Source organism: Mus caroli, unplaced genomic scaffold, assembly GCF_978045245.1.
Source record: "Mus caroli unplaced genomic scaffold, Mus_caroli_1 scaffold_6, whole genome shotgun sequence".
NCBI lineage: Eukaryota > Metazoa > Chordata > Mammalia > Rodentia > Muridae > Mus > Mus caroli.
Genome location: NW_028227261.1, coordinates 88878964 through 89023142, shown reverse-complemented (window position 1 = coordinate 89023142; position 144179 = coordinate 88878964). Strand labels below are relative to the sequence as shown.

General features: G+C 38.9%; 1 protein-coding gene and 1 long non-coding RNA gene across 2 annotated transcripts; one reads left to right on the top strand and one right to left on the bottom strand.

The window, feature by feature from the left end:
* The first annotated feature begins 59454 nt into the window (after positions 1-59454).
* Positions 59455-83164, top strand: Tlr4 (toll like receptor 4). Its single transcript, XM_021161091.2, has 3 exons — positions 59455-59990; positions 65985-66151; positions 77893-83164. Exons 1-3 carry the CDS (start codon positions 59901-59903, stop codon positions 80141-80143), a joined length of 2508 nt encoding a protein of 835 aa, XP_021016750.1. The 5' UTR covers positions 59455-59900; the 3' UTR covers positions 80144-83164.
* On the bottom strand, positions 64810-132407 carry LOC115030894 (uncharacterized). The gene is made up of 4 exons (XR_003836489.1): positions 132342-132407; positions 80012-80096; positions 75822-75895; positions 64810-65255 (listed from the first exon to the last, which is right to left on the bottom strand). It is a non-coding gene; the product is annotated as an uncharacterized LOC115030894 (long non-coding RNA).
* Between the last annotated feature and the right edge of the window lie 11772 nt (positions 132408-144179).

The window sequence follows — 144179 nt, the reverse complement described above, 5'->3', positions numbered from 1 at the left end:
TGATTTTAGAGTTGAGGAGACAAAGACACATCACCAAGACTCACTGTTCATCCAGCTTGACCTGCATGGGAAGTTCCAGGTTAGTGAAACTGTGTTTCAAATCAAAAGTGAGCAGTGCCCACTGAACTATGATTAAGGCTACATTCTGCCCTCTGCACATGAGGTTGTGTTCTGCCCTCCACACATGCAATGAGCACATGTACATCATACACACAGATACATCAGATAAATGCATTTTCACACAAATATATATGTGCACTCCACATATATCACACAATACCAATAATAAACATTTCCTTGCCACTCTTCCTGGCTGTCAGAATTATGACAAGGCTTTAGTTGATTCTAGCTTAAAATCTTACAGCTCATTGCAGTTTAGTAGGTAGGCTTGGATTATGCTCCTCTGTGGAATTTGATGGCCAGGACTAGAGTACCAGCCTCTCTGGTATTCAACTGGAAGCTGATGGAGACTGCAACAGGGGGTTAATTTCCTAGTTACCTGGATTTTTTTTCCACTATGTTCCTTGAGTGTCCATATAATATGGAAGCTGACTTTGTCTGAGGAGAGTCATCCAAGACCGTGTGGAAGTAGCAATGTCATTACAGTTGGCTTCAGGAGTCCGATCACATTTGAACTGTTTTGATAAGGTTTTATGGGTTATTTTGGCTAGCTATATTTGATCTGGAAACTGCCTACACAGAGAAGTTGAAACAGAAACACTGAGTGGAGGCGTTTTTATAGATTGGCACTGGGAGTTTTGTATTAGGAACTTTTCAGAACTCAGGGCATCTTCTTTACAAAGCATGCTCACATCTGTAAATTTGTGCAATAGTCATGTAAGTCTTATAGAGTTTCAGTAATCAACACACCTCTGAAATTGTACCACATTTTTTTTCTCAGTTTGTCTCAGGGATGTGAACATTCTAGTTTCTCTAATACCTCCTAGTACAAAACAAGGACGCACCTGCCACTGTTCATCCGGTCCATTGTTCACCTAGCTCATTTGAGTTGTAAGATATATGCAAGACCTTTCTTGACTATAAAGATTGCAGGGTGTATTCGTTTTGGCTTTAGCTGGGGACCTGTTTTTATCCCAACATTCTCTGAGGATCCTTAATTTTAAACAACTTCAGGGGATCTTATAGTGATTTATACAAGAACTGATATAAGGAAAGGTGCACTTAATGCCTCTCTAAGGGCACAGACTGTATCAAGGCAGCCATGATAATGTCAGGTGCACTCCCTCTGTTAACCCCTTCCACCACTTATCTTGCATGTACGCTTTTATGTACATCCTAATATTGTCCCTTCCATTACCAAAACTGAATTAACAACCCAGGAAAACACACAGAGAATATTTGTGTGTTTTGTCTACTCAGACAGGCAGGAGGTATCCTGTGCATTGGGAGATAATTTCTTGGTTAAATTATATTTTTTTCTTTTCATGTTTGAAGCAACAAATTGGCTTCTTTGCAGTTGCTCCTCTCTCCTTCCTCCTTTCCTGCTGTGGAGACGAATCTCCTACTTAAAAACAAACCCTAGCACACTCATAATCAGTCTGCTTATAAACCAACATTGTCAGCCAAAGTACTGCACAGAGAGCAAATAAGTAAGCAGAACCCTTTGCTTGATGGCAGAATATTTTCTAGGATTCCATGGTTGATGTGTGACCTCTTGGCTGTTAAATAGAGCTAAGTCTTTGCTGGAGAAAAAAAATGTGAGGTTTGTTTCTGGGCATTACTACCCTGCTCATGTTCTTTGACTTCGTATTTTGCATATGCATACTTTTTATTCGGGAAAATGAAATGGATGTGGAGTCAACTGTCATGTCATGTAGTCTCATAAGAGAAAGGTATGGGAGACATAATTTAAATGCAAAAAAATAAAAGTGCCTTAAGAGAACTGAGCATAAAAGAGCTTAAGCAAATATAAGGGAAGCTCTGAGTAGGGGATGACAATTCATTTGAAGTTCCAGACAAAGAATGAAACATTGAAGATTAGTGGTGGAGACTCTACAAGATGAGACCACAAGACTTAAATTCCAATTCTACCAACATTAGCTCTTCGACAATAGAGTTAAGTTGCTTCTGTGTGACTTTGGGACAGGAACAGGGATCACCAGTTTGATGAGACTTCAGAGTTGGATGAAATTTATAATTAGACTTCATTATGTGTCTTTGGATTAAACTTTCAGTTGTTTTGGGGCAAGGTTGTGTTTATGATATGCATAGATAAAAATCACCATTGAGACCATTTTAACTTAGGAAAGGGGTGAAAAATAACCATAAAGTCACCAATGCTAGATGATTCTTGGTAAGGGCTGTATTGTAGTTTTCTATTGTTTCAACTTCTCTTTCTGAAAGAATTAGGCTAACAGGGATTCAATTTCTTTCTTTCTGATAAAAGTTCATTTCCAAAATTATTTATGATAAAATGATCTTGAGAGTCATTTGACTTCATATTTTGCATATGCATACTTTTTATTCGGGAAAATGAAATGGATGTGGAGTCAACTGTCATGTCATGTAGTCTCATAAGAGAAAGGTATGGGAGACCTATTTTGAAAATAGGTCAAAGTACCAGGTGATGCTTCAACCCCCAGAGAGATTTTTAAAACATGTGTTTGTATGCTTTCAGTATATATGTATATGCATGTGTATCTGTATGTGTATCTGTATCTGTATGTGTATCTGTATCTGTATGTGTATCTGTATCTGTATATCCGCATCCATATCCGCATCTATATCTATATCTATATCTATACTTATATCTATGTATGCATATGTGATGTGTATGGAGTCCTGTGGGTCTGGGCAAAGACGAAAGTCAGAGATTTTCCTTAGTCAATCTGTACTTTACTTACTGAGTCCCTTGCTTAACCTGGACGTCAAACATGTCATTAGTCTCTCTAGCAAGCTTCCTCTAGGAATTCCCCATCTCTGCCTCCTGAGCACTGAGCTTAATTCAGGACATCACACTTTCCTAGCTTTTTGTCTGCCTGCTGGGGAGGTGAACTCAAGTCCTCATGCAATGTGATAAGTGCTTTATCTGCTGACCTGTATCTCCAGCCCTAGAGACAGCTTTTGACAGGAGTGTAGAAGATTTAAATCAAACAGCACATTTGCCTTGCTTGAAGGTCACTGACTATGTTCTTCTCTTTATTTGCAACGAAAAGATCCTTTCAAAAGTGAATGATAAACGACGAAGTTCATTTTCCCGCCAACACAAGTGCATGGCACACAGCACAAATTGGCAAGGCCTACTGACAACAGGGGCAGACTTCTGAAAAGTACTTTGGGGAAAGTCAAGTGTCATGAACTCCAGGAAGTTTTGGTCTGACATGCTATGTCTGGATATTCTGTCAGGGTGCTGACTATATATAGGTTGTGGATACTGAGGCATGTTCTGCCTGGCAAGAGATAGAGAAGTAGTCCCTGGTTTGGAAAGTGGAGGTAATAAAATTCCCTGGGGAAATCAATTTTTTGGTTAAATTTCTTTTAATGGAGCAACATTATAAGTTACATTTTTTGGGAATCATTTTTTTTTCACTTTTTAGTAGTCCTTTATAAATTTCACATCATGCACACAACATAGTCCCAGTCTTCTCCCTTTTCTTTCCTATTCATCCTCTGCTCTTGCAGCTTCCATATGAAAATAAAATAAAATGAAATAATGAATAATAATAGCTGTAGTGTGTCACAGTATGTCCCACAGTATACCACTTTGCCCACACACCTTTACTTGAGAATGTGCATCCCAATGAGTCATTGGTCTGTTTTGAGGCCTCTTACTTCTGGTACACTATCAACACTGAATTCTCACCAGCACTCTTCTCTGATATCATGCTGTTGCTCTGTGTCATGGAGATACTGTAGCATTGGGTCTGCATAACTGGTCCTTTCCTAAGCTTCCACAGATCATAGATGGGGTAGATGTTGGGGTGGGAAAACTCAAAGCCATGAGTTTTGGCATGGAAGGTAGCTGTGTGGGTCAGCCCATCAGTTTTTCTGTTCCATGCCTGTCTCACAAGGGTGAGCTCCACAGCACTGTCCCAGGTAGTTTGTCCAATTCTGCAGCTGGCAAGAGGTAGGAATATCTCTCCTGCTCTCATACTCTCCATCTGGGTCATCCACTTCCCTGTCACCAAGGTCAGCTCTATTATGCTGCCCAAGCAAGGAGCAGGGCCCATTTTCATGAGTGCTTCTGTTGGTGAGGGGCAAGACCAGCTCCCTACTCTCATGACCTCAAGGACAGCTCTCTTGTCTGTCATAGGTTGTGAGAGGTGGGCATGGAGTGGAGAGGTCCTATCTCCCTTGCCCATGCCACCCTATTGTAGACTGCAGGTGGGGATAGCTCTCTCATGCTCACATCCTGGGGGCTAGTTTCCTCTCTCCTACTCCCTCACCATTAAGGTCAGCTCTATGGTGCTGCTCAGAAAAGGGACAGGGACATCTTTCCCAAGTGTGGTGGCCAGAAATGGGTGGGGTAAACTCAGCACAGTGCTTCAGGTGGCAGTTCATATCAAGTACATCAGCATGGCCCCTAGTAGTAACATAGGTCTGGTTCATCAATATAGAAATCAGGTTTGATAGCACCACAGATTCAGACATGGTCTCTGGATGTCCCCAAGTCTTCAGGTGGCAGCACAGGTCACTCAGAGACTAGCATAGCAGCATAGCCCTCAGACATCTCCATGGTCTCAGTGGCAGTCCAGACCACTAACACCTGCTTGGCCTTTGGTGGTAACTCAGACCAGAGACATTAAAAAAGACACCAGCTGCAGTGAGACTGTTCCCAGGCTAGGTCAGTGAACCGGCTAGTTTTTTGTCAACTTGACACAGCTGGAGTTATCACAGAGAAAGGAGCTTCAGTTGAGGAAATGCCTCCATGAGACCCAACTGTAATGCATTTTCTCAATTAGTGATCAAGGGGGAAAGGCCCCTTGTGGGTGGGACCACCTCTGGGGTGGTAGTCTCCGTTCTATAAGAGAGCAGGCTGAGCAAGCCAGGGGAAGTCAGCCAGTAAGGAACATCTCTCCATGGCCTCTGTGTCAGCTCCTGCTTTCTGACCTGTTTTATTTCCAGTCCTGAGTTCCTCGGTGATGAACAGCAGTGTGGAAGTGTAAGCCGAATAAACCCTTTCCTCCCCAACTTGCTTCTTCGTCATGATGTTTGTGCAGGAATAGAAACCCTAACTATGACAGTCAAGAACTCATCATGACCTCCTCTTATTTATCTGTTCCTCACCAGTGTGGAATCTCCATCTCTACCTTTTTCCACTGTGTATGAATCTCTCAGCTTCAGTTTCTCTTCCATCTCTTCATCAAATCGTGGCAGGGACTTGGATGTCTTTAATTCCAGCTGCCCTGGCAGGCCTGGCTGGAGCTGGTGCTTAGAAGTGTTTTGCTGCCATCCTGGTCCCAAGGCCTGGGTAAGCATAGCCAGGATAGATGCTTGAGACTTTGTTAAAAATTTTAAGACAGATAGTGCAAGAATAAATATAAACAGCAAAATCATTCCTCTATAGGGAAACCTATGAATCTAGAAAAGAAATGTGTGACTGATTTTCTGAAGGAAAGCCATAAAATCCAAGGCTTATAATGTCAAAATGGTAGGGATTTTGTTGCTGTCTCTCCTTCTATGTTTTGGTACTGGAGAATGAACTCAGGACATTGTTCATGATAGGCAAATTAATTACCATTGAGCACCATTATCAGCTCTAGCATCAACTCCAAAAGTTTTGTTCAAAGATGTGACAACTCTTTGAGGGCATAGTCAATTCTTCCCCTACTCCTATAGATGGAAAGTTTGAGATCTAGACAGGCAACATCACTCAGGAGTGGTCCTGTACTATGAAAGTTGTGGAGCCCGTGGTTAATCATCATCACTGAACAGGATAGCAATAATATGTGTGACCCAGACTCTTGTGTAACTTTCTCCATTAATAAAGAGACATGACAGCATTTGTTTATAACAAGGGTCAATAGAAAGCCTGGCACACATTAAGTTTTTAATTCTTATTTACTGAGTGAAAATGTTGAGGTCTTTCTTTATTCTGGAATACATCGTATGTATTGACTTTATAGGGAGTATAACTGTTTATTTGCAGACAGATGAGTTAGGTTGTTGGAGTCGTGGTCAATGTTGGTGAAACAAAGTGTGCCTGACTCTTATTAAGCCCTTATGAATAAGTATAAGCCCTTATGAGTAAGTCTACAAACACTTAGAAGGAGTAATGAGAACCGGTCCAATATTTACTAGTAAACCTTTTCCCAAAGCCAAAGTTCATAATTGGCACAGGGTTTTCTCTCAATCCTTTATTAAATGTAGTGGTCCAGAGAAGAATAAGCCATGATTGCAACCTCCAAGCTACAGGCTAGCCTCACAAGCTTGCACTAATTAGACTCTTATAATCTGTATAAATTAGCATTTGCTAGCGATAAATATCACACATCGAGCCTTAAATAATACATTAGACTTAATTGAATAAATGCATATATTAGGGCCCTATAATGCATATTTGCCATAATGAGTTATTTCTATGCACAAACAAACAGCAACTCTGATTAATCAGCTGGGGCAATAGTTCTATTAAGGCTCTAGGTACTGTGAAGGAGATCTCAAGAGGCAGTAAGAGGAAGAAATAAAAATTATTTTTCCTTGATAATGTTGGCTGGATTTGATATCTTGGGAACCTCTAACTCTTTGAAACCCTGGCATTTTGGGGCGCAGTTTGATCTATACTCACCACTTAACTCTCTCAATTTGGATCAAGAGCCTCTATCTGTTTTAACTAACTGAGATGTTGGGTATGTCACTTGAATTCCCTTTATACAGCTACCCTATTAGTTTATTCACTATATTCATCTTACCTAATAGAGAGATGATTAAAGAGCATTCAAGGTTCTAGAGATATGACTCAGTGATTGATCACTTACAGGACTGATGGACACTATTCTATTGCTCAGCAACACACATAGATCCTTTACACAGAGCAGGTTCTTATCCAGTGCCTAGTTCCTAGGAGATGGCTGTCAGCTAGATGCTACTATCATAATTGCTACGAAAAATTTTGAACACTTGCCATCAATTTTCTCATTCCGCAATAACAAGAAGTCTCTGAAAGTAGACACCAGTGTGTCCCTACTTTAAAAATGAAGAAACCCCTTCACAGATTAAGTGACTCATTTATCCATTCATTCAACTAATTATTATTTGTGATACTGTGTCAAAGGTTGCTAACACAATGGTGAAAGTGATTCCTTGTTGCTTTGAAGAACATACTGCGTAGTGAATTTAGTGAAGAAAAGATACAAGGTGCTATCAGTAATTATGGGAATTGAAATAAGAAAAGGTTATACAAAAATCAAGTATATAAAATGTGGCAGCAGAACCCAAGAAAGAACATTCAAATCACCTCTGAAAGTCAAGGAAGTCCTGCAATAGATCACCAGATCTGAAAAGTAGAGGAGAAAGTGTCAGATGATTTCTGAGAAATAAGAATACATTTTAGGATGGGGAAACATTGGTATTAGTTAGAGTGTGAGTCCATGAGAAACCAGCACAAGCTTGTGTGATTAAAACCACTCAAGATCTCTAAAGTAATGTTCTCCATTTTTTAGCATGATTAGTATTTGGAAAGATACTTATCAACCACTGGACTTGACCTATATATTTCTAGGGTATTCAGCAGTGTTCCTGCTCCTACTTATTAAATATCAATGTTCCATTTACCCCAGATCATGACAGTAAAAAAAAAAAATGCCTCCACATGTCCAATGTCTCAGAGAAGGAGCTCAAAATCTCTTGCTGCTGAGACTCAAGAATCTTGGATGGAGATTTCAGGGAAAGGAGCCAAATGATGGAGTTAAAGAAAAGCAGTGCAGTGATGAACATCTTCTGACAGTGAGATGCCTAATTTTCCTATAAATGATTTGGAACAGTCTTTTTATGAGTACACAGGAGAGATTCTCCTATTACTAGTTGAGCATTGGCTACACTTTCCCACCCTAACATGCTGAGAATTCATTAGCTGCTGTTATCCACATAGTACCAGCTTCTTTCTTCCACCAACCAACCATGGCATTTATTATTATTTATTTAATTTTATTGTATTTTACAAAACTTCCTTTTCTCTCAGGCACTGAGCATGTCTTTGTTTTCACTGACATGTTGTGCTTAATACTTGGAAATTTGTCACATAGACCTATGGACACATTCTGTTTTTACAGATCCCCTGTTTCTTGGTAGCAGAATCTCCAAGAACTAACCAATACGATATTGCAAGATCAGCTCTTTTCAAACGGGATTCAGGCTCAAAATTCACACCATTCGATATGGTAGAGCTATTCACAGGCTTCCAGTGTAATGCCAGTTTGGCCTGCAGTTGTCAAATATCACTGTAGTCTCTTCACATATAACTGAAGGCAGGCTTGCTGAAAGCCCCACATTTCCCTCTAGTCTGCTCTCTAACATCCATCAATTTTCTGATACAATTCCTTAAAGAAAATTGTAAAAAAGACAGAAAAATCTCAATATTCCCCAATCCCACCTATGTATGATCCATCATTTTTCATCAAATAAATACCTCTTATCCCTTCACAATTCATCTGCTTTCTATGCTTTTTCTCCCTGGGCCACTGATTTCTATGGTTCTTTATTTTCTGCAGCATAAAACATTCTAAATAGTCAGTAAACACATTATATAGTAATCTCTGTAGAGAAGAAAGTAGAGTAAAAGTGGGAATGGAAGCCTGGCATCCTTAAACAGCAGAAATGGTAGTGCTAACCTTTTGATCCTGTCCAGAAGGTGTAATAATCTATGTGGGAACTGTCTCTCATATATCAAAGTACACTTGCTATCTCTACTTCTTCACCAACTGCAGCTTTGTCTCCTTTTCACATGTTAGTCATGTTTCAAAATTCTCTATGCACCAGAGACTCTTCTGTTGCTTCAAAACTTCTTATGAGTTGCTGTCACTAACTTGCCAACTGCCACAATCAGTGCCTTAGTCCATCATTGGCAGATGGATACCATCCTTTTGAGGTGTAGAAGGTGATACTCATATTCACCATTACCAACATGCTCCCTGGTAGGGGATATTCAGTTATAAAGGACTTAAGATGTTGGAGATCATTTTCCAATCCTTAACAAGATTTATAATCAATGAGCCAGTTTTCATTTGTGATATATACCCTACCACCTGGTTAATGCAGCAAAAGATTTCAGAAACATGATTCAGTATAACTAGAAATATTATTCTGTGTATCACCCTTTGTTCTCAAATCAGGTAGCCCATTTGTCCTTATTTTTCCATAAGCCACGAAAGAACTATAGCTATAGATATCTATTAAAAATACAAATGGCCCCTTCCGGTCCAACCAGCACCAGGGTAGCTAGAGCACAGAGTCGGCTGACACCTGCCAGCTACCCACAACACCCGCCACGGGATCTTAAGACTTCTGGTGAGTGGAAAACAGCGTCTGCTCCAATCCAATCTTGCAGGTCTGAGACTGCATTAGTTAGGGAAGCAGAAAACCCAGCCTGAGTAGGGGCACAAGCCCCTTCTGGTCTGACCAGCACCGGGGTAGCTAGGGCGCAGAGTCGGCTGACACCCGCCAGCTACTCACAACACCAGCCACGGGATCTTAAGACTTCAGGTGATCGACCACCCACCCAGCCAGAGGACAGGTCTCTGCCCGGCCTGGGAGCCCTTTGCCTCAGGATCAGCGGTAGCCATCTTGGTTCCGGGACTCCTCTGAACTTAGTCTGCACAGATGAGAGTGTGCACCACAGAAGCTGAGAGCTTCTGGGATAGGCGGGAGCCACAGAGCCTCTGAGGCAGCGCCCTTTTCGGGCGCCAGACATCCAGCCACACTCCCAGCTAGAGGACAGGTGTCCACCCATCCCAGGAGCCCTTTGCCTCAGGAGCAGTAGAAACCAGCTTGGTTCTGGGACTCCTCCGAACTTAGGAACATAGTCTTCACAGGTGAGAGTGTGCACAACAGAAGCTGACAGCTTCTGGGACAGGTGGGAGTCACAGAGCCTCTGAGGCAGGACCCTTTTCGAGCTCGAGACATTCGACCACCTTCCCGGCCAGAGGACAGGTGTCTGCCAGGCCCGGGAGCCCTTGGCCTCAGGATCTGCTGTAGCCATCTTGGTTCTGGGACTCCACCGAAATTAGGAACTAAGTCTGCACAGGTGAGAGTGTGCACCACAGAAGCTGACAGCTTCTGGGACAGGCGGAAGCCACAGAGCTACTGAGGCAGCACCCTTATCAGGCCCCAGACATCCGGCCACCTTCCTGGCCAGAGGACAGGTGTCCACCCGGCCCGGGAGGCTTTTGCCTCTAGATTGGTGGTAGCCATCTTGGTTCCGGGACTCCACTGAACATAGTCTGCACAGGTGAAAATGTGCACCACACAAGCTTCTGTGACCCTTCAAAGCAACACAGCTTCTGGGAAAGGTCCTGTTTTGGGCCTTCATCTTCGGCCAGGAGGAGATCCAAACACCAGATATCTGTGCACCTTCCCTGTAAGAGGAGAGATTGCCTGCAGAGAGTGCTCTGACCACTGAAACTCAGAGGAGAGAGCCTGTCTCACAGGTCTGCTGATAGACGGGAATCAGAATCACCAGAAGAACAATCTCTAAACAGAGACAACTATAACAACTAACTCCAGAGATTACCAGATAACGAAAGGTAAACATAAGAATCTTACTAACATAAACCAAGACCACTTGCCATCATCAGAACCCAGCACTCCCACTTCCCCCAGTCCAGGGCACCCCAACACACCAGAAAAGCTAGACCAGGATCTAAAAGCATATCTCATGATGATGGTAGAGGACATCAAGAAGGACTTTAATAACACACTTAAAGAAATACAGAAGAACACTGCTAAACAGGTAGAAGACATTAAAGAGGAAGCACAAAAATCCCTTAAAGTATTGCAGGAGAACACTGCAAAACAGGTAGAAGACCTTAAAAAGGAAGCACAAAAATCCCTTAAAGAATTGCAGGAAAACCAGACCAAAGAGGTGATGGAATTGAATAAAACCATCCAAGACCTAAAAAGGGAAGTAGACACAATAAAGAAAACCCAATTGGAAGCAACGCTGGAGATAGAAACCCTAGGAAAGAAATCTGGAAACATAGATATGAGCATCAGCAACAGGATACAAGAGATGGAAGAGAGAATCTCAGGTGCATCAGACTCCATAGAGAACATCGGCACAACAATCAAAGAAAATACAAAATCCAAAAAGATCCTAACTCAAAACATCCAGGAAATCCAGGACACAATGAGAAGACCAAACCTATGGGTAATAGGAGTAGATGAGAATGAAGATTTTCAACTCAAAGGACTGGCAAATATCTTCAACAAAATTATAGAAGAAAACTTCCCAAACCTAAAGAAATAGATGCCCATGAACATACAAGAAGCCTACAGAACTCCAAATAGACTGGACCAGAAAAGAAATTTCTCCTGACACATAATAATCAGAACAATAAATGCACTAAATAAAGATAGAATACTAAATGCAGTAAGGGAAAAAGGTCAAGAAATATATAAAGGCAAGCCTATCAGAATTACACCAGATTTTTCACCAGAGACTATGAAAGCCAGAAGATCCTGGACAGATGTTATACAGAAACTAAGAGAACACAAATTCCAGCCCAGGCTACTATACCCAGCCAAACTCTCAATTACCATAGATGGAGAAACCAAAGTATTCCACGACAAAACCAAATTCAGACGTTATCTTTCCACGAATCTAGCCCTTCAAAGGATAATAACAGAAAAAAACCAATACAAGGACGGAAACCACGTCCTAGAAAAAGCAAGAAGGTAATCCCTCAACAAACCTAATAGAAGACAGCCACAAGAACAGAATGCCAACTCTAACAACAAAAATAAAAGGAAGCAACAATTACTTTTCCTTAATATCTCTTAATATCAATGGACTCAACACCCCAATAAAAAGACATAGACTAACAGACTGGCTACACAAACAGGACCCAATATTTTGCTGCTTACAGGAAACTTATCTCAGAGAAAAAGATAGACACTACCTCAGAATGAAAGGCTGGAAAATAATTTTCCAAGAAAATGGTATGAAGAAACAAGCTGGAGTAGCCATCCTAATATCTAATAAAATCGACATCCAACCCAAAGTCATCAAAAAAGACAAGGAAGGTCACTTCATACTCATTAAAGGTAATATCCTCCAAGAGGAACTATCAATTCTGAATATCTATGCTTCAAATACAAAGGCAGCCACATTCATTAAAGAAACTTTAGTAAAGCTGAAAGCACACATTGCACCTCACACAATAATAGTGGGAGTCTTCAACACACCACTTTCACCAATGGACAGATCATGGAAACAGAAACTAAACAGGGACACAGTGAAACTAACAGAGGTTAGGAAACAAATGGATCTGACAGATATCTACAGAACATTTTATCCTAAAACAAAAGGATATTCCTTCTTCTCAGCACCTCACGGTACCTTCTCCAAAAATGACCAAATAATTGGTCACAAAACAGGCCTCAACAGATACAAAAATATTGAAATTGTCCCATGCATCCTATCAGATCACCATGGACTAAGGCTGATCTTCAATAACAAAATAAATAATAGAAAGCCAACATTCACGTGGAAACTAAACAACACTCTTCTCAATGATACCTTGGTCAAGGAAGGAATAAAGAAAGAAATTAAGGACTTTTTGGAGTTTAATGAAAATGAAGCCACAACATACCCAAACTTATGGGACACAATGAAAGCATTTCTAAGAGGAAAACTCAAAGCTCTGAGTGCCTCTAAAAAGAAACTAGAGAGAACACTCATTAGCAGCTTGACAACACACCTAAAAGCTCTAGAACAAAAGGAAGCAAATTCACCCAAGAGGAGTAGACAGCAGGAAATAATCAAACTCAGGGGTGAAATCAACCAAGTGGAAACAAGAAAAACTATTCAAAGAATCAACCAATCAAGGAGCTGGTTCTTTGAGAAAATCAACAAGATAGATAAACCCTTACCCAGACTCACTAGAGGGCACAGGGAAAGTATTCTAATTAACAAAATCAGAAATGAAAAGGGAGACATAACAAGAGATCCTGAAAAAATCCAAAACACCATCAGATCCTTCTACAAAAGGCTATACTCAACAAAACTGGAGAACCTGGATGAAATGGACAAGGTTCTAGACAGATACCAGGTACCAAAGTTAAATCAAGATCAGGTTAATGATCTAAACAGTCCCATACCCCCTAAAGAAATAGAAGCAGTTATAAATAGTCTCCCAACCAAAAAACGCCCAGGACCAGATGGGTTTAGTGCATTGTTCTATCCGACCTTCAAAGAAGATGTAATCCTAGTTCTTCACAAACTATTCTACAAAATAGAAACAGAAGTTACCCTTCCCAACTCATTCTATGAAGCCTCAATTACTCTGATACATAAACCACAAAAAGACCCAACAGAGATAAAGACCTTCAGACAGATTTCCCTTATGAATATCGATGCAAAAGTCCTCAATAAATTTCTCACTAACCGAATTCCAAGAACACATCAAAACAATCATCCATCCTGACCTAATAGGTTTCATCCCAGGGATGCAAGGATGGTTCAATATACAGAAATCCATCAATGTAATCCAGTATATAAACAAACTCAAAGACAAAATCCACATGATCATCTCGGTAGATGCTGAGAAAGCATTTGACAAAATTCAACACCCATTCATGATAAAAGTCTTGGAAAGATCAGGAATTCTAGGCCCATACCGAACCATGATAAAAGCAATCTACAGCAAACCAGTAGCCAACATTAAAATAAATGGTGAGAAGATGGAAGTAATCCCACTAAAATCAGGGACTAGACAAGGCTGTCCACTCTCTCCCTACCTATTCAACATTGTACTTGAAGTCCTAGCCAGAGCAATTCGACAACAAAAGGAGATCAAGGGGATAGAAATTGGAAAAGAAGAAGTCAAAATATCACTTTTTGCAGATGATATGATAGAATATATAAGTGACCCTAAAAATTCCACCAGAGAACTCCTTAGCCTCATAAATAGCTTTAATGAAGTAGCTGGATATAACATTAACCTCAAGCAAGTCAATGGCCTTTCTGTACACAAAGGATAACCAGGCTGAGAAAGAAATTAGGGAAACAACACCCTTCTCAATAGTCACAAACAATATAAAATACCTTGGTGTATCTAATTAAGGAAGTGAAAGATCTGTATGACAAGAACTTCAAGTCTCTGAAGAAAGAAATTAAAGATTATCTCAGAAGATGGAAAGATCTCCCATGCTCATGGATTGGCAGGATCAACATTGTAAAAATGGCTATCTTGCCAAAAGCAATCTACAGATTCAATGCAATCCCCATCAAAAATCCAACTCAATTCTTCAAGGAATTAGAAAGGGCAATCTGCAAATTCATCTGGAACAACAAATAACCTAGGATAGCAAAAACTCTTCTCAAGGATAAAAGAACCTCTGGTGGAATCACCATGCTTGACCTAAAGCTGTACTACAGAGCAATTGTGATAAAAACTGCATGGTACTGGTATAACGACAGACAAGTAGAACAGTGGAACAGAATTGAAGACCCTGAGATGAACCCACAAACTTATGGTCACTTGATCTTTGACAAGGGAGCTAAAACATTCCAGTGGAAAAAAGACAGCATTTTCAACAAATGGTGCTGGCACAACTGGCGGTTATCATGAAGAAGAATGCAAATTGATCTATTCCTATCTCATTTTACTAAGGTCAAATCTAAGTGGATTAAGGAACTTCACATAAAACCAGAGACACTGAAACTTATAGGGGAGAAAGTAGGGAAAAGCCTTGAAGATATGGGTACAGGGGAAAAAATTCCTGAATAGAACAGCAATGGCTTGTGCTGTAAGATCAAGTGTTGATAAATAGGCGCTCATAAAGTTGCAAAGCTTCTGCAAGGCAAAAGACACTGTCAATAAGACAAAAAGACCACCAACAGATTGGGAAAGGATCTTTACCTATCCTAAATCAGATAGGGGACTAATATCCAATATATATAAAGAACTCAAGAAAGTGGACTCCAGAAAATCAAATAACCCCATTAAAAAATGTGGCTCAGAACTGAACAAAGAATTCTCACCTGAGGAATACCAAATGGCAGAGAAGCACCTGAAAAAATGTTCAACATCCTTAATCATCAGGGAAATGCAACTCAAAACAACCCTGAGATTCCACCTCACACAAGTCAGAATGGCTAAGATCAAAAATTCAGGTGACAGCAGATGCTGGCAAGGATGTGGAGAAAGAGGAACACTCCTCCATTGTTGGTGGGATTGCAAGCTTGTACAACCACTCTGGAAATCAATTTGGCAGTTCCTCAGAAAATTGGACATAATACTACCAGAGGATTCAGCAATACCTCTCCTGGGCATATATCCAGAAGGTGACCCAATCAGTAAGAAGGATACATGCTCCACTATGTTCATAGCAGCCTTATTTATAATAGCCAGAAGCTGGAAAGAACCCAGATACCCCTCAACAGAGGAATGGATACAGAAATTGTGGTACATTTACACAATGGAGTACTACTCAGCTATTAAAAGGAATGAATTTATGAAATTCCTAGGCAAATGGATGGACCTGGAGGGCATCATCCTGAGTGAGGTAACACAATCACAAAGGAACTCACACAATATATACTCACTGATAAGTAGATATTAGCGCAAAAACTTAGGATACCCAAGATATAAGATACAATTTTTTAAACACATGAAACTCAAGAACAAAGACCAAAGTGTGGACACTGTGCCCCTTCTTAGAATTGGGAACAAAACACCCATGGAAAGAGTTACAGAGATAAATTTGGAGCTTTGACGAAAGGATGGACCATCTAAAGACTGTCATATCCAGGGATCCATCCCATAATCAGCTTCCAAATGCTGACACCATTGCATACACTAGCACGATTTTGCTGAAAGGACCCAGATATAGCTGTCTCTTGTGAGACAATGCTGGGGCCTAACAAACACAGAAGTGGATGCTCACAGTCAGCTATTGGATGGATCACAGGGCCCCCAATGGAGGATCTAGAGAAAGTACCCAAGGAGCTAAAGGGATCTGCAACCCTATAGGTGGAACAACATTATGAACTAACCAGTACCCCAGAGCTTTTGACTCTAGCTGCATATGTATCAAAAGATGGCCTAGTCGGCCATCACTGGAAAGAGAGGCCCATTGGACTTGCCAACTTTATGCCCCAGTACAGGGTAACCCCAGGGCCAAAAAGGGGGAGTTTGTGGGTAGGGGATTGGGGGTGGAGTGTATTGGGGACTTTTTGGATAGCATTGGAAATGTAAATGAGGAAAATACCTAATAAAAAATTAAATAATTCTAAAAAAGAAAAAATTAATGTGAAGGGCTGGTGTCATGGCTCAGTGGTTAAGAGCACTAACTGCTCTTCCAAAGGTCCTGAGTTCAAATCTCAGTAACCACATGGTGGCTCACAACCGTCTGTAATGAGATCTGATGCCCTCTTCTGGTATGTCTGAAGACAGTTACAGTGTATTTACATATACTAAATAAATAAATCTTTTAAAAAAATACAAATGTATGCATTTGTATTCATGTCTCCTAATTCCTCACTTTCTCAATGTCTCTCAGTCGATCCTCCCCTCCTAATCATACTCCATGCATATCTCAGAACTTGGTGTTCATTTGATGCCTGGATTTGGTAAACTCGCATACTATGTATTATCTAATTTGTGGATGTAACATAACTAAAAATAATGGTTTATATTATAAAATATATCTCCTCTTCCTCTTCTGTGTACTTTTTATTTATTAGTATTCTTTCTGAAAAGAGGTACATCACACAGAAAGGTTGTAAAATGCAGATATTCTATTCGTATGAAAGACAGAACTGAAGGCAACTATGAGTCAAGTACAGAGGTTACTTTGGGTCAAAGTTCAGTGAACTTTCCAGAAAGGGACTAAGTATATTGAAAAAAGTTGTATATGTTTTTAATAAATGTTAAAAGTGTAAATATGACTGTGGTGATGAACACCCACAGACATGTCTAGGTTTACATAGAATCTGAGAAAGTGAGGTGCTTTGTTTTAACTTTTTTTTTTTAATAGAAGCCTGTTTTTTTAAAGAGAATATGTGATTTTTAAAAATATATATTACAATAACTTTGTGGAAGAATACAACTTACCTAAGCTATATCCAAACTATCACACCCTTCCACAGCCTCTTGACCTTCTCACTATACCTGTCTGCCAACTTCATCATTATCTCTCCCCTTCCCTGTATCCTTCATCCTCTGCTTCCTCTTTCTCTAATAACTAGTGCTCTATAAACATGTGCAAGTTTAGGACACCATCCATTGAGAAGCATGAACAAGCTACTACGGTCTACACTACTTAAAATCAAAGCAAAACAACAACAAAAACAAAAAAGAAATTTCAACCTCCTCAAGTGGGTGAGGCCACGTGAACTCCCCCACTTTCCCTGCTATGGTTCTGACTGTCTAGGTCTTGTACAGGTCTCATTTCTGAAGTCACATCTTCTGTGTGTTCATGAGGGAAACAATTCCATCATATCTAGAAGACACTATATTTTTCCTATTTCCAACCCCAATTTCTTTTTTTATTTAGATATTTTCTTCATTTACACTTCAAATTCTATCCCCAAAGTCCTCTATATCTTACCCTGCTCCCCGACCCACCCACTCCTGCTTCCTGGCCCTGGCATTCCCCTGTACTGGGGCATATGATCTTCACAAGACCAAGGGCCTCTCCTCCCATTGATGGCCTACTTGGCCATTCTCTGCTACATATGCAGCTAGAGACACAAGCTCTGTGGGGTACTGGTTAGTTCATATTATTGTTCCTCTTATAGGGTTGCCAACCCCTTTAGCTCCTTGGGTACTTTCTCTAGCTCCTTCATTAGGGGCCCTGTGTTCCATCCAATAGATGACTATGAGCATCCACTTCTGTATTTGCCAGACCCTGGCATAGCCTCACAAGAGACAGCTATATCAGGATCCTGTCAGCAAAATCTTTCTGGCATATGCAATAGTATCTGGGTTTGGTGGTTGTATATGGGATGGATCTCCAGGTTGGGCAGTCTCTGGACGGTCCTTCCTGCCAACTCAGCTCCGAACTTTGTCTCTGTAGCTCCTTCCATGGGTATTTTGTTCCCCATTCTAAGAAGGAGTGAAGTATCTACACTTTCTGACCCCAATTTCTTGCTTTTACAATCTTTCTTCTCCCCTTCCAAGATATTCTTCGGGTCTTGAATGAGAGAACATATAATATAAATATCCTACTTATAGTTGATACTCCATATAGTGTCTTTATGAAATAACCTTTTGTAATTCTTTTGAAATAAAAAATTGTGACCTATTTGAAACGTTTTCTGAGAAAGTCCTAATGTGCTTTATTTGATTATTTGACATTGACTTTGTAAGTATCTAATGTAGTATAGCCTTTGTATCTTCTATCTTATAATCTTCTAATTGCTTTCATATATTGAACATCTTCTTTATGCATGCACTATGTTAAATAGTCCCATCTAGCATCTCACTGGTTCCTCATAAATGACATCCCACTGAGCCACTGAGATAAGATTTTGCCCCTCTTTTAAATAGTCCCATTTCAGCTGTTCTAACATTTTATATCACTATGACACTGATTTTTGTATGAGAGCCATCTTTTGCTTACATTTTAATTTTCTGCTTTTAATCCACAGAGTTTTGGGACTCATGAAGGTCACACTTCATAGAATCATGCATTAATAATGTCGTGATCCAAATGAGGAAGTTGAGGTTTGCTTGGAATAACTGTAGAAGAAAAAAACAAAAACCAAAGATGAATGGATCGCTTTGATACCTAGTCTCTTAGAAGGTGTCACCATATTATGCATGCAGGGCAGGTTGCAGAAAGCCAAGGCTCCTACCAGCTCTTGTGGTTTTAACTTTATTTGGACTTGCTTGGTGTTTGTATAATATCCTTTTATTATAAAAATTTATAGTTGTCGGGAAAAAAGACAGATGCTTTGAATTTATAAATGTTGTCACTGACAGGTAACAGAGAGGTAAGAACTGATTGGGATTTAATGTGTCAGATTATTTAATTAATCTTTAAAAATTAATTTTAGATGCTCAGCAACATGTGACTGTAAGTGCATGTCATTTGTTTAAACTTCATATATTATCAGAAATACATTTCCAAGAATTATTGCATCTCCTGAGTACAATTTAAAGACTTTTGATAGACATTATTTAAACCTTTTGAAAATAACAGTTAAGCCTGATTTGATTGCTAATTAGAGATCTTATCCAAGGGTAAGCCACATCTTTTAAATTTCTAAAAAAAAAAAAAAAAAAAAAAAAGTCAATGTTTCTCAGTATTTCTTTTGAATTTTCTGGAATATGTGGCATGAATAAACAGCTAGTAATCCAGGATGCTGAGTTTTTATTTTCTTAATCTTTTGTATACTCATTCTTTCTAGGTTGGCAGACATCTTTGTGACTAACAGCGAGATCTGTAAACAAACATCTCTATAGGGACTTTGAGTTTTAGGAAGAGAGAAGACATACATAGCTATGGGTGGTGAAAACAATTATACAACTTAGGTAACAGAGTCTATTTTTCCTTTTATCTGTACCCATATGAAGATAGTTTTTCAGTAGAGAGTATGAATATTATCATAGGAAAACACTACTATCCCCAGAGTTGTAATCTACCTCAGTACCCTGCAGGAGAGCAGAGTCAACATGTTTTAGATATAAGAATAAATAAGCCATATGAGTCTGTGAAAATCATTTCAGAAACGTCACTTCATCATATGACATTCTTTACATCACCCACCCACAATTTACAGTATTTCCCTTTATTTCCTATAAGCATGAGAGTATAGGTAAGAATTATAAATTGTGGTGCTCTTTTCCTACAACTTGGTCAGAGTCCCCTGTGACCTTCAAGACAGTATAGGTTGCCATTACAGATTTTGGATACTCCTCAGAATTGGATAGTAAGAACTTGTTTTAGAAAATAACACATTTTGGTTGGAGGAACCAGGGAAATCAAGTTGTAACTCAGCTGGCTGCTCTCCTTTCTGGCTAGCCTTCATAGAACAGTGCTATGTGGAGCAGCTGGGAGACACTTTCTTTGGTAGCAATGTATGTATGATCCCTACTCATACAACCCCTCAGTCTTAATCTTGTGAGCAACACAAATTGAATCAATGGGCCAACCAACATAAAACAGAAGAGAAGAAATTAAAAAAACAAAAACAAAGAAAGGAAAAAAAAAAAAAGAAATGAGTAGTTGGCATTGAAATCCGGACAAGAAAGGCTTATGTGGGATAAATATTAGCAAAATAACACACACACATATACACATACATATATAAGTTTATATAAGATATATACATATACATATTTGTATATATATAGAGAATATATAGTGAATACATATAATATTTTTGAGACATCCATGACTTGATATATTATTATATATTATATTATATCATATCATATTATATATACAAACACAAACACACACACACACACACACATATATATATATATATATATATATATATATATATATATATATACATACATATGTGTGTATCTATTTGTGTGTGTGTGTGTGTTGTGAGGGGGTAAGAAGGGACTTCTTTAAGCCCTGTCTACCTTGCTGGGCATTTGTACTTTCATAGGATTTCAGGATCTTATCATACAGATCAAATGGCAAGGGAACATATTCCTCAGCAGGAAGCAGAAAAAGACTGACATACATAACTGGCATGTGGAACATATCAGAGCCATTTCACATGCTGTTGTATCTTTTTGTCAAACTGACCGTGAGAAGAAGAGAACTTCCTCCTAAAATTCTGGATACTACTTATGTTCCCACATTAACTTCTAAATTTTACTCATAAAAGAGGCAGTGGTGGACCTATGACTTTCTCTCAGATGCCTGAGTCAATGCAGACTTCATTGGGGCTGATATGCCTGCCCTCAAAACATGAGGAAGTAGATTGAATACCCTTATATTTAGGAAGACCTCTAATTTGCACTAACGTAATTATAAGAGAAGTCATAAGCTTATTTGCTGCCATATTGTATTACTAGAAAAGTCACTAATTCTTCTTCAAAACTTTATTTAGACCAGTCTTGCAGATATTAGCTTTTGTTGGAACAAACACAATGAAAAAGCAAAAGTTCTTGGTAGACTGTCAAATGCTATATATAAAGGAGATGTTAGTTCTAGCTAAAGAATTTTTACCAAGTTTTGTCTGATATTTGAGGGAATATAAGTGAGAACACACCACTGAGAAACTACATTTAGAAAGCAACATTCCATTCTTCACACCCTTCATCAGTAGACTGGCATAGGTGATCTGGATACTCTAATACTTGGCTACTGATTTTGATTGATTTTGCCACCTAGAGTTTTATTGAAGTTATGAAAATCCTCTTTTAGTGGCAGTTTACCCATCTTGTTTGGTAGTCTCAGAAAAAAAAAAGTGTACTTCTTGGGCTCAGTTTATTAACTTTTTAATCTGAGCTGAAAGTTTGAATATATTTCCTGTAAAGATATTCACAGTTTGAACAAATGATGTCATGATTTAGCAATGAAGTAGTTTAATTCTCCAATTTATTAGAATGGTATATACTAATAATTGTTAAAACTGAAAGGAAAGCCTGATGGCTGGCTACTCATTTGCTTATTTATTATTAGATTCTTTTCTGGAACTTAGATTGGAGCCTAGGATCTCATTCATCCTAGACATGAACTCCAGTATCGATCCATATGTCCAGCTCTTATTCTAGCTGTGATCCTGTGCTGCGGCCTCCCATGTAACAGTAATTACAGCATTCTTTCAGGGTGTTCAAAGTCTTTGGTTCTTTTACCCTTCATTAAATATCTTCACGTGGCAGGCACCAGGGTACAGATCAGGGAGATACAGATGCAACATGAAGACTGTCACTCTGCAATACTTCAAAATTTAGAACCGTGTTAGACATTTACTAAATTCCACATACTAATGTTCTGTGCAGGGAGCTCCAAGAATGCAGATTTCATGACTCACCTCCGTACTTGAGTGAGACGTTTGGAGAAGCAGCTGTCTTTGAGTCATTTCTGCTCAGGGAAGCAATTTCAACAAACTCACTGGTTCACTAAGCTAGACTTGAGTGGGTTCATTTTTTTATGTTGGTCCTTACTACTCTTTCTAGGGTGAATATATCTATAGTCATATCTCCCCAGAAAATGTCACACAAAACCATGATTGAATGCAACTTCTACAAATTATATAGTGGTAAGTTAAGTGCAATGCAACACTATAGAGAGATAGAACTTCTATTATTATTATTACTATTATTACTACTACTACTATTATTTAATCTTTTCACAGTTCAGTCATTATCCCCCACCCTATTCACCCTCCAACAGTTCCTCATCCAATTTTTCTCCCACATCTTCAAGACTGTGTTCCCACTCCACCTCCCCACTCCCTGGGGCCTCAAGTATTCCTAGAGGGTTAGGTGAGAGATGGGACTTCTTATGGGAGTGGGTGAGTTTTTTAAAGGAATGATCTCACAGAAAGATGAGATACACATTTTCCTTAATATTTATCATGTGGTCTCCTTCCATCTTCTAACACAGAAAGGCACAGAAAGAAGAGACTTTTGTCAGTCCAGACAGCTCGCTCAGTCATGAACTTTGTAGTTTCAAACCTGAAGAAAATAAATTTCTATAATCTTTATAATTTACCCTGTTTCAAGAATTTTGTGACAGTGGCATAAAATCAGCTAAACACATTTGCAAACTTCACGTTCCTTCTCCACAAGTGAGACAACGAAAATACCTTCCTTTTAAGGAGTTTGAAGGAGGATGAAAGGCAGTAAGATGTATGAACCTATTACTGCAGTACTTGGCAGAAAATACATTTTGAAAACCCTACTTCTCCTAATGACTCAGACCTGATCCTGCTTGGGAAGAATTCTGACCTTATGTTGACTCTGACATGTGGTATGTATTTGATCCAAGTATCTGTTTCTGCTCCATATAATAAAAGTAATGATAGCTATCATAGGGCTTGGTGAGAAGGCTGACATTTATTTACATTTATTTCATGCATCTGTGTCATCTCCTTTTATGCACCACAAAATGTTCTCGCTGTAGGAGAATCATCAGCGAATGAGAGTGACATATTACATGTAAAGGTTTCTGGCAGAAAGGAGAAACTTAAATGCAAGCTAACCTCATGGTGCCAGTAATTACAGCAGATCTGCTCTTTCCTATCAATCAAACTTGCTTATGAAAAAATAATATAAACTTATTAAAATTATTATTATTTCCTATACAAGGCATATTTTTCCCATTGTACACTCGTGCATTTGATACATGCGTATTGCAGGTTACAGACAACCATTGGAACAAATTTTGAAATTTTCAGACATTTGAATGTATTTTGGCTTCTAGGGGACATTGCTGTTGACTGCAACACTAGCCTTTGAATTTACATTTAACAAAAACTGAGTAGAAATCAGACCTTTGTCCCTGCAAATATTTTTACTTTTGCTTATGGTGATGCTAAATTGATAATAATTTATGTATTGGCTGGTTTTGTTTGTGTCTTAGTCAGGGTTTCTATTCCTGCACAAATATCATGACCAAGAAGCAAGTTGGGGAGGGAAGGATTTATTCAGCTTAATGATTCCATACTGCTGTTCATCACCAAGGAAGTCAGGACTGGAACTCAAGCAGGTCAGAAAGCAGGAGCTGATGCAGAAGCCATGGAGGGATGTTCTTTACTGGATTGCTTCTCCTGGCTTGCTCAGCCTGCTCTCTTATAGAACAGAGACTACCAGCCCAGAGATGGTCCCACCCACAAAGGGCCTTTCCCCCTTGATCACTAATTGAGGAAATGCCTTACAGATGGATCTCATGGAGGCGTTTCCTCAACTGAAGATCCTTTCTCTGTGATAACTCCAGCTGTGTCAAGTTGACACAAAACTAGCCAGTACAGTGTGTCTACTTGGCACAAGCTGGAGTTATCACAGAGAAAGGAGTTTCCCTTGAGCAAATGCCTCCATGAGATCCAGTATGTAATTTTCTCAATTAGTGATCAAGTGGGGAGGGCCCCTTTGTGGATGGTACCAAGTCTGTGTTGGTAATCTTGGGTTCTATAATTAAGCAAGCTGAGCAAGCCAGGGGAAGCAAGCCAGTAAGTAACATCCCTCCATGGCCTCTGCATCAGCTCCTGCTTCCTAACCTGCTTGAGTTCCCGTCCTGACTTCCTTTGGTGATAATCAGAAATGTGAAAACATAAGCTGAATAAATCCTTTTCCCCCCAACTTGCTTCTTGTTCATGATATTTGTCAGGAATAGAAACCTTACATCAAATATTTCCTTAAGTTGACTTCTTGCAATTCATTTTTAGGGAAAATAATAGCAATACTTTGGTTCTAAATACTACTTTATTGATTTATGCAGCAGCACCAGCAACTATGGTACCCACTTCTTTCTTAGATTCTTCAAACAGACCATCTAGAGACTGCCATATCCAGGGATCCACCCAATAATCAGCTTCCAAATGCTGACACCATTGCATACACTAGCAAGATTTTGCTGAAAGGACCCAAATATAGCTGTCTCTTGTGAGACTATGCCAGGGCCTAGCAAACACAGAAGTGGATGCTCACAGTCAGCTATTGGATGTATCACAGGGCTCCCAATGGAGAAGCTAGAGAAAGTACCCAAGGAGCTAAAGTGATCTGCAACCCTATAGTTGGAACAACATGATGAACTAACCAGTACCCCGGAGCTCTTGTCTCTAGCTGCATATGTATCAAAAGATGGCCTAGTCGGCCATCAATGGAAAGAGAGGCCCATTGGACTTGCAAACTTTATATGCCCCAATATAGGGGAATGCCAGGGCCAAAAGAATGGGAATGGGTGGGTAGGGAAGTGGGGGGGGTATGGAGGACTTTTGGGATAGCATTGGAAATGTAATTGAGGAAAATATGTAATAAAAATAAATAAATAAATAAATAAATAAAAAGTGAAGTTCTGTTAATGGAACTACAAGCTATGGTTAGAAAAAAAAAAGATTCTTCAAACTCCTAGTATGGCATAGAAGATATGTGTAATTGTTTGTAAGAAGTATTTTATTAGAAACCAGCTCACTAGACTACTACTTGTAGAAGGGAATGAATCTCAGTGGGGTATGGGTGCCTTAATTCTTTAACTTAGCCACCTACATTTCTTCTATGCCCCAGATGAAGCTTATGTGGAACATTCAGGTTGTGAACATTGTTTTGCTGACTCCTCATTTAACATACAATCATATATGGCACTCTGTATATGACTTGCATACCCACTTAACTCAGCTGAGAACAAAAGTGTAAATTCAGTTTATTTTGCTGGCCCTCCCACATTATGCCTCACTGATTCACAAAAACAAAACTTTGGTCAGTTATCAAACAATGACCCTGAGAATATAATTTATACTGCCAGAGTGGAGGTGGGAAGAAGCAGGTCCTGATCTCGTTCTGTGTTAGGTACAGCTGTACTGCTAACATCTGCTTTACCTTTGGCTTTTCAGTATCACTTCATTGTGAACTACCTTCTGAACAGAGAAATTCTAAATAATCACAGTGTTTGTATGTACAATGACCACAGATTCTTACCCCGATGTTAATTTAATGATAACCCTTGTGGATAAATGCTGGAGTTACTATGGAGCTATATTATACAAACATACCAGCAGTGGACCATCCCTGGCTGGTAGTACCCATACTAAGATCAAACCAATGACATCAAGAACATGAATTTTCCCTATGGTTACTGGTGGTACAGGCAGGCATTTTGGGGGGTCCCCTGCTATATGACAGACAATACAGTAAGCACATGAGTTGGTCAATATCTTTGAGAACCACATGCTCAGAGGTCATGTAACAGTTGAGGAAATGAAAGCAAATGCTCTTATGTTGCAAAAGCAAAGACAACATTCCCTAAATCTCTCTGATGATGATGACTTGGCAAGTTTGTTTGTTTGTTCGTTTGCTTTTTAATCTATATTTTTTTCAGCCTGATTTGCCTTCTAGGTCATAGGAGCTAGGGTACAGAATTAGTGCACAGCAAAGCAAGAATCCCGCTTCAATTCTCTGATCTTGGGCTATTTCTCTTCCACTGAGGTGTTATTTATAACTAGAAAACCATTAGATACTCTCTCTAAGGAATAGTGGAGTTTTCTTTCTTTTTTTATTAATTCATTTTGATATATTATTTTATTATTTTTAATAAATATATTTTAAATTTTTTACTGGATATTTTCTTTATTTACATTTCAAATGTCATCCCCTCTCCCAGTTTTCCTGCCTCCCAGAAACACCCTATCACATACTCCCTTTCTCTTCTATGAGGGTGTTCCTCCACCCACTCACCCAGCCACTCCCATGTCCCCGTCCTTGATTCCCCTATACTGGGGCATCAATCAAGCCTTCATAGGATCAAGGAACTCTCCTCCCATTGATGCATGACAAGGCCATCCTCTGCTACATACGCAGCTGGAGCCATGTGTACTGCTTTGTTGATGGCTTAGACCCTGGAAGTTCTGGGGATGGGGGGGAGGGAATCTGCTTGGTTTATATTGTCGTTCTTCCCATGGGGTTGCAAATCCCTTCAACTCCTGTCCTTTCTCTAACTCCTCTATTGGGGACCCCGTGCTCAGTTCAATGGTTGGCTGAGAACATTTGTCTCTGTATTTGTAAGGCTCTGGCAGGGCCTCTCAGGAGACAGCCATATCAGGCTCCTTTCAGGTTGTACTTCTTGGCATCCACAATAGTATCTGGGTTTGGTAACCATATAAGGGATCCATATATGAAGAAATTTATCCGCAAGTGGGACAGTCTCTGGGTGGCTTTTTCTTTAGTCTCTGCTAAACACTTTATGTCCATATTTGCTCCTGTGAGTATTTTCTTCTCCTTCTAAGAAGGACCGAAGTATAGTCTCACAAGAGACAGCTATATCAGGGTCCTTTCAGCAAAATTTTGCTAGTGTATGCTATTCTTGGGCCTAGCAAACACAGAAGTGGATGCTCACAGTCAGCTATTGGATGGAACACAGGGCCCCCAATGGAGAAGCTAGAGAAAGTACCCAAGGAGCTAAAGGGATCTGCAACCCTATAGGTGGAACAACAATATGAACTAACCAGTACCCACGGGAGCTTGTGTCTCTAGTTGCATATGTATCAGAAGTTGGCCTAGTCGGCCATCAGTGGAAAGAGAGGCCCATTGGTCGTGCAAACTTTATATGCCTCAGTACAGGGGAACGCCAGGGCCAAGAAGTGGGAGTGGGGAGGGGGAGGAGAAAGAGGGTAGGAGGGCATGGGGGACTTTTGTGATAGCATTGGAAATGTAAATGAAGAAAATACATAATTAAAAATAAGAAGAAAATAAAAAGAACTGAAGTACCCACACTTTTCCTTCATATCTCTTAACATCAATAGACTCAATTCTCCAATAAAAAGACATAGACTAACAGGCTGGATATGTAAGCAGGACCCAGCAATTTGCTGCATACAGGAAATGTACCCCAGTGACAAAGACAGACACAATCTCAGAGTAAAAGGTTTGAATAAAATTTCCAAGCAAGTGGTCCCAAGAAACAAGCTGGAGTAGCCATTCTAATATCAAATGAAATTGACTTTCAACCAAAAGTTATCAAAAAGAACAAGGAATGACATTTCATACTGATCAAAGGAAAAATCTACCAAGTTGAACTCTCAATTCTGAACATTTATGCTCCAAATGCATGAGCACCCATATTCATAAAAGAAACTTTACTAAAGTTCAAAGCACACATCACACCCCATACAATAATAGTGGGAGACTTTAACACCCCACTCTCAGCTATAGACAGATCATGGAAACAGAAACACAATGAAACTAACAGATGTTATGAACCAAATGGATCTAACAGATATTTATAGAAAATGTTATCCTAAAGCAAAAGAATATACTTTCTTCTCAGCACCTCATGGTACCTTCTCCAAAACTGACCATACAACTGGCCACAAAACAGGCTTCAACATGTCATAATCCCATGCACCTTTTCAGATCACAATGGACTAAGGTTGGTCTTATATTAAACAAACAAACAACAATGGAAAACACACATACACATGGAAACTGAACAACAGTCTACTCAAAGATAACTTGGTCAAGGAAGAAATAAAGAAAGAAATTAAAGACTTTTTAGAATTTAATGAAAATGAAGATACATCATACCAAAACTTAAGGGACACAATAATTTTATTTTTTTATAGTCAAGTCCTTGTGCCTCTCCCACTCTGCCCTCTCACAGTTCCTCATCCCATTTCTCTTCCCTGCACCCTGTCTTCAAGAGGATATGCTCTCCCTTCCCTGACTTTCCACTCTCAGGCCTCCCCACTCCCTGGGGCCTTAAGGGTTAGGTGCATCTTCTCCCACTGAGGCTAGACTAGGCAATCCTTTGCTGAATATGTATCGTGGGGAGGGGGTCTTGGAACAGCTCTTGTATGCTGCCTGATTGGTGGCTCAGTGGCTGAGAAATCTCAGGGGTCTAGGTTATTTGAGATTGTTGGTGTCACCCTTCTCCTCAGCTTCTTCAAGCATTTCCTTAATGCAACTACAGGAGTCTCTGACTTCAGTCCAATGGTTGGGTCTAAGTATCTGCATCTGTTTCAATCAGGTGCTTGTTGGGCTTCTCAGAAGGTAGCCATGCCAGGGCCCTGTCTGTAAACACACAATACCATCAGTTATAGTGTCAGCCTTGGAACCTCCCCTTGAGATGAATCCCAAGTTGGGCTCTTCACTGGACCACCTATCCTTCAGTTTCTTTTCCATTTTTGTCCCTGCTCTTCTTTTACACAAGAAAAATTCTGGGTAAGGGTTTTTGACCCCTCCACTTGATGTCCTATCTTTCTACTGGAGGTGGACTCTACAGGTTCCCTCTCCGACTATTGGGCATTTTATCTAAAGTCCCTACCTTTTGGTGCATTACAATCCTGTGGGTGATAACTGAAACTATACATACCTGTATCTCATACTAAGAGAATAATGCTAGACCTTATGGTGGCTAGATTTATTTGTTGTTGTTGTTGTTGTTGTTATTGCTTCAAAGCATGCTTTAAGAAACGTTACATGCTCCTGACATCCCATGAACCTGAACCTGATGAGACGCACTATGAACTCTCACCCCTCAGGGACTCTTTTCAAGAACGAACCTACTGACATTTAAAATGGAGAGGCCTACACTCAGTGTTAACAGGCGTAGAGATTTGGGTGTCTAAAGAAACTGAAGAAAGGAAAACTCACCCCCCTCACCCAGTTATTATTATACCTGTGTTTTTATCAGTCATAATGACATTGGGATTCTAATATTCTTTTTAAATCTAGGCAACCTCTTAGAGGAAAATATTACTTGTATTTTATAAGTGATAAAGCCAAATTTAAGAAACATTGAGATCTTATCAGAAAGCTGAGATTTAATGCCAGCTCAATGGAGTCTCAAAGACATTTAGTGTCCTTATTCCCCAGAACAAGTTTCATCTCCTTTCTTTTAAGGGAACACACTGGAGAAGAGAATTTTTGTTAATTTTGTCCTATCATTTTTTTTATGGGTTAACAATCTTAGACTTGTCTAGCTCACATGATGAAGAAATACTTAGAAGGGCCCATGTCCTCTCAAATAAATTTATTCAAGCTGCTTTGAATAGCATACTGGCAAGTGAGGTGCTAGGCACTGTGTATCCTTAGCACCTTCCCTAAAGCATTTATTGGTTGGAGAAGCTGTGCTTTCTGAATCCTTGTAGTTGCATGCAGAAATTGTTCCACATGAATTAATGTGTGTTATTTTTCCTGAAGAAATATAGCATTGCTTTCATTGGATTTTCAAAGATTTATAACTTTCTAACCTTAAGCAGCCATGAATCTTTTCCTATCTGAAAGTCTCAGGGGTTTTTTGTCCTCTTTAATGCTTTAAAAGTGGCTTCCTGAAGATGTCATCATTCTACTCTCCTTAAGTCCTTGGAGAATACAACTAATGTATTTCTGGAAGGTCAGGCACAACATTGTTTCAGGAGCTGGGGTTTGGTCAGGAAGTCTGTCTATTGTGTTTACTGTACCTCGAGAAGATAACAGGTTTCCTACATTCAAGATTAGGACAGAACCTTTTGCTCTTCAGAGGCAGCAAGGAAAGAGCAGTGTGGTCTGGGGAATTTATTTAGGATTTGATGAGTGCATGCACAGGGAGTGTCTATTTAAAATTCTTGTTTGGAACCAGAATGACTCAGAAACAAATAATCCCTTAGAAACCTGCATTTTTACTCATCTCTTTGTAACATGTCCTAGGAATTTTTCAACTCACTCACTTGGGTGTTTATTTATATGTTCAGCTAACTAGACTCTGAATCCTGCCTTGACCTCTGAATTCCTTTCTTTATGTATTGAATCCTGTTTATTAAATATCTTTTCAATATTTCTTTCAGAATTTTTCAATCAATAACTCTCCATTTCAACATTGTCCATGTGTAATAGTTTGAACACAACTGGCTTTCATAGCCTTATATACTTGAGAGGTAGGTTTCCAGTTAGTGGAACTCTTTTTGGAAGGATTACAAGGATGAGCAGGTGTATGCTGGTTGGAGGAGGTGTATTATCGGGGGTAGACTTTAAGATTTCAAAAGCCCACACCATTTTCACTTTATTCTTTCTCTGCCTCCTACACACGAATACAGATATTAGCCCTTAGCTACTCCTCCAGTGCCATGACTGCCTGCCTATTGATATGTTCTCAATCATGTTGGTCATGAACTCTTAACTTTCTGGAACTGCCAATCCCCAATTAAGTTTTTTTTTCTAAGTTGCTCAGTCATGGTGTTTCTTCACAGCAATACAAAAACATAACTTAGATGTTATGGAGTGATATCTAAACTTGTCTCTCTGATGATTAGATCATCTGTGGTCTGACCTTTGTTAATCTTTCCTGATTGTTCTAGACAAACTTGTTTCACATCCATGATAGGTCAAGAATGTAATCTAAGTTATAAGATTTCACCTAAAAACCAGATATATGGAGATAGAAAATAAACAATACACAGTGGGAAGACCTGGCACATTGTGAGGTAAGTGAGTCTGAATTCTGCATGCCAATGTAGGAGACTCCAGGAAAAGCTCGTGGTGCAGAGTAAGTCTGAAGGTAGCTGGGGAGAAGAATCTGTTCTTTTGGCGGCATTAATCATTTTTAGTTTATGGTCTTCAACCTATGGGGTCTGGCCCACTCACATTACAGTGCTTTGCTTAGTCTTAGACATGAATGTAATGTAAAGTATCTTTACAAGAGTGAAAGACTATCTGTGTGTCATGACCTACCTATGTTTACATGTAATATTAACCATAACGTGAGCACCGACAGTTCTGGATTTTGACCTTCCTGTCAGAATGTGTATTGGAAGGTAAAACTGAATCTTTTTTTTTTATTTATTGCTTTTACTTCCCTCATTGTGTGTTTCACATAAAACTTCTTTTAGATTATTCTGTTTTCTTCTACAATGTCCATATTTGCTTCTCTCCTAGGTTTTGGACAATTATTTTCCTATAAAATATTAGTATGTTCCTTTGCCCTATTCATTATAAGTGAATTAAACTTGCTGATACTTTTTAAAAGTTTGTAATAACATAGTTTAAGCATCTTCCTTTATGCTAATAAAGATTGCAGATTGAACAAAATGTGTAGGTTGTAGTATGTGACTCACTGGCCTAAACCCTGCTCCTGTCTCTTGCAATGCAATCTTGGGTAAATGATTTTACAATTTATGCCTCAATTTTTTCTTATAATTTGAATGCATTAATACATATGAGGTATTAAAAAGTACTCGACAAGTAAAAGGTTCTTGGGAGACACTTGTTGAATATATAGTCTTATGACTGACTTAAACTTCTACCAGTTGAAGTGAAGAATGGTGTTCAACCTGTCATGATTGTTTAGGAAGTATATCACATATATGAAATTAAGTGAATCTTCCTCTCTCAGCTCCATCCTAAAATCCCCTGGAGACTCTGATTCTACATATTTGCAATGTAGTTTTCTGTATGAAAAATAGTGAGCCACTAGAAGGTAACAGGAGTAAGGAAACAGGAGTAAGGGGTTGTTATTTAGGATCTGGAAAATAACATTTACACATTCACACACTGACAAAGTTGACATTGATTTAACTTGTCCCCCCACCCCTACAACATTGAACCCTTTATAAGATATAGATATGAATAAAGCACAGATATTCATCTCTGACCACTATCCTCTTCATAAAACAAAATTTTTGTGACTTATATCTTAGATTTCCTGTGAAGGCTTTGATGAAGCTGGGTATGCAAGGGAGGAAATTTTATTTACATAAATTCCATGTAATACATATAAATTCATGTGTTTACATAAACATTTATAATTGTAATGGATTTACCACATTGGGATAACAATACTCTCATCAACAGCTATAAACCTCATTACTAATAATGAGAAACATTCTTTTGACTTTTATCATGGAAGTATAAGAGTCTCCCAAAACAATATAGCCTAGTGCTGTTGTTTTGCAGAGATTGAAGGTATGTCCCTATTGCTGAAAACACTGACACTATGAACTTTGAACAAAAGACCATGAGGGTTTCAGTAGAATTTGGTTTGTATGACCACAAATTGTCTTTTAACCAACAATGTCATACTGGAGAATGCATAGTTTTTCAGATATGTATTCATGCTTTGTGCTTTTATTTAATTTCCTTCTTATTGGGTATTATTCATTTGTATGGTTTGTTGAAATTTCAGTATTTTGAGATAAGATCTCACTTTCTAGCCCAAGCTGATCAAAAATTCACTGTGTAGCTTCAACTGACCTTAAACTCAAGACAATCTTTCTGCTTTATCCTTCCAAGTGCTGGGATTACAGGCACAGCCCAGCTTGTGGAGTTTAATTTTCTAAAGGACATTGTGATGAATATCCTTGTACACTTATCTTTGGAGCCTGCCCATGAATCACCACATGATTAATTTTCTAGAGAAAAACTGTTTTGTTTCTGTTGTTCATCTTTAGAATCTTTAATTTTTTTCCTTAAGAGATTCATACGTGTGCACAATACATTTTAATCCTAGCCATCTTCCATTCCCTCTGCAAATTTCCCCCAGACTGTCCCAACTTCATGACCTCTCTGTTGTTGATATGTATTAAACACACTTAGTCTATTTAGTGCTATCAGTATGTGCATTGGTGTGGGGCATCTATTGAAATATGAACAAACTGTTACAAAAGGGCCTCATTCTTGATAAAAGCTTGTCAGAAACTGCCTAGGAAAGGTTAAGGCTTGTAAGTGGCCTTCCTGGATGTGGCCTACTCTTTTTTGTATACTCTAGAATGGGTGAGCTCTGAGGGGCAAGATCCTAAGCTTCATGCAGCTGACAGACATTTTTCCTATCACTGTTGCATAGCCTACCAATTCATGGGCATCAGCTCACCTCAATTAGCAAATTTCCTGCAGAACAACATAAAGATAAACTCTTATGAATTAGTGCTGTTTAGATGAATTAATGATTTTATAGAATTCCTCATTTGATTCATATAATTTTAAGAAGAAAGTTTTAAGAGAATGTTTTTGTTAGAAAAATGTAATAAAGTTAGAATCAAGAATAGAATATGCTCATTCCTCATAATCATAAGAAAAGTTGCATAGTAAGGAATACAATGAGGTTTCACAATTACTAAAATAGGCTTGGGTTAAATTTGTATTCAAGGAAAAAACATTCAGGTCCAAGGAGAAAGCCAGCCGAGCAGTGGTGGCGCATGCCTTTAATCCCAGCACTTGGGAGGCAGAGGCAGGTGGATTTCTGAGTTCGAGGCCAGCCTGGTCTACAAAGTGAGTTCCAGGACAGCCAGGGCTATACAGAAAAACCCTGTCTCAAAAAACCAAGGAGAAAGCCACAGGTATGCACTATGATAAGACAAGGTCAAGCAAAACTATTGCTTTGAATTTATGAGCGTATAGAATGAAAGACTGCTTTGAAGTTAGTATCAACCTTCTCCTGTAACTTCATTTTGTGTAACATTTTATCTATGAAGTAATTTGCTAATAACTGTTATGTATAAAAGGCTGAAGAAAAGAAATAAAGGTGTGATGGTTTGGCTTGCAGGGGCTCTGCAAGACTCACCCATCCCTCCCTCCCTCCCTCCCTCCCTCCCTCCCTCCCTCCCTCCATCCATCCATCCACACATGTCCATCCATCCATCCATCCATCCACACATGTCCATCCATCCATCCACACATGTCCATCCATCCATCCATCCATCCATCCATCCATCCAGATATAGTGGTGTAGTCATTTTCTACTTCACCTAGTATATATGTATTCCTGTGAGTGACTTTTACCTCTCTGGTACACAAGGAGTTAACTAGCCAGGCCTAGAAAGGGCTCCTGGCCTGCTGGCTAGAAAGAAGAGCACTAGCAATAAATCCTCTACTGAATTGCTCCCTGCTATACAGCATATGTTAATTGCCAGAGAATTATATACTAAGTTTATAAAGTAAATAAGAATTAAGCTTTACAGCGCTTAATGATGCACAAAACAGTTAGAGAGCTAAGAGGCCAGAGACCATCAATCTTTTGACCTGCATCTGATGTTATGTCCTACCTCAGCTTGTTCCCCTAAGCTAGCAGCCCCCTGACCCCCAGTAAAAACTGATTCTTTTTAATTGGTTATTATATTTGTTTACATTTCACATGTTATCCCCCTTCCCGGTTTCTCCTCTGCATACTCCCTATCCCCTCCTCCTACCCCCTGTTTCTATGAGGGTGCTCCCCAACCCACTTACCCACTCTTGACTCACTGCCCTAGCATTCCCCTATACTGTGGCATTGGACGTTCATGGGACCAAGGGCTTCCCATTCAATTGATGCCCGATAAGGCCATCCTCTGCTACGTATGCGGCTGGAGTCCTGAGTCCCTCCATGTGTACTCTTTGGTTGGTGGTTTAGTCCCTGGGGCTTTGGGGGTTCTGGTTGGTTGATATTGTTGTTCTTCCTATGGGATTGCAAACCCCTTCAGTTCCTTCAGTCCTTTCCCTAACTCCTCCATTGGGGTCCCCGTGCTCATTTCAATGGTGGGCTTCAAGCATTCTCATCTGCATTGGTCAGGAATCAATTGCCAATGAGTCTTCAGTTAGGAGTCGGACTTCATAGGTCTCAACTCCATCCATGCTGGGTTTGTGGCTATCTTGATTTCGTCCAGATGAACTCCTTGGATGTAGTGGTTTGAATATGTTCGCCTCACAGGAAGTGACACTATTAGGAGGTAGAACCTTATTGGAATAGGTGTGGCTTTGTTGGAGGAAGTATGTTAAAGTATTGGAGGGCTTTGAGGTTTCTTAGTGCTCAAGCTCTACCCAGTACAGAAGAGAGCTTCTTTTTTCTTGTCTAACTGCCCAAGACAGAAACCTTTTGACTGCCTTCAGATCAAAATACAGAACTCTAGGGTCCTTCTCCAGCACCCTGTCTGCCTGGATGCTGCCATGATTCTTGACATTATGATAATGGATTGAACCTCTGAAGCTGTGAGCGAGCCTCAATTAAATGTTTGTCTTTATGAGAATTGCCTTGGTCATGGTGTCTCTTCACAGCAATAAAACCCTATGACACATAGCTTCTGTCTATTTATGTGTGCAACATACCTGTCATACCCTGAATGCACTGTTTGCTCAGCTTTGCATGGCTTATCTATAATACCATTTCCTTATAAGGCTCAGGAACAATTACAGAAGAGTGGGTAAAGATGTTGTAAGAGCCATTGTCTTGGGAGAACTACTGCAAAACAGTGATTTCCAGACACAACTCTCTCTTCAATGTGGTGCTCCTTGTAATTTAATCCCCATACCTCAAACCAAGCACATCTTTCACACTCTGTTCCCCAAATTAACATATAGCTTGATTTAATTTAGACATAATCAGTTGTTACTGGAGGACTTCCTGCAATTAAAATTGATGTTTACACATTTATAAGAAAATTAACAAATTATTTGTAGTGCAATTAAGTAAAAGTAATATAAGCTATTTTTACATTTTCCTAAAGTTGGTTTCTTAGATTTTTCTTAAGTACAAAATTTGGTAGATCTTAACTTGTTTCTTTTCTCAAAGCAATTTAGCAAGTATTATTTGAAACTGGAGAAAGAGATGCCTTGTTTACTCAGGTTAAAATGCTGACAATGAGGTCTTAAATTCTTGTCATCCACTTGATCTTTGACAAAGGAGCTAAAACCATACATACAGTTGAAAAAAGACAGCAGTTTTTTTTTTAATATTTTTATTACATATTTTCCTCAATTACATTTCCAATGCTAACCCAAAAGTCCCCCATAGCGCCCCCCACTTCCCTACCCACCCATTCCCATTCTTTTGGCCCTGGCATTCCCCTATATTGGGGCATATAAAGTTTGCAAGTCCAATGGGCCTCTCTTTCCATTGATGGCCGACTAGGTCATCTTTCGATACATATGCAGCTAGAGACAAGAGCTCCGGGGTTCTGGTTAGTACATCATGTTGTTCCAACAATAGGGTTGCAGATCCATTTAGCTCCTTGGGTACTTTCTCTAGCTTCTCCATTGGGAGCCCTGTGATACATCCAATAGCTGACTGTGAACATCCACTCCTGTGTTTGCTAGGCTCCGGCATCGTCTCACAAGAGACAGCTATATTTGGGTCCTTTCAGCAAAATCTTGCTAGTGTATGCAATGGTGTCAGCGTTTAGAAGCTGATTATGGGATGGATCCCTGGATGCGGCAGTCTCTAAATGGTCCATCCTTTCATCACAGCTACGAACTTTGTCTCTGTAACTCCTTCCCTGGGTGTTTTGTTCCCAATTCTAAGAAGGTGCACAGTGTCCACACTTTGGTCTTCATTCTTCTTGAGTTTCATGCGTTTAGCAAATTGTATCTTATATCTTGGGTATCCTAAGTTTTGGGCTAATATCCACTTATCAGTGAATACATATTGTGTGAGTTCTTTTGTGATTGTGTTACTTCACTCAAGATGATGCCCTCCAGGTCCATCCATTTGGCTAGGAATTTCATAAATTCATTCTTTTTAATAGCTGAGTAGTACTCCATTGTGTAAATGTACCATAATTTCTGTATCCATTCCTCTGTTGAGGGACATCTGGGTTCTTTCCAGCTTCTGGCTATTATAAATAGGGCTGCTATGAACATAGTGGAGCAAGTTTTAACAAATGGTGCTGGCTCAACTGGCAGTCAGCATGTACAGAAATGTAAATTGACCCATTCTTATCTCCTTAGGCAAAGCTCAAGTCCAAGTAGATCAAGAACCTCTACATAAAACCAGATACACTGAAACTTATAAAGGAGAGAGTGGAGAAGAGGCTTGAACACATGGGCAAAGGGGAAAAATTCCTGAGCAGAACACCAGTGGCTTAGGCTGTAAGATCAAGAATCTACAAATGGGAACTCATAAAATTGCAAAGCTTCTGTAAGGCAAAGGACACTGTCAATAAGACAAAAAGGCAAACAGATTGGGAAAAGATCTTTACCAATCCTACATCCAATAGAGGGCTAATATTCAATATATACAAACAACTCAAGAAGTTAGACTCCAGAGAACCAAATAACCCTACTAAAAATGGGGAACAAGATAAACAATGAATTTTCAACTGAGGAATATTGAATGGCCAAGAATCACCTAAGAATGTTGAACATTCTTAGTCATCAGGGAAATAAATGCAAATCAAAACAACCCTGAGAAAGTGTATTCCTGAAGTGTTATAAAATGGTCCTTAAACCTAATGACCTGGGGCGAGTAATACAGAAGCATTTGGGGAAATAACAACATATTTACTATTTAAAATACTAAAGGAAATGTGGAATATTTTAAATTAATTGTAAAATCACCATGTCTATCTTAAAATGTCATTAAACCAAAGGTTAATGGATAATAAAAATATGTTATATGTATACCATGAGAATTTAGGCAGAAAAAAAGTGAAATAATACAAATTTTAGGAATGTGCATGGATCTAAAAAATTATACTCATTTACAAAGACTGGACCAATAGTCCTTTTTCAGAAGGACAAATACTATATAATATACCTCAGATACAGATGACAACTTTGAGGGTTTTATATGTGTTCAATATGGGTGCAGATGGCTGTTTAAGTTTATGGAACTTGAAAGTGGTACATGAGAGAAGGAAAAACTTTTAAAGATGGAGGAAAAACTAAGACAATATCTGAGACATGAAAGTGGAAAATGTGTGTATTATTGGTGGGGAAAAGGTGCAGTCATGGCATGGGGTGAGAAGAGATTCGGGGAAAAGCATCATCAACAAACTATATATAAAGTACATAGTGGAGCCAACCATTTTTAAGCCAATAAACACCAAATAAAGCAATAGTGAATACTCTATAAAACTAAGTTCCTATTTAGTTTTACTTTCTTCTTCTCAGTCAGGTTTTGCCATAAAAATATTGAAATGTGCCAAGGCCTGTCAAAGATTAAGTTTATTCAGAGAGCTTAATGCTATAATTCTTTTCAAAATTTATAATCACACATATGGCCATATGTATACATCTGAAAAAATGTTCTTGATTATAATTACCACTTTCCCAGGCCTCCGTTTTAGAATTTACTGTGTAGCTCACAAATGGAAAGAGTAGGTCACCTCATGTGAAAATAAATTACAGAGAACTTTCTTTCATAAGCACTGCTACTCAACCAAGGGGCTGGAGACACGCCATCCAGCTAAAAGTAGACCTGGAAAGGGCCCTCATCAGAAAACAACAGAGGAAATGTCAGAGAGATAGAAATAAATTTTGAGTTGTTCAAAGTCAGATAGATATATTGACATGAAGAACTGGTCATGTGTTTGTATAGGAAGAAGAGGAAAATGATCTAGTGTTTCCAGAAGCTCATAGGGTCTATAACCTAATCACTTTTTATTCCCTTTTGTTTTTTTTTAATCAATCAATTTTTTGTTGATTTCCCAGCTGTACTTAAATTGTTTAGAATCAGCTCACAAGTAAGCTGTCCTTCCAAAAGTCAATCTATTGATAAGGCTTTTCTTTCTATCTTGTCTTTGACAAAATAGCTCATGACATTATAGGCTAAATCACTTAATCTCTTCTACCCTTAAAGGTTTTTGTTGTTGTTGATGATGATGATGTTGTTAATTATTAAAATTTAAGTATTACTCTTGTTTTTTTTCCTGTGTCATAGAGATTTCTTCTAAAAACTTTGTTATGAGGTGATTAGTAAAGCACATGTAAGCTAGATGTTGTTTTATATCTAGAAGCAAGGGCAAGAGGTTTCTCTTCTTATTGGTACAAAGTAGCATTTCCTTCATTTCAAGCTGCTAACTAAACCATAATCCAGGCTAGTCTCACTCTACTGACATTGAAATGTGACAGTGATTAATGGCAATATGATTATGTTGGTAGCTAGGTTTTCAAACCATACTAATCATTTAAATTCATAAACTCACTTTACTTATTTGGCTTATGTTACAGAATAATGAATGTAGGAACCAATGCTCAATAATGCACACCAATGTGAAACTTATGGTTGTTATGTCTAATTATATTCACATATATTTCATTGGCTAAGTGAATCATGAGGTAAAACCCTAGATAATCAAAGTAGAGAAGTTTAAGTGTGCTTTAGTGGATAATGACAAATACTGACAGGAAGAAAAAGGTCAGGACTCAATAATGCAATCAAAGAGATCCTCTGACATTGTAATAACTTATTCCTACATAGTGAAATATCATATGCTATACCATACAGGAACTTATTTGAACCATTTTTAAGGAACAAGCATTGCTAGTAAAAGTTCATTGAGCCCTTGTCTAGCATACAAGAATTTCTGGCTTTGGTTTCTCAAGCTTTCATGAAACCAAGGTATACTAGTGCACATTCAAAATGTAGAAAATATGTCAAAAGGATAAGAAATAGCTGAACACATTCAGTTTCTGACCTCCAACTCAAAGTCAATTGAAGGCTAGGATAGAATGTATGAAGCCCTGTCAGAAAGAAAGAAAGAAAGAAAGAAAGAAAGAAAGAAAGAAAGAAAGAAAGAAAGAGAGAAAGAGAGAAAGAGAGAAAGAGAGAGAGAGAGAGAGAGAGAGAGAGAGAGAGGAAGGAAGGAAGGAAGGAAGGAAGGAAGGAAGGAAGGAAGGAAGGAAGGAAGGAAGGAAGGAAGGAAGGAAAAGTTAATAAGTACATCATATATCAAAACTGGTTGGTACCTGTATACTTGGGTATCTCCATGAAGGATAAATCTGGACTAGAACCATTCACTGAGGATATTGCCCAGAGGACATTTAGAGTAGAGTTTTGTAATTTACTCTGCATGTTACATGTTTATTTTATATTATAAATACACGAAAAGCTATGGAACAGTGACTAAACTTAGTTTATTCTATTAATATAAACTGAAATTGTGGATGTCAAAGTTATGAGACATGCTTTATTTTGTACTTTTTTTAGTGACTATTTAGTATTTATTTTTATTTTTAAAATTAATTTGTTTACATCACAAGCACAACTTCTCCTCCCTCCTCTCCTCCCAGTCCCATTCTCTTTCCTCCTTTCTCTAAATCCCCCTCACTTTCTCCTCAGAGAAATGAAAGACTCCCATGGACATTATCTTGCCTTGGCATATCAACTTGCAGAAGGACTAAGTACATCTTCTCCTATTCAGACTCAAGAAGGCATCCCAGTCAGGGGAGAGGAGCCCAAAGGCAGGCAACAGAGTCATAGACCGCTGCTGCTTCATTTGTTGTAGGGGACCCACATGAAGACCAAGCTGCACATCTATTACATATGTGCAAAGGGTTTAGATCCATCCCATGCATGCTCTCTGGTTGGCAGTTCAAACTCTGAGTCATTTTGTGCCTAGGCTAGTTGACTCTGTATGTTTTCTTGTAGTGTCTTTGATGCCTCTAGCTCCTTTAATTTTTCCTCTCTATCTTCCACAATATTCCTCATGTCTGCCTGATGTTTGGTTGTGGATCTCTCTATCTGTTTACTGGGTAAAGTCTCTCAGAGAACAGTTATTCTAGGTTCCTGCCTATCAAGAATAGGGTCTCTCACATGGCATGAGTCTCAAATAGTTGACTTAGTCATTTATAGGCCATTTCTTTAATTTCTGCTCCACATTTACCCTGTACATATTGTAGATAGGATAATTTGTGGGTCAAAGGTTTTATGGTTGGGTTTTTGTCCTCATCCCTCCAATGGAAGTCTTAAAGGAGATGGCCATTTCAGGTTCCATAACTTTGACTGCTAGAAGTCTTAGTTGGGGTCACCTTTATAGGTTCTTGGGAGTTTTACTTTTCCTGGGTTTATAGTTTGTCTAAGAGATTCTCCAATTCCACCAATTCCAGTTTTATATCCATCTGTCAGTCTCATATTTTCTACCTTTTATTTCTTTTGATTTAACACCGTATCAGGTTTTCCAAAATACTGAAGAATCCTCACATCTTCTTGACTACCCAAGAGTATTTCTAGACTTAAGGTCTCATAACCAAGAAATAAAAATTAATCACTTCTTATTGTGATGGATGTTTTTTGCAATGTAGGATTTTATAATAAATTAAAATGGGCTTTACAAATTTAGTGATAAGGGTGCAGTAAATGGTGACTTTTCTATGATACAGCCAGTCTTAACTGCCAAAATATACTTTGGATAAGAATGTCTTGCTAGTTAAGGGGGCAGAGCTTAGACGTAAAGTTAATTTTTAGAGTGTCCACCAAAGATATGACCAAGAAGGATGAAGCCTGGGAAGACTTCTGTGAGTGAAACTACATTGCAGGTTTATCTTTTCCTATTTGCTCAAGTAGAAAATTATCTTAAGAGTCTGTGAGAATCTTACTAACAGCCAAATTAATTATTCAGTGTCCCAAACTATTAAACAAACTATTTCTTCCCATGAGAGAGGTTCCACAAAAAAAGAAAACCGAATCATTTTGAACCCCCAAATTATAAGTCAGTGTCTTTAAACATCAGAGGAGAGACCTTGGCAAGGTATAATATGACTGCATTATTTACTAGAGTCACCATAGATAACCATGACTGCAAAAAAAATAAAATAAAATAAAATAAAAGCTAGAAGGGGCAAGTAGGATGGCTCAGAAAGTAAAGGCCCTTTGCTGCCAAGCACCACAAACTGAATTTTGACCAATGAAACCTACAAGATGGAAGGACAAACTGCCTCCTACAAATTGTCTTCTCATTTTCATATGAAAACTATCACACTCACACAGACACACACACACATACACACACACACACACAGAGAGAGAGCGAGAGAGAGAGAGCGAGAGAGAGAGAGAGAGAGAGAGAGAACACCCTTTAAAATTCAAAAGAGAAGAATGTTGAATATTTCTCATAAAGCAAGATAGCTAGATATACCTTAATGTGAACACTAGATAAAATACAAACATGGTGATTGAACTATTACTTTGCATGCTATAATTATATGGAGATTGTATATGTCAATGAATAAAAAAAATGGTGGGGAAAGTAAAAAGGGAAATGAATAAATCGATAATAAGCAATTTAGGAAGAAGAAAATCTTTCTAGTTCCCTAGAATCCTGTATTTGAGACTTAAGCTTGGAACCATATGACCCCTTGATCTGTTCTTCAATAATGTGTCAAGCTAGAAAAGAATAGGAACATACTAGAATTTCTGTGTAGCAAACCCCAGATTCAGGGTCTTAAAGACTTCTCTAAAAATAAGCTGATTTGATTTATTTAGGAATAAGCATATTGTGTACATTTGGACTTAGTTTTCTTATGTTTTGTTTCATCATAATTGATGACATTCATTCGTTGTATTGAGTGAGAGTAACCGGAGACAAAGATAAAGGGGAGACAGCAGTGTGCATATGGCCTTGTGAAGGAGCCTGGGGAGTGCCAAAATAGATGAGATCACTCTGATCCTTCTGTCCTAATCCAGGGCACATTTTAGATTATCTTACACAGTTCCCTGCCCCATGCCCTGACTTCTTGTCATTGCAGAGGTATTTTCCTAACCAGCAAAATGTAGTGATTGAGTTACTTGTGTGAAACATTCCTCATAAAAAAGAAGCTTATATTTATTTTTGTTATTTATTGTTTTTAATCCTTCACTTACTTGTATTGATTTGAAAACTTTAACAATCCCAGATAGCAAGGAAAGTATTAGATGCACAACATTTAAAAATTTGTAAATGTATATTGAGTAATAGTAAGATTTCCTACTGTCTCGTTGTATTTAAGAATAATTACTGTCCTGGAAGAAGCAATTCCCCGACCCTCCCCACCCCCCCTGGAAACTTTCAGTAAAATGGGCTTTGGAAGATCATAGTCATGAACACAAAGCTTTATTTGGTATGTTCAGTTTAGGTGAGTACCATGTCTATAGTCTTTCAACACAATTTTGGAACTAGGACTATGACCTTGAGCTTGAATTATAGTGAATTACATATCAATATTTAGCAGATAGTCAATGTTTTTGTTTTTCTATTTACTAGTATTATCATGTCTTGAAACAACCTTTGTTCTGTCTCTCACCCTCAGTTTTTGTTGTCTAACAATCCTCATAGCTCTCTCTGATAATGAACCTAACCTTTATACAGTTAGGAAAGATGTGACCTGATCATATTGTTATATTTCCTATGTGACTTTGAAAAGAGGTCCTCAGATAATGTATTCACCACTGGATATGAATGATTTGTCAGTGTGCACATTTTAAAAATTGATTTTCTTATTTTTTATGTGTATGAGTGTTTGGCTGCATATATGTATGTAAGTATAACACATGTGTACCTGAGGAAACCAAAGAGGATATCAAGACCCTGGAACTGGAGTTTCACATGGTTGTGAGCATTCATGTGAGCTCTGGGCACTGAGCCTGGGTCCTCTTCAAGTGAAAGGAGTGCTCCTAACACTGAGCTATCTCACCAGCTCTCTACTTTGCAAGTTATTATTTTTAAAGTATCTGTTTTCTGAATGCCAAACAGACCTTTTAGTAAGAGCTATAGGGAAAGACAAACTCCTTAGGTCCTCCCTCCTCCTTCCTTCAAAGCCCACTGAGAATTTCATTATTAATCATCTGTGCATTATCTCTATAGTGCCTGCCTTTTTATTAATCACCTCCACAGAATCTATTGCTATTAATCATAAGTCTTGAGCCTGCATATTACCGGTAATTATCTCTCAATTTTCGTTACCTCTTGGCTTAATTACTTGTTTCCCCCCAGGAATACAGACTATTTTAAGCCCCTGACTCTGAGGAGTGTGTGTGTGTGTGTGTGTGTGTGTGTGTGTGTGTATGTTTGTCTGTGTGTGTGTGTCTGTGTGTCTGTGTATATATGTGTGTGTGTGTCTGGGACAGGTTTTAAGATATTTCCCTTAAACCCTGATTATCAATGCATTTAGTAAAATTATTTAAGCTAAAAAATTACAATGTACCATCATTTCTGAAAGCTTGAAGCTCCTTTTTCATATGAAGATATAAAGTCAGGTATAATCTGTGATCCTTACTGTTATGTCTTCTTCAATAATTCTTTGAAGGTTTTTTATAAACTAGTTGATTTAGTTTCTCCAGGAATAAGCACATTGGCTCCCTTCAGGACTTTATATTGTTTGTTTGATATTTTTTTCTTTTACTTTAATTCAGTCAATACTTGGGGAAATTAGAAATAAATGAGACCAAAATTCAGAATCAGTGTGATGAATTCTTATTCTTATAAGTGTAACCACACAACAGAGGCCTTGATAATCTCAGTTTGATGCAAATTTAATCACAAAGAAAATGCCTCTCCATCAATGTCATTTTATTTGCAAATGACAGCCACTGTATATCTAGTACAAAATAGAAAATAAAATAAATGTCCAGTCTCCTTTGAAGAAGATATCTTACTACAGTATATGTGTCTATCATCATACTTTCAGAAATATCATTTTGAGAAAACAAATAGTCCCGAAAGGAAGAAGATTATTTTTCTAATATCCCATACCCCTGATTCCATTTTCCTCCATAGTAGTATATATGTGAGTCCCACTAATTCAGGAAGCTTCACTAAGGATTCTACAGATGATTTACAGTTAGAATTCTAGTCTAAATTTGCCTGACATCAAAGCCTGTCTACTCTACTCGGTTAAATTAAAGCAAGCACATAAACAGTACCACTTAATATACACATGTAAGAAATGAAAGGTAGAACTTAAATGCATTGTCCTAAACTAGGCATGCTTGAGATGCTTGCAGTTGAGTTATTAAGATCTATGGATACTGTGGATGTGAAAAATATATAGATTAATATATTTATGCCAGCAAATACAAAGCCCTTTTTTTCTCAGGTACCACCAATGTGGGCAGGGGTGGGGGAGTAAAGATGGGTATGTTCCTCTGTCCACACTCCTTACTGACTTCTTACCATGTGTCTTGAGTTAACAGTTTCTAAATGTGCTTAATGAAGAAGGAAGACATTTTACTGATGGATGCATAAGATCAAATAGCGTACCTCTAAGTTGTGGAAGATGCTTCTTAGCATTATTGAATCCATTTGGTCAGGGTTGATATGGTGAGTGTACACTTCCATATAATCATTTTTATTTACACAGTGGCATTTTAGGATTGTACTTTAGGAGAGAGAGAAAACATGATATGATTCCTTAAAGACCTTATAACTTATTTTGAGATATAATAACTTTACTTTAGAGTTACATGTAACAAACAATTCTAAGCAAGTCTCTCTATGCATTCTGTTAGTTGATTGCCTACCTGTTCTATGAAATGACAAGTGTTACTTCTGCTATCCTATAAGGAAAAATAAGTGAGAGGGAGTTTAATTTGAGCAAAGACAATGGTTTAGTTAAATGGAAAGGTAAAGTTACAAGTATGAAATGTGAAGATTTAAGTAAAAGTGATTCAATACTACTACACAATAATGGAGGTTATAGAACTTAATTATAGTATTATGTAGGTAAAGAGAAAGTTGAATCAACGCAGATTCCAGGATAATTGAAAGACAGGATTTCTCTGTATAGCCCTGGCTGTCCTGGAACTCACTTTGTAGACCGGGCTGGCCTTGAATTCAGAAATCCGCCTGCCTCTGCCTCCCGAGTGCTGGGATTAAAGGTGTGTGCCATCACGCCCAGCAATAATTGAAATATTTACAATTTTCTTTTGTACAGGTATCTAAATGTAGTATTCATCAAGATAAGATATAATTTGTCAACCTGGGGACAAATTAAGTTGTTCTGTGAATAATCTTAGATCAAAGACTACATTTCATCCATTTCCTCAGAAATGTGCTTTAAGTATGTTTAAGGATAGAAGACTCTATTTCTACCCATGGGGTTATAAAACACACCAAGACCTACATTAATTTACTTTTAGCCTGGATCATAATGTCTATATTGTGAAATTCATTTTCATTGGCTCTTTAGTTGATGTGTACCTTTCAAATTTCTATGAAAACAATTTCAAGAAGATTCAGTGAGGATCTATTATCTGTTCAATCCATTCAAAACTCACAGTAAAATATAACATAAGGGAACACGACTCCACTTGGGACAGCTCAATGGCCGCATGCATTGTGCTATGTGCCTTACATGAGAGCTAACATCAAAGCTCTGTCCTGTTATTGGGCAAAGTTCTTTTCTATTCTTTTCTTTTCTTTTCTTTTCTTTTCTTTTCTTTTCTTTTCTTTTCTTTTCTTTTCTATTCTTTTTAATATTGTCTGGAGTGTTTGTCTTGTTCTCCATTTCATTGTTCCTCCATGTATTTATGTAGGGTGGAGATGTTAGTTAATTTGACAAATAATCCAGTAAGATAAAAATGGACAGGGAATATCTTTCCAAAGTAATTTTTACAGTGGAGGAGCTATTTAATTTTCACATCACAGTTGAGAATGCTGAATATTCATTCCTTTGAAGCACTTTCTCAATTGTAAAAATGTATTTATACAAGAGAAGTGTCTTAGGGTTTCCATTTCTGGGAAGAGACACCATGACCATGGCAACTCTTATAAAGGCAAATATGTAATTGGGGCTGGTGTACAGGTTCAGAGGTTCAGTCCATTATCATCCTAGCAGGAAGCATGGCAACATACATTCAGACATGGTGCTGGAAAAGGAACTGAGAGTTCTACATCTTTTTTCCAAAGGCAATGAGAAGACAGACTTTCTAGCAGCTAGAAGAATCTCAAAGGTCACCCCAAAGTGACATATTTCCTCCACCAAGGCCAAACCTACTTCAACAAGGCCACACCTACTAATAGTACCACTCCCTGGGACAAGTATTCTCAAACTACCACTAGAAGTATTGAGAATTACATGTATATTGTAAGTAGTTAATTTGGTAAGGAGATGAAGGAGATGAAAATAAATGAAACTTAAAAAAAAAAAAAGTTCATCTAAATGCATGCTGTTCAAATGACTCAGCAAATTTTGGTACTTGCTGCCAAAACTGAAGAAGAGAACTCAGTTCCTAAAGCAGGTCTCTGAATCCCATATGTGTATACAGCAAGGTATGCATGTGCATAACCTCCTAAATAGGTAAATAGATGACACTGATATTATCAAATACCAATAGTCAAATGGACAAATAGCTTGGAACATGTGATGCTGATAAATGAGACAATTAGAAGGACTGTGAGAAACTTGTATTACAATTGAGACTGGGAACCATTCAAGACTCTTGAAAATGGGGCTAGTATCTTGCTTCTACTATTTTTGGTATCTTCTAGATACCAGTGGCTAGAATGCATCCACCATATGAAATGGCAAACAATGTCTAGGAGGGAGATTCATACAGTGTCAGTTACTGGTCAATGTTATTATTTACACTACCTACATCCGTCAGTGGTTTCTATATAGAAACAGAAATTACACTTACAGTACACTCATCTATAACTTGAAGGAAAGAAAAAAAGGGATAATATGAAAATGATACTACATTACATATTTAATAAACTTCCTATGTGTTAGCCTCTAGCCTAGATGATTTATGTATTCTGTTCTGGACAATCTGATAAAGAAAATACTTGTTATCCCATGATTATAGATGAATATTTATCATTAGCCTAAGTTAATTCCTTTGGCAACTAATACAGAAGAAATAAAAAAATCTCAAGTATTCTAATTTCTGAAACTTATTTTTGGGGGGTTGGCATTTCTGCTCTATCATTTTTTCATTCTTTTCTATATTTTTCAAGTGGAATAAAAATTTTCATATGAATTTTATAGGTCTCACTGTAATATTTACTTTTACATTCAACCAAAAATTCATTTCTCAAGAATTAAATATTATGTTTTAACTAGATTCCAGAGGAAAACATTGTCTCAGGTGTATGTGGTTGTCTTCTTCTTCTTCTTCTTCTTCTTCTTCTTCTTCTTCTTCTTCTTCTTCTTCTTCTTCTTCTTCTTCTTCTTCTTCTTCTTCTTCTTCATCTTCATCTTCTTCTTCTTCTTCTTCTTCTCCTCCTCCTCCTCCTCCTCCCTCTCCCTCTCCCTCTCCCTCTCCTTCTCTCCCCTCTCCCCCTCCCCTTCCCCCCTCTTCCCTTCCCCCTCCCCTCCTCCTCCTCCTCCTCTTCCTCCTCCTCCTCCTCCTCCTTCTCCTCCTCTTCCTGGTCCTTAGAAATATATTCTTACTTCTAAACAAGAAAAAACAAATGATGAACAACTCTAGATTATATTTTTCTCAGAAGGCCAGGTTTCAGGTGTAATGCGTGTATATTCCTAGTCCCCCCCCCTCCCGGAGGTATCTTCTCTTCAGGATGCTAAGGATTAATATATATTATTGGCATTTGTCAAAGATGGCTGCTGGCAAATAGTTTAGAAATCTGGCCTATTTTAGAGTTACTTCATGTAAAAATCATGAGTGATGCATGATGTGATCTGGGCAAGGTCCACAGGGTCCAAGATTTACATTTTATAATTAGATATTGAATTTTCAATCACCTTGTAAAACTTGGATGGTTTTTGTTGTTGAGTCATTTGTTATTGTAATTTTATATGTTTGCACTTGAGCTGATGGCTTCTGAGAACCTCTTCTTAAATGAAGATTTTGTTTTGTGCAAGCAAGCAATTGAATTACCTCTTTCCTAAAATTATTCAGTCACCTTATTAGTGTCTTGTGCTTTTGACTTACATTGTCTATTTAATTGAGATGTTAGGTTCTCTTATGGATTTACACCAGGCTTTCCCACGAACCTGCAGAGCAGCAGCATATTTTTGAGGTGAGGCTAATCTAATTATCTAGGCTTAACAATCGGGAGGCAGAGAATTTCTGAACGAGATGTTATGTCCAGCATTCTCTACTTGTTAAAAATAAACATTTCTAAGTAATGGAAAATTTGTTCACGTTGATAGTGTAATTGAAGAAAGAAAAGTAAATTTTCTCTTTGGAAGCTACAGTGGTTGTGTTACTTTATAGAAGCAGTCATTTTCTCTTTGTACAATATTTTTAATTAATTAAAATGGTTTTGTTCTTAAATGTAAAATTTCTGGGAATTTGTGATTTTACATTTATCACAACATCCCTTGTTCAGCATGCTAGAAGCTTTGAACATTCCTTTATGGATGTTTTTATTTTTTATTATTTAATGAGGAGCTTTTATATCTCAAGTTCAGAATGTATCTGAAAATGGCCTTGAACTTCTCATCCTATTGCCTACACTTTCTGAATAATGGGATGACAAAGGTTGCCAAATCTGCTTTTTGTAGCATTCAGAATAGAAACCAAGTCTTTGTGCAGGCCAATTCTCTATAATCTGAGCTATACCCTTAGATTACAGGTGAAATAATTAAAGTGGAAATAGTGATATTATGCTTGAGGTCTACACCAGCCAAGAAACTAGATTTAGCTTTCTGGTTCTTATTCCTTTCTTCTCCAAGTTTAAGGGCCTGCTTTTCTTTGTTTCTAATTTGATGATCTAATTGTTGTTCCAATATTCTTTATCTCATGGTTGCAATTGATTCATTCAATAGCACTCATTCCTATGAAAAAAACAAGACTTGGGCCAGTCGGCTTTTGGGTAAGAAAATATTTAAATTTATATATGCTTATTTGGACTATGGATTGTCACTTTATTACGACAAAGAGAAAAGAAATGCCTTGGACTGGTATTCTAGAATATCAATTGAAATTAGAGATCAGAAAGATAAGAATGTCCGCATGAAATAAATAAATGATAAACTCACTAAAAGACACAGATAAATTAATGGAGGAAATGAAAAAGAGAGAGAATAGAAAAATGAAACAAGTCTTTTTAAGTATATATGATTTTTACAGAAGATTGAATGTGAGATAATCCTTCAAGGAGAGAAAGGGAAAATTAATTGTTTGTCTGTCTTTCTAATGCTTAGTATCACCTTTTGAATGCACAGAATAAGAACAAAGAAACAAATTATGTCAGAAAACAAGTGACTATTTGATGAAGGGACTCCATGAGAAAGTCAATATTTCACGTTCAAGGTCTTTTTGACGAAGCTCAAGTTACTGTTATATTGATTTATTGTTATATTGAGTTATAGTCATTTTGAAATTTATTTTTTTGTTTGTTTTCTAACTTTGTTCTCAATTTTCTTCTCAATTTATATACCTTCTCTCTTTCACTCACTATATATATGTAAATATATATGCATATCTGCATATATATGTATATTTATATATGCATATATAGGCATGTATGTGAGCATTTAATAGTACTCTCTTGAACTTGTCTTCTCATTTACTCTATTATGAGTACTAGTTTAACAATTTGATATTAACCTACTGGTAAAAATTATTTGTATCTGAGTTCAACTATTTTGTTATGGTGATGTTTGTTGATCCTGGTAAAAAATTATTTGTATTTGAGTTCAACTATTCTGCTATGGTGATGTTTGTTGATCCACAGATAAATTTCTCAGAGAAAATAATGAATAGTGTTTTACATTCACAAAGAGATATTTATGTTATCTAGACAGCCCAGAGGGCCCATGGCTAATGATGAAAATATATTCAAGACAATCCACTGAAACTCAGTGATAATCATAGGAGTTTATAGCACCTGACGCAAGATAGTCATGTAGTCACCCAGTTCTCCCACATTGGTGAGACACACAGAAACACTGGATAGGTGAGGTTAAGAACATAGGTTCCTGCCTATCCCTAAATCTAACCTCTAGTTTATGAACTACTTGTCTACTGGGAAAATGGAGGATGTCAGCATTTCTCAATTGTTTCCTTCTTTCTATCTACCTATTCCCAGTCTAAATTTGAGTTTGTGTTGCCAAGAAATGAGTGTTTACTTTTTCTCCACTGATGGATTAAGAACTGTTTTCTAGCTCAATCACCTATATTTTATGTGATAATATAGCCAGTTATTGAAACAGTTGAAACAGACAGACTGGAAGGAACTGAGAGTGCAACTATTCAGGTCCACTGAGGTAGCAAGGGATGCCTCTTAGTTTGAACTATAACGTTAATTATCTCAGATTGAGATCCACAGCCTTGGATCAAAGGACCTTTTGTGATACTTGACTCTGTAAGAGACCTTGCGAAGATTATATGCCCCTATACAGGGGAACACCAGGGCCAAGAAGCAGGAGTGGGTGGGTTGGGAAGCAGGGTGTGGGGAGGGTAGAAGGGATGTTTGGGATAGCATTTGAAATGTAAATGAAGAAAATATGTAATAAAAAATAAATTTAAAAAAAAAGAGGCTAATGTTAGAACATGACCAAATGACTGTCAAGTGTCCCATCATTTTCATAATTTTAAAACAACTATAAAATTACTCTTTAGTTTCAATAATGATGTTGATAGTGAGTGATTTTCAGAGATGCCTCCTGGAATATGTTCTTATGCACACATATTTTTCTCTTTGATTATTAATATTTGATTTCTTGATAATTTTACTTTGTACACCCTCATCATCTTTTTTTTTCGGTTTTGTTTTGTTTCTTTTTTGTTGTTGTTGTTTTTTTCAAGACAGGGTTTCTCTGTATAGCCCTGGCTGTCCTGGAACTAACTTTGTAGACCAGGCTGACCTCGAACTCAGAAATTCACCTGCCTCTGCCTCCCAAGTGCTGGGATTAAAGGCGTGCTCCACCACGCCTGGCAATACACTCTCGTCTTTAAATAATTCAGTTCAGTAAAAAACAACATAGCATTCTGTCTTTGACCCAAAAACCCTCTCTTTCTCATCTCTCTACTTGTAATCCCTTTGTATTACTGTATAGAAGTATGCTCTAGGTTTGTGGAGGATGGATTTGTGTCAGCTGCAGTTTTCATGACTATCCCCTAAATATGTAGGTAAAGTCTTCTCAGATAGACTAAAGTCACCTTTTTAGTGGGAAAAATCATACTTTAATTAATCTCAAGCAGTTTGCTTCTCACTGATCACAAAGAAATAGTATAGATATTTCTCTCCCTCCACACCTTATAATTGCTCAAAAATGAAGGCAAGTTTATTCTGGATGCCAAATATGAGTCTCTTGTTTCCACAAGAAGGAAAGAATGATCCAGTGTGCAGAATTCCGATACTACCCCTGCCTCCCGTGTAAAGAGTGATGGAAGGTGAGCCTAAAGACGCTGTAGATCAGCACTGAGCAATCTGTGGCCATATGCTGCCCCTTGGTTTTGCCATATGGCTCTGAGTCTAATTTCAAACTCCTCTGTCAGCACATTCAAAGGTGAAGAATGTAGGGACGATGGAAACACCACCATAGGATTTGTAAGTGGACAGTCCTCTAGGAGGTGCTCTCCAGCTGGGCTGGGGAAGCAGCAGAATTAAGGGTTTGTGACTGATAAAAGTAAAACAAATGCCTGAGGGGAGAGGAGAGGCTCTGGAGCAGCTGGGCCCACAGTGTCATGTCCTAGTTTCAGAGCCCCAAAGTACCCAAGGGGTGTGGGTGTGTGTGTGCAGAAAAACAGCGAGAATATACCATTGACTGATCACAAAACGAGCATTGTTTTTATTTTCTCTTAGCTATATCACTGTTGAACTTAGCAATTTAGCTTTATTAAATACTTCCCAGTGTTTTGTGTATATTTTTGAAATTTGAATATCTGTGCATCATTTTTTCCAGTCTTTTCTTTTAGAGATTCCCATATTCTTCTAGTGTGTACGGAGGGAAAGCAGAGACTCATTCATGGAATTTAGCAGAAATTGATAAATAAGACAATTTACTAATGCCCTCATTAATTTCCTTGCAAAAGTCATGTCATTACACAGTGAAATACCTGGTTGTGTGCTATTCACAATGATGTGTAACAGTGTGACGTGCAAGTCTAGCCCAGTGTTGCATCAGAGATTATTTCTAAGTATTTGCCCTCAGTCACTTTCTTAAAAAGGGGATGCGTAGGTCATGCAAAATAGGGAAAAACAGGAGAAATATAATGGGCAGTATTCACGGCAAGGAACAGTTGTAAAGAGCATTCCCCTTGTTTAATACAAAGTGTCTTAAGCACTTATGCTGGGCAGACACAACTGAAAATTCTGTCTGGTACTAAGGAGTAGCAAACACAAGCTGTGCTAATTTATATATTACTGGCCAATGTATAAAATGAGACATCAACCAATTACTATTGTTTTATAAAGTTATTGCGATAAACGTTGCTACTGAATTCCTCCAAGCTATCAAGCACTGTAATGGGCATGCAGTATGAAGAGGCAGAGTAGATTCAGCTGTTGTCTTGGAGGATCTGAAAGTCCAGTGGGTACAGAAAAGAGTTTTCCTAAAACACGACAGATATTTGTTGTGTAAATATTAAGGTGAAGTGGATAGTGCCTAACTGGAGAGGTTGCACAGTGTTAGTAAATTCGAATTCTTAGTGTAGGGACTTCTGCAGCATAAAAATATTGAATCACGGCATATTAAGTGATAGGAGATTGGAAATGAGAGCATAAGGACACAAGATAATATCATGCTTTAAAATTGTAGGAGAAACACTGAGGCCTGTGCTTACTTCAAGAGACTGAAATACGTATCAGGAAATGATTTCCACATAGACCAATGAATTACGTAGAACTGAGAACAACACTTTGAATGAAATGAACTTTTTCTTCATTCACACCAGGGATTCAGTTTTGCTCTTGCCATAGTGATATGCTCTTAATCTTCTACTTCACACCTTCTTTGCCTTTCACTTTCTCTATTCTCTATGACCACAATACCACAGGCAAGGTGAGGAAGGAGACTAGCTTATAGTAATGGCCCCCAGGAAAGCACATTTTTCTGTCTGTTGAGCCAGTGTTTTCACTTATTTAAAAACAACTTATTTTTCTGTATAGACAATAATTCTCCATTGAATACAGCATGTTACTGATTGTAAGTCATACTTTTATTTACCACAAAGAAAAAACTAAAACCCCTGTCATTTATAACTGCAATGCATCATCAGTCAGAAAGCCCATTGGGAACTGATATATGTTAGATTGGAAAGAATCAGTTAAAGTTCTAATATATAACAAGCTGCAGGAAACATTCTGTACCAGACTGTATTGTGATTATTTATTCTCACAGTCTCTTAATCACCATGAAATGGGCAAATACAGACTGTAAAATTGTGTTATTTACACTTTAGTAATGAAAATAAATGTTATGTTACTCATTTATAGTATATCATTGGCATTGTGTAGTGGATTCTGCAGTTTATGACAATCTCTCTCTCTCTCTCTCTCTCTCTCTCTCTCTCTCTCTCTCTCTCTCTCTCTCTCTCTCTGTACACCCTATGTGTGTGTGTGTGTGTGTGAGTGTGTACTTGAAGTGAGATGGGAGGTAAAACGGTTAGGAAATACCCATTTATAACTAATGAAGTCTTAGGACAGCCTATAGCCTCAGAGTGAGAGATGCACATCAGCAGTAACAGAGTAACCCTAGTTACGAATATGGGTGTGTTTCCCTCCTCCTTTCAGATATTGCAGAAAACTCCAAGGCTATGTATCAAATATACGAACACAATTAAATAAAAAGACTCTGATCATGAGTGATTCCTAACTTGTTTACAACCAATAATAATCTTTTTTTTAAATTAGGTAATTTCCTCAATTACATTTCCAATGCTATCCAAAAAGTCCCCAATACACTCCCCCCCCAGTCCACCACCCACCCACCCCCACCTCTTGGCCCTGGCATTCCCCTGTACTGGGGCATATAAAGTTGGCAAGTCCAATGGGCCTCTCTTTCCAGTGATGGCCTACTAGGCCATCTTTGATACAAATGCAGCTAGAGACAAGAGCTCTGGGGTACTGGTTAGTTCATAATAATGATCCACCTATGGGGTTGCAGTTCCCTTTAGCTCCTTGGGTACTTTCTCTAGCTCCTCCATTGGGGGCCCTGTGATCCATCCAATAGCTGACTGTGAGCATCCACTTCTGTGTTTGCTAGGCCCCAGCATTGTCTCACAAGAGACAGCTATATCTGGGTCCTTTCAGCAAAATCTTGCTAGTGTATGCAATGGTGTCAGCTTTTGGAAGCTGATTATGGGATGGATCCCTGGATATGGCAGTCTTTAGACGGTGCATCCTTGCGTCACAGCTCCAAACTTTATCTCTGTAACTCTTTCCATGGGTGTTTTGTTCCCAATTCCAAGAAGGGGCACAGTGTCCACACTTTGGTCTTCATTCTTCTTGAGTTTCATGCGTTTAACAAATTGTATCTTATATCTTGGGTATCCTAAGTTTTTGGGCTAATATCCACTTATCAGTGAGTACATATTGTGTGAGTTCCTTTGTGAATATGTTACCTCATTCAGAATGATGCCCTCCAGATCCACCCATTTGCCTAGGAATTTCATAAATTCATTCCTTTTAATAGCTGAGTAGTACTCCATTGTGTAAATGTACCACATTTTCTGTATCCATTCCTCTGTTGAGGGGCATCTGGGTTCTTTCCAGCTTCTGGCTATTATAAATAAGGCTGCTATGAACATAGTGGAGCATGTGTCCTTCTTACCGGTTGGAACATCTTCTGGATATATGCCCAGGAGAGGTATTGCTGGGTCCTCTGGTAGTATTATGTCCAATTTTCTGAGGAACCACCAAACTGATTTCCAGAGTGGTTGTACCAGCTTGCAATCCCACCAACAATGAAGGAGTGTTCCTCTTTCTCCACATCCTCGCCAGCATCTGCTGTCACCTGGATTTTTGATCTTAGCCATTCTGACTGGTGTGAGGTGGAATCTCAGGGTTGTTTTGATTTGCATTTCCCTGATGATTAAGGATGTTGAACATTTTTTCAGGTGCTTCTCTGCCATTCGGTATTCCTCAGGTGAGAATTCTTTGTTCAGTTCTGAGCCCCATTTTTTAATGGGGTTATTTGATATTCTGGAGTCCACCTTCTTGAGTTCCTTATATATATTGGATATTAGTCCCCTATCTGATTTAGTATAGGTAAAGATCCTTTCCCAATCTTTTGGTGGTCTTTTTGTCTTATTGATGGTGTCTTTTGCCTTGCAGAAGCTTTGCAACTTTATGAGGTCCCATTTATCAATTCTCGATCTTACAGCGCAAGCCTTTGCTGTTCTATTCAGGAATTTTTCCCCTGTACCCATATCTTCGAGGCTTTTCCCTGCTTTCTCCTCTATAAGTTTCAGTGTCTCTGGTTTTATGTGGAGTTCCTTAATCTACTTAGATTTGACCTTGGTACAAGGAGATAGGAATGGATCAATTCGCATTCTTCTACATGATAACCACCAGTTGTGCCAGCACCATTTGTTGAAAATGCTGTCTTTTTTCCACTGGATGGTTTTTGCTCCCTTGTCAAAGATCAAGTGACCATAGGTATGTGGGTTGATCTCAGGGTCTTCAATTCTGTTCCATTGGTCTACTTGTCTGTCGTTATACCAGTACCATGCAGTTTTTATCACAATTGCTCTGTAGTACAGCTTTAGGTCAGGCATGGTGATTCCTCCAGAGGTTCTTTTATCCTTGAGAAGAGTTTTTGCTATCCTAGGTCCAATAATAATCTTACTGACCACTTATTGAGCAAGAAATATGTATCGTCTTATGTGTGTTATGTCACCATAGAAATTACATCAATTTAACACTGGTCTTATGTGGTATACTTAACTTTTTACTAAATGGTCAGTATCTGACAACTTTGATGAGATGGTCACTTGTTTCTGGCTAAGATGGGACTCTTCCTTTGACTAAGTGATTGTAGGTCTTCCGTTGAACCTGTTGCACAATAATGATGTAGAAAACTAAATGGCTTCCTATTCAGTCTACTCTCCATTGTAGGATAAATATTGGCATCATGATGGTAGCTAAGCATCAATTTTTTACTCATTGCAAAACCACATTTGCATGTTTATCGAGGTTTAGCAAATAAAACATTACTGCTTATGGCTTCTCTCTTCTACTTTGTACTTGGATTGTCTTCTAGAAGAGGCTGACAGAACCGTAACGGTCTGGTTAAGGTCAACACATGCTAGTGTATTGTTATCATTTGGTTTTCACAAAAGAAATACCCACACAAAGCACTCCCCTGAATATTCCTATCACAGTTATGAAAGCTCTCAATGAAGTTGTATATAAAATGTGTGCATCAATACCTCCTGAGACACAATTTAGAAGAGATTATTTGATTCTTTCTCTAAGGCTTCTTTTTACCTGTTCTTCCCATTGGTAGCAAGAAAGGACATGTGCATCTTGGGCGTGGATGTACTTCTCAGTATTCTGTCCTTAATTATCACACTAGATTATTTTTGCTTTCTTACTTGAACTGTTTTCAGGGAAGGCTGGTGATCTAAGCACTATTACTATGGCAGCGAAGACATACTCTACTTGGTATGCATTACAGACATTGATTGGAGGATGAGGAGGATTAGGAAAGTTAAGACTTCAGAAGATGAGAGTCTAGATTCTTTAAGACTATTTTACAATGTTTTTCTCTAGCCTAGGCCAAGAGACATAGTCAGTGATGGGTAAAAATGAGGAATTTAATTTTAGAATTATTTTACATTTGAAGTTTCTAGAATTCAGCACAATTTCTAAATGTGTAGTGAGATAAATGGTTGAGGAAGGGATTAACTTTAAAAAGCTAGATTTTCATTTTGTCCTTTAATTCATTGATTGCTTGATTGTGTCTATCATATTCCCATGTATGTACTTAGATTTATGTATCTGCATGTGAAGGATAGGAGGATTTGGGTGTCTTACTATGACTTTGTACTTTATTGCCTAGGAAGAGGACCTCTTACTGAAATTGTATGTAGACTTGTGGCCACGAAGCTCCACAGAGCCCCTGGAAAGGAGTAGCTGAGAGAATTCTAACCTGATTGATGGTGATCTATACTTTTGCAGCTTAGCTGTAGCTAAAATACATTTGAGGTTCTTGTGACACACCTTGGGGGTGTCGACTGGACCAGTGATGTTTATCCTACTTCTATTCATCAGAAACTTATATGAACTTGCTTTTCCTCAGGCATGGCTCTAACAGCTTTACAACAAATCTTTGAGGAAGTATGATTATCCTTATATTATCCACAGTTTTTTTATACTTGCCATAGTTGTCTTTTATGGGATATAATGAGGATCTATGCTATGGTTAATTTAATTCAACCACAATAGATAATCTTCTATTTATTTAAAGATTTTTTTATTTTCATGCATGTATGAGTGTTTACCTACATATTTGTATGACTATCACATGCAATGCCCATGTGAGTCAGAGGAGAGAAATAGATTCCCTGGAATTAAAGTTACAGATGGTTGTGGGATAGCATATGGGTGCTGGGAAGCAAACCCCTTTCTTTCAGAAGAGCAGAAATGACTCTTAATTGATGAGCTATCTTCCCAACTCTATACCTTCATTCTCATAGTAGCAAATGGAGAATTGGCTTGTATAGCTTGACTGCTGTCATGCATCTTTTTTTTCTCTTCAGAAGCAGATGGATCTTTGAATCAGAATAATGAAGGGACCCAGTCTCTCCATGGGAGTGGAGTCTGTACATAATTTTGCAGGGGGTCTTGGGTTTTATATGGTGAAAAGGGGAATTTGGGGCTGGAAGTTTCATAATGCAGGTCAGCTCTCCTGAAGTCTCAATGGAGGTTGGAGGTTGTTGGTATTTTCATCTTCTTATCAGAAGCTTCCCTGGGAAGCTACCACATGCCAACAGTCCACAGATTATCCAGGCAGAATCACATAGCCTTCTAAGAGTATGTATTCTAAATATTAGTATTTAGATATGTCAAATAATGTAAATATGTAAAGAAGAAGGGAGGTAAAAACTGTTTTCAGGTTTACAGGGCTGAAAATGAGGCTCAGGGAGTAAAATCATTTGGACAAGGTGATCTGGGACCTTTACCTCAGCAACTTCTGAATCCCTTCACCACTTCTTCACTAGCAGCGTCACATGTAGAATTATGTACTGTTCCCTTGGAAGTCTAACTGAAGCAGTAAGCATCCTCTGTTGAAAATAAAGAAGGAATGAGGATGTTGCTCCACGCCAGTTCCCTGCCTTCACCAAGCCCAGAGGTCAGATGACTTCCTGGGATGAAAGCCAGCTTCCTCTTGCTGTTTCTCCAGTCGGTCAGCAAACGCCTTCTTCCTGTTCTACTCTTCAGTCTTCTAACTTCCCTCCTGCGACAGGGCAGATCGATTCTAGAACAAAACCAAAAGTGAGAATGCTAAGGTTGGCACTCTCACTTCCTCTTTGAATATAGTACTTGCTTGCAGAGGGGCACCCACTGGGAGGGAAGAGGCAGGTGTCCCAGGGACTCTGCGCTGCCACCAGTTACAGATCGTCATGCTCTCTCACGGCCTCCACTGGTTGCAGAAAAAGCCAGGATGATGCTTCTCTGGCTCCTGGCTAGGACTCTAATCATGGCACTGTTCCTCTCCTGCCTGACACCAGGAAGCTTGAATCCCTGCATAGAGGTATGTGTCTTGATCGCATGTGATCACACTCTTTCCTGCTAGCCTGCCTTGTTTCTCAAAACTATCCTCAGCTCAGAGCTCCCTGTGTGTGCTCTGTTTAGTTTATTTTGCACGAAGGAGTTAAACTAACCAAAAACTTGAGAAGCCGTGGCAACAAAAAGCCTCAGTGTTAACACAGGGCAGGAACAGGCAGCCAGGAGTGTCTTGTTTCATCTGAGTCATGATTTAGGGACTTGAAATTAGTAAAACTAGTTTAAAGTCATTGTTCTGTGACATACCTGAGAGATGTTAAAGAAATTACTGAACGTCTCTGAGGCCAGTATTCACAGGATGAAAGAATGACTGTGATCCCTAAAAAATGTAAGTAGGCTGTAATTTCAGGGCTTTCTGTGGGAACTCTGGCCACTCAGCTTTTAGCGGTCATCCTTCCCTTTCCAAATCAAGTGAAGGTAGCTGTGTCATTTCTGCTGCTTTCCAAGCATCTTTGAGAGATGAAGCGGTAGCTCAGCAGGTAAGGTCAGTGGCTGCCAAGCCTGATGAAAATCTGAGTTCAAGCCTCAAGCCTCACAAGTTAGAGGCAGGGAATCTCCTCCTTTAAGATGTCTTCTCAGTTGCAAGTGTCTGCCTTGGCAGGTGTGTTTATGCATGAGCACACACACAAATGAATAAAGGGAACAATTGTCTTAAATGAAAGAATTTCTATTAAAAATAAAACAACAAAACACACAAAAACACTAAGAGTTTTCTAAGAGATTTTAGTATTCTGCAACTAATTCTAGGAGATAAAGAAATGGGAGGGGTGAGGGAAGAAGAGGGACTAAGGCAGTAACTCCCGTTTTGGTTGAATACTGAGTCGTGAGTAATCTGACCCATGACTCATTCTTGTTTTCCTCCTGCACAGACCACGCAATTATCTTAGAAGCTCACAATAGAACTGAGCAAACAAGGAAGGAATTCGGGGTGAGGTAGGCTCAGAAGCTCAAAACAGGTTCAATGAGTTAAGATACATGGCATTCACATGGGGAAAAATACTGTTAATTTTAAAAAGTTATAATCATAGTATCTTGCTTTCTGATTCCTCAGTTACGTTGACAGAGATGGAATTTCCAATCAGTGCTACACTGAGATAAAATCCCGTTGCTCTTGGTGTCTGGTGTGCTTTGTCAACTCTCAAAGCTTGCTTGTTCCTTCTGTAAGCCAGGTCTCAGGACCCTTGGCCTTGTCTTCAGGGGTGATTACTCACTGCTTTCCTAATTCACAGTCCTTTCTAAACCCACACATAATTTCTTCTTTATTTGTTGTTATTGGTCCAGGGTCTTAGATTTATCAAACTACTCCTTTATACTCTTAATGACTCTTTAGAACCATGATGGTTGCTTCATCCCACAGGGCCTTGGCACTGCCTAAGCTACCTATGCACACCATCATCCCTCACCTAGGTCAAGGCTCAATGTGCTAAAATTATGGAATCCCTGTATATAGTTTAAAACTTCACTGTTGATCAAATTGAAAAATTAAGAATAAATGCATGAAATTAGTTTCAGTGATTTTTATGCAATCAAATATAGTTATGTTGTGTGAAATATAATAAAAGCATTCCACACTAACACTGGCGAAGCACTAGCCTCAGGTCTGTCTCCAGCCCTGTGGACAGGCTGAGGAGAACACGTTCTTTCCTTTAGTTAGGGTCTGTCTCACCTATGCTGGCTCTGTGTCTCCAGAGCTCCGAAATTGCTCTCTTCACCAGGCTCGCTAAGTTCCCATGGCTGGCTGATGCCAAGCACACCCCACATTTCCAAATTCCTGCAGCTGTCTGGGGTGTACTCTTTTTTTTATTAGATATTTTCTTTATATACATTTCAAATGCTATCCTGAAAGTTCCCTATACCCTCCCCCCTCCCTACTCCCCTATCCACCCACTCCCACTTCTTGGCCCTGGTGTTCCCCTGTACTGGGGCATATAAAGTTTGCAATACCAAGGGGCCTCTCTTCCCAGTGATGGCTGACTAGGCCATCTTCTGCTACATATGCAGCTAGAGATACAAGCTCTGGGGGTACTGGTTAGTTCATATTGGCTGGGATATACTCTTGCACACCACACTCTACCACCATACCTTTCTCTGGAACCCAGTTGAATTGCCACGTGAAGGAAAACAAAACACAAACTTAGTCTACAATCAACAGGTAACACAATGTTGGGTGCAGAACCTAGCATCCTGATTTTTTTATTTGACATTTTCTTAATTTACATTTCAAATGCTATCCCCACAGCCCCCTATACCCTCCCCTCCGCCCTGCTCCCCAACCTACCCACTCCCACTTCCTGGCTCTGCCATTCCCCTGTACTGATTTTGTAAACTAATCTATGTTAAAAATCCTCCAACTTGGGAGCCTCTTGGTCTTGTGGAGACTTGAGGACTCAAGATAGGGGAACACTAGGCTACTGAGGCAGGAGTGGGTGTGAGGGTGAGGGAACACCCTCATAGAGGCAGGGGTGGGGGAGGGATGAGAGGATAGGGGGCTTGTGGAAGGAAAACTGGGAAGGGGGATAACATTTGAATAAATAACCAAATGAATAAAATAACCAAAAAACAAGCAAACAAAATCCTTAGGTGGCAGACCCTGGAGGATGCACCATTTGAATTGACAGCCTCCGACTACCTACTTTGTGCCTCCAATGCTCTCCACCATCCACAAAGAAACCTTCCTTACTCCTGCCTCCCTCTTCCTCTTCCTGACCCAGAAGTCTCACCTACTCACCTAGTGACTGGTTTCCTGTAATGTTTATTAGGGGGAAATCCTACCACATAGTTAAGCAATTACGAAGATACCTTATGTTCAATTTTTGATACAGGGAATTAGACATTCAGCAACATTTTTGGCTTACTGTATATTTTGATTTCTCCTATGCGTGTTTCATGTTTCATAGCTATGTGTGGCTTATAGCTGCAGTACTCTAATGTGGAGCTTTGATTTCAGGATTATCTTTTTCATTTTATGTAGATCTCTGTGTGAATGTCTCCTCAGTTTGATTTTTCTTGATTGCCTCATGTTGATTTTTCCCTTTACCCTCTCCATATGCTCTTTTATTGATCATATCATTTTGTACTTTTGTCTTTTTTTCCCCACCATTTATCCTTCCCTTTGTGTAGAATAAAAAGGAAGGGAGTATTACTACTGGGTTTGTTACCATGTCACCAATGCCTCTCAGTGGTTCTCAACATCTTTAATGCTGAGACCCTTTAATATAGTTCCTCAGGTTGTGGTGACCTCCACCCATAAAATTCTTTTTGTTGCTACTTCTTAACTATAATTTTGTTACAGTGTTGAACCATAATGTAACTATCCGATAGGCAGGATATGTGATATGCAACTCCTGTAAATGGATTATTTGACCCCTAAGTGGGTGAAAGTCCACAGGTTAAGAACCACTGGCCTAGATCATGATAGGTATTCGGTTGTGTGTGTAGTATGTGTGAAACCAAAGAAAGAATGAATTCTGGGCACCATCTGATGTCCTCGTGTTCTGCCTGTGGCTACTCCATGACAGAAGGCTCTCCTTCTATAACTGTTAGCCAGTTTCTCTACATTTGTTCCCACTTATTATTTGCTTATGTTCTTTTCTCCTTTTGACATACATATTTTTTCCTTTTCCATGCATTTCCTTGCTCAGCTTTCCTGAATCTAGAATCTGTGTCTCTGCAGCTTTCATAGTTCTTAGTTATTTTCTTCTCTGTTAGCTGGTTCTATGAATGCAGTGACATCAGGAATCATGTAACATTTATTCTGGTACCGCCCATGGCCTTTAGCAGAAAAAGCCTACTATTTGGCTTAAACGGGCCGGTGTCCCATCAATTAAACAATATTTATCATTCATTCATCCAACAAATGTCTACTGAGCATTGAGAGGTCACCATGGACATTTCTGAGCCTTGAAGATAAATAGCAAGCAAAAATCATTAGAGCATCAATGCTCATGGTTCAATTGATCAAATGAAAAGCATCTGGAAAATAACTATATAGGCAATAGATTTACCTGGTCATCAAAATCTGTGAAGGAAATAATAGCAGGTGAGAGAAGAATTTCTGTCTGACGCCTAACTCTCTTAGATACATTGCCTTCAAGGATCCTATGATGAGTACCATTTAGGTAGATGTTTGTTAAGAAGCCTGTTTATGTATGAATCCTCTGACTATATGTGTATTACCCCAACTTTTTTATTTTCTTTGTCTTTAGAGGACTTTTTGAAGATTAGTATAAAATACATAAGTTGTAAGTAAATGCTAATATGCATCAAGGAATCAATAGTAGCCAATGATAATTAACATTAATATTTATCACTTTAATTCATGCAAGCTTTGTCATAAGCTCTGATCTCATTTAGCCCTTTGAGAATTCTATTGCTTTTAAATAAGAGAAAACAAAACTCACTGGGTTAAACAAAGCATTTTGCCAGATGAAATCATATAATTATGATATTACATGAAATTTTATGTTATAGGGTTCACAATAAATGTGAGAAAACTGATAAAACTAGTGGAGATTATGATAGAGAAAACACTCAGCCCTGAGAACAATTTTCTACCACTGGAATCCATGCACTATAAGACAGCCTCTGATCCCAGGACCAAACTGAGCAAGTCAATGAACCTAAGAACAAAAATAATTGTCAAAAATAATGCAGTAGCTAGGGAATGTCTATATATCTTTATTGGCACTCTCCATGTAGTTGTAAGTTGTATATAATGAAAATGATGAATTAGAACAATAATAATTTTACATTAAAGTATATACAAGCATACATTAACATGGGTTTTACATAAAACTACTGAGGTTCAGAGAAGATATTATAAAGGCAAACCAGCACACAAGCAAAACTTTGTCCCACACTCAGTATTCTTTAGTTCTTTGTGTAGGGTTAAAGACTCCTGGATATGTGTACCTGTTGGCCTCTTACATCTCATTTGCAGGCAGTCATGTTAGTGAAACTTTATGGGTGTAGCTTTTGACATTAAGGAACACAGTATTGCAGTAAAGTTCATAACCTTTTGAATCATAATCTTTCAGCCTCCTCTGCTGCAGTGATCCCTCATCTGTAGATGTTGGGGTTGTATTGTTAAGTGCTTCCATTGGTACTGGACTCCAGAATTCTGCATTTTGGTTGGTTGTGATTTTCTGTCATGATCTCTGTTTATAGATTGGAAGAAATAGTCTTTCCCAAGCAATAGCACACCAGTTAGTTACCAAATGCCAAATGTCCATCCCTGAAAACATATACATAAGTAATATTATACAAACTGAACAGGTTCTACTTATATATGTAGGATTTTATTTATACAATATTCATATATGTATATATATCAACAATTAATGAAAATGGCAACATGGACTTGAAAAACAGCAAAGAAAAGGGAGTAAGAAAAAAACTCGAAGAGTGGAAAAGGAAAAGTGAAGTGATATAATGATAATTTCAAATAATAGTAATAAAAAATATCTACTCTGTACCAAGTAGCACAGAACACTTGTTATGAAACTAAGGTTTTCAGACTTGAGCGTCATGTAACACCTGGTTCTATTGTTTCTCATTTAATTATAATTTTGTCATAGCAGAATGTTAATACATTGAGAATTCAGGTGATTTTTTTTTCTTCCTGACATGTGGAATAAGATGTCTTGCAAATATGAAGAGGCAGATAAATGAATGGAGTAGGATGGGTGTGATACCATATCCCCAGAATGGCAGCACTTGTGTGGGCGAGGCAGGTAGATTGGGAGTTCAATGTTATCTTTGACTGTATAGCTAATTTAAGGCCAGACTGGTCTATAGGAAAGCTTGCTTCAACCAAAATAAATCAGGATAAATGAATGAATAGATGGACAGTATGTTGACTGGCATGTATGTGTGAGAGTTTTATCACCCCATTATTCGTCTTTGGAGAGGAGTGGGAACACATAAAGTTGGAAATGTAACAATTGTTGTGTGGTATTTACAGGTAGTTCCTAATATTACCTATGAATGCATGGATCAGAATCTCAGCAAAGTCCCTGATGGCATTCCTTCTTCAACCAAGAACATAGATCTGAGCTTCAACCCCTTGAAGATCTTAAGAAGCTATAGCTTCTCCAATTTTTCAGAACTTCAGTGGCTGGATTTATCCAGGTAATGAATGAGCTTTTATGTGATGCAGAATGTGAAGTAGTTATTTTTTATATCATTGCATTCTTGGCTTAGAAAACCTAGATGGTTCTAACTAAACTTCCTTCTGTCATTTATTCAGTAGTGCTACAACTTGCTGTAAATCCTTGGAAAAGCTACTTTTATTTAACTGGTTTCAGTTGGATGGGCCACTAGATAAGAATATCTAAGGGCAGTTCTAACCTCTACATTATTTAAAACTATTTCATTAGATATTTATGGACCATGTCTTATATGTTGTATGTCTAAACTACAGAAGAAGAATTTATACATACAACACCCATACTCCTAATTATTAAGCAGGATAAAATACTCTTTAACGAATTAATAAATTAAAGTCTTGTCCTTATTATTGAACACATAGCACACATAAAATAAATGTTAACTAATGCTAATACTGTTGTTTACAACAGTAAGTAATAAAATATGTGAAAATAAGGGCAATACACTGTGTCCTGTAGAAGAGGGGCTGTTTTGTTATGTCTGTGAGAGGATCAAGAAAGATTTTGAGACGTGAGTACATGTGTAAGATACCTGAAATATTGAAAGTAGAAAAGAGAGTAGAGATTGAAAAAATAAACCCACTAACTTAGGAGGGAGAAGCAAATGTCCAAGTAAAACATCAACTATGGGCAAGAAACAGTTACTAATATTGTCCTTTCTGATTCAGGACACCATACCATTTGTTGGAACATAAAAACTTTTAGCCAGTATTTCAGATGGGAAGCTCAATATTTTTTATTGGTTAAAATTGCTCTTTGACAATTTCATACATCTATGTAATGCATGCAGCTACACTTACCTTCACCCACACTGAGTTTCCTCTGGTCACTGTTAGCCCTGACCCCTTCCAAAATGTCTCCAACCTATATTCATACCTTCTTATTTATTGTTTGACCCACTGATTTTAATCAGGTTCTCTGTGTGACCATAGATTTAGAAAAACCTATTGGAGACTAGTGAGGTTAACCATTTGATAAGCAACTAACACCAGTGATGGTTTCTCCCCAAGAATCTAAACTTTGGCAGAGCAGAAATGATTCCATGGTCCCCTCCATGAACAGTAGATTTCTGTTGGCATGACCAATGCAGGGAACTACAGCTTCTATGACATCAGATTTGCAAAGACTTTGTCATGTCCCACATGGAGCACCTCCTCTCGCTATCTCTTGGATCTAACATTTCTTTTTTTTTTTTTTTGAATTAATTTTTTTATTAGGTATTTTCCTCATTTACATTTCCAATGCTATCCAAAAAGTCCCCCATACACACCCCACCACTCCCCTACCCGCCCATTCCCACATTTTGGCCCTGGCATTCCCATGTACTGGGGCATATAAAGGTTGCAAGTCCTATGGGCCTCTCTTTCCAGTGATGACCTACTAGGCCATCTTTTGATACATATGCAGCTAGAGTCAAGAGCTCTGGGGTACTGGTTAGTTCATAATGTTGTTCCACCTATAGGGTTGCAGTTCCCTTTAGCTCCTTGGGTACTTTCTCTAGCTCCTCCATTGGGGGTCCTGTGATCAATTCAATAGCTGACTATGAGCATCCACTTCAGTGTATGCTAGGCCCCGGCATTGTCTCACAAGAGACAGCTATATCTGGGTCCTTTCAGCAAAATCTTGCTAGTGTATGCAATGGTGTCAGCGTTTGGAAGCTGATTATGGGATGGATCCCTTTATATGGCAATCTTTAGATGGTCCATCTTTGCGTCACAGCTCCAAACTTTATCTCTGTAACTCTTTCCATGGGTGTTTTGTTCCCAATTCTAAGAATGGGCACAGTGACCACATTTTGGTCTTCATTCTTCTTGAGTTTCATGCAGTTAACAAATTGTATCTTATATCTTGGGTATCCTAAGTTTTTGGGCTAATATCCACTTATCAGTGAGTACATATTTTGTGAGTTCCTTTGTGATTATGTTACCTCACTCAGGATGATGCCCTCCAGGTCCATCCATTTGCCTAGGAATTTCATAAATTCATTTTTTAAATAGCTGAGTAGTACTCCATTGTGTAAATGTACCACATTTTCTGTATCCATTCCTCTGTTGAGGGGCATCTGGGTTCTTTCCAGCTTCTGGCTATTATAAATAAGGCTGCTATGAACATAATGGAGCATGTGTCCTTCTTACCGGTTGGAACATTTTCTGGATATATGCCCAGGAGAGGTATTGCTGTATCTTCTGGTAGTACTATGTCCAATTTTCTGAGGAACCACCAAACTGATTTCCAGAGTGGTTGTACAAGTTTGCAATCCCACCAACAATGAAGGAGTGTTCCTCTTTCTCCACATCCTCGCCAGCATCTGCTGTCACCTGAATTTTTGATCTTAGCCATTCTGACTGGTGTGAGGTGGAATCTCAGGGTTGTTTTGATTTGCATTTCCCTGATGATTAAGGATGTTGAACATTTTTTCAGGTGCTTCTCTGCCATTCGGTATTCCTCAGGTGAGAATTCTTTGTTCAGTTCTGAGCCCCATTTTTTAATGGGGTTATTTGACTTTCTGGAGTCCACCTTCTTGAGTTCTTTATATATATTGGATATTAGTCCCTTATCTAATTTAGGATAGGTGAAGATCCTTTCCCAATCTGTTGGTGGTTTTTTTGTCTTATTGATGATGTCTTTAGCCTTGCAGAAGCTTTGCAGTTTCATGAGGTCCCACTTGTCAATTCTCGATCTTACAGCACAAGCCATTACTGTTCTATTCAGGAATTTTTCCCCTGTGCCCATATCTTCAAGGCTTTTCCCCACTTTCTCCTCTATAAGTTTCAGTGTCTCTGGTTTTATGTGAAGTTCCTTGATCCACTTAGACTTGACCTTAGTACAAGGAGATAGGAATGGATCGATTCGCATTCTTCTACATGTTAACAACCAGTTGTGCCAGCACCATTTGTTGAAAATGCTGTCTTTCTTCCACTGGATGTTTTTAGCTCCCTTGTCGAAGATCAAGTGACCGTAGGTGTGTGGCTTCATTTCTGGGTCTTCAATTCTATTCCATTGGTCTATTTGTCTGTCACTATACCAGTACCATGCAGTTTTTATCACAATTGCTCTGTAGTAGAGCTTTAGGTCCGGCATGGTGATTCCACCAGAGGTTCTTTTATCCTTGAGAAGAGTTTTTGCTATCCTAGGTTTTTTGTTATTCCAAATTAATTTGCAGATTACTCTTTCTAATTCGTTGAAGAATTGAGTTGGAATTTTGATGGGGATTGCATTGAACCTGTAGATTGCTTTTGGAAAGATAGCCATTTTTACATTGTTGATCCTGCCAATCCATGAGCATGGGAGATCTTTCCATCTTCTGAGATCTTCTATAATTTCTTTCTTCAGAGACTTGAAGTTTTATTATACAGATCTTTCACTTCCTTATTTAGAGTCACGCCAAGATATTTTATATTATTTGTGACTATTGAGAAGGGTGTTGTTTCCCTAATTTCTTTCTCAGCCTGTTTATTCTTTGTGTAGAGAAAGGCCATTGATTTGTTTGAGTTAATTTTATATCCAGCTACTTCACCGAAGCTGTTTATCAGGCTTAGGAGTTCTCTGGTGGAATTTTTAGGGTCACTTATATATACTATCATATCATCTGCAAAGTGATATTTTGACTTCATCTTTTCCAATTTGTATCCCTTTGATCTCCTTTTGTTGTCGAATTGCTCTGGCTAGGACTTCAAGTACAATGTTGAATAGGTATGGAGAAAGTGGACAGCCTTGTCTAGTCCCTGATTTTAGAGGGATTGCTTCAAGCTTCTCACCATTTACTTTGATGTTGGCTACTGGTTTGCTATAGATTGCTTTTATCATGTTTAGGTATGGGCCTTGAATTCCTGATCTTTCCAAGACTTTTATCATGAATGGGTGTTGGATCTTGTCAAATGCTTTTTCCTCATCTAACGAGATGACCATGTGGTTTTTGTCTTTGAGTTTGTTTATATACTGGATTACGTTGATGGATTTCCGTATATTGAACCATCCCTGCATCCCTGGGATGAAACCTACTTGGTCAGGATGGATGATTGTTTTGATGTGTTCTTGGATTTGGTTAGCAAGAACTTTATTGAGGATTTTTGCATCAATATTCATAAGGGATATTGGTCTGAAGTTTTCTATCTTTGTTGGGTCTTTTTGTGGTTTAGGTATCAGAGTAATTGTGGCTTCATAGAATGAGTTGGGTAGAGTACCTTCTGTTTCTATTTTGTGGAATAGTTTGTGAAGAACTGGGATTAGATCTTCTTTGAAGGTCTGATAGAACTCTGCACTAAACCCATCTGGTCCTGGGCTTTTTTTAGTTGGGAGACTATTAATGACTGCTTCTATTTCTTTGGGGGATATAGGGCTGTTTAGATCATTAACCTGATCTTTATTCAACTTTGGTACCTGGTATCTGTCTAGGAACTTCTCCATTTCATCCAGGTTCTCCAGTTTTGTTGTCAAGCTGCTAATGTGTGCTCTCTCTAGTTTCTTTTTGGAGGCACTCAGAGATATGAGTTTTCCTCTTAGAAATGCTTTCATTGTGTCCCACAAGTTTGGGTATGTTGTGGCTTCATTTTCATTAAACTCCAAAAAGTCCTTAATTTCTTTCTTTATTCCTTCCTTGACCAAGGTATCATTGAGAAGAGTGTTGTTTAGTTTCCACATGTGTGTTGGCTTTCTATTATTTATTTTGTTATTGAAGATCAGCCTTAGTCCATGGTGTTCTGATAGGATGCATGGGAAAATTTCAATATTTTTGTATATATTGAGGCTGGTTTTGTGACCAATTACGTGGTCAATTTTGGAAAAGGTACTGTGAGGTGCTGAGAAGAAGGTATATCCTTTTGTTTTAGGATAAAATGTTCTGTAGATATCTGTCAGATCCATTTGTTTCATAACCTCTGTTAGTTTCACTGTGTCTCTCTTTAGTTTCTGCTACCATGATCTGTCCATTGGTGAAAGTGGTGTGTTGAAGTCTCCCACTATTATTGTTTGAGGTGCAATGTTTGCTTTGAGCTTTACTAAAGTATCTTTAATGAATGTGGCTGCCCTTGCATTTGGAGCATAGATATTCAGAATTGATAGGTTCTTTTGGAGGATTTTACCTTTGATGAGTATGAAATGCCCTTCCTTGTCTTTTCTGATGACTTTGGGTTGGAAGTCGATTTTATTGGATATTAGGATTGCTACTTCTACTTGTTTCTTCATACCATTTGCTTGAAATTTTTTTTTCCAGCCTTTCATTCTGAGGTAGTGTCTATCTTTTTCTCTGAGATGAGTTTCCTGTAAGCAGCAAAATGTTGGGTCCTGTTTGTGTAGCCAGGCTGTTAGTCTATGTCTTTTTATTGGGGCGTTGAGTCCATTGATATTAAGAGATATTAGGGAGAAGTAATTGTTGCTTCCTTTTATTTTTGTTGTTAGAGTTGGCATTCTGTTCTTGTGGCAGTCTTCTTTTAGGTTTGTTGAGGGATTACCTTCTCATTTTTTCTAGGACATGATTTCCTTCCTTGTATTGGTTTTTTTCTGTTATTATCCTTTGAAGGGCTGGATTCGTGGAAAGGTAATGTGTGAATCTGGTTTTGTTGTGGAATACTTTGGTTTCTCCATCTATGGTAATTGAGAGTTTGGCTGGGTATTGTAGCCTGGGCTGTAATTTGTGTTCTCTTAGTTTCTGTATAATATTTGTCCAGGCCCTTCTGGCTTTCATAGTCTCTGGTGAAAAATCTGGTGTAATTCTGGTAGGCTTGCCTTTATATGTTACTTGACCTTTTTCCCTTACTGCTTTTAGTATTCTATCTTTATTTAGTGCATTTGTTGTTCTGATTATTATGTGTCAGAAGGAATTTATTTTCTGGTCCAGTCTATTTGGAGTTCTGTAGGCTTCTTGTATGTTCATGGGCATCTCTTTCTTTAGGTTTGGGAAGTTTTCTTCTATAATTTTGTTGAAGATATTTGCCGGTCCTTTCAGTTGAAAATCTTCATTCTCATCTACTCCTATTATCCGTAGGTTTGGTCTTCTCATTTTGTCCTGGATTTCCTGGATGTTTTGAGTTAGGATCTTTTTGGATTTTGTATTTTCTTTGATTGTTGTGCTGATGTTCTCTATGGAATCTTCTGCACCTGAGATTTTCTCTTCCATCTCTTGTATTCTGTTGCTGATGCTAGCATCTTTGGTTCCAGATTTCTTTCCTAGGGTTTCTATCTCCAGCATTGCCTCAATTTGGGTTTTCTTTATTTTGTCTACTTCCCTTTTTAGGTCTTGGAGGGTTTTATTCAATTCCATCACCTCTTTGGTCTGGTTTTCCTGCAATTCCTTAAAGGATTTTTGTGCTTCCTCTTTAATGTCTTCTACCTGTTTAGCAGTGTTCTCCTGTATTTCTTTAAGTGTGTTATTAAAGTCCTTCTTGGTGTCCTCAACCATCATCATGAGATATGCTTTTAAATCCGGGTCTAACTTTTCCCGTGTGTTGGGGTGCCCTGGACTGGGTGAAGTGGGAGTGCTGGGTTCTGATGATGGTGATTGGTCTTGGTTTCTGTTAGTAAGATTATTATGTTTACCTTTTGCCATCTGGTTATCTCTGGAGTTAGTTGTTATAGTTGTCTCTGTTTAGAGATTGGAGCAGAAGCCGTGTTCCACTCACCAGAAATCTTAAGATCCCATGGCGGGTGTCCTGGGTAGCTGGCGGGTGTCAGCTGACTCTGCGCCCTAGCTACCTCAGTGCTGGTCAGACAGGAAGGGGCTTGTGACCCTATTCAGGCCGGTTTTCTGCTTCCCTAACTAATGCAGTCTCAGGTCCAGCGCGATTGGATTGGAGCAGACTCTGTGTTCCACTCACCAGAAGTCTGGCTCTCACATTTCTATCAGATTCCTAGTCCTTTATAGTCCCTGATTCTTGGAGAGGGATTTGTGAATGTTCATTACAGGAGTGATCACAGAATTATGTTTTGCTTCTAGCATCTTGCATATCTAAGAATATCCTCATTCACTACTGTTTACTATAAAAGGAAGTGACATTTGTTAAGGGGTATAAATGTAATTATTTAGACAGAAGTCTGGTACTATGCTAATTTAACTAAACCACAATAATCACTGCCCTCTCTGCACCACAAACATCAGGGTCATAGGCCTCTCTAAACAACATTTTTTGAACAGGTTAACAGTACTTGCCTTGGATAGGCTACTGGGACAAAAATCTAAACCAAGAAAGCTTTGTTACTCCTAGAATAGTTATGCCAAAATTTCACCCCTGGACACATCTTGCCTGGCAGGTTCATGTAATAGTTGACCTGGGTCATAGCTGGAAGAAACCAGTAATGATTTTTTCCCCACCAGCCTTCATGACACTTTTCTGCTGAAAGCAAGTCAGCAGGGAGAAAATTGGTTGTGCTTCAGCTTCACATCAGTGGACTGTACTGATCAGGGTGTTGAAGTAGATGATGAACCTCTTTTCTACCATGTTCCTAAAGCTACTGAAATGTTTCACACATGTTTTTTTGTTCTAAAATTTAGAGTATGGTATTAAAAGTCTTCTGCAGAGCAGACAATACCGTAAAACGTTAGTGAACTAGAAAATGCATTAGATTCTTTACCAGGAGCATGATAGATGGAGAATTCCAAAGGTAGAGGACCACAGCTCTGTTGGTAGAAGCATAGTGGAGCCTGTGCTTTCTCCAACATTTAGAAGCATGTGCCCTGTTGCATGTAACTTTTCCTTACTCTCTGTCTTCTCTCCTATTAGTGGAAAATGGTAAACCTCCCTCCATGGTGACAAGTTAATAAATGAGAGATTATTAAAATTATTTGGTGAGTTTATGAGTTTGAAAACATGCTATCATCATCACTTTATTAAATTGTACATTTTACTTATCTCAGGGAGATAGATTTGAAGAGAACTGAGGTAAGCAAGTAAAAAAAAATATAAACAGAATAATCTCTTTTTAGTACAGAGAACATAGTTTTTCACCCAGTATAATTGAGAGTTGATCTATAGTATAATGTAAGATAATTCCTTAAAGATTTGGAGTTTATGCTCAGGAAAAAGGTAAGTTCCTCTTCCCTTAGCTCACAGGATATTTTACATTAGAGCAAAGCAGACAATCTACTCCTGTGCCTTTCTTTAAAAAAAAAAAAAAGATAATTTTCATTATGTACTTTCAAATGTTGTCCCTTTTCCTGGTTTCCCCCTCTGAAAACACACTATATCTTCACCCCCTCCCCCTGCTCACCAACACACCCACATCCACTTCCTGGCCCTGGCATTCCCTTGTGCTGGGGCATAGAACTTTCACAGGACCAAGGGCCTCTCCTCCCATTGATGATCAACTAGGCCATTCTCTGCTACATATGCAGCTAGAGCCATGAGTCGCACCATGTGTTTTATTTGGTTGGTGGTTTAGTCCCAGGGAGCTCTGGGAGTACTGGTTAGTTCATATTGTTGTTCTTCCTAGGTTTAGACTGCAAACCCCTTCAGCTCCTTGGGTACTTTCTCTATTTTATTCACTGGGGACTCTGTGCTTCGTCCAATGGATGGCTGTGAGCATCCACTTCTATAATTGTCAGGCACTGGCAGACCCTCTCAGGAGACAGCTATATCAGGCTTCTGTCAGAAAGCTCTTGTTGACATCCGTAATAGTGCCTCAATTTGAGGGTTGTTTATGGGATGGATCCCCCGGTGGGACAGTCTCTGGATGGTCATGCCTTCAGTCTCTTCTCCATACTTTGTCTCGGTAACTCCTTTCATGGGTATTTTGTTCCCCCTTCTAAAAAGGATTGAAGTATGCACACTTTGGCCTTCCTTCTTCTTGAGTTTCATGTGTTTTGTGAATTGTATATTGGGTATTCTGAGCTTCTGGGCTAATATCCAGAATTAAGTGCATATCATGTGTCTTCTTTTGTGACTGGGTTACCTCACTCAGGATGATGCCCTCCAGGTCCATTCATTTGCCTAAGAATGTCAATGAGTCACTGTTTTTAATAGCTGCATAGTACTCCACTGTGCAAATGTACCACATTTTCTGTATCCATTCCTCTGTTGAGGGATATCCAGGTTCTTTCAAGCATCTGGCTATTATAAATAATACTGCTATGAACATAGTAGAGCATGTGTCCTTATTACAAGTTGAAGCATCTTCTGGGTATTTGCCTAGGAGTGGTATTGCTGGATCCTCAGGTAGTACCATGTCCAATTTTCTGAGGAACCACCAAACTGATTTCCAGAGTGGTTATATCAGTTTACAGTTCTGCCAGCAATGGAAGAGTGTTCCTCCTTCTCTACATCTTTGCCAGCATCTGCTGTCACTTGAGTTTTTGATCTTAGCCATTCTGACTGGTGTGAAGTGGAATCTCAGGGTTGTTTTGATTTGCATTTCCCTGATGACTAAGGATGTTAAACATTTTTTTTAAGGTACTTTTCAGTCATTCAGTATTCCTCAGTTGGGAATTCCTTGTTTAGCTCTGTACCCCATTTTTCAATAGGGTCATTTGTTTCTCTGGAGTCGAAGATTAATGTGTAGGAATTAGACTGAGCACCTAAAAATAGTTTGTTCTAGACCATGTAGCTGTCATTTCTTTCTAGAAAAATGCATACTTCTTTTTGGAGCTGAGAAAACTGAGTTTTGAAGGATCCCAGTGACTGAACTATAGCAATATTACTTACCTTACCAGACTAGAGTCAAGCTTACATCTCTTACTTCAAAGCTCAAAGTTTCTTCATCACATCATTCCATTCACCTAAAGTTATGAGACCAATCATATTAGATAGAAATAGAGATATACCCCTTCCCCCCTTATTTGCTCTATATAGCTATTTATGACATATACATAATCATAATCATATATGTATGTATATGATTTAGCAATAGAATCCTAACAGAAAGTGAAAACTTGAAAAAGAATCAAACTTTGTTGCCTCATTTAGAAGTGGAATGATAGAAACTCACAGAAATTAATGGGTTCCCAAGATTATGCAGGTAGAATGGAGAGTTAACATGGCTCCATGCATTCCTCTTGCAATATTCTTTTCAGCATACCTCTACCTTTTCTTAAATTACTAAGGAATAAATAAATCACAGACCAAAACTCTTTTATTAACTATGAATACTCCAAAGAGAATAGGAAAAGCGAGGGAAGGTAATTGGGTTAGATTTGGAAGTGATTCATTTGCTAAATGTATCTGGCATGCATCTATGACAACATCTGTCATGAATCACTGTTGGCTGAGTCTGAGTTCTGTTGCTAGCTTGTCTCTATGAAAGCTTTACGTAGTACAGCTTACATTTATCTTGGATTAAAATTTAGAATATTTCATTGAGTTTGGGAGTCTACATTATTCCCACTCTTGCCTCACCTTTATATTATTTTTCCTCAGTTCCCTTGTTGCCCTTCAGTCACAGAGACTCTGTTGTAGCTCCTCCATCTGGCATGCCTGCTAACTACTACAACTTTTGGATCGCTGTTTACTTCATATATTCTTCACATTCGCTCATATTGATCATTGAAATTTCCACTTACTTATTCTCAAGCGTAATCTGCTTTCATCTGGTGAGAGAGGGTCAATTCTTTTGATGTGAATATTCTTAGCCCATTTGCTTCTTCTTCCATGAAGCTTACTCATGTCCCTAATAATTAACATTTACCTGTGATAATGACAGTCTCAAAATACCTAGCCATCTATATGAGTAAAGTTTTGTAAACATGAATGCCATTCTTGACTCTTGACACCTATGTGTCATTATTTTGGAAACAATCACCCATGGAAGGAGTTACAGAGACAAAGTTTGGAGCTGAGACAAAAGGATGGACCATCTAGAGACTGCCATATCCAGGGATCCATCCCATAATTAGCCTACAAAAGATGACACCATTGCATACACTAGCAAGCATTTGCTGAAAAGACCCTGATATAGCTGTCTCTTGTGAGACTAGGCCGGGGCCTAGCAAACACATAAGTGGATGCTCACAGTCAGCTATTGGATGGATCACAGGGCCCCCAATAAAGGAGCTAGAGAAAGTATCCAAGGATCTAAAGAGATCTGCAACCCTGTAGGTGCAACAGTATGAACTAACCAGTACCCCGGAGCTCTTGACTCTAGCTGCATATGTATCAAAAGATGGCCTAGTTGGATATCACTGGAAAGAGAGGCCCATTGGACATGCAAACTTTAGATGTCCCAGTACAGGGGAATGCCAGGGCCAAAAAATGGGAATGGGTGGGTAGGGAAGTGGGGGAGGGGGATATGGGGGACTTTTGGGATAGCATTGGAAATATAATTGAGGAAAATACGTAATAAAAAATATTAAAAAATTAACTTTCAACAGTAATTTATCATGGCTAGCAAATAATGACCACCCATATTGCCTATACTCATTAGATGTAAAATTATATCTATGTCTGGAAAGAAATGCCTAAATTAATCTAAGACTACTGCATATCAACTGTCTTTATGTACCCCAGTTATTGATCTTGAATTGATTTTCTTCTGATGGATTTGCTGCCTGACATAGTGTGATCGTTTATCATCACTGTAGCAAGTGTGAAAATGACAAATCTGCAGAGTTCCTCTCTTGCTCACACCATCATCACCTGTTTTGCTCTGTATAGTTTTCTCTTCACAATAACATGGTATATCATATCTGTTTGTATTATGGTATGGCAGGGACTGTTATGTCATTAGAAAGGGTTTTTTTTTTCAGCAAAAATACATAATTGGTATCTCTTTTCCCCATAGGTGTGAAATTGAAACAATTGAAGACAAGGCATGGCATGGCTTACACCACCTCTCAAACTTGATACTGACAGGAAACCCTATCCAAAGTTTTTCCCCAGGAAGTTTCTCTGAACTAACACGTTTAGAGAATCTGGTGGCTGTGGAGACAAAATTGGCCTCTCTAGAAAGCTTCCCTATTGGACAGCTTATAACCTTAAAGAAACTCAATGTGGCTCACAATCTTATACATTCCTGTAAGTTACCTGTATATTTTTCCAATCTGACAAACCTAGAACATGTGGATCTTTCTTATAACTATATTCAAACTATTACTGTCAACGACTTACAGTTTCTACGTGAAAATCCACAAGTCAATCTCTCTTTAGACCTATCTTTGAACCCAATTGACTTCATTCAAGACCAAGCCTTTCAGGGAATTAAGCTCCATGAATTGACTCTAAGAGGTAATTTTAATAGCTCAAATATAATGAAAATTTGCCTTCAAAACCTGGCTGGTTTACACGTCCATCGGTTGATCTTGGGAGAATTTAAAGATGAAAGGAATCTGGAAATTTTTGAACCCTCTATCCTGGAAGGACTATGTGATGTGACCATTGATGAGTTCAGGTTAACATATACAAATGATTTTTCAGATGATATTGTTAAGTTCCATTGTTTGGCGAATGTTTCTGCAATGTCTCTGGCAGGTGTATCTATAAAATATCTAGAAGATGTTCCTAAACATTTCAAATGGCAATCCTTATCAGTCATTAGATGTCAACTTAAGCAGTTTCCAACTCTGAATCTACCCTTTCTTACAAGTTTGTCTTTAACTATGAACAAATTGCCTATCAGTTTTAAAACAGTGGCCCTGCCAACTCTCAGCTATCTAGATCTTAGTAGGAATGCACTGAGCTTTAGCGGTTGCTGTTCTTATTCTGATTTGGGAACAAACAGCCTGAGACACTTAGACCTCAGCTTCAATAGTGTTATCATTATGAGTGCCAATTTCATGGGTCTAGAAGAGCTGCAGCACCTGGATTTTCAGCACTCTACTTTAAAAAGGGTCACAGAATTCTCAGCGTTCTTATCCCTTGAAAAGCTCCTTTACCTTGACATCTCTTATACTAACACCAAAATTGACTTCGATGGCATATTTCTTGGCTTGACCAGTCTCAATACATTAAAAATGGCTGGCAATTCTTTCAAAGACAACACCCTTTCAAATGTCTTTGTAAACACAACAAACTTGACATTCCTGGATCTTTCTAAATGTCAATTGGAACAAATATCTTGGGGGGTATTTGACACCCTTCATAGACTTCAATTATTAAATATGAGTCACAACAACCTACTGTTTTTGGATTCATCCCATTATAACCAGCTGTATTCCCTCAGCACTCTTGATTGCAGTTTCAATCGCATAGAGACATCTAAAGGAATACTGCAACATTTTCCAAAGAGTCTAGCCTTCTTCAATCTTACTAATAATTCTGTTGCTTGTATATGTGAACATCAGAACTTCCTGCAGTGGGTCAAGGACCAGAAGCAGCTCTTGGTGAATGTTGAACAAATGACATGTGCAACACCTGTACAGATGAATACCTCCCTAGTGTTGGATTTTAATAATTCTACCTGTTATATGTACAAGACAATCATCAGTGTGTCAGTGGTCAGTGTGATTGTGGTATCCACTGTAGCATTTCTGATATACCACTTCTATTTTCACCTGATACTTATTGCTGGCTGTAAAAAGTACAGCAGAGGAGAAAGCATCTATGATGCATTTGTGATCTACTCGAGTCAGAATGAGAACTGGGTAAGAAATGAGCTGGTAAAGAATTTAGAAGAAGGAGTGCCCCACTTTCACCTCTGCCTTCACTACAGAGACTTTATTCCTGGTGTAGCCATTGCTGCCAACATCATCCAGGAAGGCTTCCACAAGAGCCGGAAGGTTATTGTGGTGGTGTCTAGACACTTTATTCAGAGCCGTTGGTGTATCTTTGAATATGAGATTGCTCAAACATGGCAGTTTCTGAGCAGCCGCTCTGGCATCATCTTCATTGTCCTTGAGAAGGTGGAGAAGTCCCTGCTGAGGCAGCAGGTGGAATTGTATCGCCTTCTTAGCAGAAACACCTACCTGGAATGGGAGGACAATCCTCTGGGGAGGCACATCTTCTGGAGAAGACTTAAAAAAGCCCTGTTGGATGGAAAAGCCTCGAAACCTGAGCAAACAGAAGAGGAAGAACAAGAAACGGCAACTTGGACCTGAGGAGAACAAAACTCTGGGGCCAAAACCCAGTCTGTTTACAATTAATAAATGCTACAGCTCACCTGTGGTTCTGCTATGGACAGAGCCCATGGAACACAAGGCTGCTAAGCTATGACATGGACCTTACCGGGCAGAAGGAAGTAGCACTGTGATGAGACTCCTTACTTTCCAGGGATAAGAATTACCTAACTCAGGAAAAGAAACATAATCAAGAATGTTTACCTTTAAACTGAAGGAGAAGAGGCTAAGGCCTAGTGAGAACAGAAAGGAGAACCAGTCTTCACTGGGCCTTTTGAATACAAGCCATGTCATGTACTGTGTTTCCGTTGCCTTAGAAGAGGATTAATAGTTTCAACTGAACTGAAAGTTTTCTTACTTTCCTTTTTTTCTACTGAATGCAATTTAAATAGCTCTTTTTGAGAGGTCCTCATTCCAATTTCATCTTCCATTTTATGTCATTTTCTTTTCTTTTTTTTTATCTAAGTCTATAAGAAATATGATTAATACATGCTCACAGATATCCTGGCCAATCCTTAGAATGCTATATTTATTAAATAAAATTCCTAGTATACTTTTACTTTTATAAATTCCGTTATCGTTTTTCATGCCTTGACTACAAACTAATATCATAAATAAGATTGTTACAGGTATACTAAGAAGGCCCATATTTAACTATAATTTTTAAAGAAAGTGTGTAAAATATACTCTGTCACATTGTCACTGAATGTCATTCTTAAGTTATTACCTAAGTTATGGATGTCACAGAGTCAGTGTTAAAAATAATTTGGTTGATAGAAATATTTTTAATCAGGAGGGAAAAGTGGAGAGGGATGCAGGAACAGAAATCATAGCTTCATCATTTATTCATGATTATTCCGGAACCATAGAAGTTCACATAGCTGAATGACAAGACTACATATGCTGCAACTGATGTTCCTTCTCATCAAGGATACTCTCTGAAGGACTTGTAGAACATTTTTGGGAGGAAGAAAGGTCTAATATCCTTTTCCTTCATCATTCTCATTTCTGGACATGCCTTGTGAGACGGATGAATGTTGGGAGTACATATTTCTGCTTTCACCTTATTCCGGTCAGCACGAATACTGAATATATAATGGCATTTCACAGTGTGTGTGTGTGTGTGTGTGTGTGTGTGTGTGTGTTGTGTATGTACATATATGTACCTGTACATGTGTTTAAGTTTAAGGAGAAAATAGAGTACAGAGCAGTTCTATATTTGTGATAGGGCATTAAATAGTTGAGCTAATTCAGAAAAGTATGGAGGTTTCTTGGTAAAGGAAACCAAAGTAGAATCATTACAAGATCTAACAATAAAAATTTTGAAACAAACCAACAAGTAAATATTTTGGATTTCCTTGTCCAGTAGGACAATATTCATAAATTCAAATTATGGAAACAACCCTTGGAAGGTTAATGCATAGAGACAGAATGCTATCTACTTGCAGTGGAATGTGAATTGACCTTGGAAAAGAAGCAAAACTTGCTACTTGTGAGCAGAGGTATAAAGGTGGAGGTTTTTTATTGTAAGTGAAATATGCCAGGCACAGAAGGAACTGGCATTTCAGGAACTTTTGATGACATGAGCAAAGATAGAAAAAAAAATAATATGTAGAACAATAGAAGAGGAAGACAAAAGAAAGCCAGCCCTAGGATTTAGTCTTCACAACTATTTTAAACAATATGTTTGAAATGAAGTTATTAGTATCAATTAAGATATCTACAATTTTCATAATTCCATTCAAACTGGAACATAGCCACCTAACTATTTGTCTCTTGTTAGCCAAGTAAAATAGCAGATCAAGAATCTCCCCATTTTTCTGATATAAAAACCCAAATTCTAATGCAGTAAATGTCTTGTCAATCAGCCAGATAGCACAGAAGAGGCAAGGCGACAGTCTGTGTCCCTTCCCTCTCACAGAAACTCCTGTGCTCTCTAGCCCACTGCTTCAGGCTCCAAGCTAGAAAAGCAAGAAGTGAAAGTGCCACAGTTCTCTATGTGGTTAGTGTCAGTCAGGGTCATTCAACTTAAACCATGAATCATTAAGAAAATATATATGCATGCATGCATTAATACACAGAGTAGTTTATTTACAACAACTCTTTCCATAAAGGGCTGGGGAGTTTTCAACAAGATATAAAGGAGCAATTAGGTTAATCAAAAGAAAGAAATATAGGCAGAAGAAAGAAATGAAAGAAAGAAAGGAAAAGTTTTAGCTGTGTATTTCAGGTTTAGTTCTAGAGATCTTCTGGAATTTTAGAGAGTGTGACTTTTGGAGAATTCCTAAACTCATTTTCAGATTATATTAGGTATGTGACTTGGCCTTCATCTATCTGAGAGCTAAGAAAGAAATGAAGATCATGCATTTATTATTAGGCCATTACAAACTAATAAATATAAAGTTAAAAGGGAGACTCTGTGGATGAGTCTCCCTCTTGGCTTTTTTATGGGTAGTCAGAGAGAAGCACTCAGTAGCCTTATCCTTGACAACATTTTGGTCACATTTGTTTTCCCAGTCTGTAGGACAACAGCAGTCCCTATGACTAAAGTAGATAGTATCTTTTTTTACCTAGCTTCTATTCATCTGTGTTGTCCTAGCTTCCTCTTTGAGTCTACAGCCTTTGAGAAATCACTAGAAGTCACTGGAACCTCATGCTTTGACTTGAGACAGTCCTCATATGTGTTCCTAGGTACTCGAGGGGGCAGCTGGGAGACTGGGGAGCCATATCTTAACCATGACCTTTGCTTCCTTGATGTTGAGCATCATGCCTGACAAAGTAAGCAGACAATGCCTGTGTACGTGAAGAACAGGAGAATCATTAATGCATGTTTTCTTGGTGTGCTGTTGTCCTCAATACATTTCAGTTCAGAATGTAAAGTCCTAAGGATCTTAGCTGTCAACTTAGTTTTCCCTGTCTGTCACTTGGATGGATGATTTAAATTGCTTCTTCACTTGGTTGCTTGACACCATGTATTCTAAAATTTTGTGGAAGGGGTGTGTTGGGGGTGGGGGTAGTTCTAACAATAGTGTTCTCTAGTGGATACATTAAAATCATATTCAGCTAATTAATATTTGATTAAGTTCTGCATGATATACCGATTTGAGGAACATTCACAAAATCACAGGCTTCAAGATTTTTGTTAACGCATCCAAAGTACCCAGGCATTAAATGGGCAAAACTAAATAACAAACTGACTTTATTTAATAGTTTCTCTACTGTTCTCTTTTGTTTTATGTCAAGAGTTGAATGCCACTGTTCTGTATTTTTAATTATTTATTGTTTGCTATTGTGAGAATTCAAAGCCATAACTTTGAGGAGCTGACAGAGGCACTGTGGACTATGAAGACAGTTTTTGGAGTTAACAATTTCCTTGGTAACTATGGACTAAGTCTCCACACTTCAGCTCTCATTTCTGATGGAATAAACTCCTTTCCAGGAGGCTTCCACTTATGCTAATGCAAAGCAAACAAGGAGGCTAATAGAACCAGCTGTTTCTGTCTTTATAGCAATTCCCCAACATTCTACACTTGAGGATTTCTTCTGTCATATGATTTTTTTCATTGGGCATTCTTTCAATCCTTCATTAAATAGCCAAGACTTCTCACTAGACACCAACTCAATGAAATTCTTAAGCTGATAGCATCTAACAACACTTTTTCAGTGCACCTTGGTAGAGAATTTAAGCTGGACTGTCTGAAGCAGGAAAGTATGTTGTTTTGATGGAATTTCCTAATGGTACCATTATGGCTTTATTTTGCCTTGTTAATGTAAATGATTCAAAGCACTTCAACTTACTACTCATAGTTCAAGCATCTATTTTGCATATGCACTGAAAATTAAGAGATTGGAGAGTTTGTCTTACATATTTCCATCATCAACTATTCTAGTTCTTACTAAAGAAGGAGGGTTCAAAATTTTGAAGGATATATTAAAGTGCCTTCTATACTTAATGATTCTTCTTGAAAAGGCAAAGAGTTGATCTTGTTCTTTGTTATGGTATTATATCTTCTCATGGTAATTTGGAAGAAGTTTACATACCAATTTCAGTTTGTTTACCTAGGCCTTGAGAATCATTCCACAGTACACGATTAGGCTACTATGAAGACAAAAGAAATCATTGTGGGGAGACTCTGTACAGCTCTAAATTTACCTTTTATAATAGATGCATCCCAGATAAAGATCAAGCCTGGCATGAAATTAATTTAGTGGGCTAGGATCCTGGCAACCTCCTAAAGCAGGACATCCCATGCATTTGGTCTCAGCCAGTGAGGCACCTCTGAGAAAATGTAGAAAATCTTGCAAGGAGGGTCAGTGCTCTGAAAGACACAGGGTCAAATGTACATGCAATTCCAGTTCTTCTTTATATATGTGTATTTTACATAGTCCCTGAAGTACCTAGAGGCTGAGGTATAGGTAATGCCACCTTGATAGAGTTCACTTAGCCAAAATGTAGAAATGGATGCCCAGAGAGAATAGATTACTTGTCCTGCATCCTGTAAATTAAAATGTGTTAATAATCATCATAATAAATTCTATCTGCCAAATATTTCATAGGTGCATGATACTGTTTTAATTTAATTATAAAAATTGCCTTCTGATGCAGCTCTTACCCAAATTGTCATTTCCCACACAATGAAACTGAGACCAAAAAGCAAATTCTCCAATTCCAAGGGTAGAATTCAAGTAATCCTGATATCCAGGGCTGCTAATTTTTTACCACACAGTAGACTGCTGCAGTGTCTGGGCTTTTTTGCTGGGGCTGATTCACTCACTAACAGGAGAATCCTGTGGGCAAGGTCAGCAACTCCCTTAATATCTAGAAATTGACGGTTTCAAAGGCATTGCATGCGACTTTCCTTGATTTCTATGGAAATGAAGATGGTACCTCCTGTGACAGTGCTAAGTGCCGAGTCTGAGTGTAAATGTGCTTTTTGGCACAAATTGTTCTGTTCTAATAGTGTTGATTATAATTATAAAATAATGTGTTTCTAAAAGACTGCAAGCAATTCTGGGAATGACAATAAGGGTTTCGAAACAACATGGTATTTATGTGAGAAGTGTTTTGTTGAAAATTAAACCTGTGTTTAGGAGAAAGGATCCTGTTGTTTGCTCCTAAGAAACTATCACACCATGTAATTAAATCAGAGCCAGTTGGTTGCCAATTGGAGTTCTTGTCTCACATGAACAATATTGTATCATCTACAACAAACAAGATATGACTGACCAGAGGTAACCAAGACTCTTTACCCAAATCCTGTTTCTGTATCTTCTCAGGGCCCAGAAAAAAAGTTGGAAATGCATGGTCAGTTTTTCCCAAGGCTGGGAATTAACATTGTAGGGTGAAGCCTTCCTCAAGGTCATCTCAGATCGTCCCTAAGGAATAGGTGTTTCGTTCAAGGGCCTTTTATAGGAGGCTGTATCTGTAAATAAGTGAGGAATTCAATGTTTGAGAGGCTGTCTTGACTTCCTTTCTTGGGAGGAAAAACAAAATCCTTATATGAAGATTAGGAGTGTCTTCAATGTTCTCAGACCTCAAAGGCAGAAAAAAGTATGCAGTGTAATGTGTTTGTATGTATATCTCTTAAAATAATATCTTCCATAACATTGTCTCCCAACCCGGATTTGTGTTTTATTTTCACCAAGGACATCGTAAAGTTTAAAGCAGATCTTGCAAGGGAAGTCATAAAAATAGGAATATGACAAGATGGTAAAGTTTACCAGGCTGAAGAACCACTTGATGATTTTGGCTATATTTAATTATATAAATTTCTGCTTTTATTATCTCTCTTGCTAGAAATTTTATTTGAGAATTAGAGTTTAATAATCTGTATTTTTTAAAATATCCTATATGCAATTTTAAGTATAAACAGATCTGGAAATTGCTATTTTAATAGGCAACAGCCTATAATGTACCATGTTTAATATAGCCATGTGTTCTGTCCTTGAGATTTACTGCTGAGAGCCAAAGAAAGATCAACAAAATGGAACGGGAGACTTATTTATTTATTTTAAAGAAAAATGTGCTTCATTTATCTGATGATTTTATTCTTTTACACTGTGTAATTGATTCTTCGCAATTCTAGCTGATCAGACTCATGTGGAAGAATCTGTCCGGTTTGATGTAATCTTCAAACATCCACATAGAAGTTATAATCTGACAGTCATGTGTTTCTCCTTGTTTCTACATTGTATGTTGCCTTCTTCATCCCCTTTTGGAATTTGAGATACAGCATAAGCTTAAATCAGAATAATATCATGGTCTGTCATGAACTCTCTGAGGCATCTGTTGACAGCTTTAATTTATTGGATTATCAATTCCAAACATAACAAGTCTAACTTACCTCCCATTTGCAAACTGAATATTCTCTTGTCACTGACATACACAGCTGCAACAAATGGCCTTCTCTGTAAAGCACCAGGCTCTCCTGTACAGACTTACCACATAATTGTTAGTCTTCCCAGGAACCCCTTTTCATTTCTGTTGAGGGGAGGTAAGGCAGTGAACACTAATAGCTTAAATTCAGTCATTTTGACCTTTAAACTAGCAACCCTGAATCTTCTGGAGGAGTCTATGGCTCCCCAGTGGGAAACGCATGCTGGAGAAACTTACTACTTGCAAAAAGCACTTTTGAAATAAGCTGTGGGGATGAATCTCTGCTTAATGCTGTGCTCAGCTCACTGCAGGGTCCTGCGGAGTCTTTACTCTTCATCTTCTGCAGCATGGGCTGTGGCCTGAGAGCTGCACTGCTAAGTGTAGAGAACCTCCTTTCTGCCACTCACTGAATTAGAGTCTGTCCGATTGTGTCATTCAGGGTGCAGACAAGCCACTAGAAAACTTCCTCTGAGCTCAAGTATTATACCCCCAGAATGGCACAGAGAGGTAGGACCACTATTTTTGCAGGGCATGAGTTGCCTGCAAATAAGATGGGTGTATTTTTTATGGTTAATGTGCTGGTTACTTTTATTTATAATGATTGATGAGTGATAAACAATGACCTCTATAAAAATACCTGTGTGTTTAGAATATGAGTTTATTAGAGGGCAAAAACAAAATTTACCAGAGAGATGCAGATGTGGAGAGAGACAGGAGAAAGGGCTAGGGATGGATATCAGCAGTTGGGCAGAGAGGTGTGCCAGAGACCTGGTGTGGAGATGCTTCCAGGAGTCTATGGGAGAGTGTCTTTAACTTCAGCTAAGAGCTCCTAGCACTGGCAGATACAGAGCTTGAAGTGGCCACCTTCTTTATAGCCAACTAGGACCCCTCACTGGAGGGATAAGGACACTAACCCCCTCACAAAACTTTTGACCCAAAATCTGTCCTATCTGCAAGAAGGGACAGAAATGGAACAGAGATTGAGGGCATGGCCAATCAATGACTGTCCCAACTTGAGACTCATCCCTCTAGACTGAAACACAAAGAAAAGAGCAAACATGGACAGATATTTGGACCCTGAACATATGTAGCATATGTGCAACTTAGTCTTCATGTGTAGATTCCTCAACAACTGCAGCAGGGGCTGTCCCTGAATCTGTTGCCTGCTTGTGGATCCTGTCCCCCCTAACTAAGTTGCCTTGTCTGGTCTCAGTGAGAGAGGGATGAAACTAGTCCTGCAGTGACTTGATATGTCAAGGACAAGTGATACCCAGGGGCTGGGAGCCTTCCCATTCTCAGAGGAAAAGGGGAAGGGGCATGGGGAAGGGACTGTGTGAGGGGCACTGGGAAGAGGGATGCTGAGATTGGGGTGTAAGGTGAACAGTAAGTAAATTAATGAGAAAAAGGGGGGGGGAAGGTATCACCAGTGCAATTCCCAAAGGGAAAGAAGCAAATCCCTGTCAGATGATGGGCTGAAGTTCCAGTTATCCATCCTGCATGCTTACCTCTGCAAAACAGTCTCCACATCTGTAAAACTCCAAAGATGAAGTGAATGTCTATCTCCACAATACTATTATGTAATTAGCACAGTAACCCTACCATGCAACTCTTTTGCTCTCCTGGACTGTGGTTTTAGCATTTGTTACTTCATTAGAGCATACAATGAGTAGAAGCATCTTTCATCAATTAATAAGCACTCAAGCATTAGTAATTTTCCCTTTTTCCTCAGTTCCTGAAAAGGATTTAGCTAAGATCAGTTGAGTGGTTAAACAAAGTCCTATGGAAGCAGGAAGGATGGCTGGTTAACTGCTGCAACCACTGATATCATAATATAAAGGCCAGTTCCTGGATGGTTGGATTCATTGTTTACAATGTAAGAGTATATGTACAGCTATAGGTATGATAGCTTTGAGAGTCAAGTAAATTCAAGAGTCAAGAAAATTCAACAGAGTGCAATTGAAATACCATAAATGATATGTACCTCTTTTGCCAAATCATATAACCGCCAAAACACCTTCCATCATGCATATGCATTAAGAAGCTTGTAAATTAATCATCTGCACCATTTTCACAAGATTATCTTAGAGTTTAGCAGTCCTTTTTTATTCTTGGCCACTTTGAATAATCTTAAGGAGAGAAATACAGTTTGTCTAAATCCGAGCACGTCTTGGACTAATGCTTGCAATTATCCATGTTTCCCACATTTGACATTTAAAGTGATATATCATAGGTTCCTACATTGCTAGCTGTGGAAGCGCCATCTGACCCCTTGTGCCTCTCACCATCTGTGAATTCTTGTCAGCTCAGAGTAAACTCTGCATAAATTTCACCATTCAAGATTAGTGATAGAAGAGAGCTCTGTTCGCTCTTCCGGCTTTATTTTTTATTTTTAATGCTGTCTGATTGCCCAAGGTATGTATGGAGGGTGTACACAGACCATACACAGACCTAGGTCAGGTGTCGAAGCATCCCAGGAACTTCCCTTCCAATGTTCTTTTCTGAGCTATGGCATATGCCCTCAGACAGTTTTCCTCTTCATATGATCTGTGCTCCCGTTTATACCAAACGCTCAGCTCTGGCAGCATGCTCGTCCCAAAACCACAAGTTCAGTTAGGTTCACTGGTCACATACCACCACCATTTTCTACTCTTTATACTTTCTTTTCCTGGTTACATTCCAATAGTGTGTAGGCATGGACACATGTGCACACATACACACATGTGCAGATTATAGTCCACTTGTTGCAATAAGAGGATATCAGTACAATTTGTGGGAGTTGGATTTCTCCTGCCACCACATAGGTACAAGGGATCGAATTCTAATTATCAGACAAGGTAGGGAATACCTTTATCTTTTGTGACATATATGGGACATACTTTAAGTTTTTGTGGGCACTAACTTGGTTCTTGTTTTATTTTTCTCTGTCTCTCTTTATTCTCTTTCCCTTTCCTATTACCCTTATGCCCAAAGCATAAGAATTCCAACTTCCCTGTTTGTGTTTATTCTTTCTTTGCACTTTTCCTTCTTTTTCTGTTTTGTAAATCTATAACCTTTTTTGTTTGTTTGATTTGCAGGGGATAGTTATTATGCATTCTATCTCCCTATGTTGGAAAGAATCTTTTCAGCTCTGGGAATTGAGCAGTTCTGTGCTGATTTCATGTCTAACACTATATGCTTTTTTTCCTCTCCTTCAAACAGAGGTAATAGATACCTTTTGGCTCTGTAAGCAGAGGAATTTACAGACAGATACAAAGTTCTTTTTTCTCCTAGGAAGTTTTCTTCTCTTTGCTTTTCATGCCATCTCACATTTGTAGGGAAGCTGCTTTGCTGCTAGCACAATACAAGATGAATGAAGGGGCGGAGATAAATGTCAAAATCATGCTCCTAAAGTTTTATACATTTTAGGTTATTTTCAGAGAGGGGGGGAGGGAAAGGGGGAGGGGAGGGAGAAGGGAGAGGGAGGAGACTCATGCACATATGTATTATGCAAACATGAAGGTTATAGGGGAAGTAAATAAAGAGGATAGAAGACATTGTGTTATAGCTGAAAATATTATAATAATAGCCCTGCAGACAGATCATGACAGAATAAGAAAGGGAATCTTTAACTTAAAGAATGACATGCATATAAAGAAAAATCTGAGATAAAGCAAGCTGAGATATGTTCATAGGAGTGATAATAAGGAGTACAGTATAAGTCTCTGTGTAGCTGCCAATACTTGTTTGACATCATTTATCAATGCCTTGTCTCCATTTGCTAACCCCTCAGTCTAGGATAATATATTAAATATTTACTCAAACACATGATAGAAAGAGTAAGTAGTCACTTACAAACACTAACATTCTTCGATGTCCTAATTTTAGGACATACGGAAAATACAGCATGAATAAAAGTAGATTAAGCACTAAGTTCACTTTCTGGGGACCCTAGATTGAGGAAGAATAAGTTCTTACTGTGCTATTCCTATGAGATGGCTGTGTGACACTGAGGAAGTTCTAAATCAGACGTGAAGTAATATGAGTTATTTGTTTTGCTATAAAGATTTCCTGGGAATTGAGTAACTCCACCCTTTCCAGAAACTGGCAAACATTCTAGCTTGTTACAACATCATAGTCACTGTTGTAAAGAGTGTAACTGCCTGGAAAGTTACTGGCAGTTGTGTAATGAGGTGACACCATAATATCTCCTTCCCCTATTTTTGTGCCTGAAATTCAAAGATTCATGACATGGCAGGGGTGCGTACCTAGAAGGGACAGTGCTGTTTAATAGAAGATATCCCTTAGAAATCATCTGCTATCATGCCAGCAAACAGACTAGTTTTTGTTTTCATTCTCGAAGTGGTACTCCAGATGCCAAAAGGTAAAGAGAGATGAGAAGATTACCCCATGCCCCAGGGAGATTTGAGTTGGTCTGAGGGGAGAATGTAAAATTTCTAGAAAATTACATCATCTCTGGCAGCAGGTAGACTGGCACAAAAAAACTAAGCTAATCTCTCTGGTCTCTCTTGGCTAGCTTTTTGTTCTTTCTCATGTTATGAGGACAGTGAGAAGCATGGTCTGACTCTAAACCAAATCTGTCTGTTTATATTCCATGATGCTGACTTTGGGTAAAGGATACACTGCGGCAGTAATCATGTTGAAAACAGCAGCAGTGGAATGGTGTAAAGATCACAATGACCCATAATAATAATAGGAAGGAGAAATGGAGGACATGGGTATAAAAGAGTGAATCACCTGGAAGAGTTCTACCTCATCTGTTTTATGTCGTTCAAGTGTTGTTAAAGGCCAGTGATTATGATTATCAGTATTAAGCTATTTCAGAATAATAACTCTTTATTCTTTCCAAAACAGGAGTTTCTTCTCCAACTGTAAAACATCAGAATTAATAACAAAACTGACACATCAATTTATGCTGAATGCCCCACTCTATGAGCCATTATCATGTGCCAAGCACAGTATTTGTTGTTTTATACGTAGTATTCTCTTTTTCAAGCACCAAACCCTGGAGATAGGTGCTCTTAGTGTCTTCATTTGGCAGAAGAGAAATATAAAGGCTTAGAAAGATGGAGGTAATTTATCCACATGAATTTGCTAATACATTTACTAGGCAGAGAAATATATTATGGAAACCTATACATGTCTAATTATAGGGTTTGGGCTATCATGCTTCAGCTAGCCTGATGTTTCTACAAGATGCTTGACATCTCTTGAAATGAGAGAAATGTTATATGGACATAAACAGAGGTTGCTTACCCTGAGCCAAATAGGAAATGGTTTTGCTGGGATCCAGCAGAATCTTTGCAATATTTGAAGCTACTATAATATAGGATGTTTTATAAAATAAGATATATGGAATACAATTAATACCATGCCTACATAAAATTATAAATTCTAAAAATACTGGAATAAAACCTAGGGGGGAATACTTTAAGATATGAGGATAAGCAATGATTTTTCTCTATAAGACACTACAACCATAGGAAATAAAATTAATAAAAATAAAAGGATAATATTAAATTCAAAAGCTTCAAAAGGTCAATATATAATAATGTATTCATGTCAGTAAAAGTAATAATGATAAATCAAAATCATTCAATTAAGAACAGGCAAAAGATTTTTTACATAAATTTTCGATAAGCACAGATGGTCAATAAAAGATGAAAATGTGTTTAATATCAGTAGGCATCAGAGAATAAAAACTAGGTTGAGATTGTAATTCATTCACGTTAGCATGACTATTGTCAAAGACAAAACTAAAGTAAAATGACAATAACTACAACAAAAATAAAAAGTTATATAAGAACTGATAATCAGATGGTCCAAGGAAGAGAAGAGAACAATTTCAATCCTGAAGAGGAGCATGTCAGTTAATTTCCCTACTAGGAAATCTGTTATGGGTTCCTTGGAAAATAAAAGCCTAAATTCAGTGACATATTTGAACCTTCTTGGTAATATGTTAATAAGAATCCAAGCTAGCATATTGTACTGGCTGTTTTTGTGTGTCAACTTGACACAGGCTGGAGTTATCACAGAGAAAGGAGCTTCAGATGGGAAAGTATAAGAAAATATGCTGAGCAAGCCAGGGGAAGTCAGCCAGTAAGAAAAATCACTCCATGGCCTCTGTGTGGGGAGCAGGTGTGGCGGCAGTCCCAAAGGCGCCAGGGACTGCAGCTAAGTCGTATGACTTGCACCCGACTTCCTCATATAAACCACAAACATCGTGAGAGCTGCGCAGGTGTACGAGGTTACTGGCGAAGCCATTTTGGTGGAGATATGCCCCTGCTGCCCTGATTAGCTGAAGCTGCGTACCTGGTGAGGTGATGTGGCCTGCTGTGAGTGGATGGGAACTGATAGTATATAAGAGTGAGAGGCCCAGGGCTCAGGGTCTTTCGCCTACACAGTCAATGCGCAACCCAATAAACGTGTGCAGAAGGATCCTATTGTGGTGTCTTTCTTGCTGGCGAGTCAGGCGTCTCACAGCCGCTGCATCAGCCCCTGCTTCCTGACCTGCTTGAATTCCAGTCCTAACTTCGTTTAGTGATGAACAGCAATGTGGAAATGTAAGCTGAATAAACCCTTTCCTCCCCAACTTGCTTCTTTGTCATGATGTTTGTACCGGAATAGAAACCCTGTCTAAGACACATACCATAGAGACTCCTGCATATCCATGGTTATTGTGACACTAACATAATAGCCCAATACAGAGCCTTCTAGATGTCTATAAAAGCATGAATAGATAAATAAACCATGGTATATAAGCACAGTAGAGTATTATTCAATTGTAAATAAGAATAAAATTTTGTCATATACAGTGGAATCCATAGAATATGAGAAAACTATGTTAAACAAAATAAGCTAGGCACAGAAAGACAATGTATTTTATTTCTCTCTTACAGGTAAAACATAAAAAGTAAATAAAAATTTTGATGTGTGAATTGAATTATCACTAAGAACTATGGCATGCTTAGTGGTATAGCATATGTAAGAAGGCTTAATGGACACAGTCATTTCATGCAGTGTTTTGCACACATGAAGATACCACAGTAGCCGGGCGTGGTGGCGCACGCCTTTAATCCCAGCACTTGGGAGGCAGAGGCAGGCAAATTTCTGAGTTTGAGGCCAGCCTGGTCTACAGAGTGAGTTTCAAGACAGCCAGGACTACACAGAGAACCAAGAAATTCACTAAAATTTATTTTGAGTATTTATTTTATCTCTAACTTTTTGCACTGTCCTACAAATGATGGAGCTTAATCCTTTGTGTCTGGAGGAAAACTCTTTTGCATCTGCATCTCACATTTCTTTCCTCTGTTAGTCTGCTCTTGGGCATTGTAGAAAGCATTTCATGTGTTTTCTTTCACATGTAACACATTTTATAGAGCTACAAATAACATGTGTGTCTATATGACATGAAAGCAAAAACAATCAGGAAGAACAAAATAAATCAAGGAGAAGGGTAAGTGAGGGAGGTTCATTAGATAAAAGTTAGATATGCTTGACATACAACATATATTTATACTCATGACACAATATATGTGCATTATACACATGGATCATGAAAATCTCCATGATAGCATGGTGATAGCAATGGTTTTGCTCTCTACCACTAATAGGGAGCAGGGGGTGGGGCAGAATGAATTGGAGGAACACTAGGCTTGAGGGTCCAGTCAGTAGAACAAGGAGAAGAGAGACTGTATGTTCAACAGCTCTTTAAATTGTCACAGAAATTTCTGTTGTTGCTAGAGAAGGAACTTAGACTAGGAGATACTGAAAGCTTAGCTGTATCCTATAAAGGACAGAGTAAGACCTTCAGGGCCAAAAAAATGCAATCTGTTCTCTTCTGGGGAGAAGACAGCTACTGAGAGGTCTCCTGTGGCCTGACCCATCAACTTAGGCTCTAAGCATTTATCTTAGTAGCTAGTGTTCTGGGTATATATAGAGAGAGCTGTGGTGACAACAGACAGAAGGTAAGTTAATTTGAGCAAAGGCCCCCAGTGGAAGAGACAGGAGGCCTTACAGAGTGGGTTTTCTAATGTATGCAACTTTTAAAAATTCTTTTACAAAGGCTCAGTCTTATAGCATTTAACTTAACACCAGGGGAAAAAAAATACAATCTAGGCAAATCATGATGCAGAAAGTGGGGGTGAGGGTGGGAAGGAAATCCTTCCCTGAAAATAAATAAATAATTAAACAAAGCAAAACAAAACTTGCCTTTTAGTTCCTTGGAGGATTCAAAGTGGACAGTAGAATTACCATTAATTCTCATATTTTCTACTTTCTGTGGACTGACAAACCATCCACCCTTGGAACCCCTAACATCCCTGTAGAATATATAGTAGACAGCAGGGCAGGATCACTGAGACTGTGATAAATGCTAAAGTACATTGTGGGTAAATATGCTTTTATCTTTTCTCTTTCTTTCTACCAATGTACCTCCCCAGTTTCTTCTTCAAAGGGCTGCTATCTAAATATTTTGTCTCTCTGTTAACCTGAAGCATAACCCCACAACTTTAAGTTTCTTGGATATAAGGACCAGTTTGCCTGAGTCCTAATTATCTCTTACACACTTAGCTCTGAGAATGTCAAACAACCTCTAAACCATAATGGTTTTACACATTGTTGTTTGCATACGAAATATGTTCATGAGTTTGAACAGTTACTTTCCAAGTGTCCCTATTTCTTGGGACAGACCTTTACCAGGGGAATAGGTGGAGCAAGTGAGTCACTGGACCAACTTTTGACCTTGCTTATGTCAGTATGGTGCCATGTTCTTGCTGCCATGCCTTCTTCCTCAAGGTAGTTTATATCGCTTCTTACATTGCAAGCACCATACATCTTTCAAGGATCTATGGTTTCTTTGAGTCCCATCATGCTTCTGCTTATCTGTTAGCCATTGAAGTGTCTTCCTCTCCTCTTGAAGGTTCATGGATGAAGTTGAAGAAAGACAGAATAGGGATTATCAAAGCTTGGAAAGACTAGAGAAAGTGGGAGAAACTGTTCCTTTTGACAATGATAGTTTGGGTGGGCCCTGTATCATCCAAGTTAGATTTAAAGCTTGAGAAGGTAACAGTTTAGAAAAGAAGATAAGCCAAGCCTCAGTTACCTGGAGTCCATGAGGAGATAATCATGCCTTTTCCACCCAGGTGCTGCTTCTTCAGCTCTAGGTACCTCCCCTTCCCCATTGCTGGTATCCAAAGATTACTCTTCCTTTAATACTGAAATGTTTCATATACCACTTTCTCTGAGTTTCTTTTCCAAATGAAACTCAAGGACTCTTTCTCCAACCTTTGATGACCTCTCTGCTGACGTTCCTGGGGTGTAGTTATTTTCTTTTATTTAAGTAATTCATGACCACTTCTTATTTTCTCCCTTAATGAATATGCTCAAGTTTAGATTTGAGGCCATAGTTATGTTCTCCCTGACTAGCCTAGTTCCTGACGAATAACAGATGCACAATTATTGTCTGACAAAGGAACGGATGAGGAATCAGCCTGGTGGAATAATCTAAGATAATACCTTTCACTTTCTAAGCCTTGCTCTCTCAACTCTGAGGCTCTGACACTTTGAAACGTCTCTTGATGGAGAAATGTGGGTTTGTAGCTTATCTCTGCCACTAACTTGCAAAACTTTGCAAATGATTTATCTACTAAATCTTCATTATCTAATGGGCAAATTATACTCTCATTCTTACAAGGATGCTTGAGGGATTTGAGTTACTGTATATAAAGTGTTTAGTGAGCCACACTGAACATAGTTAAGTACCTAAAATCTCCATTGTTAGTTTGAGATGTTAGTTCTTCCTTTAAGTTACTTTGTGTCAAGTATTTGGTCTCAGTAATAAGAACTGTAATAACCACAACATGGCAACTGCGGATAATTTTGGTTACCTCATATGTGGGTGGAAGAAGATTATGGAAGTGGAACACTGACATATAAAGAGGCTTTAAGAAAGTTAGTTCTCTACTCAGTGACTGAGTGAGTTGTGATCATGCACTACAGTATTTCCAGTGGATTCTGACTTCCTTTAATCCATTTGCTGCACCATCACATGGGGTATAGATCAATTAATTTCTTGCCTCATAGAGTCAAAAGATCAATAATCTCATGCCTGCCTAGGACGGGGAGCTTTATTATTTCCCTTCTCTCAATTTTTGTCTTTTCGAATAATTTAAGGTCTAGCTAAAACTCTATCACTTCTCAAACATTGTGCTCCAGTTGGATTTGTAGGCTGTTGAGCTTTATTGTGTTCTAAGCATTGCTAAAATACCAGGTTGTACAGTGACTTGTATCCTAAGAATACTCTTCATATCGCTGACCATTATAGCAATCAGTGATGGCAGAACATTACAGGGGGGAAATCCAGGTATAATTTCAAAATAAATTAAGTTCTCATGGGAGCAATACGTGATCAAAGTTGGAAAGAATCTCTCTGGAAGGCAGTAACCCCAAGTTGATCTCAGCCTTGATTGTTAGTGAGACCCCCAAATACTGTGGAGCCAGCCCTACATAACAGTACAGTCCTAGAGATGGCAGCCCCTTCAAAGCAACTAACCCTCCCCTCCCCACTCAACTCCAGCAACTCCTTGCCTCTTCCCATTACAGGCATTACCATCCAAGATCAGGCATTTATTTGTGTTGGGGAGTGTGTGCATGCAATGCGTGTATGGGTACATCCATGTGGGATTGGCCTTAACTTAGGTGCAAAATATTACAAGATTTGCTTTATAAATTCAGGCCAGAGAGTTAATTCAGTGGCCTTCAGTTCAAGCTGATTATCAAAGGTTAGTAGGTAAGAGTACTTTGAAAAAATAGGTATTTGTGGATCCTTGTTATCTTAAGGACTTCAAAATACCTTCTAGGTTAAGAATAGGAAGCCTGTTTTCATTTAAATCTCCTAGGTGATTTTATAACTAGGCAGATTCAAGAAACTCAAAGTACATCTATCTTTTACTACAAGTAAGTAGGAGGGTGGATGTGAGGTTGGAAAACAGATATACAAACTATACATTCGGTCTTCCTCTATCATAAGAAGAGCTCAAGTACCCCTATATACCATGCTAGAGTTATATAGTATTTGAATTTTTGTCTCAATTAATATTCTGAGATAATCAGAGAGGAGATATTGGTTTTTCTATTCATGCTTCACCTACATTGTATCAGATCCCCAGGTCCAGTTTCTAGCTGTTTGTACTTCTGGAGGCCAGCATGTAGAGAATAATCTTCATGTCACAGGCACTGTGTAAATCTTTTGACCTGTATTGATTCTTTGGGCCGTACGGACTTCCTCTGAGAAGCATTGTTATTACCCTCATTTTACAGATAAAATTGCATCAGTGAAGTTAATTGATTGGCCTAAGATCCTTACAAGTGGCAAAACCAGGATTTAACCACTGATGTTCTGACTCTAGAAACGGCTCTCTGCAAGGGACCTATTCTCTGACTCAGAAATTTAAGATTTGTGTCTGAATGGCTGTTGTCCTGTGGCAAGCACAGACAAGCATCTTCATAGATCTATCATACAGTCATTTTCAACACCTTGACTTTTGCATAAAAGAGTTAAGATCTTTTTCTGGATGAATCAATTTTATCTTACAATAAAGAAATTTTATTCCTTCAAATATGGCTCTTTATATACATTTGTGAGAAAGAAAAATTTATTTAAAAAACACCATTTCTTGTAATATAGCTAAAATCATAATTTTTCTAATAGATGCGGTAAAGTCATTGCTCTTTATCCAACAGCTCTCTTTACATGAAATAAACAGAACAGAATATAGTATTTGAATTTTTGTCTCAATTAATATTCTGAGATAATCAGAGAGGAGATATTGGTTTTTCTATTCATGCTTCACCTACATTGTATCAGATCCCCAGGTCCAGTTTCTAGCTGTTTGTACTTCTGGAGGCCAGCATGTAGAGAATAATCTTCTCTACATGAAAGTGTTTACCAAATTCTTTGTGAAATATCAATTATGGCTAATTTCAAAATACCCATATGATGCTAATTAAGGTTGGAATGGGGGAAAACATATACACATTTTATAGATAAGTAATTGTATTGTCTCTTCTATGGTCTTTTGACATTTTATTCTAAATTATTTTTAATATGTTTAATTACATGTATATGTGTATGTGGGGTTAGGTCCATATGAGTGTAGGTACCCATGAAGATCAGAAGAGAGCATCAGCTCTCCTGAACTGGAGTTATCAGTAGATGTGTGTTGCCCAATGTGGGATTTGAGAATTGAAGTTGAGCCCATTGAATGAGCAGTACATTTTTACCTCCTAACTCAGATTCCCAGCTCCAAAAATCATTTTGTTTCTTGGTGCACATAAGTTGCATTTCTTTTCTGAATCCAATTTCTAGGTAAATATAATAATGAAAATCAATATTTTTGAAGTGATCTGTATATTCCAGGCATGGCAAAAATACTACTATATTATTTTAGCCCTATCTCTTTTATATTTTAACATCAAATAATCTGTGTGATGTTTCGTTTTCACCATCAGTTCACTGGATTGAGAAGTGCTTATAAGGTTATTTAAGGTCTGTATACTCCTTTGGAAATGCTTCCAGAAAGAATAAACTAAGCAGGAAAATGAACCTGAACGGGCACAGCATGTTCTCATAGGTTGAGGACAAAATGGGAGACATGTGGTAAGGGGATGACTGCACCTCCATTCTTTCTCATTGCTTCCTGGCAGCCTTGTTGTAAGCTGCTCTACTTGACTGCCCTCTTCCTACTATGTTGCAGTGAAAAGTCTGAAACCATGAGCCCAAAGTAACCTATCAGTTCCCCTTCTTAGCTCTCTGATCTAATGAATATAGGCTCCTACTGGGATTCCCTAACTCTGATTTCCTTACTCTAGTTACTGGCATATGGCACAACAATATCCATGGCTGCAGAAGCTGAAAGTGATGAGGTGGGTGTGGGCTCAGGCACACTCTGGTCATTACCAAATTTCTAGCAAAATCAGACACAGGAACTTAACCAACATTCTCGCATGCATCTGTAATATATACCTAAACAATCTGTACTATTAGAAGGGTGGAATAAGAGACAGTAGATAAATATTTTGCACAATATAAATGATCAGCAAGCATTGGCTATCAGCACCAGTTTCCTTCATGAATCATTTATTGTCTTCTTGTTCACAGACCTTCCTTCTGTTGTGGTTGTCACCACTTGCTTTTCCTATAGAGGACACATCTTTTGTTTCCTCTTTGTATTTTATGCCACCTACTGTGACTTGGACTCCTCTGTCTGTGAGATTCTATTTCCATCTTCTAGGCTTACCTTGCTAAGCCCCTGGGTTTCTCTACTTTGTCTTGCTGCTTTTTTCTCCTTATGTTGTAACTTCCTCTGTCATCCACTGTTCCTTTTGGAATGTACACTTCATCACCAATGGGATTTATAGTCTCAACTCTTTGCTTTTGCCTCCATTAATATCATATAATACCTTTCCATTTCTCTCCTGTGGGTTTCATACAAAGCCATCTTTAGTAGTGTGTGTTCTATTTGCTTCTCTCTAGGAGGAGCCTTCCCTGTTCTCTTTATTTCCAGCGTCACATGTATCCCATGCTTCTGCATACCCTGACTCTCAACTCCCTCCCCCGTGCTTGCTCTGCCTCAAGCTGAAACCCACTGCCTTTATCTTCTCATTTCCTCCCTGAAGACTTGCTAGTCTTTCTTCCATCAGCATTTTTTGTTTCACTTTCATTTTCCCTGAAATTTCTCTGGCTGTGTGTATTTTCCCTTTCATGAAGCACAAGACTGAGACGCAATTTATATTGATACATCTATTCACACCAGAAGGGTAACATTCTTTTTTGAAGCTGTATACTTACTTCTTGTCACCAACTTGTGGGAAAACAAAACAAAATAAAGGAAAACACTTCTGTTTCAATCCTGAAATCTCTTCAATGAATTTTCGCACAAAATAACAGTGTGGAGTAGTGGAAAGAGACCAGAAGTGGCTCAAGTTTCTGAGTCAATAGTCAAAGCTAGATGATTGTTCAATAATGGAATTCACTTCCAGGCCGTAATCTCACTATCAACAGCATGGATGGGCAGCAGCTTGGAGCATCTGAGAAGGGGGATTTAGTGATAGCAATGTCAATAATTGTTTAGTAGTTCATCTTACTGATTGTGTGAGTTCATGAACCACAAGGTTCTTCTTTTAAGTAGGTAAAACTCAGAAAAGCACAAAGGATTCACTAGAACTGAGTAGGTAAAACGTTTTATGCATTGTTCAGCAAATAATAAATGCTTAGTATCACTACTTATTGCTGTGATACTCTGAGATGTCTCTGGAGTGACATGACTTCTCATGCATGTCTGACTTTGCTAGTGGTATACTGTTCTGTAATGTTCTTTCACTCTAAGCATATTTCTGAAGTGTCTTCTATGACTCCCCTTTTCCGTGCTTTATAAATCTTTCTCCAGTCACCCCATTTTTGCTAATAGAACCAGTCTTTTCCTTTGTATATCTCAGAGGATTGTATCAGACTGTCCCATGGTCTAACATCTTACCTAGTAGATCGAAGATATTTCGCAAGTATGATGTTTGTACCTCCACTCATACTATGTGTTGCTTAGAATATAAACTTTGTTTTGTTTTCTTTCTCAGCTTCTAATTACCAGATAAAGTATTCAACAAATGCTCTAAATACATTTGTTCCTAAATGAGGAAAAAAATGAGAATGATTTTAAGCCACCACTATAGGATTGTGAAAAATGACTAAGTGAGAACAAAGACCAAATTCCTACAAGGAAGCCATTAAGAAAGAGTACATTCATAAGCCATCTAGGCAGCAACCCAGTAGGACTAGGTCAGAAATATACTCCTAACCCCTAGACTGTCTTACTTCTGATGCCTTGAACTTCTTGTCTGGAACTTACCATATCTCAACAAATAGGATAGAAAACTTACTTAAAATTGTAGGATTAGTTAGAGTTCCAGGCTAGAATATAAGAGCAATTCACGAGGAAAGACCAATCAATAGAATATTCTAAGTTATGTAGTTACTTGCTAGCAGAAATTTCTGAAAAAATTTAGAATCTTAATATATGCTTATCCTTTATCTCCTTAATCAATATTTATTTTCTCATGTTGATGAAAATAACACAGGGAAGAAATAAAGTGTGATGGGATTTTCTTAACATAAACTGTAATTACCAACTATGTACAATTCCAACTCCTATGCTTCTGAGGATAAGAACAACTTCTTAACATCTTAAGATGTAGCAGGGATTTGCTACATGTTATCCTATTTTTAGAAAGATAATTTGTATTCTTTTTTTAAATTTTTTGTATTGAAAAAATATTTTTCATGCAATGCATTCTGATTATGGATTCCCTTTTCCCTAATTCTCCCCAGATCCTCCTTACTTCCCAATCTACTCAAATCCATATCTTTTTCTTCTCTCTCTTATTTGAAAACAAATGGGCATTTAAAAAATAATAAAAATAAAAGGAGCTAAAATTAAAAAAAAATCCAGAATAGAACAAAGACAAAAAATAGAAGTCAGAGTCAAAGGAAAAGCCCAAGAAATACATATAGGTGGAGTAGATGCCGAGATTTGCATGTCAAACACACAGAAATACCTGAGAAATACAAAACTTTGAAACGTGAAGTATAATCAAAAGATCTGTGGTGTAAGAAAGTAAAACAAATACCAACCAACAAACAAACCACCCTGACAAAGCTTTATAAGACAATAAGCCTCCAAAACTACCATTTAGGTCAATTTATGTTGACTATCTATTGCTTGGCATGGGGTCTGCCCTTAAAAGTGGCTTGTATGCCCAATGAACTTGTCATTTGCAAGCAGTTATCCATTAGAGATAGCTTCTGGGTTAGGAATGGGAGCCTGTGTCTTTTTTCCTCTCTCACCATTGGGAGCCCATCTGCCTCCAGCCCATTCAGGCCCTGCTCAAGCTTCCACAGTCTCTGTGAACTTAGGTCCAACATTGTTTAGCAGGCTTTGTGTCCGTGGTATCCTCTGTCTTAAGTACTTTCTTCCTCCTCTTCTGTAGGGTTCCTTGAACCCTGAAGGGGAGAATTTGATGTACACATCTCATTGAGGATTGAATGTTCCAAGGGAGCTCACTGTCTGCACACTGTCCAGTTGTTGGTCTCTGTATTTTTTCTCATCTACTATAGGATGAAGCTTCTCTGATAATGGCTGAGCAAAAATTGACCCATGATCATAGTAGAATGACCTTAGCAGTCATTTATTGCTATATTGCTTTTTCACAAGAGTAGTTTTATTTATTTATTTTTCTGTAGGTTTCTTGTCTATCTTGTCTCAGACTCTTAGCAACCCAAGTGGTGTGGGGCAGGGGTACCTATCATGTCATGGATTGGGTCTTAAATCCAATCAGAAGGGTTACACTTCCAAGCTTTATGTCATGAATACACTAGTTGGTGTTTTGTTTTGTTTATTGGATATTTTATTTACATTTCAAATGTTATCCCCTTTCCTGGATTTTCCTCACAAAGTCCCTATTCCATACCTGCTCTCCCTGCTTCTATGAGTGTGCTCCTCCACCCACCTACCCACTCACAACTCAGCACCCTGGCATTTTCCTACACTGTGGCATCAAGCCTTCATAGTCCTCTCCTCTGATTGATGCCAGATAAGGTCATCCTCTGCTATGTATGCATCTGGAGCCATAGGTCCCTCAATGTGTACTCTTTGACTGGTCATCTAGTCCCTGGGAGCTCTGGGGGGGTCTGGTTAGTTGACATTGTTCTTCCTATGGGGTTACAAATCCCTTCAGCTCCTTCAGTCCATTCTCTAACTCCTTCATTGGGTTCCCCATTATCAGCCCTAGTGGTTTTAAAGACAGGTCATCGTTGTTGATCGAAAGGTTTGAGGCTGCGTTTGTACTGAACTTTCTCCTTGGGAAACATGTAGAGTACCTTCAAGTACAAAGAACACTAGTCTGTAGGAATGAAGGGTCTTGGTAGGCAACATTTTAGCTTCTTTGAATTCAGTGAGTTGTGTGGATGACGTCTTAGGCAACATGGCCTTACTCCTCCAACTTATGGAGAGCAACCAATAGGCTGGACAATTAGTTACTTAAAGGTTTCCATGGGACCCCTTTGACAAAAATAAAACAGCAACCAAAACAAAACAACAATAGCAGTAGCAACCGAAACAACAACAACAACAAAAACCTGAGACAAAACAAAAAACTGCATTAGATATAGAATATACCCGGAACTGGAGGCTTCATTTGGTGACTTAATCTAGTTGAGGTTTGTCACCCCTGTTATCTGGTGATTCACTTTAAATCTCTTTCATATGTACAAACACACACACATACATACACACACACACTCACACAGAAGCTTCTACTGTATTGTTTCTATATGACCCTGAATTTTAGCTGTCCCTCTCCAAATTTTTTTCTTTACCCTTCTCTTCCTTCCCCATTTGACCTTCATGTTCCAGACACCTACTTCTATATATCCATAACTATCTATTTTCCTTTCTTAGGGATATTAAAAACCCTGACCTTGTTCCCGTATACTCTACTTAACCTCTGTAGTTAAATGGATTGTAGCCTGATTATTGAAAACCTAACAGTTAACATTACTTATAAAACAATTACATACACTATTTGTCCTTTTATGTTTGGGTTACGTCATGAAGAATGATTTTTCTACCCTTATCCATTTACTTGTGAATTTCACTATTTTTATGAATATTAAAAATATTTATTAAATTATGTCATTGCATAAATGTATATAAGGCTATGGGGTCCTGAGTTTGCTCTGCTGCAGGGCTTGGCTGATTGGGGAGGCAGGACGAGGGAAGTTTTGACCATGCTTACCCCATGCTGTTGCTGGGCAGGTTTCCAACCATAGAGAAGCCCCAGGGACACCACTCTAGGGGCAGGGAAGCACAGTCTGAGGTGCAGGACAGTAAAAGCTGGCTTGAGGGCCCCTGGGCCTGCAAGGAGGCTGGAGTCATCAGCTTCTTAGGCTCTCAGATACCCAGGCACCACTGGGAACCACAGAAGAGAGGAGAACAGAGGAGCTCCCCCACTCCCACAGGCTGGAACTAGCCCAGTGCCAGGGGGAAGAATGGGGTACTTGGACTGGATCCCATAGTGAGAGTCTTTGGCTTGTCAATAGCTGCACACTTGAGCTTGGTGGTGACCTTGGCTGGGAGCACAGAGAATCCTTCTATAGGAGATTAGTAGGCAAAGGCCTTCTCCGTGGATCCCACGGATGATCTCGATGAAAAGAGACAGTCCATGGTTTTAAGGCATTTATTGTCATGGCAGAAAGTGGATGAATAAAACTGTGCACCATTTCTCAGGGTAGGCCTGAGATTAAATATCTTTTGCAGGGAGGAGTGTCTGGGAAGGAAAGCTAATTATTGGCTAAGCCTTCAGGCCTTTAGGTAACTCATTAAAATGGAGATCTGTCTTGAGCCTATGTGACCACAGGTCAAGTCCTCTACCTGTGGAGGGGCTTAGGGCACTGTCCTTACATGACTGATGGTCACAAATGTATAGAGGACTGCAGCTAGTGACAGGGGCCTGATGCCCAGCAATCAGGTGAAGTGCCTACATCCCTTCATGGTCTTCGGTGTTTGGAGCCTTAGCTCAACCAGGAACAGGGTTACCTTTCATGGTCCCAGGAACGTACAACTTTTTTTTCCATCCATGTTCATACTTAGATGCACAACTCATCTGTATTCAAAGTCTGGCTATTATAAATAGAACTGCAAGAAACAATGTTGTGTACTTTAGGTATATACCTAAACATAATGTGCCGGCGTTTTGAAGTAAATCTATTCCCAGCTTCCTGACAAACTACCACACTGATTTCCATATTGACTATACAAGTCTGTACTCCCACATGTGTCCCCCTTAGTCTACATCCTCATCACCATGAACTGTCACTTGTTCTATTGATCTTACCCATTCAGACTAGTGTAAGATTACGTCTGAAAGTAGTTTTAATTTGCATTTCCTTAATGACTATGGATGTTGAACATTTCTTTAAGTGTTTTTCAGCCATTTGAGTTTCCTCTTTTAAGAACGTTGTTTAGATCTGTGTCCAACTTGGTTTTTTATTATTTTTATTTCCAGTTTGTTGGCTTATTTATATATTTTGGATATGAGACCTCTGTCATATATTCATTTGGCAAAAAAAATTGCCATTCTTTTATCTTTCTGCTTTGTGCAAGTGACAGTGTTCTTTGCTATACAGAAACTTTTCATGGGGTCCCATTTATTTCTAGCTGTTCTTAGTCCCTAGTCTAATGATGGTCTCTTCACTAAGAAACTGATTCACACATTCAGTTAAAAATAATTTTAATGCAAAGTATGCATGAGGTACCATGTGGCATACTGAAAATAATAAAAAGTAATGGCTTGAAGGACAGCCCAGAAAGAGAAGTCAAGGGCTTGGATCTCATTTTGTGACTCTTATTTGTTCTTAATTCTGTAACACATCAAGTGGATCCCTCAGCCTCTATTCTTGCATATCAGTATTAGGTATGATAAGAACTTCTTTGTGATTCACAAAAGCATTATAAAGGCTAAGAGAAATACTCTGTCAAAGAGTATGGAAAGCAGAGAAATATTGCAAAATTACAAAGATGGGCATGGCGAGCTGTAGCTTATTTTATCATCCAATTTCATTTTCTCCATTTTGAGGGAGCTGGTCTAACTCACAGATGAGACTCAATATGAGCTCATAGAATGTCCCCAAATTTCCATCTCCTGTATAGACCATACTGTGCAAGCCCCTCCATGGAGGTGAACAAGAGACAAGAGGATAAAGAGTTCACAGTACTTTTGACACTGGTCTAGGATACATAGTAGGTCTCTATATCAAAACCATCCAAATAAGAAATTAAAACTATCACATTTTTAGTATAAAGAGTAACACAATGTAACAGATACAGCATCAATGATACATCATTCTTTTAAGATAAAAACAAATGCATGTCATGGCTTTTTGAAGGTGTCCTGGCACTCAGCCTACTCTCCTGGATGCTCTACAGGTTTGCCTGCATGTAGCTCTTAAAAAATGGTGGTGCATTATACTCAAAGAATGTGTAGATTAACAATCAGGGAAGTTTGATTTTTCTGTTTGAACTGGCCTTCTTAAGTTCATCACAGTTGTCATTTGCACTGGTATGACCTGTGGTGTGAAGACTGTTTTGGTCACTATAATGTATTCAAGAGAATGCATATACTCTATTCTCTAGAGACTAGCCCCACCTTTAATAGCCAAAATACCTTTGGACACTTCTAAGTTCTTCTTGGGAAGAAAGAAGAATGCCAGATTGGGAATCATTGTTCTAGAATGCTCTCTCTAGATTAAATAACATATAATTTCCTGAAAGATTATAACAAAGACTCCATTGATGAATCTTGCTGAAGTCATTATGTAATTCTACAGAGGGAGGGGAACTCTTTATCTCATCTGAATTTCATGTTTATCCTGTTATTCCTATCTCCTCTATATTCCAGTGTCCCTGTCTTCCTTGCTATGTATGGTTGTGATCAACCTTTGGAATTTGTCCTACTCTATGGAACACACACTCTAAGATTATCCATCTTTTAAACTCTCTTATCTCCTTTCCTTTTCTATTTAACCATTGTCCATGCTTTACATGAGCAATATCCTCACCAGCCTTCAAATAAAATAAAGACACAGACCCCTAGTGTTTTTATTTCCTATATCTGGTTCTGTATTTTCTCTCTTCCTCTCTCCTTCTCTTTCTGACTTCATTCTTCATCATTGTCCTGTAGATTTTCATGTAACTTTCTCACAAATCATAACGAATGTTTCTATAGTGTGTTACTTTAAGCCATATCATGTGGTTTACACTATTTAAATATTCACTGTATTTATGATTTATGACTTACTTCTGTCAGAACATAACTTTGCAAAAACAATGCTCTTTGCTTTCTTTCTTTTTTCTTCGTCTTCTTATTAATGAGTATATTCCCTTTTACATATCAGATGCTATATACACATTTTTGATGGAACTTAGGCAGACCTTTCCTTGGCCAGACTTGATTCTCTTCTCTCTTATGACTCTGACATTGTGGCCTGCAATACCCTTTGACTTGTCACCATTCCTACTACTGGGGAGGATCTATGCATTTTTTTGTCATGCACTCCCTCAGTGGCTGCTTCTATTTGTCTTTGCCTCTGACCCCTTGCCCCTGGGCTGCCTGAAGCAGCAGAAGGGAAACTCAAGTTCTGAAACAGCTGATTCCTCAATTCCTAGAGTCATTCTATCCGTGAAAAGGAAGGATTCAAAAGAGGCTTGCAAAACTCTGACCTTGCATTGCTGTGAGCTAAATGAGTGCCAGAGAGGACAAAGGAACTCCTTTCAAATCTTCATGTAGGGAATTATTTACCACCAGAGTTGCTAAATAGAAAGGCCAGGTTGTGGGTTGCGATGTCATTCTCTCTATAGTGTCTGGGGAGAGGCAGGGAAAGTATCTTTGCAACCAGGGCTGGTGTGTGGGGACTCCAGGAACCTGTGTCTTGCCTGAGAGACAGCTCTTGCTGACCCAGTTTCAGCACTACATCGCCTGACACAGCACTGCAATCCGCAACTTTAATAACTTGGTGACACACAAAGCAGTCTTGATGCAAAGTGGAGCTGACAGAGCAGCAGAGGAAAGGCTCTGCCTTTTGCCGAGCAGCGTGGGGAATCCACTCAAGGTGACTGCAACCTTTGCAGCCCAGCGACAGTCTGAGTTTGCGCTGTGAATGAAAAGGCTTGGCCGGTTTTCCAGGAGGGCATCTATAGGGGTGACACATGGACACAGTGAATGGAATATGCTTAGAAGGACAGGCTGATATACTGTCTCTTCTGCTTTGAGATCATGCCCTTGCTACCCCCACCCTGCCCTTTTCCATTGCTCTGCTCCCAACATCTTTCAAGCCTCTATCAATGGTCATTGTGACAACGGCATAGTGTCTTCAAGGTTTGAAACTCCCCCTACCTCCATTCTTTCTTATTCATAAACAAACAAATAAAGTCATCTTCAAAGAGTACATCAAGGCTCCTGTTACATTCTACCTCAAGTTCTTTCCCAGGCACCCATTGCTTCAGAGGAACTATGAATGCAAGAACCCCAGTGTCAGCTGTGAACTCTTTAAGCTACCTTTTAGCTTCTCCTACTTACACCTATATAGGCCTGTTCACTGCTGGCTTCCCCTACCTCCATCAAATCAAGCCACAATTTCCTGATGGCAATTTGTTAAACCCACACCATACCTTTCATTCCCTAAAGTCCCCCAGGTTACGGCCATATGGTGATCATCTATAGCTCCCTGTGCTGGGAAATTCAGTATTCCACACAACAGTCTTTTGTAATACTGAGGAGCAATATTACAATCTCTGCATGTCTATGCGTATGAAACAGACTGCTCTATAACTTTAATATGTCACTGCCCCTGCACTTGCCTCACCGGAAATGCTCTGTAGGATGAGTCTCTTCTGAGAAATGAATTGAATAGAGTGTCATTTCACCATTGTCTTTCCTGTACCAGATCTGCCAGGATCTTTGACCCATTTCTTCATAAGATACAGTGTTTCTCATCCCAACCCCCAATCTCTTTCCTTTCTGCACCTGTCTCATATACTCCAGGTTCTCTTTAGAACCAAGGGGGAAGAAGTGTACCTTGTACTTGTGAAGATAATAATAATTAGAAGCTATAATAATCACATTTACCAGCTGTTTGTGGTCTGTGGAGATGGGTGTTTTGACCTATTTTGATTGTCTTATTCTCAAATTTATTCATTAGCAATAAGGGTACACAAAGTAAAATATAGTTTGTGTCTGTGTGTATTTTGGAGAGTGAAGAATCATGTAAGTAGCGATTACAACTCAGGGTGAAAAGTGGTAAGTTGAGCCCTTTAACTACTGAGGAGACACCCCTCACCTAACATGAGACACAGAAGGACTGAGAAAATACTGAATACAAATTGCTGTCTACAAAAAGACTTGGGACTTAAAAGGAGATCAAAGTCAAAGAGAGGGGTCAAGGACAGTACTGACTGTATACGCACTATGAAGAAATGCACAGGGATAAAATAGCAGAGAGTGGTCAGCTGTATCAGAGGACTGGATATTCCCTTACCAGAGCAATGTATCTGAAGAGGTCAAAGCTTGTGTCTAGACTGCAGTGCAAATAGAGTTCTAGAAGGCAGAGATGACTGGGAATCATAATTGTCAGGACAATCTCTCTGGAAGAGTCCTTAGGTGGGTCTGGAAGGGAAAATACATTATGGCTAACACAGAAGATGAGAGATAGATGTCTGTATGCAAATATGTCCACACATGTACCTCTACATCACATTCATTTAAACCTTAAATTGACTTTCACTTGCCTTCTACTTTGGTTTCCATAGTAACCTTGGCCACTTATTTTTTTTCTTTTAACCTCCTCTTCATTGTTTCAGGATGAGGTGGGCTGCATGAGGGTTAACCAGTCAGGGGAAGACAAGAGATTTTAAAGCAATTATTTGAATCTTTCTTTCTTTTTTTTTTTTAAGAAAATCGCTAACTTTGCAATTTAATGCAAACTGTCTCTGGTATATTTGCCCTGAAGGATGCTGTAGGGAGAAGCAGGAGCCTTTTCGTTCCCTCCTCCCTGACTTCTATTATTACTGTGCACTTACTGCTAATACAGCATCTAAACTTGCAATCTCGGTAACTATGGCAATAAAATGGGTGAGATTCTTTTCCATTATGACTAGAATTGTTAGGACTTCACAAACAGCACGTGCGTTTGTACAAGGGAGGCGAAAGATGCACTTTGGGGAAAATAAGTTATTTTAAGTCTCTGTGGGGCTTTGGACTTCCTGATTTATCAGTCCACAGCCACATGGAGGATTATCACGACCACCTCATGCCAGTAGATACAGAGGCAGAACAGAGTGGACGTGTCTACAACCCTGACCTGGGGAGGCAGACCTGTGCAATGTGTATAGAATCAGAAAGCTAGGTCCATGAAGAGCATAAGGGATAGGTAGGCAAGACAGCAGGTTCTATTCTGGAGAGCAAACTTTGTCTCCGAAGGACCAAACAGTAAGTCTTGAGCCTTTGAGGGCTGTAAAATTTCTGTTGCCACTGCTATCTCTGCTCCTGGCTTACAAACAAAACAAAACAAAACAAAACAAAACAAAACAAAATGACAGATGAAACAGCAAGAAGTGTGTGGACTGTGCTCCAATGCTGCATTTCTCATGGATGTTGGAATTTGGAATTGGAATGCTTTATAGTTGTCCTGATGAGACAACATTGATGGCATTTCATAACAAGAAGTCTGAAAACTCAGACGAGTGAAAGCATGGCAGATTTATTTTGTAGACTCATCTACCTGGAGAAAAGGTAAAGATGATTGGTTTGCAGGTCGAAGGATCAAACTTCAGATCTTCTAAGAATCTCCCTATGGTAATTAATGTGATAATCCAGAAACACGATAATCCATTCTTAAGGAACTTATACCATGGTAGTTCCAAAGTTTTTCCACACTCTTCTTGGTTCTAGTCTCTGACCTGGTATTTATTTTGAACAAAGTCACATATTCACAATTGGCTTGGCCTTGGTTCTGTCAGTTTACCCTCATGGACCACAAATGTCCTATAATTAGCTATTTTCAACCCTCCTATGCTTCACTTCTCTCACAACTCCCCCAGGGATCTTTGGGGAGGGGTTTTTATGGGGTTTAGTCAGGGGACAAGAACACCCTAGGGCTGTAGGGGAAGAATTGCTGTCTTCATCTCCAAAGAGTCAAAAGATATTAATTACACAGGACAGTTGAAGGGACAATAATGAGAACTATGAACAAAATGGAGAAAGTGGCCAATTTACCTCTTACAGAGCTTATTCTAGATCACTAAACACATCTTCCCCCACATGCAGCTGTGATGCTGAAGGGAGAGCTAGGTGGGGTCTAGGATTCTCCATTCAGAGCTCAAGTCCCTTTAAAAAAATACTTGGGCAGAGCTTTTCCTTAACAATGTTACTCTGTGACTCTATGGAATAAAGAATTTGGCCTGCCCTGCCCTTGAATTTTGGTCTGGTGGTGTTACCTTGGGGAAACCAGATGACCTTTCTGGGCACTAATTTTTCTGTTGGAGCCATGTGAATGGATGTGTTTTCCAGATTTAGAGATTAGCCATTACGGCCTCTCTCACATTGCTCCCAAGGAGCATACACATCTGTTTTCTGGATCCATTACTTTGCACACTTTGATGAGATTTTTTTCTCTCTTCGGTCCCTAGGAAATTACTGCAGCTCTTTCTTTGGAAAGAACATTAACTGGTCCTGTGCTAAGCAAATGCATTCAGCTTCTCCCTATCTGATTTCTCCTTTTCTCATTTGTCAGCAAAGGAGAACCCTCCTAGCTATTAATCAAACTCCTGGCTGTGGATAGCTTTAATTGCAGAAACCATGGCTAGATGTGAAATGCTCAACTTTTCTAAAGAGAGCCTGCTGCCTAACACAGAAGCGAAACAATTAATTACCTGCTTTTCCTGTCCACAACAAAAATGCAGATGAACTAACAATGTTATTGCTGGCACTGAATTTTTCCTTCCCAAGGTGGAGGGGACTGTCTAAGATGGCATTTATGAAGTGGATACTGAAATGGGAGTTCATGTATCAATCTCTAGTTGGGTCCATCTGTCTCTGTCTAGCATCTTTATTTGAATATGGATGTTAGCTTGCTCCATCCTTTATTGAGGAAATTGGCTGAAGTGTTCTCTACAAACGACATATTCTAATAAAGATGCTCCATTTTCAGGTGAAATTTTTAAAAGGGGAAGATTATAACTTTTAAAAATCAAAATGAATGAGGTTAGACTTATTACCTGTTTCTTCATTGACAGAAAACATATGGGTAGTATTCACATTTTCATATAAGAATAAATATCTGGAGTGCGTCTCAGTTCCTTGCTCCTCCTCTTGGCCTCTTTGCCATCTTTTTTATTGGTACAATTCTGATGGGTCCATTTTTGAAAAGCCTAGCCTAGCCTAGCCTAGCCTAGCCTAGTACCTCAGAAGACTGTTTTATTTATTTATTTTTTTTGTGGATTTCTTTTTATATATTTTTTTAATTAGGTATTTTCCTCATTTACATTTTCAATGCTATCCCAAAAGTCCCCCATACCCTCCCACCCACCCACTCCCACTTTTTGGCCCTGGCTTTCCTCTGTACTGGGATATATAAAGTTTGCAAGTCCAATGGGCCTCTCTTTCCAGTGATGGCCGACTAGGCCATCTTTTGATACATATGCAGCTAGAGTTAAGAGCTCCAGGGTACTGGTTAGTTCTTAATGTTGTTCTACCTATAGGGTTGCAGATCCCTTTAGCTCCTTGGGTACTTTCTCTAGCTCCTCCATTAGGGGCCCTGTGATCCATCCAATAGCTGACTGTGAGCATCCACTTCTGTGTATGCTAGGCCCCGGCATAGTCTCACAAGAGACAGCTATATCTGGGTCCTTTCAGCAAAATCTTGCTAGTGTATGCAATGGTGTCAGCGTTTGGAAGCTGATTATGGGATGGATCCCTGGATATGGCAGTCTCTAGATGGTCCATCCTTTTGTCACAGCTCCAAACTTTGTCTCTGTAACTCCTTCCATGGATGTTTTGTTCCCAATTCTAAGACTGTTTTATAATGAGAGACAGAAAGGGAATGGACCAGTAGTAGAGGCAGGGATGAACTGAGACAAATAGAGGAAACACAGCTGTAATCATGAAGTATTATATGAAAACAAAGTCTATTTTCAATAAAATAATGAAGAGGAGGAAGAGGAAGAGGAGGAGGAGGAGGAACCTGACAGGTGGGTCTGTGACATTACAGACCAGGAGACTCCTCAAAAGCAGTAACACTCTTAAGTCAGCAGATATTCAGGAAATTCTGAGTTTTGTACTGAATGAGAAGTTTGTTAAAATAGCCAGCCTCACTCTTACACTCCTGCTTCTCTCTTCTCTCTTGCCCTCTTCTTCTCCCTCTCTGTCATGGCCTGCCTCTATGTCTGCCTCTACTCTCTCCTTCTCTCTGCCTTTCTGTGCCTCTACTACTCTCTTAACTCCCCTCCCCACACCCTAAATAAACTCTATTCTATACTAAAAAAATAAAATAAAATAAAATAAAATAAAACAATAGCTAACCTCTGATAGTAATTTTCTTTTTGTAGTGTTTTTGTTCGACTGAGACCTTTTGGTTGCTTCCAGATTTTCACATGACGGATAATAAAGAGGCAGTGATTGAAAGAGGAAAATAAAATCGGTCCAAGTTTATAAATTATTTTTCAGTTCAGATCATAGCTCTTGCTTCAAAGATTATACATGATAGTTTATACTAAGCCTGATATAAATTACCATGGCTGAGGAACAGGGGTTAGCTGACCCAGAATAGCATGTCTAGCTGTGAAGGTATTTTATATGAACTTTTTGTAGGAGCAGAACAGAAGATAACCATAAATTAATTTATTTATCTAATATGTTGTTAGGGTCACTGGAGAGTAAGTAGACTACAGATCACTGAAGCCTTTGCTATACTCTCCACTGCAATCTGATGACATTATCAGCTTCTGGGTTGGTAGAAGCTAGTGGTCTGCTAATATATATTAATATATTCCAAAAGTTCTGGTAGTCACAAGGATGCTAGGGCAGATAGTGGGATGGATGATAAATGGCTATTAATGAGACTAAAGACAGCAGAAGATAATTTTGGCTGTTCATTTGCAACACTCCAATTCTCTACAGTCTCATAACTTTTAATCGATGGTGCTGGAGGTGACACTGTACAGATGCATAAAGAGAATGAGCCAGAATGGGGTGGCCTGAATTTTTGTTTACTAGATTAGTGGACTCCAGCCAACCATATAAAATTTCTGTGCCTCAGTTTCCTTATGTGACCCTCGAGAGGACTGAATGACAAATGCCTAATAACCACAATGAGAATATAAACAACTAAGATTTGAGTGATTCATCACTCAAAAATGTGCTAAATAATGTTCTATGCATTTTTTAAATTTATTTTTATTTGCTCAATATTGTAGTGTGTGTGTGTGTGTGTGTGTGTGTGTGTGTGTCTGTGTGTGTCTGTGTGTACCTGCACGTGTGTGTGTCTGTGTGCATATGTGTGCCAGTGCTCACAGAGGTCAGAAACATTGGTTCCCACGGATCTAGATTGATCTGCAAAGAGTTGCACAGTGAGAAAGAGATAGCAGCAAACTATGAACCAGCAGGGTTGGTGCCTTGGTGACTGGTCTTCACTACTAGGTAAACACTGGGCATCATCTGGACATCATTGCACACATGCACACCAGCTTTAGCTGGTCTACCAGTACTGGCTTCTTTCTACTCTTCTCCATCTCCTTTCTGTCTCTGCCACATACTGCTTCCCTAGTACACTATGGATTCCCAGTATCATCGGACCACTCCCTCCCTTACCTTAATATTTAGAACATTTTCTAAAGGGCCTTGCATATTCTCTCCATTTGATTGAAGTCATTCCTGTGTTGTGTGTATAAATGCGTAATGCCATTGTTTATTTAATGGAGTAATAGTATCTGCATAGTGATCTGCAGATCTTTGTTACGGTCCTAGATTAAAACCTGACTTGGCTAGCTGTTCTCTTTTCCTTTGTTCATTTCACCTGTCTATCTACTTAAGGATTAGCAGGAAAATGGCATGTCTTAAAATGGCAATGTCTTAACAGATAGTCTTTAAAGCCTAGTGTCCAGCATTAGCTGCTCTGTTGGCTTGAATATGTCACCTAACCTCTTAAGCAGTTGGTTTTCTCATCTGTGATATCAAATGTAATCTATATGATGCATTCCTTGGTGGAACTTGGAAATAAGCTCTGTGTATAGAGCCTTCTTGGGGGTGGATAAGAATCACACTTCTCATCATTCAAGTCTCCTAAAGAAGAAATGTGGTTTCCTTTAGGAAGCCGTCACAGTTCTGTTCTGTCACTAGCCCAGTTCCCTGGTTTCATTTACCTCAATTCTTTGATACCTATCGTTCTTGGAATTAGCCAGACTGTAGTTAGAATACACAGAGCCAGGCATGGAGGGAGAAAACCTCTCCATTCTGGAGTTTCAGCTTAATTTTTCTCTTGAAAGATTTTAGGGTTCTTTCCCTTTCTTTCTTTCTTTCTTTCTTTCTTTCTTTCTTTCTTTCTTTCTTTCTTTCTTTCTTTCTTTCTTTCTTTCTTTCTTTCTTTCTTTCTTTCTTCTTCTTCTCTCAACGCCCCTGACTCTGCTGTGTTTTTCCCCCTTGCATGAATCAGGCAAGCCCACGGGCTTCAGAAGGAGAACTTTGAAGACTGCAGGGATGTCCTGTGGATATGATGTAAAGTGTCTGCACTAAGTTGGTGGTTCCTGGTATACCCGGGCCAGGTCCCGCTGCAGGCTGCATACTGTAGTTTTTTAAGCAAGGGCCCAGCTCTACCAGAGCCCACTGGGCAGCCTGTGTGCCTGCAAACACTTCTGAGCTGCCTTTCAAGTTGCTGGAAGCTTTCAAAACCGAACTTTGAAGGGGTGGCTCCCTGACTCTTCCGGAAGGAGGTAGCCCAGCTTTGCACAGGCAGCTGTGTGCTCACGTGCCTCCTTTGCAGCTCTCCAGCTCCAGCATTCACTCAAGAGACAATAAAAGCTGGGGTTTGGAGCATGCGGTGGCTTGCCAGCCTTATTTACCACTGGCGCTGGACTCCCGGAGTTCGCCAGGCCTTCAGGGTGAATGAGCTATTTGATGTAAAAGCATTGAACGTTTTTCTTTAGGATATACTTTTTTCCCCTCTTTTCTTTGTTTCCCCTCACCCTCAAAGTCTGTGACTCCGTGTTACTTAGGGATCAGATACAGCATGGGGTGAACACTCAAATACAGAGAACATTAAACGAGATGATTCAAACCCTCTTTGAGGTTGGGAATCTGATTTCTATTATGAGGGAGGAGGTGCTGCTGTGCAGAGCAAGCAGCCTGCTCCCCTCTGCAGGTCTCTCAGCTCCTGATTGAATGAGCAGGCAGGTCCTCCAAAGCCCCAGGAAAGGAGGTGGCAAGATTCACTGGAGGACTAAATGGATTCTGCAACCAGGCAGACTTTCTTGAAGATCCTGAAAATCAGTTAACATGTTAAGAAGGTAAGACTTTGGCAGTCTCTCACCTACCCTGTCACCATACGTGTAGCACTAAAAGGCCAATCTTGGCATTTGTGCTGCTTCTGGTTGGTACATACCCCTTAGTTTGCTGAACTATAACAGACACTGAAAAGCTCTATAAATCTGACTGTGGGGCCAAATGTACATCCTAAAGTGTGCAGGCCAAGAATGTCTCCATTGTTCTTCCAAAGTGTTTTCTTTACACCCACAGTTTTATTGTTGTTAATTATAGTTTTAATTTAATTTTATTATTTTTTTTCTAAGACAGGGTCTCTTGTAGCCCAAGCTGTCCCTCCATATACAGTGAGTCTGAGGATGGTCTTGAACTTCTATAGCTCCAATTGTCATGTTGTAAGAACACAGCATTGTATTACTACTTCCTTAGTCAATTTTAACTAGACCATATAATCCCTTCACCTAGGAATCCTGTCATTGTCAATACAGGTGGCCTGAATAGCATTATTCCAAGATCATTAAGATTCTGACTCCTGCTGCACCAAGGTCAAGTACACAGCAGCAAGCAAATCTCCAATATTCTCTTCCATTCACTCCTTTCCATGTTGCCTGCTCCTCTGTTTTTCAGCAAAATCAAGCAAACATTTTTATCTGTATTTCTTAAGCCTAACTGGTTCTGTGGTTCCTCTGTCCTCTGTGTTACCTTCAGACTTTCTGTGTCAGAGGCACGGTTCCACCTATGGGGCATCCAAAGCCATTCAGTAACCCATAATAAGATGGAAAGAAAATACAAGTGTAATGGTTATTCCTGGCTATCAACCTGACTGTATCGGGAATGAACTACAATCCAGAATCAGAGAGCTCAACTGTGATCCAGATCTTGAGGCTGGAAAACACAAGTTTCTGAGTTGGATTTTGACATGGAGATCATGAGGTATAGTGACCATGAAAAGCTTAGGCCCAGGCAACATAGTACTCACGTTTAATCCCAAGAGACTGAGGCAAGGATATCTCTGAGTTCAAAGTCAGCCTGGGACAAAGCAAGTCTCAGACCCAGGAGTGGTAGTACACACCTTTAATCGGAGCCACACCTTCTACTGGAGGCCTACATAAAGACATTGAAAGAAGGAAAATTTGTTCTTCTTTATCTGCTTGTAATTACTTGCCAGCACATCTGCTGAAACCTACTTCTACAGAAGACCAGCTGAAATAGCCTACCTCATGGGACTGAGCAACCACTAGATTCTTGGACTTTCCATTCACAGCTGACCATTGTTGGAGTAGTTTGTCTATACACTGTAAGTCATCACAATAAATTCCCTCAATATAGCGAGACATCCTATTAGTTCTGTGACTCTAAAGAACCCTGGCTAATACAAGTGTTCTGCTTGAGTGGCTGGATGATGATGAACTCAGGCTTCCGTGGGAAGATTATCAGTGCATCATTATGAGCCTGGGAAAGTATATTGTCATAAAATTTTCCAGAAAAGGGAATATAGAGTCTTTGTAGCAGTCTTTCAGTGATATCTTGTTTTCTGATTCTCACCTAAAGGTCAGTTTTGAGACCTTTCACAGAGTCCAAAGGCAGCACCGAAAGTTTCAAAATCAGAACACATCATGATGTAGATTCTCTTACATAAAGTGGTCATCCTTTCCCCTACAACACACAAGGTAAATTGCCACCTCCCCTCCCCTCCTCCTTTTCATCTCTCTCTCTCTGGTTTGAACATTATCTCCTAATTCCTTTTCTCAAGCATTTGTGTCTTGAAGCCTTATCAGGCTGTGACAGACAGTCTTCAGCAGCCAGTCTATGCTGACTACTACAGCTTCCATTCTTGCATGCACTCCATGGTGTATACCAAAACATTCCTCCGTAGAGCAGGAGGGAACTATTAATTATGAGAAGCTCAAGGGAGCCGTGTTTCAAAAGACCCAATGCCTGTCTTTGTGTTTAGCCCAGCCCAGCAGAGAAAGGTTAAATTATGTTTGTAAGCCTTACAAGCAGAAGTTTAATTGAGGCATAAAAGCATGTACCTTGATCTTCCTGGGACCCATGGTTCTCCCATCACCTGCATCCTATTCCTGACAACACAGGTTGGAACATAGCCTGTAGCAAGACCTGTGCCAAATGCACCTAGCAGGATGCAAGGAGAAAATTTGACTGTGTATGATCTATCTATCAGATATGTGAGCTGAAGCCCAGCCCAGCTGTGATTTTTCCACTCTTCTTCCAATACTGCAATGAATATACCTCTATCCTCAGCATTCAAATATTTCTATAAGACGTTCTCCTTTCTTTCTAGAACCATCCACACCTGTTTAATCCTCTCCAGCCTGTTGTAGATTATAGTCGCAACTGGTGCCTCACTGATGTGGCTGGATTTCATTCTTATTAGCTGGACAGCCAAGAGAGGCTTGTTCTAAACTCCCCCTTTATTGCTATTGATTTCTATGGTAATTTAAAAGGTATTATCTTTTTTATTTACTTTTCTTGAAGAAGCTCTGTTCTGTTCAGGAGACTTCTTCTTAGAAAATTCAATATCCAAACTAGATAAGAGGTCTTTCTAGATAAAACCGATTATGGTGCTAATCCATTTCCTGTCTCTGAACACAGCCATCCCTTCCTATGTAGCCTGGCAGGGATTCAGGAAGATCCTTTTCGCATAGAAACTAAAGATATCAAGACATAAAAAGACTGTCAACAATGTAAAAGAGGACCATGTTACAAGACAACTGAAGTCTTCGCCAAATTTGCCAATATGCTCAACCGTAATCTCTGGCACATTTATCAGCCACTCACGGTAATTTTGATGCAAGAAGTAGGGTAGAGTTTAGAGATCTGAGATTAAGGAGGCCTAGGTAAGGAGATCCTCAGATTCTTCTCCATACCAGAATCCCAGTCTGCCCAGTACTTTTTCTCCTCCATTTCCATCAGGAATTTATCAGCTTTTCCTCTTTCTGAAGGAAGATGGGATTCACAAAGAAAGGATGTACTCCCAGTCCTTCAAAGGGCCACAGTTCATCCCTTTTAGGCTTATTATTCCCATAGACTCACCTGCTCACTATGAATTCCTAAAGCATGAATGCCCTCTACGATCGTCAGACAAAGCTGAGAGATGAACAATAATCTCTTTCAAGATGTACCTTGGAAGAAAAATGATAGAAACTCTGTCTTTTCTAGCACACAGATTTGACGAAGACAGAGCCAAGTGTGCCTACCAAAAAATCTTCCAGAGTGGGAGCAATCCTCAAAGTAGCTATCACCCACACATTGAGGTCAGGCAAAGTGGGCTTTTCTGAGATGCTCTAGTTTTGACTTGTCACCCATGTTTTAAGTGAGAGAAAAGTCTCTGCTGAACAGAGGAGCCACTTTGGCTTCCTATAGTGAATAAGAAGAACAACTACCCATCCAATGTGAACTGTGTCGTTTCATTTGTGTTTGGAAATAAAAGGAGACCATTAAAGAAAAATTATCCCTTAGTGTGTGTACTATCGCTTCTTTCAACCTGAATGACTGTTTCCAGGAAAAGGAAGAGGTTTTGGTGTATCACCCCATTTGATACTAATCACCAATTTTCTACACAGAGAAACAGGTTCCAAGTACACAGGCAAAGCCTCAGTGTTCCTGACTCTAATGTCGCAATATTGATCCAGTGTACGAACTATTGCTTCTATTTGTATTTGTCTCTTGTAGACCATGCACATTGATCCCAGAGCCTACCAAACGCTAGGCAAGTGATTCTATCCACAAACTAAGGTCCAATTGCCTAACTGTGTGAGTACATATCTCTACAGGAATGGCATGCACTTTTGTAAAAGATGGAGTTTTGACTTCAAGTTCTTTTACAAACGAATTCAGTGAAATTTTATTAGTGTGTTCCCAAAATATTTTAGAAGGAAGGAGTAGGGATTTTTTTTTATTTCATTTCTCAATCTTTCTGGCTTCCTAAACTTTTTCTCCAAGTCAGGCAATGAGAAAACGGCATTTTTGTTTTCTTTTTGAATAGTATAGTTTCAAATACACAGGAGAATCTAACACTCAGAAGTAACCCACATGGTATTCAGACTTCCTTGGGTAGTATTTCCTAACATAACAGTCTTCTGTAAGTGTTGATGAATTTGTGAGATGAGGACAGAGAAAGGGTGTCAGGAAGAGGAAAGCATCTTAAGGTGGTAAGGGTGGTATTTTTCAACAGACTGTAGCCTGTTTTTGTAGCCACTTTTAAAGCACAGTTTCTGTAAGTGAGGTGCTGTTAAGCTCGCCAGGAATGCATACCTCCTGGTTCTCATTCAGATGAATAAAATCAAATCAGCACCAGACTGGTCATGTGGTACAGACTGTATGGCCATAAGGTGCATGTGGGATAAAGTCAAATCCTTTAGCAAAGAACTTAAGGCACTTAACATCCTGACCCTAATTAACCTTTCCCTCTTTTATCTCTTAGAACCACCAATCTTCCTCACACACACAAAAGACCTTTTTGTGTGATTTTTAAAATCCTGCCCTTCCATGACTTTACCACTTTACTTCTCTCCTCCTCCTCCTCCTCTTCCTCCTCCTCCTTTTCCTCCTCTTCCTCTCCCTCTTCCTCCTCCTCCTTTTCCTCCTCTTCCTCCTCTTCCTCTCACTCTTCTTCCTCCTCCTCTTCCTCCTCCTTTTCCTCCTCTTCCTCTTCTTCCTCCTCTTCCTCTTCCTCCTCCTCTTCTTCCTCCACCTCCACCTCCTCCTATCTTCCTCTTACTATTATTGTTATTATTTCTCCTGTTCTCTTCACATATCTGGGCATATGAGGAATGCTTGGCTCCTGAGGATTTTGGCTCTTCAACTTCCTCTTCTTCATTTGGGACCCAGTTATTAACTGTGGTTGTTTTCAGGAGAATGTCCCCTTTGGCCTCTTTTATTTGACCATTTTGTCTTCCAGTGGTGCCATTGCTTGGGGGAGGTAATAAAGAAGTGCAGCCCTACTGGGGGAATACAACAGACTGTGGGCTTTGAGAGTTCCTGGCCTCATTCTACTTCCCATTTGCTCTCTGCATGGTGTTTACCATTGTGGATGTGGTCTCTCAGGTCCTTGCTCTAGCTTGCCTGATGCCTTTCTTCTCCAACATTAGGCTATGGTTGAAATGTTTAAACCTAGAAATTAAAAAGCAAAAACAAACAAACAAACAAACAAAAACCATTGCCTTTCTACCAGAAAACAAGCACTGCTTATTTCTCTGATATTTCACTGTCCCTAGCTCTGTGACTGGCACATGGCCAGTTCTTTATGTTTGTCCATTGACTACACTGTCATCTTTGATGGGACTATGCTTTAGATTTCTCTGAGGAGTTTAGATATATTTTCTTTATAAGTTCTGTTTATCAAGCAACTGATTTTCTTTTCCTGTTCATTTAACAGGATGCTCAAAGCTGATTTAGCTGTTTGGGTAGACTAGTTTTCCATCTAGACTCTGCGTTTCTTGATTCTCTCATTTTAAAAACTTTGCCTTGGATCTTCTGTGTTATGTATAATTGTGCATTTATATTTTTAGTTTTATTTGTTATTGCATATGCATGATTTGGTGGCAGGCTCTATGCCCCAGGATGAATATGGAGGTCAGAGTTGCCTCTTTCCTACCATCTTTACACATGCTTTCCATGAATTGAACCCGGTCATCAATCTTGGGCAGCAAGTACTTTACCTGCTGAGCCATCTAGCTCATCCACAGTGAGTATATTCTTAGACTTAAAAAAATGCTGAAGGTATTTTGAAGCTGTGTTAATATTTTAGGAATTCAAAGTGAAATACACAGAGACATGATTACTCGCTATGGTCTCTTGTTTTTATAGTTGAGAGAATGGTCTCTACCACCCAGAGTAGCTCCCAGAAGTCCTTATCACATAAGAAAATAAAGTGAAAAAATAAATTTTGGGGGCACAGAGATATTCTCAATAACCATAGTGTGCCATCAATTTACAGTGTGACACTGGGCAAGTTAATTGGCCTCTCTGATTTAAGGTTTATTTTATATGGTAGTGCTCTTGGGATAATTTTGGGGACTGAATTAGATAATGTATGCAAAATGCTTAGCATAGTTTCTAATACTTGGCAAGTACTCAAGTCCGGGCAGTTCTCCTCATAAATAGTAGAGAGTGAGGAAGACATGATAAAGCAATAGAACCAGAGAGATTCTGCACAAGCCTAATTTGCAGGAAGGCCAGATGTCTTCTCTGATCCTTAAGTATATAATGCTCCTTCCATACCCATATCCAAATAACAAACACACACACACACACACACACACCACACTACCACAGCATAGTAGTTGTCTACCTAAAGTACATTAACAATACCCAAAGGAATCATGGTTATTTGAATTCCTCTCCCAGAGTTTCATTTTTCGAAAGAGAAATTTTAATCTGTAAAATTCAAGAATATGAAATTGGTAAAGTTTTATCATTTTTTGTTCCCTAAACTTTCTCATCTTGTACAGGGAAAAGAAGATAAAGATATCAAAACTAGGCTGTTACACATTAAATATAAAGATTGCAGGTTTCTTCACTGGACAGCTGTAGCTCCAAATTCTTTGCTCACTAATGGAGAGTCATGGCTTCTACTGGTTAAGCTAAACTTCTACGTCTTCCTCATGGGGCTATAAGAGATGGTACAAACTCAATCCATGTTTTATTACCTTCCCAACTGATATTCCTAAGTTATGCCTGTTACTATGTCATTTTGCGTATGCTTCTACTTAATACTAGTTATCAAACATATTAACAATGTTCTCTAAGTTGTATTCTGCCTCTTACCAATTATGTATATGTATCAATCTTCTATTGCAAAATTCTTGATGTTTCCGAGACGTTTAAAGTACGTTAGCACTCCATGTAAACTTGCCTTGGCTTGTAAACTATCTCAAATTGCCTCCCATATTTCTCTAAGACCCAAATCAAGAGTTATCATTTCAGTTAATTGAGCTACCAATTAGAAGCTGCCATTTGCTTATTCTCCCATTAGTGGCTGTTTATTAAACATTTGCTATGTTTCCAGGCACAGTGTTTCATGTTATACATACAAATATCCCTAAAATGATATGCTGCCAGCTAGCAAGGAAATATATTCTGTTAAGTGAAGTAGCTATAAATAAATAGGAGGAGGTAATAGTATTTACCATTAATAAGGCACCAACCTACCAAGTGTCAGAAAATTTGTTAGTCCCTTATGTTTGTAATTCTCAAAAAAGTTTGAGAAAGAGATACAATAGTTCTTCTTAAATTTTAACCTTTATTTTAATTTGAGTGTGTGATGGTGCTCTGCCTGCCTGCATATCCATGCACAGCATACATACAGTACCCACAGAGGTGAGAAGATGGTACTGGATCCCTTTGGGGTTGGAGTAAGAGACAGTTACCAGCTATCATATAGGACTAGAACTAAGCGTGGGTCCTCAGGAAGATCAACCAGTACTCTTAACCACTGAACCATGGTTAGCTCCCAGAATATTCTTTTTATTGATAGGAAGTAGATTTTATAAAAAAAAAAAATAGTTTGCTCAATGTTTTATAGCTGTGATGGTAGTGAGAATTAGAGCTGTGAACTATAAGTCATTAATGTTTATTCTTTCCCACAGCACTATGCTCCTTTCTAAGCATATGGCAGCCACGCAACAGTAGCTGATAACTGTAGATTACAAACAGCATGAAATGAGGCAACCAGTCATTGGTTTAAGGAGAACCTGCCTAAGGTCTGGCATCTGACAAACACTAGTGGAAGCCAGGTAAGGGTTACACACAGCACTGAGGTCCTGCCAGACATCCAGATTAAACTCAGTGTGAAATCAATGGATATTAATCTGGGAATTTTGAATTTGCAGTCCTAGAATAGCCTGTGTGGATTATTGTCTTAGCCATGGGAACTTTTCTGAAGTTTTGTGAGCTATTTGCCTGCTATCACTCTATGCCCAACGCACATCTTTCTAGACTTTCTCTGTTTTGCAAGGTGCTACTCTAGGCTCTTTATATTTCATGAATCCATGATGAGCACTGCTGGAGCCATCTCTTGGGCAGGAAAACATTACATTTTGATTCCATTATTTTGCTTTCCTAATTTAACAATGGCTACACAGGAATATAAAATATTGTTTTAAGTAGAAATATAATGACTCTTAATAGCAGTTGACTTGCAGGGAACACAGTTAGTGCTGAGGGGATAGAGACTACTTTTGTTACCACACACACACATTTATGTACACATACATATGTGTATAAATATGCATGTTTGTATGCATCATGATATATATATATATATATACACGCACACATATATATATACAAACATATACCAGCTATGTTTAGCTAATTTCACATATGTGATTTATATTCACAAACATACATCCACAGAAACACACATATACATATATAGACATATATGTGTATGTGATTGCATTTTATCATAGCAGATTCTAGACGATGTGTATAGACCGATGACTATTAGTCAACAAAATTGCCTTTAAAGAGTTTGAGTAGTGTTTTCTCATGTTAAAGGATGGAATTTGGGTCATCTGTGTTTCTTTGGATTCTAACAACATTTCATGCACTGTAAATATTAGCCAAATGCTAGTTAAATTGCTTACTTTACAGTGAAACTAAACAAAGTTCTTCTTAAGTAGAACTCCAAAGCCTGAGAATCTGTGTATTAAGTGGGAACTCTAACTGGAATTCTGCAGCAATGTTTGTGTATCCCAGACTGACTGGCTTCTTTGTATATGATTGTCATTTGGGGGTATAGAGGCAGTGTCAGAGATGCTCATTAGGAATAATTAGCTGGAATTCTGGAAATAAATTATTATTCTGACCTTGCTGTGAGTCACATGTAGAAGGCTTAGTAGGCAGAGACCAAAGGACAGCACATCTTCCAAAGAAGGCAAACTGTGAGTGTGGAAGGCTCCAGGGAGATTTTCACATACCAAGACTTTCCTTAGAGTACCATACTTGAACTAGTTCTGCAGGGCTGCTTTCCTCCTAGGAGCAAGGCTGTTGGCTCCCTGGCCTCTTTCATGTGATATCTGCCCTAGGAGCGAGAAGCTAGGTCATAGGCTTCCTGCTTGTCTTGCTTCTGTGCAGGGTGGTACGGAGGCTTCAAGGAAGAGGAAAGGGAACAGGAGGTGGGTATGTTGCATTTGGGGAGTTTACATGATGTCTTCGGGGCTTGGAAAAATATAATTCAGTTTGAGTAGTTAGCTGGCAGTCCTGTAACTCATCCCCCCAGATTAGGGGCCAAATGAAGTCATTAGGCCCTAATCAAAAGCAGCTAATCAGCAATCAGTGGGAGCTCTACCAATTATTCGCAGCTGGAACCCAATGAGCTGAAGTACCAAAGGCTGGATGAGTAAAAGTAATAAAATTAAGTATCAGTGCCATGCAATACTGCCTGTCCTCAAGGAGGCTTGCGATGGTTCAGTCCTTCCTACCCTATTGGAAATGGAGGTCCTGTGCCAAAAACCCTGATGATTCAGGCAGCAGCTTTTCAGTTTACTCTGTGTTTCTTGGAATTTGAGATGTTTGTAAACCAGGGTTTGAAATTGGATGCTGGATAGAAGAAGAAGCATGCCGATTTTCTTTAGTGGAAAAACTTAGTGTGTGAGTCTATGTTCCTGTACTAACCACAACACCTGGCCATAGATAGCTGCTATGCTGACAATTGTAGATTTCTTTAAACCTAGGCAAAGCAGGGACTTGAACTATGTTATTTTCTCTAAAATGTCCACACATTTTCCTATAGCATTTAAGTAGAAGTGTTCAGTGACTGTATTTATTCAACTTAATGGTTCTAACTTGTAGTTTCTATTCCTAATCATTCACATTCTTTAAGTTAGAGCTTTGAAAACCTTGAAAAGGAACCTGACAAGCCAAACCTCTGAGTTGACAGCTAGGAAAATCATCACTGGAGAGTGATGAAATTGCCATGATACTCTTGTCCTGCAAATCTGTGCAAGAGCTCAGATTAGAGCTGAGGTCATGGTTCTGGGTCTCTTCCTCCCTTGGTATAGGACCTTTGCTCTCACAGTTAGCAGTTGTTCATTCTCAAGTGTTTCTGCATGGTCTATTGAGACTTCTGGAATAATGTCTATGTCCAAGTTGGGTCCAATTAAAGATTGTAGAAGTGTTTCTAGAGTCCATGCTTGTGGCCACTGTGGTGAGTTTGGGCCAAGAGGCAGGTTGTGGTCATTTGGCTGAGAGAGTTATCTACACAAAAAGGTTTATGTTTAAAAAGAAAAGGCTCATGTGTTTTTAGGAGATTTCTAAAATGATAGTTATCTGAGTACAATCTGGATTTGAGAAGAAATAGAGCAAGTGGTGATAAGAGGATCAATCTTTGATCAGATCTATGATATATGTGTGTGCAATGTTATATGTAGATGTTTTTATTCATTTTTGAATATTATTTTGTGCTTATAATGAGACAGTTGATTATATTATATAACAACTAAAGATGACAGGCACTGTGTCTGAGGTATGTATATGTGTGTATGCATGTGTGTATTACATTAGCAAAATGAAACATTATTAATAATGAGATGTTTAAGTGTGTCAGTGAAAGCCCATCCATGAGTAGGCTCTTATGTATATTAATTTTGTGCAATGTTGATTGTATCAGAAATTCACATGAAATAATGAAGGTCAAGAGGAGACAATATACAGTCTTTTCCTAGGTTGTAGGATTATAAAAGAGACAGTAAGAGAATTAGCAACTGAAAATGCTACAAAACATTGGATTATTTTTTTTTCTTTAGATCAGTGAACACAGGTGGGGGGAGATGACATACACATCTTGTGGTGACAAAAACCCACATAGGTAGAAAAAAAAAAAAGAATGAAAATGAACAGTAGAAGGAAAACAATGGGAAATGTATTCTGTTAGAAATCATCTTTTCATGTATAGTATAGACTTTGCTGTTGCATCGTCTTCAGCGTGCCCACCCCCAGTGTCCCTTATGCCCCATGAGTAACCATGACTTATGATGGCCAAAGCAACAAGGAACTTTCATCCTCTTGCTTCTACCGTTTTAAAAAAAAAATGACTTCGTGTGACCTCCCTCTGGGAAGGGACAGAAAATGACAGGAGGAAGTCAGAGCCTCATTTCAGGTTACTCAGAAAAGAAGCCCAGGGGTGCTCATAGCTTTCCTAGAACTCTTTCAGAGTGTCCCAGTTTATACATGTGCCACCCGGGCTTGTGAAATTCATTTACTTAGTTCTCTGTGGCTTTGCAGAGTACAATGGAGACATGACAATATGGGAGTTCCTACTCAGCCACATCAGTGGAAGTTTCTCAATAGCTTAAGCTCTCAATCACCTTTCCCTGTATTGTTTCTATGACTAATGCAGTGGAGTCTACACTACTGTTGCTTCTAAATGTCATGATAGTTCTAGCAGAACCACTAGTAGTATTTTATAAAGGCAGATGCAAAATTTTTATATCTTGCTATTGAAAGGCTGGGTCTAACCACCTCCTTTTGAAACTGTGATGAACATTGTGACTTATTTGACCAAAGGACCTTGTCAGAAGTTAGTTTCTGCCCTGCAGAGGGGTATCTCAAAAAAAGCCTGTGTCTACTGCACAGGGCTTTTTGTCCTCAGAAAAATAAGTCACTGCTATGAAAAAGTCAAGATTACAAGAGAATATTGTGCTGGGTATTCTGAGAAGCACTCTGCTCAGTTTTGGGGGCTGAGGCATCTGACTGACAGGGAGCAACATTTCCCTACCCAAGTGACATGCAAGTGCAAGGCAGGAGATGAGTGAAGAGGACATTTTGGAACTGGATGCTCGAGTTAGTATTCCACAGATCAGAAACCCCTCCTGCTCATCTTTTCTTATATCTGAAATAAATGTTTGCTAGCTATTCTATTTCTGGAGCAGTTCGTTTCATATCATCAGCCAATGGAAAAGCAAGACATGCCTACTAAATATTGAGCCACAGTTACTAGTCAGAGAACTCTCCTGGGGCTGTTCACTTGCATCTTTACCTGCTTATCTATTTGCTCTACAGGTCTTAGTTTCTCTGAGGTGTCAAATACTAAAATGCATGTTATGACAGAAGGCCTTGAGGCACAGCATCAGTAGCCATATCCCAGCTGAGGGGCAGCACTGAAAATGAGTGCCATTGTTTCTCATCTTGTGCTGATAGTGTCTCTTGACATACAGCCACCTAACACCTCAATTCAAAGCTCAAAAAGAGAGAAGACAAGGAACCGGTATGTTAATGAAGTCTGAGGCAGGAAGAAGGAAACATAGAACCTGTGAGCCTCACAGTGACCACTTAATTCTTTATTTTTGGCTTTGGACTGTGCTGATTCTTTTTTCTTTTATTAGATATTTCCTTTATTTACATTTCAAATGTTATCCCCTTTCCTGGTTTCCCCTACAAAAACCCCCTATCCCCTCCCCCGGAAAACCCCCTATCCACTTACTCTTCCCCCACTCACCAACGCACCCACTCCTGCTTCCTGGCCCTAGCATTCCTCTACACTGGGGTATCAAGCTTTTACAGGACCAACGAACTCTCCTCCCATTGATGACTGACAAGGCCATCCTCTGCTACATATGGGGCTGGAGCCATACGTCCTTCCATGTGTACTCTTTGGTTGGTGGTTTATTACCTGGGGGGTACTGGTTAGTTCATATTGTTTTTCCTCCTATAGGGCTGCAAACCCCCTTAGCTCTTTGGGTCCTTTCTCTAGCTCCTTCATTGGGGACCCATGAAGTCCAATGGATGGCTGTCAGCTTCTACTTCTGTATTTATCAGGCACTGTCGAGCCTCTCAGGAGACAGCTATATCAGGCTCCTGTCAGCAAGCAACAATCCTTTTTTTTTTAATTGGATATTTTCTTTGTTTATATTTCAAATGTTATCTCCTTTTCCAGTTTCCCTGCCTCCTGGAAACCCCCTATCCCATCTTCTCTCCCCCTACCTCTATGAGGGTCTTCACTCACCCAACCATCCACTCCCACCTCCCCACCCTCGATTATCCTTCATTGGGGCATCCTCTGTTACATATGCAGCTGGAGCCATGTGTACTTCTTGGTTGATGGCTTAGTTACTGGGAACTCTGGGAGATCTGGTTGGTTGATATTGTTGTTCCTCCTATGGGGTTGCAAATCCCTTCAGCTCCTTCAGTTCTTTCTCTAACTCCTCCATCTGGGACCCCACACTCAGTGCAATGGTTGGCTGTGAGCATCTGCCTCAGTCTTTGTAAGGATCTGGCAGAGCCTCTCAGGAGACAGCCATATGATCCTTTTGAAACTGGTTTGCTATAAAATTTTTCATGGATGTAAGTTGAGCCCTAAAGAATAAGCAAATGTTATTGAACAAAGAAAAGACTAGACATTGTATGCAACAATGATCAAAGAGATACAGTGGTCTGAGAGGAGAATTTTCCAAGGACACTGACAGAAGTGGTCTAGAATCAAGAGAAGCAAGAAGCATTTAGATTCAATTTTGAATCCAAGTTGGATCAGCAGGTTGATATGAAAGTGTTAAAAGTAGTTATCGCAGACGATCTGTATTTTAGAGTAAATATTTTGGGGTCTCTGGAATGATCAGGAATAGAGGTGAGGAAATGAAATATTTTTCAGAACTCTAGAATAGAGCAATGGCAGTTTGATCCAGAGGCATTGCCTTAATCACTGGAGAGTTGTCAAGAAAAAAGAAGGAAGAAAGCCTGGTGACAGCCTGGCTGAGATAGAGCCAAGTTGGTAAAGTATGAATTTGCCCCTTTCCTGACTTAAGTGATAGATCATGTTGATATACATCATGAAGAAGGACACTGCTGAGGAAGAGGATTTTTTTTTTACCTTGGGAAGACAGAGAGAAGAATGTGTCTCACAGGAAGGGAAACCAATGCCCTGGGATAGGATAGTGGGTCGTATCAAATTGGGGGAAACAATAGGTTTTATGACCCTAGATTTTAGACTGTAGGTCCATGGGAACATTAAGGCAAGCAGGACATTGCAGGGCATATCAGCATCTGTGATTGAGAATGAACTGTAATGGTGTTGAACCCTATCTGGCATAATTACACTGGCTTTAACATAAAGAGTTGCTAGAGTGAAGTTGTCAGAAGAGCAGGGGATGGGGGAGGGACTCTGAGACTTCAAAAAAGCAAAGATAGATTTTTTTTTTTTTTTTTTTTTTTTTTTTGTGGCTGGAAATGAGTCATTTGTCAGCAATGCCAAAGATGTGCTGACAGCTCTTCTAGAGAGATGACACCCGGGGAGGAGGGCTGGTGAAGGTGTCAACTTCCAGTCACCAGGGGCCATGTGTGGGGTAAGAAGTGTCAGTCACATCACATGCCTACCCTGACCTGGGTTTAGAGGGAAAGCAGGGTCACAGCGCAGTGTTACTTTAGCCTTGTAACCAAGGAACCCTGTTACCTGCCTCTGTCAGGAGAGAACTGACAGGCACAGAGAGTTCAGTGCTTTAATTTCTCAGGGGATTTTCAGTTTAAAAGAACAGTAGGAGGGCAACACTTAGGGAAAGAAACTCAGAGGCTTGGTGATGGGGAGGAGCTCTAGAAAGAGCAAGGGCTCCCCTAAGGTCATCGTGGAAGAACACTGAGGTCTAACTCTCTTCCTTACCCACTTGGTAAGTCTAGCAGCTCTCTCTGGGTCCAGAAAGCTTGGAAGGAATTCCAGAATCTTGTCAACCTGCCACAGCCATGAGGCCTCAGCTGTTTAAATCACTGTTTTACTGTCTTTGCTAGCCCATTGAATACTTCCTTGTTTGGGCTCTGGCAGTGGACGCCTCTATGGGTGGGCTCTTTCTGTTTCCATTGCTTCTGCTACTGTCCTCACTGCCTCCACTGGGACCCTTTGGAAGTGAAACGTTCCCAGTTCACTATGATTTGCTAGGCTTCATTTTGATTCGTTCACCCTATAGTGATTCAATCTCAAGCCATCCAAACAGTGGTCATGCCACTATTGCAGTAGAGCACATATTTGTTCAGTAGATCATTATTGTACCTCCCAGGCATCTGATCTGGGTGAAACTGTCAGTGAGTTTCCACCCCAAGCCTGCATAGCACAACCTGGCTTTATGAAGGATAGCTGGAGCCAAAGTCCCACTCAGCTCCACCTTGGTTCCCTATATATCCTACAGCCAAAGTGTTTAGTTCTTCATCAACTGTCTTAATACCGACTAGACAACTTTTCTTTGTCCTCTGCTCTCTGTGTATTTGTTCCTTTTAGTGTCTTAAACACAATGACAATAGTGTGTCATTCTTCTTGGTTAAGCCTGTTCATCCATCCCTCAGTTTAGGCTAAATATCACATCTTCAGAGAGCTGTTCCCTGATCTTAGTTTAACTGGAACATTCTTACATATACACTTTGTTTATTTTGTAAATCAAAAACATTGATTTGTGATTCTTACAGCAGATTTTTGTTATATTGTTGATATTATCACCTCTATTCTTTTTTAACAACATTCAGCCAGGAAATGTTCCTTTGGGTTGTATCTTTATTATCAAAAAATGCCTAATATAGATGCTACACAAACATTTGTAGAATGAATATGCTTGTATGAATCAAAAAATGAACCATAAGAATTAGTTCAGCTACTTTGATAATCAGATTCTTCATGGACCAGATACCACAGAAATTCTACCTAACAAGCAAAAGAAAATCAAGCACACTTACCAAGAACTTTCCACTGACTTTTAGCACTGCTTCACTCTCATGCCTTCTGCTTCAGGTAGCTTTGAGAGGTAGAAATTAGAGAATACTCGGCATGAGACCACTGGGTCCCAATATCTCTAAAAGAGCTTGTTGAAATGCAGAACTCTGAAGGCTCCGCCTCCAGTACTTCTAATTTAGAAGGTTCACAGTGAGTTTTGGGAATTTACATATCTGGGGAGTTAAGGGAATTGAGGAGATAGCTCATCAAGTAAACTGCCTGCCAGGCAAGCATGGGAATTTAAGTTTGGGTCTCTAGCAGCCACAACTAGATAACCTTCATGCTCCACTAATTGTCCCAAAAGAACATTATCTGTATTTATTTCTTTCCTTTCCGTTTCCTTTTCCATTTCCTTTTCCCTTTCCTTTTCCATTTCCTTTTCCCTTTCCTTTTCCCTTCCCTTTACCCTTTCCTTTCCTTCCCTTTACCCTTTCCTTTCCTTCCCTTCCCTTCCCTTGCCTTCCCTTCCCTTCCCTTGCCTTCCCTTCCCTTCCCTTCCCTTGCCTTCCCTTCCCTTCCCTTCCCTTCCCTTCCCTTCCCTTCCCTTCCCTTCCCTTCCCTTCCCTTCCCTTCCCTTCCCTTCCCTTCCCTTCCCTTCCCTTCCCTTCCCTTCCCTTCCCTTCCCTTCCCTTCCCTTCCCTTCCCTTCCCTTCCCTTCCCTTCCCTTCCCCTCCCCTCCCCCCTCCCCTCTCCACCCCACCCCTCCCCTCCCCTCCCCTGCCCTCCCCTCCCCTACCCTCCCCTCCCCTCCCTTCCCTTCCCTTCCCTTCCCTTCCCTTCCCTTCCCTTCCCATCCCTTCTTCCCCTTTCTTTCCTTTCCTTTCTTTTTTCTTTTCTTTTCTTTTCTTTTCTTTTCTTTTCTTTTCTTTTCTTTTCTTTCTTTCTTTCTTCCTTCCTTCCTTCCTTCCTTCCTTCCTTCCTTCCTTCCTTCCTTCCTTCTTTCTTTCTTTCTTTCTTTCTTTCTTTCTTTCTTTCTTTCTTTTGCTTTTAATCTTAGCTCTGAGAAATCTTGAGAAGGACATTCAAAGTACAGCAATAATGACTAATGATAATTCAGCCTATTACATGTCCACAGGCAAATTTTATTCTATTAATACCAACTGATTAATATTTGAGGTCCAGAGAACAATCATAAGTAATAGTGATCAAACTTTATAGCCTATCTTCTGATTGGAACATGCCTTCACAAATTGTTAATAGGTGTCATTTAAGAAGTCTCTGACATGAGAGCTTAACAGAAATTACTTTTTTATCTTTTAGAATTAACTACATGTATGAGACTAAAGAGTATGGTGATTTAACTGTTTCTTGTCTATTGTAGTGGTTGTTTAAATGTTTTTAATTTACTAATTTTCTTATTGTTATGTGTATGAGTGTTAGTATGCATATATACCATATGCACACCTGGTGCCTGGAAAGGTCAGAAGCAGTTGCCATATCCCTTAGTCCTGGGGTTACAAATAATTATGAGCCACCATGTGAGTGATAGAAATGGAATCAGGGTACTTTGCATGAACAACAGGTCATCTTAACTGTTGAACCAACCCTCCAGCCCCTGTTGTGGTTGATCTAGATTTTCAATTTGATTGAATCTTGAATTAACCACAAGACATGTGTCTGCATGTGTTGGTAAAGCATGTCTAGGAAGGATTACCTTGGGGGAAAGAAAGCCTTCCATTTGAGTGGCTACAACCTTCACGGAGCACCTCATACAAATCACTGCTACTTGCTTGCATGCCTTCACTACTTCTTCTTCTTCTTCTTCTTCTTCTTCTTCTTCTTCTTCTTCTTCTTCTTCTTCTTCTTCTTCTTCTTCTTCTTCTTCTTCTTCTTCTTCATCTTCTTCTAAAATTAATTAATTTATTTATTTTATTACATATTTTCTTTATATACATTTCAAATGCTATCTCGAAAGTTCCCTATACCCTCCTCCCCGCCCTGCTCCCCTACCCACCCACTACCACTTCTTGGCCCTGGTATCCCCCTTTATTCTTTCTGGCATATGCAATAAATAGTGTCTGGGTTTGGTCATAGCAGCCTTATTTATAATAGCCAGAAGCTGGAAAGAACCCAGATGTCCCTCTGAAGAATGGATACAGAAAATGTGGGACATTTACACAATGGAGTACTACTCAGCTATTAAAAACAATGAATTTATGAAATTCTTGGACAAATGGATGTATCTGGAGGATATCATCCTTATTGAGGTATCCCAATCACAAAAGAAGTCATTATATATGCACTCACTGATAAGTAGATATTAGCACAGAAACATAGAACAAACAAGATACAATTTGCAAAATACAAGAAAATCAAGAAGAGGGAAGACCAGTGCATGGATATTTCATTCCTCCTTAGAATAGGGAACAAAATACCCATGAAAGGAGTTACAGAGACAAATTTTGGAGCTAAGACAAAAGGATGGACTATCCAGAGACTACCCCACCTGGGGATTGCCTTCACTTCTTGACAGTGAGTGTTTCTCCCTCCCTGGTGTTATTACTGCTGTTGCTGCTATCACCTTTCCCTGTCATTGGAGTTCATCTCCCATGACATCTGCCTATGTGGACTAGATAACCTTCATATTACACTAATTGTTCCAAAGGAACATTAACTGCATTTATTTCTTTTCTCTTTTTTTCCTTTCCTTTCCTTTCCTTTCCTTTCCTTTCCTTTCCTTTCCTTTCCTTTCCTTTCCTTTCCTTTCCTTTCCTTTCCTTTCCTTTCCTTTCCTTTCCTCTTCTTTTCTTTCCTTTCCTTTCCTTTCCTTTCCTTTCCTTTTCTTTTCTTTTCTTTTCTTTTCTTTTCTTTTCTTTTCTTTCTATTTCTTTTCTTCTTTTCTTGTCTTCTTTCCTTTCCTCTCTTCCTTCCTTTTTTCTTTCTTTCTTTCTTTCTTTCTTTCTTTCTTTCTTTCTTTCTTTCTTTCTTCCTTCCTTCCTTCCTTCCTTCCTTCCTTCCTTCCTTCCTTCCTTTCTTTCTTTCTTTGGCTTTTAGTCTTAGCTCTGAGAAATCTTGAGAAGGTCACTCAAATTACAGCAATAACAGCTAATGACAATTCAGCCTATTACATGTCTACAGACAGATTTTATTCTATTAATACCATCTGATTCACATTTGATGTCAAGAGAACAATCATAAGTAACAGTGATCAATCTTTATAACCTATCTTCTGATTGGAACATGCCTTCACAAATTGTTAATAGGTTTCCTGTACTCCTCAGAAAATTTAATGTCACATTGAGACTCCTGAGGCATTCATGCTTACAGACTGAGTTGTTACTGGGTTTTCTGCATCTCTATCATGCAGATAGCATTGCTAGATTGCCCAGTTTGTATCATAAGCCATTCTTTTAAAATCACTTTGGTCATATATTGTTTTATGCCCTCTGTTCTTCTAGAGACTATTGTCACAACTATTCTACAAACATCTATTTGTCAGCAGTATTTTTGAGACAATGAATAGATTTACTACTGGGATGTGGAAAAATCAATGCATTTATATACACATGCATATATAAATAGAGCATACATATAGATTTGGAAGGATATATTTGTGTATATATGCTTATATCTACATATATACTTATGTCTATATGCATATATATACACATACACACACACACACACATATATGTATATATATACACACACACACATGAGTGTGTGAATATGCAGATATGGGTATAGATGTAGCAAACATAAATGTGTATATTATATATATATCATAATTTTTTAGTTGTACGTATAGATGTGTATACATATGAATAATCTAAACTCCAAGTTCTCCAACTGCATTGTAACTATGTGAACTAAGTTCTTATCTGTAAAATAGCACATATTACAAAAGGCATTATATCTTTTCATACATATGAGTATTTATATGTATATGTATGTATATATATTTGACATCACATGCCTCACTCATTTAGTATGCTTTTAGTAAAAATTTAAAGGAATAGCTTCTGAAAAATCTAACTGAAAACTACCAGGAACTTGAATGTTATTTTTTTCTCTTCCATAGTAAAGGCCTCAGAAGCCCTAAGGTTTTTACTAGCCTGATTTAATTTGGAGTCACTCCCATACTTTCTTCAATATCTACCTTAAATCTCTAGCTGAACCCAGTTAGAAATTGATGAACTGTTCTACCCTATGTTACATATACACAGAGTTCAATTTCAGGATGAAACTCTCATTGATAGCCTGCATCCTTCTTAAGGAAAATCCAATGTATTCTATTCTCTTGATCTGTACAATTGCTTCTGCCAGACAGATATGAGTACTAGTGCCCAGAGCAGATGCTATGCCACATATCCCAACCCTAGTATTTAGAGATCACTGTTATTTTCAGGAAGATTAAGCAAAGGGCAAGAAAAGAAAGTAAAGAAAATATCTAGAAGTAGTCATGTGCTGAAGTATGATCTTGGAAATGATAGAGAATAGACAACAACAAAAACCCTCCTCAACAATAGTTTTCTATTCTTTCACAATTTCACATCCAAGTTGCTATTTTTTCAATCAGCTGCCTGAGTAATGTCTCATTCTCTAAAGAATTTCAGGATAAGGATTTTATACTTACTGCTGACACTGCTATGAGTGGTCTTTCACCATCTCAACATTCCTCCATGAGTCTTCTCTGAATCCACTTTCTTAACTTCCTTAATTCAGTTAGTGTGAAGAGATCAGCTCAGGAACTTTAGAAAATTCCACCAGACCTCTCCCTTCCTCGAAGTGAAAGGTCATGAAGAACATAGGCACCCCTCCACTCTGGGAGGGAGGGGCTGATTACATTCCTCACACCACAGGGATGAGGGGCCGACCACCAGATACCTGCAGGTAGGAGAGGCGGAGATCTCCTAGACACATTCCTGACCTTTGGCCACAATGTAGTTGCTGGGATTTGAACTCAGGACCTTCAGAAGAGCAGTTGGTGCTCTTATACACTGAGCCATCTCTCTAACCCAAGTATCTTTAATATTAATGGTTTTTTTTGTTGCTTATTTTTTGTTTGTTTGGTTGGTTTTGGTTTTTCAAGACAGAGTCTCTCTGAATAGCCCTGGCTGTCCTGGAACTCACTTTGTAGTCCTGGCTGGCCTCAAACTCAGAAATCCTCCTACCTCTGCCTCCCAAGTGCTGGGATTAAAGGTGTGTGCCACCACAGCCCAGCTTTAATATTAATATTAATTTAATATTAATATTATTATTAAGAAAAAACACAGTAACTAAAATTCATGAACTTTGACAACAACAAAATAAATAAAAGCTAACCTTGAAGTAAAACCCCTTAGAAAGCTATTTACTCTGATCACACACACCTTTCTGATTTGATTATTTCTGAATTTTTAGTAAATTCTAATATATTTGTACAATTTAGTGTATGTGAACTGTCAACTACTTTTAATAGGTTTTCTAAGAAGCAAATATTAAAAGCAAGTTACCAGTGGGAATAGGGAAAAGACCGTTTAAACTATTCAAAAAACGACATTATTCAAGAGTTCCTAAAGCTATTTAGGCATATCCAATAGCTTGCCAGGAATAAATAAATCATTCTTATTTATATTCAGAACTTCATATCTCAGTAAATCTGTATGTACTAAGATAAAGTTTATAAATGAACATAGTATAAATCACAATGTAGGAAATTTAAAACTATTTATAACATTAGGAAATTGGATGAGATAGGGAAAGGAAAGAATATGACAATTTGGATCAGTAATACCTAAGTCCTTGTCCAATGCAGACATTACTAGTGGGTTGCTGCATTTTTGTACTCAAACAGGAAATAGGATTAAGATCCTTCTCACTGTTCCAAGAAATTGAATCAATCCATCTGAACTTTGCAGGCTCTCTTAAATTTAAATATTTAACTTTTAACATTTTCAAGTAAATGAAATACATTTGTCTAACTCTTAAATAAAGCTCTTGAGAAAAAGAAAGAAAGAAAGAAAGAAAGAAAGAAAGAAAGAAAGAAAGAAGGAAGGAAAGAAGGGAGGGAGGGAGGGAGGGAGGGAGGGAGGGAGGAAAGGAAGGAAGGAAGGAAGGAAGGAAGGAAGGAAGGAAGGAAGGAAGGAAGGAAGGAAGGAAGGAAGGAAGGAAGGAAGGAAGGGAGAAAACAAAACAACAACAAAAACCCTCCTCAACAATAGTTTTCTATTCTTTCACAATTTCACATCCAAGTTGCTATTTTTTTCAATCAGCTGCCTGTCTTCTTGACTCCCCATTCTGTGAATGGTACTGGTGCCTCTCTCAGTAGGAGATGCCAAGTAAATGAAGCTTGCTCTGCAGGAAACCCTGTTTGGCAATTCTAACAAGGCTTGAAGAATGGATTTTCTCATTAAAAACAAGGGAAGCTGCCTATCTGGTGCATTTCCAATTTCTGGGCACCAATTTGATGGGCTGCTCTACTTGAACAAAATATAGAAGCATAAGGAATACAAATGAAAATCAAATACTTGGTAATGGTGCTATTAAACATTCACCTTGACTACAGGAGATAAAACTTCCATTTCCTTGAAATGCATTACCTGGGTTGATTGGCTTTCTTTAGAGCAGTTTTTCAGACTTTCTTTCCTGGATGGGACTTAGTACTCACTAACTCCTACCAGGTGCCTGCCTTCTTCCTTTCTCACCTCCCTTTGATGGATCATGATAATAATCGGTAAATTCTATTCAAACATCCCCATTGTCAACACCTTCCTTGAATTAACTCAGTTAATCTGCACAAGCTATCTAGAAAAGGCAGCCCTAACAACTTTCAACAAACACAGAAACAGAGAGAAAGAAAGGTTAAGTTGTTTTCACAAACCCACACTGTGGTAAGTAGCTCACTGCATTTTTAAATACATAATCTGTCTCTAGGATCCAATGCTGTAGTCATGAGATCTGCCACCCTACTCTAAGCCCCTCTTTCTTTCTATTTCCTCCTTCTTCCCCACATACTCTCATCCATCTATCTTCTTCTCCTGCCTCTCTCACTTTTGCCTCTGTGCTTTGCTTGACCACTTCACAGTGTTCTTGGGATTGCTCTTCATTTCCAAACAGAATTCTGCTTCTTAAGTAGATGGTTTATTTCTCTAGGTTTATTGTAGCTCTGCTCTAGCATTTAACATTTCGGCAATAAATTATTCTTATGTTTATGCCTGCCACATGCATCTCAGAGCCTATTGCTGAAATTAAATTTATGCCTTTATTCTGCTTTTCTGCATTATCTTTGTTTAAATGTATTTGCTTGAATGTATATGTTACACACACACACACACACACACACACACACACACACACACAAGATACATTTACATGGTACATGCACATGTTCATTACTAGATAACAGTTTTGGGGTTTAGGTGTTTCTGGATTTTGTTTTTCGACCATAAACAATGTTTCCAGTGCTATCATCATCCTCTAGAGAAGATCAATAAAATTTGACTCATGAAGAGAATGAAGGAGGGAAAAAAATCCAGGAGGCAAAGTAATATGAGGAGAAAATGAAAGAGATTTAGTGCAGCTATCAGCAGACCGTTGTGCTGTCTTTAAGAGTCTGTTGAAACAACATAATAAAAGGTAATAAAGATTGAATTTATAGCTTACCTGGTGGAAATGGCTTCCTGTTTGTATCCTGTCCATTTGCAGCCCGTCTTTGTCTTGGGCCTCGGGTTTTTTTTTTTTTTTTTTTCTGAGTTCCCCTGTTCCAGACCCTTCTTTGAACTTAGGAGACACCAGTGAGGATTCAGATAAAATGGGCAGGTAAGGTCAGCATCTTTTGGCTCTTCTCTTCCCCTTGTTCTGTGATTTAATGATCCAGTGTTTCTTTTGAATGGTTTTTGTATTTGGATCAGACAGCCACACTGGCTACTAGAACAGAGGACAGAAAACAAATCCTGAATATTGTTATGCCAGCTCCCAGAAGGCTTGATGTTTCAACACCTTCATGTTCAAATAAATCTCTGTAACATTCTCAATCAGTACACATTAAGCTTTTGAGAGACAGATGGCATCTATGCCTCAGGGAGAGGCTAAGTCAAATATCAGAAAGACAAAGAGGCTATGATTACCCACAAAAGTTCTGGACCATGCTTTGAAAGGAGGCAGGACAGAATTCAGTCTCCTGATTTTATATAGCTGTCTCTTAACCTAGTCTAGCTATTTGCTTGAATATATATATATATACATATGTATATACATACACACACACATATATATGCATATACATATATATATATATATATATATATATAAATGGACTAAATAATAAAAAGGAAAGAGAAATTTGAAGGTCAATTAACATTTTAGACTCCTTTGGACTCCAGTTTCCAGTTGTATGAAGGAGGAATAGTAAAGAAACTGCAGACATGATCACTCCATTATTAGATGTAACATTATTTGGTGTGTGTGAATAAGAAAGGGGAGGGATATTTAGAGCATTTGGAAGAGTCCAGAGATGAGAAAAGGAGAAGCAGGCTTCTGTAAGACTATCTCTGAGAGAGTAGAGGTAGCAGAGAAAGTGTGATAGGCTAGAACAGGGGAGAATAGTGGAGCCAGTAAGACAGCAAGAGGTAGAGAATAGAGAACAGCAAGAATCGTGAGGTGGTAACAAGAGAGTAGAGAGAATAGTAAGAGGTATAAGATGTATCCTGGGTTATAGTAAAGAGGAGCAGCTGCAGGAGAAGCCCATGAGGTGGAACAAGTTTAGGATTCAGGAAGAGGTGAGAAGGATAAAGATACTACCATGAACTGTGAAACTTATAAAAAGTACTTGGGAATAGAGATTGTGGGAGCCTAGAAGCCAGCATGGGCTTCAATATGCTGATAGGTGTCACATATATATGTCAGTTGGAAAGACATACATTCCTCCTACAGTCGAGCTTGAGCTTATTCTGGACACATAGATTGCCTAACCTTCCAGTCTTTTCCTTGATGATAAAGGCAAAGTAATCTCTGCCTACTTTACAACGAAAATTCCTAGGTTTAGGAAACCTGAAAGGCCTGGAGGGTAGTGTCAGATACGGGAAAGAAAGCCAGTCAATGACAGAAATTGGGGATTTCAACAGGAGCATGTGGCTTCCTAACTGAGCCTGAAGAAACAAGAAACTACCTTATGACGATGAGAGGTACAGAGTTCAGTTGGCTGAGGAAATGAAGGAACTAAGTGCCCAAGAGATTCTAAAGGATAGCCATGGCGTTGTTCCTTGGAGACTATAGTTTGCAAGCCAGGCTTTCATTCTGCTGGGCAGCTTTGACACCAGATGTTATTTGAGGGAGCATGGTAAACAAACTGCCAACATGACCACTCCATCATTAAGAGGAAGGCTTTTATTGTAAATAAGGGAGAGAAAATACTTAGAGGCATCTAAGAAAGTCCAGAGCAAGGAGAAAGAGAAACAGACTGGACATGTCAAGGGTACCAGTGACAGGTGGGAGAGTATGAAAGAAAACAGCAGGGGAGAATACTGGAGCCAGAGAATTGAGCATAATGGCTGTGTGCGAGGTAGACAAATCATGTGGATATCAGGAGGATGAGTAGCTGAGGAGAGATGTGCCAACTGTGTAGTGTAGACTTTGAAACGTAAAGCATGTATTGAGAGATCCTGAAGGCTAACGTGGACTTTGAAAACTATCATTGTTGCCATGGTATATTCCAATTGAGTCCATTGAGAGGGCTTGCTTTGTGTGTGTGTGTGGCAAAGGGAATGAGATCTCTTGGGAAATGGGAAACCCCATTTCAAAAGTTCCTGGAAAATGGGAAATTCGGACTTTTATCTAACTGGGAGAAGTCTTTTTATAATCCCACATAACCTCATTTATACATATATATGGACTGACTAAAACCTCACACACATATGTACCCTACGATTTGTAGATTCTCTCCTGTCTCTAATATTCTAGGTCTTGCTAAGAAAGATGGCAGACAAAGGAAATTAGAATTTTCTGGTGGTAAAGTAGATTTGTGGCCACAAGTTCAACTAAACTAAAGTTTTAGAAGTGAAGAGAGAACATGCCGTCTGATGTGGTCTTGAGGACAGACTCCACTATCAGAGTATGAATCATAACAGTGTACCGAATGAAAGCCTGAATATCAAGATAGACAACTCTGCAGAATCCTCCTGATGCCATCAACACAGAGGAGCATCCCAGCCAAGGTTGGGCTAACTCTCGTAACAAGGCAGTTTGAAGAACCTGGAACGAGAACTTTGCTATTTGGAGTGGTAAGTGTCAGGATCCTCTAAATTAGTGGCCTCTTTTCCCATACTGGCTAGAAATCCTCACATGGGAAGTCAGTCCACTGCAATAATAGAGGAGACAAAGCTCTCACAGTGGTTCTCATTTGGAATTCTGGCTCATTAGTGACTTCTGGACCTGAAGTTACTATCGGGATTTTGAGATCTTGTAGGACCTCATCATTTCCTGTTCTCTTTTGTTTTCCATTGTCTCCATTTTAGCTTTCTTTATTTCTCTTCCCTTTTTCCTTTCTTTTTCCTTTTTCTTTCTCTTTCTTTTTCTTACACCTTCTCTTTTCTTATCTCGTCTTACTTTCATTCTCCTCTCTCTCCTCACTCTCATCTGTGTTTTCTCTGCCTTATGTTCTTCCCCAACCTTGCTCTGCCTGCCTTCTTCTCTTTCTTCTCCCCTCTGTCCATTATTTTTACATCTTCCCTGTACATTTTCTTCTCTCCTCATTTTTACCTTTCTATTTCATTTAAAAGCTCTCTCTATCTCTCTTAGACTCTTTTGCCTTCAGATTTTCTTTTTCTTTCTTTTTTTATTTTACATGTATACATACAGACACAAACATAGAGACATGCAGATACATATTCAGGCACACAAAGACACTCTCAGAGGCACATACAAACACAAACAAACACACTCACACACACACACACACACACAATCTTTTTCTCCTCTTCTAATCATGCTTTATAGCAACCCCAGATTTCATGGGGATAAAGATTGGAATGTATGAAATACTTGTGATTTCATTATCTACATATCATCTTCATGGACCTCTATGTTCCAAACATCCCAACTTAACTAAAGTTTCAAAAGCTAAACATTCATACAAGGTAAGAGGATATCTTAATTAGGTTTCCATTTCTGTGACAAAATTCCATGACATAAAACAACTTGTGGAGCAGAGTTTATTTTATTTCACAACTCTTAGGCCATATTTCATCACTGAAAAAATTCAAGGCAGCAACTCATGGCAGGAGCCCAGAGGTGGAAACCAAAGCAGAAGCCACAGAGTGTTGTGGATTATCACGCTTCTCCTAGCTTCTTCCATCTGTTTCTTATACACACCAGGATTACCTTCTCACGGATGGCAACAGCCATAGTGGGCTGGAGCCTCTCACATCCACCATTAATCACAAAGCAGGGAATCTGGTGGACATATTTTCTCAAGGAAGATTTGCACTCCCAGATAAATCTAACTTTGTCAAGTTGACACAAAACCAAGACAGAGGACCCTTATGTGCAAGATCGGAGGTTAATCCTCACATGTGTGTGAAATCCAAGTAGAATGTGAAATCATATATGAGTGGCCAGAAATCCAAGCTATAATGATTGCCTAAATTATAAGGGAAGTGTTATACTTCTAAGACTCAGGAGCAGTTTGTAGTGACAAGCTTGTCAGTTGCCCTTGTTTGCCACTAGGGACTTGCTTATGTATGTATGTATGTATGTATGTATGTATGTATGTATGTATGTAAGTATGTATGTATGTATGTATGTATATGTATTAAGTTTAATATGGTTGAGAGATTGATGATATGTTAGGTAGACTTCTGTGAAAGAACACTGGAATTTTCTAG

What these genes read in the sequence shown, in the direction of transcription:
- Tlr4 (XM_021161091.2), top strand. Translation starts at nt 59,901, where the DNA reads ATGATGCTTCTCTGGCTCCTGGCTAGGACTCTAATCATGGCACTGTTC. An exon ending in GCTTGAATCCCTGCATAGAG is followed by an intron (nt 59,991 to 65,984) that starts GTATGTGTCTTG and finishes TGGTATTTACAG; the next exon opens with GTAGTTCCTAATATTACCTA. An exon ending in CAGTGGCTGGATTTATCCAG is followed by an intron (nt 66,152 to 77,892) that starts GTAATGAATGAG and finishes TTTTCCCCATAG; the next exon opens with GTGTGAAATTGAAACAATTG.